The 133952-nt window shown below is 56.0% G+C and overlaps 3 protein-coding genes and 1 long non-coding RNA gene across 13 annotated transcripts; 2 read left to right on the plus strand and 2 right to left on the minus strand.

The window, feature by feature from the left end:
• Positions 1-4614: 4614 nt before the first annotated feature.
• Positions 4615-29935, plus strand: STXBP1 (syntaxin binding protein 1). Of its 2 annotated transcripts, XM_074608258.1 has the most exons (20): positions 4682-4964; positions 17125-17174; positions 17321-17402; positions 18168-18244; positions 18486-18564; positions 18679-18782; positions 19632-19780; positions 20200-20284; positions 20483-20613; positions 21012-21119; positions 21238-21298; positions 21881-21946; positions 22132-22212; positions 22329-22467; positions 22682-22791; positions 22966-23067; positions 24222-24307; positions 25082-25236; positions 26264-26387; positions 28101-29935. In XM_074608258.1, exons 1-19 carry the CDS (start codon positions 4928-4930, stop codon positions 26371-26373), a joined length of 1812 nt encoding a protein of 603 aa, XP_074464359.1. In that variant the 5' UTR covers positions 4682-4927; the 3' UTR covers positions 26374-26387; positions 28101-29935. The 2 variants fall into 2 exon arrangements, with proteins under 2 accessions (XP_074464360.1, XP_074464359.1); XM_074608259.1 differs by lacking the exon at positions 26264-26387 and having other exon boundaries at positions 4615-4964.
• Positions 29936-30102: 167 nt separating this feature from the next.
• Positions 30103-47708, minus strand: AKNA (AT-hook transcription factor). 7 transcript variants are annotated; one of them, XM_074608257.1, is made up of 22 exons: positions 47560-47708; positions 41183-41494; positions 40082-41055; positions 39436-39510; positions 38825-38975; positions 38100-38257; positions 37957-38016; positions 37760-37860; positions 37504-37666; positions 37244-37371; positions 36974-37147; positions 36572-36779; positions 36367-36473; positions 35885-36138; positions 35480-35678; positions 34896-35069; positions 34537-34640; positions 34214-34372; positions 34028-34129; positions 32874-33035; positions 32513-32678; positions 30103-32177 (listed from the first exon to the last, which is right to left on the minus strand). In XM_074608257.1, exons 2-22 carry the CDS (start codon positions 41349-41351, stop codon positions 31895-31897), a joined length of 4071 nt encoding a protein of 1356 aa, XP_074464358.1. In that variant the 5' UTR covers positions 41352-41494; positions 47560-47708; the 3' UTR covers positions 30103-31894. The 7 variants fall into 7 exon arrangements, with proteins under 7 accessions (XP_074464358.1, XP_074464357.1, XP_074464356.1 ...); XM_074608256.1 differs by lacking the exon at positions 47560-47708 and adding an exon at positions 42313-42415 and having other exon boundaries at positions 32874-32999; positions 34214-34318; XM_074608255.1 differs by lacking the exon at positions 47560-47708 and adding an exon at positions 42313-42415 and having other exon boundaries at positions 34214-34318.
• A 785-nt stretch (positions 47709-48493) lies between these two features.
• Positions 48494-105997, minus strand: WHRN (whirlin). Of its 3 annotated transcripts, XM_074608859.1 has the most exons (13): positions 105255-105997; positions 88190-88405; positions 76347-76472; positions 63816-64018; positions 63403-63439; positions 61815-62027; positions 61265-61477; positions 59451-59483; positions 54237-54308; positions 53234-53831; positions 51140-51318; positions 50002-50124; positions 48494-49260 (listed from the first exon to the last, which is right to left on the minus strand). In XM_074608859.1, exons 1-13 carry the CDS (start codon positions 105858-105860, stop codon positions 49078-49080), a joined length of 2802 nt encoding a protein of 933 aa, XP_074464960.1. In that variant the 5' UTR covers positions 105861-105997; the 3' UTR covers positions 48494-49077. The 3 variants fall into 3 exon arrangements, with proteins under 3 accessions (XP_074464960.1, XP_074464961.1, XP_074464962.1); XM_074608860.1 differs by lacking the exon at positions 59451-59483 and having other exon boundaries at positions 105255-105958; XM_074608861.1 differs by lacking the exon at positions 51140-51318 and having other exon boundaries at positions 49005-49260; positions 105255-105958.
• Positions 105998-121113: 15116 nt separating this feature from the next.
• On the plus strand, positions 121114-132673 carry LOC141751744 (uncharacterized). The gene is made up of 3 exons (XR_012590083.1): positions 121114-121197; positions 131864-131924; positions 132551-132673. It is a non-coding gene; the product is annotated as an uncharacterized LOC141751744 (long non-coding RNA).
• The last annotated feature ends 1279 nt before the right edge of the window (positions 132674-133952 follow it).

The raw sequence follows: 133952 nt of genomic DNA on the forward strand, positions 1-133952 counted from the left end.
GTCCTGCCCCGCTTCCAAACCCTGAGCAGGGACCGGGCATCGCGTCATGCAAGACCTGGTGCTGGGGCACCGCAGCCGCCGCTCCGGCGTCTGCACCGGGGAAAGGAAAAAAAAAATATAAGCTTGAGCAATGCTGAACAGCTGGAAACAGTGGGAAAACCCAAAGCCTGGGCCCTGCTGGCACCCAGAGCAAGTGTCTCTGCTCAGCCACCCCCCCCACACCGCCTCCGGGGAAAACACCGGACACCTGGAGATGATTAACCCCGAGTTTCACCCCAGGCAGCTCATGGGGACGAAAGCCACATGTGACGCGGTGCCCTCCCTGTCCTTGCAGCCACCTTCCCTTGGGACACGTTCCCGGCCTCGGGGCGAGTCGTTTGCCTTGTCCACACCAGTGTGGCTCTGCCGGCAGCGGCACCGCGGGTTGGGTGGAAGTAGCCTCCCTGTTTCACGCCCCCCCCGCCCCCGATGGATCATGGGGTCTTTTTAGTGTGGAAAAAAGACGACTGAGGGGGGATCTTATCAACGCTGATAAATACTGAAAGGGGGGGTGTCAGGAGGATGGGGCCAGGCTCTTTTCAGTGGTGCCCGGGGACAGGACAAGGGGTAACGGGCACAAACTTGAGCATGGGAAGTTCCACCTAAACATGAGGAGGAACTTCTTTGCTGTGAGGGTGGCAGAGCCCTGGCACAGGCTGCCCAGAGAGGTGGCGGAGTCTCCGTCTCTGGAGACATTCCAACCCCGCCTGGAGGCGTTCCTGTGCCACCTGCTCTGGGTGACCCTGCTCTGGCCGGGGGTGGGACTGGGTGATCTCCAGAGGGCCCTTCCAACCCCCACCGTTCTGTGACGCATCCCCCAGCAGGAGGAAGCCTGGGCGGGGGGGGGGGGATGGGTCCCTTCCCCTGGAGGAGAGGACATCCCCAGGGCTCACCCAGTTTTGCAGACACCCTGCCTGCGCGCCAGCAGCCCCAGGGGATCCAGGGATACGCTCACACTCTCCCACCGCCATTCTGAGCTCCCAAATGTACCCGGAGGGGGCCCAGTCCCCAGGGGAGGTGGGCAGGACATCAGCAGGAGCTGCTGGTGTTTCCCCCCAAGCCCCAGCCCCAGCACTCAGGGGCGTGCGGGCCATCCCCGTTTCTCCCAGTTAAACACATTTCCTGCACCTCGACAGTTTTCAACTGAACTTTTTGGGGTTGAAAAGTTGAAAAGAGCGAGGCCTCCCAGCTCAGAGGCCTTAGGAGAGGACCAGCAAGGAGGGATCAGGATGTGGAAAGCTTCTCCCTCGGTGCCACAGACATCCTCAAACTTGCCTTTCAGGAAAACCAGCTCCAGCCAGCTCCGTCCCATTTCTTGACCCTGGGACCGGTCCCTCGTCTTGCCTCCCAGCTCCCTCCGTTATTTAGGTGGGGATAAACCCCACGCCAACCGTCGCTACTCTCCACGGAGGTCCCAGCTGCCAGACCCGGCCCCCCCCCGGTTCACATCACTTGGGCCAAACCAGCACGGGATGGAGCGGGAGGAGCAGCCACCACCTCTCTCCGTTCACCCTGAGGTTCCTTCTTGGCCCTACGGTGGAAAGAGCCAGGTGAGGAAATGCTGCTCCCCCTTCCCTTCTCTGTGTGCAGATGTTCCCACCGCCTTCCGCATCCCCCCACCAGGGGGGTCCAGGCTGTTGGGCTCCAGCTCCTCACCCGGAGCCCCTTGCAGAGGAGGCAGAGGATCCTGGTGGTCTCCAAGGGTCTAAGGCCTGTGGTCAACAACTCATGGTCCCTGCTTGGAGGACCCACCATCCCAAGGTGTTTCGCGCTCCCAGTAAATGCCTTCCAGTGGGAAGCAGCCTCCAGCCCCAACGCCAGCAGGACCTGGGCTCCCCGTGGGTGGCGGGGCCGAGCCCCCGCCGCCAGGAGGGCGATGTCAGAGCATCCTTCCCACAAACAGCCCCCTCCCCACCCCACCGTCTACAGGACCCTTCGGTCCCTGCCCTCCCAGCACCTGCCTCCGGGTCGCGACAGTCCCAGGTTTGGTTGCTTATTTTGCAAATAAAGCAAGTGTCACCCTTTATTTCTTTATTATGTGGTTTTTTTTTTTTTTCCTTCCAGATGTGAGGGATGCAAGAGAACCACCCGCCTGCCGGGGAGTCAAGTGTCCCCGAGGGCAGGGAGGGGACACACGGCGGGGTCCCGGCTCACCTGCACCCTCCCTACACGTATTTTTTACGGACAGACAAGCGATGCTCGGCCTCACTGGAAAGATTGACGGGGAGATGGGAAAGCAATATAAATACCTCCCTCTTAAATAGCCTGCTGGTATTTATAGCCCGTGGTTGGCAGAGTCCGGCGGCTCTGACAAACTCCACTCCGGCTTATTTTTAAGGAGAAGAGGTTTGAAAGCCAAGGATGGAGACGCGTATCTGCCTGGTCGGGGGCTGCAGGGATCCCAGGCGGCCGAGCCCTTGTCACCCCGCCATCCCTCCAGACACTCCTTTGCTGTCCTTTGTCCCCAGGGACCCCCTGTCCTGCCTCGAGCGACAGGGTGAACACTTATATGGCCATATATATTATATACATATATCTATATATATCCATACCTGCGGGCAGAGCCCGTCTGGAGCCCGCAGGAGCTCAGGCTCTGCGCCAGCATCGCGCCCTTTCCCACCTCCTTTCCCATTTTTCCCTCTTCACCCCATCGCACCCTGCCCAGGATTTGGAAAGGGGGGAGCACAGAAACCCCCAAACCCCCTCAGCGCGGCCCTGGGAGCCAGCTCGGGGGGGTGGTGGGGGGTGGGGGGTCGCGGCCCCAGCATGCCCCCTACACCCCCGGTATGCTCCCTGCACCCCCGGCTGAGAGGAGAAGCCCCCCCCTCCCGCAGCAGCGCCCGGTGCCAGGGTAGCCTTTAGCCCGAGATTTACAGCCCCGGCCGTGCCCGTCCTGGGTGGGTGGCCACGGGGTGTCTGCGCGGGGTGGGGGGAAATTTGTCTGCGTCCCCTGCATGGGGCAGGGGGGGCATATTTTGCTGGGAAATAAGCCTGAGACACCATAGGGACACCCCCGCAACGCTGTTCCAGGCATGGCCTCTCGCCACAGGCCGATGCTGCAGCCCTGGCGGGGGGGGGCAGGTTTCCTGCAGCCCCATGGTGGTGGTGGGGGGATGCTGGGTGCAGGGGGGATGGTGGATGGTGCAGTCCTGGTGGGGGGGGGGAAGGTTTCCTACAGTCCCATGGTGGTGGGGGAATGGCAGGTGCAGGGGGGGGGTATGCTGGGTGCTGGGGGGGGGGATGCCAGGTGCGGGAGGGGGGCTGGTGGATGCTGCAGCCCTGGGGGGGGGGGCAGGTTTCATACAGCCCCATGGGGGGGGTTGCTGGGTGCAGGGGGGTGATGCTGGGCAGGGGGGGGTATGTTGGGGGGGGTGTATGTATGCTAGGTGTAGGGGAAGGATATGCTGGGTGCAGAGGGTTGTTGCTGGGTGTGGGGGGGGGTATACTGGGTGTGGGGGCTATGATGGGTGCAAGGAGGGTGATGGGTGCCGGGGGGGCATGCTGAGGGGGGGGTATGCTGGGTGCGGAGTGGGGTTGCTGGGTGCGGGAGTGTATGGTGGGGGGTATGCTGGGTGTAGGGGGAGTGGGGGGGATATGTTGGGGGGGCTATGCTGGGTGCAGGGGTAGTGCAGGGGGATATGCTGGGGGGGCTATGCTAGGTGTGTGTGGGGGGTGTGCTGGGTGTGGGGGGTATGCTGGGGGGCTATGCTGGGTGCAGGGGGGTATGCTGGGGGGGCTATGCTGGGTGCAGGGGGGGTTGCTGGGTGCGGGGGGGTATGCTGGGGGGGCTATGCTGGGTGCAGGGGGGTATGCTGGGTGCGGGGGGGTATGCTGGGGGGGCTATGCTGGGTGCAGGGGGGTATGCTGGGTGCGGGGGGGTATGCTGGGTGCGGGGGGGTGTGCTGGGGGAGGTATGCTGGGCGCAGGGGGGGTTGCTGGGTACGGGGGGGTATGATGGGAGGGAGGCTATGCTTGGTGCTGGGGGGGGCTGGCTAGGGGCCCTATGCTGATTGCAGGGGGGGGTGCTGGGTGTGAGGGGGTATGCTGGGTGCAGGGGGGGTTGCTGGGTGCAGGGGAGGTGTGATGGGGGGGGTATGCTGGATGCAGGGGGGGTTGCTGGGTGCGGGTGGGCATGATGAGGGGGGGCTATGCGGGGTGCAAGGGGGGGGTATGTTGGGGGGGTTATGCTGGGTTCAGAGGGTGGTTGCTGGGTGCGGGGAGGGGGTGTGCTGGGGGGAGGCTATGCTGGGTGCAGAGGGGTATGCTGGGGGGGTATGCTGGTAGGCTGGGTGCGGGGGGGCATGATGGGGGGGGCTATGCGGGGTGCAAGGGCGGGGTATGTTGGGGGGGGTTGTGCTGGGTTCAGAGGGTGGTTGCTGGGTGCGGGGAGGGGGTGTGCTGGGGGCGGAGGGGTATGCGGGGGGGGGTATGCTGGGTGCAGAGGGAGTATGATGAGAGGGGGGGTTATGCTGGGTGCCTGGGGGGCTAGCTGGGGGGGCTATGCTGGGTGCAGGGAGGGGGGGGGTGTTCCCGGGTGTCGCTGCGCGGCGGCGGGCGGTCCCTGCGCTGCGGCGCGGGGCGGTGCGGGGGCGGTGCGGAGTGACGCGCGTCCCGCCCCCTCCCCGCCGCCGGTCCCGCCTCCCCTCCGCGCAGTCAGCTGAGCCTCGACGCGGCCGATCGAGCCCGCCGGCCCCCCCCCCGGCTCCCCCCCCGTTCGTGTCCCCCCCCCTCCCCTCCATCCCTATCCCTCCCTCCGCATCCTTGCGCCGCCCGGCGCTGCGCCCGCCACCCGCAGCCTCGCCCGGCTGTGTGTGCGTGTGCCCCCCCCCCTTCCCCCTCCCCCAATATCCTTCCCCAGCCGCTGCGGACCCCCCCCCGGCACGGAGACATGGCCCCCATCGGACTCAAGGCTGTGGTGGGAGAAAGTAAGATCCGCGTCCGGCCGCGCTACTCGCGCACTCCGCGGTGGGGGGGGGGGCTGAAACTGACCGGTTATTTGCGCACCCCGCGGTGGGGGGGACTGAAACTGACCGGAGGTGTGTGGGGGGGTGACACTGCCCAGGCTCCGGCTCCCCTTTTCCGCGGGTGGGGGGATGCTGCGGATGCGCAATACGGACCCTCGGGGCGGCATCAGCGCCCGGCGGGGGGGGGTGGGACAGGACACAGGACACCCCCCACCGTGGGTCAGGCGCCAGGACGTGGGGACAAGCCGGCCCGGTGGGCTGGGGGGGGGAGGGGGGGGGGGGCTTGCTGTCTCCCACCGGGTTTTATTTGTTTGGGTTTTTTTTTCTTGGGGGGGGGGGGGGGTGTTGAGGCTGTTGGGATTTTTCTGCAGTGCTGAGGGGAGGGGAGGAGAAGGGGGGGCGGTGGAAAAAAGAGGGGGGTAAAGAGGAAAGCAAGAGGCGCTCGAGTCTTCCGCCCCCCCCCCCCCCCGCCCCCGGCCTCTGGCTCCTAAATGACCGGGGGGCGATCGCCCCATCGCAGCATAATTAGGAAAGCCCAATCGCCCCCCCGCCACCACCCGATCGGGGGGGTCTGAGCCCGGGATGGTGTCCGGGGGGGGCGCAGGGATGTCCGTCTGTGCAGAATTCCCCCCCACACACACACCCCCAGCGCCGCGGCGGTGACAGGCCGGGCGCCTCTCGGCTTTGTCTGCAGCAAATCCCCTTTTTAATGGTGGTTTGGGGGGGTTTTTTTTGTTTTTTTTTTTGTTTTTTTTTTTAATTTTCCCGGACGTGACTTCCCTTCCCCGAGCCCGGGGCGGCCCTGTCCCGTATCGTTGTGTCCCCCCCACCCCGATCCCCCCCAAACACACACCCCGCCCCTCCCCGGGGGGGCATTTCTGCGCCCTTCGGGGTGCCGATCCGCCGCGCTATTTCTGGCGGCCGAGCGGCGGGGGAGCCCGGGGGGGGGGGGTGTGGGGGGGGAGGGAGCAGCCCCGGGTTCGCTTCCTCCTTCCCCCGGCTGTTGCAAGACGATATTTTCAACGTCTTGATGGCGGGTGTGTGTGTTTGGGGGGGGGGGGGGGGGGTTGGGGGTGTTCTCCGAAACGCCTGAGGCTAGAGGAAGGAGGGGAGGGGGGGAGGTGGCGGCTGCCTTCCCCCCTAGGAAAATTAAAGCGAAAAACTCCGCATTAAGAAAAAAAAAAAATAATAACTAAACCAAGAGGAGAAACGGCGGAAACTTCCCCCCCGGGCTCCCCGCAGCCATGAAAAGCCTTTCTCCTCCCTCCCCGCTCCTCTCGCATGATTTATTTCCGTGGCACCGTGGCTGGGGGGGGGGGGGGAATCTTTTTTTTTTTTTTTTTTTTGTGGGGTTTGTGTGTGTTGGTGTGTAATATTTGGGGGGGTAGGGGGGGGTGTCTCCGGCAGCCGCAGCAGCGGAACCCTCCCTGCGCTGCAGATGGTGCGGCCGGGGCTGGTGGTGTGATCGGGTGGGTGGTGATGGGAGCTGGGGGGGGGGGGAATATCCCCTCGGATGGATGTCCCTGCTTTTGTTCCCGCTCGTCACCTGCCCCGGCGACGTGGGGGGGGGGGGGCTGCGCCATCCCTGGGGTGCTGCATTGGGCGGGGGGGGGGGGGGTGGTTAGAGCCCAGCCCGCTGCAAAATGGGGGAAAAAACAGGGAAATGCCCTGTTTCTGTGCTGCAGGAGGAGGTGGGGGGGGGGGGGGGAGGTTGGTTCTTGTGCTTTGCTGGGTTTTCTTTTTTTTTTGGGGGGGTTGTCCCTTTGCCTCCGGAGTGGGGAGAAGGGCTGCCCCCAGCCCAGCTTGGGGGGGGGGGAGCTTGACCAGCCACCCACGCACCCCCAGGCAGGGCCCCATCCTGCTCATCCAGTGCCCTCGCCAAAGAGGGGACAGAGCCCAGCACCACTGCGCGTCCCTTATTTTCATTCATTGTCTCTGCGCTGAAATGGGCTGGCAGAGAGCACACACACACACAGACACACACACACACCCCCAGAGGTTCCAGGCAGCATCATGGAAATCTGGCTCAATCCTTCCCTTCAGGGTTTAGTAACAAACTGCTCTTGCTCTGCTCTTCCCTGAAAAAAACATCATTCCAGACTGAAAATGGTAACCGGTAGCTGGGCATCAGTGCCGTAGCGGGGCTCTGGGGGGAGCGTGGGTGTCTGGAAAGAGGGAGCTGGGTTTGTGCAGGCAAAATGCTGCATAGAAGCGAGGGACGGGGCCCTCGGAGGAGCACCCTGCGGGGTCCAGCCCTCCCCTCCCGCCGGGGCTGGGGGTGCTCCTCAGGCTGCCATGGGAAGCTCCTGGTCTTGGTGGGTCGGTTCCTGCCTTGAGGTGCTGTTTGCAGACGGAGCTGCTCCCCTGGAGTTAGGAGCGATCTGCGGGGTGCCCACCTCTCCTTCCCTGGACACCAATGCGGCGAGCACAACATTTCCCTGGCTCTCCCTCACTGCGCCAGCCCGCTCGCGGGCAGGCATTCCCTGAAGGTTTACCTGCGGGAGAAGATGCGTTTGCTCTTAAGGAGCAAGAGGTCCAAGCCTGGGGCTGACCCCGGGGCAGGGTATCTCGCCTGGGCTCCCCTCCCGAGGAGGGAGGGAGAGAGGGAAGGAAGGATGCTGCCGCGTTGCCATGGCTCGCTCTGCCAGGGCCCCCCCTCGCGGAGCTGCATTCTGCCCTGGCTTCCCTCCAGACCCAGATTATTCTTCTGGCCAGCTGGTGCCATAGCAAGGCAGGTTTTGGAAGCCCCTGGAGAGGTGGGAGGAAGTGGGCAGGGGGACAAGGTGGGCGAGTGTTGCAGGAGATGGGCAGAACCGGATTGTCACCCCCCTAGAGCCACGGGGTGCGTGCTGGGGGTGGGGAGGGGGCTGTCCCTGTGCCTCCCCGCAGTACCCAGCAGCGATGGCTGCATCCCTCCAGGACTGGCGTTCATCTGGCTGGAGTTGGAGCTGAGCGCGCTTGGTCCCGGAGGTGCTGCCCGAGGAACAGGTCCTTTTGGGGTGTCTTCTGCTGCCTCCATGGCCACCTCCCAGGGCACCCCACTGGAGAACCACTCGATGGTTAGAAAAATCTCACCCAAGCGTGGGAGCTGGTCCCACCTCTGAGGAACCCCATCCCCAAATCTTCATCTAACCCCCCCACCATGTGGACATTCCTCCCATCCTCTCTTGCCCCAGGGCCTCCTTGGATCTTCTCAGGGTGGTTTGCCCTGAGCTTCCCCTGCCCAGCCTGGTCCCTGCTCTCCTGCAGCACCCTGCAGTGAGGAGGAGGAGGAGGAGGATGGGTTTACTTCATTGAACCATCACCAGCGAGGCAAGATGGGCTGTGCTGCAAGGGTGACACCTGTGCAGCGCCAGCCACCATGGCGGGCTGGTGCGGGACACGGAGCTGGAGCATACGGAGGTGATATCCATGCTGGATCTGAAAACCCTTGGACCTACAAAAGGAGAGAAACCTCCCCGAGGGCTTCCTTTTGCTCGTGTCCCTGTCACGGACAGACGGGAGAAGCAGAGCAGCCCCGGGTTAAGGGAGCGCCTTGCTCCCTTCCAGAGACAGCAAGCGAACACCTTTCCCCCAGGACACCAGCTGATCCTCCCACGGACCATCCTCGCCTGTACAGCATCCCGCAGAGCTGACCTGCGCCCTGCCTGCCTGCCAGAGCCACACCGGGGAGCCCCGCGCTTAAATCCTGCCTAGATGAGGTCTGGTGGCCCCTCAGCACCCACATACAGTGCTCACTGCCGTACCGTGTCACTCAGTGTCCCCATCTGTACCTCCTGAGGGTCCACCCCTGCCTGGCCCGCGCAGGGATGTGATGACTCAGGGACTCAGGTTCGCGCCGCACCTCCGGGGACAGGCAGGAGGCACAGGCAGGGCTGGTGGCCCGCTGCCAGCCTCGGGGCACGGCCAGGGGCCGCAGGGACCTTGCTGCGTGACTCACCCAGGCTGCTTGGGGCACCTCACCACTTCCACCACCCCTGGGCTGAGGGCACAGGGAAGCTTCGGGGGACAAATGCTGCCCGTTGAGGATGCTCCGAGCCCACCTCAGGGCCCAGGGTGTGATGCTGCCCCAGCGCCAGGCCTGGCAAGGTCTCTGCCAAGCAGAGGAAGAGGAGGCAAGTGAAGGGCACGAGCCTGGCTGGTCCTGGTGGGACCATTGCAGGGATGCTCGTTGCATCCTCCTGCCTGCACGGGGGCAGAGCCTCCAGCCCCACCATGATCTCAGCGTCCTGGTGAAGCGGATGGGTGAGGAGGAGAGGGTCTCTGCGCCCTGTCCCCCATGGGTGGGAGCAGAACCTGAAGTCAGTTGCTTCCCGGGCAGCCCACCCTCCCAGTCCTCAATTCCAGGGAATCCCAAAGGCGGCACAGTGCCACCTGCCCAATGTGTGGGTCCAAGAACGGGCGCTTGGCAAAGCCTCTGCTGGGGCCTTTAGCCCCATCAGCAGGGTCTGTCTCGCCTCCAACATCGGCTCGAGGTGGGAAAGCTTGAAAAAATACACGCAAAATTCAGGACTCGTCTTCACACACACCGCAGAGCAATTTCAGTCTCCAAACCATGGACTGCATCAGGGGCTGAGAAATACTTGCCCATACGCGACCGTGGAAGGTTACCAAGAATGACAAACCTCACTTTGGCAGCTCTACATCCACCCACCGGTGTCCGCGTGTGCAAGAAGGTTGAAAAAGCCACAGATGTAGAGGCCTCAGACTCTTTTCCCTTTAAAAAAAATACAAAAAAGAAAAGTAAGGTCTGGGTCTAATTCTCTTGCGCCTCTCAGGAAAAATGTCCCAGGAGAGATTCCCTCCCTCTGCCCACAAAATCGACACATTTCAAAAGAGAATCATCGTCACGTGGCTTTTGGTTGCACGCTGAGCAGCAGATGCTGCGGCCACCAACTCACGGCGCGGGCAGGAACTTGGCTGCTGTGTTTCGGAGAGTGGAAAAATAGAGCAGGCTGAAGGTGCGTTAATTTGCGGGCTTCCCCATTGCCCAGGTACACACACACACAACACGAATGTGTACACACACACGTTGACACCTGTGGTACAGGGTCATTTATGGAGCCCATCAGATGGTTTGACATTGTGCCACGAAGGGAACGGCAAAGACCACCCAGAGTTGGACCGGCTCAGCCACATATCAGCTGCCCTCCAGCCTGTCCCGGGTGTCCATGTGGATGTGGGGGACCAGCCCAGCCGGGGTTCCCACCACGCCGATCCTGAAGAACCCCAGTTTCTTGGTGTTTTGTTCCGTCTTGCTTCAGAGCAGAGAAGAACCAGCTCAGAAAGTCACAGCCACGCGTGTAGGAGAGAGGGTCACCTCCTCTCTGGGACACTGTGACACCCTGTGCGTGCCGTCCTGCTGCAGGAAAGCTCTTGGCTTCTCTTGGTATTGAAGCACCGCCAACGTTGGCGACACTGACAGCATCCACAGCCAGGTACCCCACCTCCATTGGGGATGGAAACGTGTGGTGGAAGGCGACACGCATTAGTGAAGGGTGATGCCCTCAAAAGTGACCTGACATGGTCTGTGGCCCAGTGACTCTACCCAGATGAAGAAGCTCTGCTCAACTCCTGGGTCCTTGCGCAGATCGGAGGAAACTCTGCCAGGAGCAATCCCACAGTGAAAATCCCTGCGAATTTTACCCCATTTCTCCATTCGTGGGCCCGTTCACACGTTTCATCTCCCTTGTTTCCTTTTGGGTGTGTTATAAAATTTCTGAGGAGTTCAAGATCTCCGTGTCTCTGTCCTCCTCCTCTCTAGGCTACGCAGGTTTTAGCCGGCAGGTATAAATACGTACATCCTTCACGAGAGCAGTGCAAATAGGGAAAGGAGGAATTAATCACGGGTTACTACGATTACCGTGACTAATCCGTGAAGCTCAAGCCCCAGCAGCGCCGCGCGGCTCCCCCGAGGAGCACAAATACCGCTCGGCGTGGCTTCGACACGTGGCAGGTTTCCTCGGTGGCCGTGAGGGAGACGTGTGGTGCGGCTCTGGATGCCAGAATATCAAAGTTCACCTTATCCAGGGTTGGGGAGGAAAGGGTAAAGCTGAGCCTGGGCAATTCTGGCCATGCAGGGCTTATTGGAGCTGGATGGCACCTGGGTTGCACCACCAGTAGGTTCCTACTCGGGGAATGTGTCCTCCAGAAAGGCCGAGATCTTCCAGGTGGGCACCAGAAATAATCCAATGAGAAAAACAGGTGTTCAGGACATGAACTGCTGGAAGGCAGATGTTTGAGATTTGTTTGGTGTATGGACACAGTGGTCTCCAGACTCAATTCATCCCTGAAATGGCTCTTAGCCGCCCTGAAGGACATCAGCTGGGCTTTGGGTCCTGTAAATGGAGTTATTCTGTCGGAGCGGGGCCAGAGGAGGCCCCGGAGATGCTGGGAGGGCTGGAGCCCCTCTGCTGTGAGGACAGGCTGAGAGAGCTGGGGGGGTTCAGCCTGGAGAAGAGAAGGCTCCGGGGAGACCTTCGAGCCCCTTCCAGTCCCTAAAGGGGCTCCAGGAAAGCTGGGAAGGGACTCTGGATCAGGGAGGGGAGCCATGGGACGAGGGGGAAGGGTTTTAAACTGAAAGAGGGGAGACTTAGATGAGATCTGAGGAAGTTCTTTGCTGTGAGGGCGGTGAGCCCCTGGCCCAGGTTGCCCAGAGAAGCTGTGGCTGCCCCATCCCTGGAGGGGTTCAAGGCCAGGTTGGACGGGGCTTGGAGCAACCTGGGCTGGTGGGAGGTATCCCTGCCCAGGGCAGGAGGTGGCACTGAATGGTCTTTAAGGTCCCTTCCAACGTGAACCATTCTATGATTCTCTATGTCCTGAAGGGGGTTGATGGCTTCCCTGCCGTCCTCTGGTCCATGAAGTCTATTTTATCGGGGACTGCTTGGGGATGGTCCACTGGCACCTAGAGATCCCTGACTGAGGATGTCAGAGGTAGATATGTGCTCCACTACATTCAAACGTGGTTGTATCTATGTAACACTCACACTGTCTTAAGCAATTAGTTAATGAACCAGCACAAAAGCAGTTGCCAAGCCAACCCAAAGCCAAACACGTTCGTCTCAGAGATGCGGGGTGACAGCTTTTTAAGAGAAGTGGGGTCTCGAGCAAACCTCACCATGGATTTCTGTGATCCAGCTCTCCAGAGCTGCTCTGGGGTTTGGATCCCAAAACGGAGGGCATGTGAGGAGAGGGAAGGGACTGAGCCCTGCCTGTGACAGGGAAAAGCCTACGGTTAGGGCCACCTGTCTCCTGTAGGACCTTGGGCAATTCCTCCCGCCTGTTGCCCATCCGTAAAGCAACTCCAGCTTCAATACCACATCAGGCCGAGGTGCCCGTGCGGTCCTGGGATGTGGCAGCAAAGGAGCATTTCTGAGCAGCAGGAGTTTGGCCTCCTGCGTTGCTCCAGGAGGGAAGGGCTAGAGCCAAAATATTCCCCGGTTGCAGCATCCCCCACCCATCCTGGTGCTCCAGAGTACGGTGGTGGCCGAGACAAGGCTTTACTGCTTCCACTGACTGCTGGGCTGCTCATTGGGTTTCAGGATCTTTCTGAAGCAGGATAACGGGCTCGGGGCATCCCAAAATGAGTTTGTCTCAGCACAGGCTGCACTTGGCTTTGTTGGCGTGGGCACAAGCCATGGCAGGGTTGGTCCCTCTTCCCCCAGAACCAGTTGGAGGCATGGGGCTGGTTGCGTTTGCCATGAGCAAGCGAGGCAAGGCAGGCTTGGAGAAGGGCTGCCCGGCCAGCTCGGTGTAAATAACGCGGGCTAAGCCTCTTGGAGTGACGTATGGGCTCAAGTCCTACTAGGCCACCGTGTCACCAGCGTCCGGCCTTGCTTGAAAATGATGCAGTGGGTCATTTTCATGCTACACGTCACCCCGAGAACAAGCCTCACTGCAGGTGGTGGGCTGGGGGAGGGGGTTGTTCTCAAGCATGTCATCTGCATGGTTGCGCTTTTGGGACCATGTTACCCAAGAGGTATATATATATATACTGGAGGTCCTTTGTGGGCGAGACGTGCTTCCTTGTCCATAGGCACTGATGTTGTCTCTACGTTGGAGGATAAGTCCAGAGCTGTCTGTATTGTCTGTTCTCTGGTAGAAATTGTAATTAAAATTCTTCCAGCCTGAAGGAAACAGATGCAACGTGGTAGGTCCAGACAAGCCAAGTGTTGGAGGCACTGGATGAGAAATGCATATGCATTTTTTTTTCCCCTGAAACCTGGTTTATCTCCAAGATGAAAAGCTTGACTGTTAAGCGTCACCGACTGACGTTAGAGCCCAAAAGCTCTGGCTGGCCAGACCATGTGGAGACACGGGTGGCAACATCTGACCTGCTAGTGTGGGGATGTGAGAGCACCGCTTCCCAGGAGGTGTCCAGGCTTGACTTGAGGACCTGGGGGAACAGAGCTGCCATTTTGCCCGAGGTCTCTTGCTGATCCTATAACTGAGTACAAAATTGGCTCGAGGATGCCTTTCGTGCCATTGCTCATCCTGGAGAGCTCGTACGTGCTGGCTTCCCCTCTCCTGCTTAGACGTGTCCTTGCCAGAGAGGCTGCTCAGAAATTGCCCTGCTCTGAGGATGGGTCCGGGTGTCTTCTCAGTTCTGGCCTTGGCCAAGCCCTTGATCCTGTGGCCCCAGCTCCAGCAGCCATATTAGCCAAAACAGCCCCAGGAGCAGCTGTATCGTCTTGGACTGTACCTTTTGACCTCAAAATTCCCACATCCTCCCCCTTTCTGTGCCAGCCCTGGCACCCGCAGCGCTTAGTGTCACCCTCCTGGTCCTCCCAGGTGCTAACAAACCACTCTGCCCTAACCTGGGGGTTCAGTGGCTGCTGCAAGGACACTTGGGAGATGCAGGTCATGGCCACAGCTCCTCCAGGCAGGACAGCGTGATCTCAAGCTTTTGCTCGTGGTTGTGTCTCTTCCTCTCCCATGCTTTTCCAGGGCCCCAGAGCCTCTTTGGAGGATGCTCTGTGGATCTGCCTTTTCCATGACCCTGCCTGGGCTCTGACCTGGTTCTGGCACCCAGTGCCAGAGCAGACCTGGAGGCTACTTAATGTGACAGCCAGATCACAGAATAGAATCACAGAATGGTTCGGGTTGGAAGGGACCTTAAAGATCATCTAGTTCCAACCCCTGCCCTGGGCAGGGACACCTCCCACCAGCCCAGGTTGCTCCAAGCCCCATCCAACCTGGCCTTGAACCCCTCCAGGGATGGGGCAGCCACAGCTTCTCTGGGCAACCTGGGCCAGGGGCTCACCACCCTCACAGCAAAGAACTTCTTCCTGATATCCAATGTAAATCTCCCCTCTTTCAGCTTGAAACCGTTGATCTGACCCATGGTCAGATATAGGATCAGCAGGCTGGGAGCAGGGCTGGCTCCTGGTGCCAACGGGGACCCGTCTCTGACCAGGGGATGGACACCCTAAAACCATAAAGCTCAGAGCAATCGCCCGCAGAGGTGCCCAGTTTCTGCTCTGGGAGGCCCATCTTGCTGCCGGGATCAGGCCGGGGGACATGATGGCACTCTTGGCAGCCGGGGAGATGCCCCCCCCATCGCACGCATCCAGCTCAACCCCTACACACGCAAAAGAGAGACGGAGTTCCCACAAAGCCAGGCGCTGAAATGTCCCCTGCAGCGGCTGCCACAGCGAGGACAACCTCAGGGGTGGCTGAGGCAGCATTTTGGGGAGTCCTTTTTGGGCTCCCCTGCCCCGGGTCCCCGTTTTGTCCCTTGCCGCTTCAAACAGGGGGGTGCCGGGAGCACCGCGGGAACCTTTGCACCGATAGCTCCTTCCCCTGGGCCCCAGGACGCTCATTCCCAGCCTCCTTCCTTCCTTCCCCTCCCGGCCCCGGAGCAAAGCGATATTTCCATTTCAGGGGCAGGATTTCTTTTCTGGCTGCTCCCAGCCAGACCCTGACCCCTTCCCTGCCGGAATCGCCGTGCACCGGCACAGCCTCCCCCCCTTCCCGGCCCTGTGCTTCGCTCCCCGTCGGTGGCGATGGCGGTTGTTGGCGTGGGACGGAGGGCGCGTGCGTGCCGCCTTGTAAACAGCACTGTTATTCCTGGATCCTTGCTCCGGGGAAGGAGCCAAACGTGAGTAATGAAAGGAGGAGGAGGGATGCGCTGGCACCTCCTGCCTTTCCCGGCCCCGCTCCTACGCCACCGAAGGACCGGAGAGCAGGACCCGGGGACGCTGCCCACAGTGGGGGACAATTCCCTATCCGCTTTTTCGCTGTGTGGGCGACCTGGATTCGGACGGGCAGCGCCCATGGGTGCAGGCAGAAAGCCTTTCCCCACCAGCAGCGCCCAGCTCAGGTGCTCACGGGGTACAGACCCCACCCCAACTGTACCCAGTCACCCCCCATCCCCTCCCCATGGCCCTGAGGTGCCCCACACCCCCTTTACCGATGGAGGGGCTAAGGGCAGGCAGGACCGCGAGGTCATGGCAGCATCCTTCTGCCCCGAGGCAGCCGTCCTTGGGAAGGAGATGGATGTGCAGCGGTAGGAACGGCTGCCTCCAAGTTGTACAGCAGGACAGACAGACCGGCGATGCTCGCAGGCTCCCCAGTTTGTCCCTGCTGGCGCCGGTCCCCATCCCGGTGCTGTGGCTCTGAGCCCCATGGGCAGCCCCTCGGGGGGGGGGTGTTACAGCCTGGCTCAGCCCGTGACATCCCCCAGGGTGTTTGAACACGGTGAACGAGCCCAGTGGTGTGGGGAGACCACCGGGAGCGTCACCGAGCCGAGCCCGGCAGGGCCCCTCTGCTCTCCCGGTGAGGATGCTCCATGTGGCACAGGGTGGCCGCGAGGTCCCATCTGACCCCAAGCCACCCGTACCCATGCACATCCCCAGCGGGTGGGAGAGCTGGGGAGATGGGGTGGTTTGCCCAAATTCAGCATCACCCAAAAGCAGGCGTTTCCAGGGCTGGGTTCTCCCAGGGCAACCCCCTCTGCCTCAATCCCTCAAGCCTTGTTCTAAAAAAGGGACAAATTTGGGCCCCAAACTGGCCCATATAAACCCAAGTCGAGCTTTACGTGGGGGACCGGCACCCTCGGGGTCAAACCCACAGGGAAGGGTCCCAAGGCAGAGACTGGCAGGGGTGACACCCTCACCACCGTCTCCCCACGCCTTTTCTAGTTTAGAACCATTTCTTAATTGGGTTTTAATAATGGGCATTTCCATCCCTGTCCCTGGCACCTGAAGGTCGGAGCAGAACCCTCCAGGGGGGAGAGAAGGGGGACACACGGCATGGCTGTTGGCAGGCGCAGACCCGTTCCCCTGGGCTTGGCCGGGCCGTTCCCCGGCGTGTCCCTGCTCTGCGAGGGCTGGTGGTTCATACACCAGGGCAAAAAGGGGACTTTTGGGGTTTTGGGAGCCCCTCATGTCCCCCACACCGGTGTTTAGGCAGCACGTGTGTCTGGCGGGAGGGACAGTACCCATTCTGGTGAGGCTCAAAACCATCCTCCTGCAACCCAGCCCCAGAAGGTGACATCCCCGTCCCACCTCCTCCACCCTGCACCCCACGGGAGCAGCCCGCAGGCTGGCCCCAGGCGAAAAAGGGGTGTCTGTGCCCAGGAATGTGGGTGCAGGGTGTCCCCAGCCCCACGGGGTCCCCAGGCGCAGAGGGACCTGGCGGTGCTGCCGTCCCGGCTGCTTGCATAAGCCCGGCGGCCGCGGGAGGCGAAATGGGATTGCGGGGGATTACAAGGAACAGGCTGAGGCCGCCTGATTCTTGTTTCTAAAAGGAGCTCTTAAGCCGCTGTTGTTTTCCCGGTGCCTCAGATTAGGGCCGAGACGTGTGGGGTGGCCCCCAGGCTCCCCGAGGGACCCCCCGACCCTCTGCCAGCCCACAGCTCCCCACCGGCATGGGGTCCATCTATTAGTGCCAAGCACAGGAGACGAACGGGGCTGGGGGGTGACCGCCCCTCCCTGGGTACCCCAAAACATCCGACATCCCCAGGAAAGGCACTGGGGGAGCGGAGCTCGATGTGGCCCCACATATGGGTGGGGGGTTTGGTGCCCCCAGTGCAGACCCCGCCGCTGGGGCACCGGGGTGCTACGGGGCTGGGGGGGGAACTGGGGTGCTCACCCCGCTCTCCACACTCCCTCTTTTGCAGAGATTATGCACGATGTGATCCGGAAAGTGAAGAAGAAGGGTGAATGGAAGGTGAGCGCCAAACCCTCGGCGGGGGGGCCAAGAGAGGAGGAGGAGGAGGGTGGGGAGGAGGGAGCAGGGAGCCCCCAGGGCTGGGGAAGGGCAGTTTCCTGGCTGTCCCCCCCACCCTGCCCCCAGCTGACAGCCCCTCTCCCCAGGTGCTGGTGGTGGACCAGCTCAGCATGCGCATGCTCTCCTCCTGCTGCAAGATGACCGACATCATGACGGAGGGCATAACAAGTGAGTACCGGCTCCCGGCCGCCTCTCCCAAACCTCGTTACAGGAAGGGCCAAACCTCCCTCTGTACCAGGGGACCCGCACAAAGGCATCTCCAGCCTGGCACAAGCCAGTCGGGATGGCGGCATGGCCCCCACCCAACCCCGGCCCCCTTGGGATGGAGACACGCTGCATCCCATTGCTCCTGGCCGACTGTCGCGGTGCCAGGCTGATGTTTCCCAGCCTCCCTCCCTGCCTGCTGGGAACACCTTGTCTCCTGGCAGTATCTCAGTCCGAGGAGGAGACCAGATGTTGGTTTATGTCAGCCCTATAAATGGCTCCCTGCGGCACCGGGAAAGGAGAAGGAAACCCCAGGCCGTGCATCGGGAGGTGTGTGGGGTGGAGGGGGTTTGCCCCAGCCCGGGTACCACCAAACCGTCATCTCGGGGTGGTCCTCTCCAGCGGAGGGATGTGAGAATAAAGCAAGGCAACAGCAGTACTGGAGCACACAGACAAATCCACCGCCCCTCCCGCCCCCAGGACCTTGCCAGGCACCCACCCACATACGCAGCCCCAGTGGGGCACCGTGGGGCCGGGATGGGGTGGGATGAGGACAGCCCCTGCCCCAGCTCCTGGGTGGGCAGAGGCAAGGGCTGGGGACATTTTGGACACAGAGGGGTTTGGCGGGGCTGGTCTTATTTTGCCATGGGATATCCAACAACCCCACGTAGCCGAGTGTCCCTGCCTGCACCCATCCCTGCCATGGTCCCTTTTTTTTCCCCCCACTAGTTGTGGAAGACATCAACAAGCGCCGGGAGCCGCTGCCCAGCCTGGAGGCCGTCTATCTCATCACCCCCTCCGAGAAGGTGAATACGCAGTGTGGGGACACGGCTTGGGGGAGGCGAGGGGATGCCCACCGGGGGGGATGCCCACCCTGGGGGATGCCCACCCTGGGATCTCATCTTGGCTCCAGCGAGGCCAGCGGTGCCGCCGGGGCAGCGGACCAGAGGTGCAGAGCTTCCCCCGTGCCAGGAGGGGGGACCCGGGGTGACCCTGCTGGGATGCCCGCGGTGCCACCCTGCCCACCTGGTCCCTTCTCTCTTGCAGTCCATCCACTCCCTCATCAACGACTTCAAGGATCCCCCCACCTCCAAGTACAGAGCTGCCCACGTCTTCTTCACTGACTGTGAGTACCCGGAGGGGAGGGAAAGTCCTTGTCACTAAAATGCATGCAAGCCAGCGGGGATGGAGGGATGCTGGGATGCCAAGCGCTACCCTCCTCCTCCTCATCCCCTCGCAGCCTGCCCTGACGCCCTCTTCAACGAGCTGGTGAAATCCCGCGCCGCCAAGGTCATCAAAACCCTGACGGAGATCAACATTGCCTTCCTCCCCTCTGAGTCCCAGGTGAGGCCGGGCTGGGGACCGTCCCTGCCAGGGTGGTCCAGGGGATGGGACAGCTGGGGGGGGATGCTCCGAGTGCTTCTCCAGCCCATCAGGGTCTGTGTAACGGCCTCCCACCCCTCTCCCCCGGCTGGCTCCTCGCCCCCTGCTCGGCTCTGCCTCCCTGTCTCCTTCGATTACTTCTCAGGGCTGATCCGCTGCAGATTTAGCGGGCGCCCGCGCCTTGGCCTCGTGCCAGCAGCCGCATTGGCCAGCCCTGTGGCGGCCAGCCTGCCCCCCCGGCACGGCCCCCAGCCAAGGTCGCCGGGGACCCGGCCCCATGCCATCTGCCTCTGCTGGGGACATGGGGATGAGGGGTCAGGGAGGGACAGATGGTGCCGGACCCACTTGGTGCCATTAACCCTTCGAGCCTCAGCATTTCTGGGGGGAAAAACAGGTGGAGGATGAACCCTTGGCATCTCCACACACAGACAAATCAGCTTCTGGTCTTTGTTGGTGGCACGGCCAGAGAGCAGCGTGTCCCCACTCGTCCCCGGGTCTCTGGGTCCCTGCCTGGGAGCAGGTGACTGCTGTGGGCAGGGGGTCTCCTGCCTCCTCTGGGGGCTACGTGTGGGTAGGGACCGTGCCACGGAGCCGGGGCTGGGGAAGGCATCAGGGACCAGAGCTGGCAGCCGAAAGCCCAAGGGATGCCCCGAGCATCACTGAGCTCCGGCTGCCCGGTCCCAGGATCAGCTGAGGAACTTCAGCTGGGGCTGAATCTGGTTTCCAAAACCACCGGGGTGTCCCGTGGGGCCACTCTCCTCCGGATGGCCCCCGCACCCCCTCTAACCTCCCTCCTGCTGCACCTCCCAGGTTTACTCCCTGGATTCAGCCGACTCCTTCCAAAGCTTTTACAGCCCCCACAAGGCCCAGATGAAGAACCCGATCCTGGAGCGCCTGGCAGAGCAGATTGCCACGCTGTGCGCCACGCTGAAGGAGTACCCAGCCGTGCGGTACAGGGGGTAAGGGCAGCGCAGTTGGCACCCCCCCTGGGGACCTGCCATCTCCCCCAGCAGCGCCGCGGACCTGGGGCCGTGCCGAGCATGGGGCATGGATGAGGCCCTGCTGTGTCCGGTGCTGGTGAGGGTGTGGGGATGGAGGAGGTGGTGGGATGGACAGGCACCTGTCCTCAGTCTAAAAACAGGCTCAGACTTGAAGATGCTCTATTGAGTGGGGGAGGTTGGGACCCTAAAATCCAAGTGGCACCAAGACAAAGCGGAACACCCCAAGGAGAGGTGGAAATGGGCACCAAAACCTGCTCAGGTCCCTCCTCTCCCATGAGCCAAGGACGTTGCATAGGGAAACCAGCAGCTCCTCCCCATCCTGTACTGGTAAGAGCCAGCCGCCCCAGGGATCTCACCTCTCCTCCTGCCTCCTCCAGGGATTACAAGGACAACGCCATGCTGGCACAGCTCATCCAGGACAAGCTGGACGCCTACAAGGCTGACGACCCCACCATGGGCGAGGTGAGCAGGGATGGTGCCGACAGCCCCGGGGGAGGATGCTCGGGTGACGCTTTGCTCCTAAAGTCCCTCTCGAGCTCTGCCACGCGGCAGTTGTGGACCCCAAGTGGGGACCCCGAAATGGCCCCAGCTTCTCCTGAGCGCCTGCGAGGCTGGAGGAGCCCCTGACCCCGCTGCTGATGGCTCCCCCCGGCTCTGCAGGGTCCGGACAAGGCTCGCTCCCAGCTCCTCATCCTGGACCGCGGCTTTGACCCTGCTTCCCCGGTGCTGCACGAGCTGACCTTCCAGGCCATGAGCTACGACCTGTTGCCCATCGAGAACGACGTCTACAAGTGAGTGCGGTGCTGCTGTCCCCACGACCCGCCCTTGGCCCCCATGGGTCCAGCCCTCGAGCGGGAGTTGGAAGCTCAGCCGTGAAGTCTGAGCCTCAGCATCCCTCCATCCATCACAAGCCATCGGTTGGGAGAAACCATTCCTGCCTGCAGCCTGGTGGGCAGGATTGACGCAAAAGGGGCTTTTCTCACCTTCAACCTTTGCCCCTGCCCAACATTTAGCAGCTGAAGGGCTACAAGAAGGCGAGGTGTGAAACCGAGCTGAAATAACTTCACACCGTTGCTAGCAGAGCTGAGAAGAGCACCCATGTCCCTCCATCTCCCTCGAGCCCAGGCAGCGAGGGGACCATGTGCCCCCAGCCCTGTCCCCACTGTGACGCTCCCTGTCCTCTTCCCAGGTACGAGACGAGCGGCATCGGGGAAGCCCGGATTAAGGAGGTTCTCCTGGACGAGGACGACGACCTGTGGGTCACCTTGCGCCACAAACACATCGCCGAGGTGTCCCAGTGAGTGTCCCTGCAGGCGGTTTGCCAGCGGGGTGGGACACTGGGCTTGGCGTTGCCACTCACCCCGCTGTTGGGGTCCCCCTCCCCGCTGACGGCTGTGCCTTCCTCCTCTCCCCAGGGAGGTGACCCGGTCCCTGAAGGAGTTTTCTTCAAGCAAGAGGATGAACACAGGCGATAAGGTGACCTGACTGTCCCCACCGAGCTGGGGATGGGCACCCGGGGGCTGGCACATGGTAGAGTCTCCTGGGGACACCTGATGGGGTCCCTGACAGGGGGCAATGACTGTGGGGTGCTGGCCCCACACCTGGGGCTGGGGAAATGGGGTCCCCTGGGAGAGCACCACGCCACGGGGGTCAGTTTGCCCCCGGCACGGGGTCCGTGCCCATCCCACAGCGGCTGCCTCTGTCCCCGGCCGGTTCCCTTGTGGAGACCCCGAGTCGGTGGCCGGGAGGGGACCCTGGTGGAAATAGGATCCAGAAGTTGAAAGCAGCATCTCAGCCTCAGCCAGGAGCGCGGGGGTCCTAGAGGAAGGTCCTGGGTGGAATTTCTCCCCCCGGCACTCCGGTTTACAGAGCTGCAGACCCCCTCCCTGCCCCTCAGCCGCCGCGGAGGAGACCTGGCAATGCCACCGCGGGCGTCACCAAACCCCCACAAGGGGCTCACATGGGGACAGGAGTCCTTGGCAGGGTCATCCCTGCCCCCTCTCTGCTCACGGTCCCTAAGTCCCCAGGGGTGAGTGACCATGTCCTGTTCCCTCGCAGACCACCATGAGAGACCTGTCCCAGATGCTGAAGAAGATGCCGCAGTACCAGAAGGAGCTCAGCAAGGTACGAGGAGGGGGGAAAGGTTCCTGCAGAGCGGTGGTTGCTGAGCCCACTGGGGGAGCAGCCGATGGCAGCTCTCCCCAGAGGGTCCCTGGCCATGGGTCAGGGCTGAGGCTACGGTGGTGGCACGGTGACCTTGGGCTGCTGCCAGCACTGCAAGGGCAACTGCACCACTTGTGTCCCCCCAGTACTCGACCCACCTGCACCTGGCCGAGGACTGCATGAAGCACTACCAGGGCACAGTGGACAAGCTCTGCAGAGTCGAACAGGTACCAGCTCCCCCAGCCCCACATCCCCTCCCCACGGGGACAGCTGAGGCCAGCAGCCGGTGCCCCCCAGCTCAGCACTGAGCCGCGGGGTCAATGAGTACGTGTGTTCTCTGCAGGACTTGGCCATGGGCACTGATGCTGAAGGCGAGAAGATCAAGGACCCCATGAGGGCCATCGTCCCCATCCTGCTGGATGGGAATGTCAGCACCTACGACAAGATCCGCATTATCTTGCTCTACATCTTCCTGAAGAACGGTGAGGAGGAGAGCTGGGCAGGGGTGGGCAAGATGTGCAGGCACCTCTGGGTGGCCAACAGCTCGGGGTTTGGCCAACATAAGCCAGATGGAAAAGCTCAGCCCTGTCTCCCCATCCATCACCAAGCCGGGTGTCGTAAGGTGACGATGGAGGGGCCGTGTCCCTGCCGGAAGGCATTTCTCAGGAGGACACCACCTCCCCATTGCATTTCCAGGTATCACCGAGGAGAACCTGAACAAGCTGATCCAGCACGCGCAGATCCCGGCAGAGGACAGCGAGATCATCACCAACATGGCCCACCTCGGGGTGCCCATCATCACAGACGTGAGTGTCCACCTCCTGCTCCCCACAACCCTTCTATAGCCCTTCAGGAGAGCCATGGCACCCGCTCTGCTATGGGAATCGCATACCGCCCCCGGGATGTCCCCAGCATCCCTCTGGGGTGGCCCTGGTCCCACCGCCCGTGTCTCAGGGTGTCCCCCTGCTCTTTCTGCCCAGTCCACCCTGCGCCGCCGGAGCAAGCCGGAGCGGAAGGAGCGGATCAGCGAGCAGACCTACCAGCTCTCCCGATGGACCCCCGTAATTAAGGACATCATGGAGGTGAGCCGACAGGGACAGGGGACGGAGCGGGGACCTCAGCACCGCCCGGGAAGGGACCTGCCGAGAGCTGGCTGCTTCCAGCCCAAACCCTGGCACCTCTCCCCGCCTCGTGTCCCCCAGGGTGCTTGCTGCCTGCAATTGCCACAAGGTTGGGACGTCTGGGGAGGTTTTCCTGGCCCCCACATGCACGCTGGCTTGCACAGGCCCGGCTGGGCTTGCGCGGCATCCCCGCTCCTTGTGCCACACCAATGTGCCATGACGGGCACGGCTGGGTGGCCTTGTCCCAGAGTTGCCCATGTCCTGGCTGAGCAGGGAGACAGGGCAGAGGCAAAAAAGCGATTTTCTCCAGGCACTGCCTTCCTCCTGACCCGCTCCCTCCAGGCCACCCCTCGAACCGGAGCAGCCTCCTGGGGTTTGCCCGGAGCCAGAGGGATCCCAAGCACTGAGGCTGCACCCCAACATGGACATCCCCCTCCTGCTCGGGCAGACAGACCCCGGAGACACATTTTGGGGAGCAGGGGGGATATCACTGCCGTTCAGTGCTGCCTCTGCTCCCAGGCACTGATGACAAGCAGACCCCCAGCTCCCACGATTGTCAAGATTTCTTACCTTCCCCTACCACAGCCTGTGCAAACCCTCCCGGGGTGGCTTTAGGTGCCCCTCAACCCCATCCCTGGGACCAGAGGGGACTCCGCCACCTCACCAACCTCTTACAGAGAGCATTAAACCCCCCCATACTGATGATAACGAGCAGGTCCCTTACCCCAGGGCTGGATCACAGGTGCGAAGCCTCCAGCTCATGCCCCTGAGCTTCCCAGAAGAAGATTTAGCATCCTCCCCCCGCCCTTACCCTACCTCCACAGACACCCCCAAGCTCAGGATGAGCCTCAACCCTTACCCCGTGCTGCAGCCCCTGCCCCACAGCCGCCGAGCACCACCCCCCTCCTCCCCCCAGGTGCTCCCCGGGAGGGGAACACAGCCGAATCACAGCCGAATCGTTCCAAAGAGTAAGGCCATGCAAATATATGCAAATGAGCCCTGCCCCAGTTGGGCCAATCCTCCCGGCCACAGCCCTGCAGGGGGGCTCTGGGACCAGTGCCTGGCTCCTTGCTGACCCCCCCCCCCCCCCCCGCCACGGGGCTCTCTGCCTGCAGGATGCCATCGATGACAAGCTGGACACCAAGCACTACCCGTACATCTCCACCCGCTCCTCCGCCTCCTTCAGCACCACTGCCGTCAGGTGGGTACCCTAGAGATGAGCACCTATATATATACGTTAACACGTATATATCACCATTGGCATCCAGCCCTCGCCTATCCCGGAGGGGCCGTGTCCATCAGCGGGTGTCTGAGCTGCTCTACGGTCGTTCAGGCATGCCGTGCCTCGGTTTCCCGACCTGTAACAGCAAGCAGCGCTCCTGGCTGGAAAGCTGGACTTTTAACTGCTCTAGCAGCAATCTGAGAGCTAATTAATGTGTGATGAGGTCAGATTTTAGAATCGTAGAATGGTTTGGGTTGGAAGGGACCTTAAAGACCATCCAGTGCCACCCCCTGCCCTGGGCAGGGACACCTCCCACCAGCCCAGGTTGCTCCAAGCCCCGTCCAACCTGGCCTTGAACCCCTCCAGGGATGTGCCCTCAACAATTTCTCTGGGCAACTTGTTCCAGTGTCTCACAATCCTCACAGTGAAGAATTTCTTCCTAATACCTAATCTAAGTCTCCCCTTTTTCAGTTTAAAACCGTTCCCCCTCGTCCCATGGCTCCCCTCCCTGCTCCAGAGTCCCTCCCCAGCTTTCCTGGAGCCCCTTTAGGGACTGGAAGGGGCTCCAAGGTCTCCCCAGAGCCTTCTCTTCTCCAGGCTGAACCCCCCCAGCTCTCTCAGCCTGTCCTCACAGCAGAGGGGCTCCAGCCCTCCCAGCATCTCCATGACCCTATGAGATGTGAACTCAACCCGTGCTTTGTTGACGAGCATCCTCCTGCCCGTCCTTCATCCCTCTCCTCTTCCTCTCCCTAGTGCCCGCTACGGCCACTGGCACAAGAACAAGGCCCCCGGCGAGTACCGAAGCGGCCCCCGCCTCATCATCTTCATCCTGGGCGGCGTCAGCATGAACGAGATGCGCTGTGCCTACGAGGTGACGCAAGCCAGCGGCAAGTGGGAAGTGCTAATAGGTGAGTGGGAGCCGGGGCCGGACCCTGCGCCCCGTCGCGCTGGCTGCTCATCCCACGCTCCCACCGCCATCCCGCAAAATTCCCGGCTCTGGATGACTGCGGGAGAGGGAGCTCTGCGGAAAGGTCTTCTCCTGCCGCCCGCTGTCACCCCTGTGTCCCCCCCGCCACAGGGACAGGATATGTCTTTCCACCCATTCCCAGTTTTGCTCCCATTTTTCCTCTCCCTGGCTGGTTTTGGTCGGGCAGAGCTGGGTGAAAGGGAAGGGGGTTTTGCAGCTCGAATTGCTCCTGTCGCCTCCACGTTCCATGCTCGTCCTCAGGGTTGTTACAGGGAGAAAAAATGGAATAAAAAGGCATGTAACACCGCACGCCAGCCACGATGTGCCCTGGGCGTGCGACGGGAGATGCACTTTCCTGTTGCGCGTACACTGCGTGTCCTGCTGCACATGTAATTCAGCTGGAGATGCACTTTCCTGTTGCACGTACACTGCGTGTCCCGTTACACACGTGCGCAACAGGCCATGCGTTGCGTGCTCAGTCTCGGCACCCCGGCTGCCCTCCCGGAGGAGCCGTGGGTCAAGGTGGAGGACACGGTGGAAACCCTGCCAGATGTTAGCGAGGAGCTTTTAGGTCCCCTAAAATTCCCCCAGGGACGCACAGCTGGATACACACCTTGTAGGGCGGGGGCAGGAGCCCCTCACCGTCTCATCAGGTCCCTGGATTCTCACCCGGGACGCCTGGTAGAGCCTCTTGCCGGCATCTCCTCTGCTCCTGGTATTCCCCTGGGAGCAGCAGCCCCCTCTCCGTCACCCCCTGCAGCCCCCAGCCGTGTCCCCCCCCCACCATCCAGCTCCATCCCGCCTCTCGCCCATCTCATCCCGTGTCTGTCCGTGGACCATCCCCTGCATGCGCCTACGACGCTCCGGGTGGCGACCACGTCCTTCCTCGCCCCAAAAAACAGGGGTGTTGGGGGGGGGGGGGGAGCGGGTCTTGGCGCAGCCGTCAGCCCCGCTCTGTTCTCCTGCAGGTTCTACTCACATTCTCACTCCCACCAAATTTCTCATGGACCTGAGGCACCCCGACTTCAGGGACTCCACTAGGGTATCATTTGAGGATCAGGCTCCAGCAATGGAGTGAGCCAAAGAAACCAAGTAAAGGCAGCTTACTAACGAAAAAGAAACTCTTCCTCCCCGAAGGGTTTTCTTTGATTCTTCCGTTCCTCCTTTCTTTAATTATTATTTCGGGTTTCGTTTCCGTTGGGTTCTCTGATAAGAAAATGCTTGCAGTTCCTCCTTCCAGGTGGAAAAGCATCCAGCGCCGTTCCATCATCCTTCTGCCATGTCTCTTGGCCGGACCTGGCCGGCTCCTTCATGTCATGAGTTCCCCCTCGTCGGGGCCGGAGGGGCCGGGGGCGGCGGGTCGGGGTCCTCCCTGTCTGGCAGAGGCGTCCCGGGGACAGGCAGGGGGACGGAGCACCCCGGGGTGCTGCCTGCAGTGGGGCTGGGGGTTCAGTGCCTGGGGGACAGCGGGCACATGGTGCAGCCCCCCAACGCTTGTCCCCTCTCGTCCCGGACAGCTGGGCGCTGCTGGGACCCCCCCAGCTCCGGGGTGCGATGGGGCTGGAGAAGAGAAGGCTCCGGGGAGACCTTCGAGCCCCTTCCAGTCCCTAAAGGGGCTCCAGGAAAGCTGGGGAGGGACTCTGGATCAGGGAGGGGAGCCATGGGACGAGGGGGAACGGTTTTAAACTGAAAGAGGGGAGATTTAGATGGGATCTGAGGAAGAAATTGTTTGCTGTGAGGGTGGTGAGCCCCTGGCGCAGGTTGCCCAGAGAAGCTGTGGCTGCCCCATCCCTGGAGGGGTTCAAGGCCAGGTTGGACGGGGCTTGGAGCAACCTGGGCTGGTGGGAGGTGTCCCTGCCCAGGGCAGGAGGGTTGGAATGAGATGCTCTTTAAGGTCCCTTCCAACCCAAACCATTCTGTGATTCTATGAGTTGCTGGGAAAGCTCAGGTTTGCTCTTGAGGCGCTTGGTGCCCTTGGGCGGGCAGGTTCCTCCCCCCGACACTGCAGACCCCCCAGGCCCCCTGCCGGGGTTTAGCCGATGGTGGTTTTGCCGGTGACATCCGTCGTGGCATCCCCATGAGCCACCGCTGCCGTGCGTTGGCCCTGCGCAGAGCCAGGGATGCTGTGGGGGCGGCTGGGGGGCAGGAGCCAGGCTGCGGGCAGCGTGGCCAGGAGCTGCCACTGGTCCGTGCCGGGGGGTGGGGGGGGCTGCCAAGCAAGGGGCAGCAGAAGGCGAGACCCCTTTTTCCTCCTCCTCTCCCACCCGTTCCCCTCCCAACCGCCTCCGTGACCTGGCCCTGGTCCCTGCAGGCAGGGGACGGGGCTGGGGACGCGCGGGAGGTCCCTCCATGCCCGTTTGCTGCCTGCCCACCCCGTGCGCCCCCCTGGCTTTTTGGGGATGCCCCCTGCATCCCCAAGGGGTCCAGGAGCCACCCCGCCAGCCACGACCCTGCTGCACGGCCACCTCCTGCCCCCCCCCCATCCCGCCCGGCTCCGTACTCCCCCTTCATTCCTCCTTTTCCGTTCCTTTCCCGTTATCCTCACCCCCACAACCTTCCCCCCCCGGCCCCCCCCCCCCCCGCCACTCACCTCCCCATCGCCTTCCCATAGACGTACATTTTCTCGCAAGCATTTCCACCGGCGCGGGGGGGGCCCTCACCGCCAGGTAAGGCCTCGCCGGGGGGGGACCGGGGACAGCGGGGCCGGCGGCCGGGATGCAACGGGACAAGGTGGGGGGGGGGCTCCTGAAACCATCACTGATGCCACCCCCACCCCCCCTCCTCCCTTTCCTCTGCCCCCCGCAGGGTCCACGCACATCCTCACCCCACAGAAACTGCTGGACACGCTGAAGAAACTCAATAAAACAGAGGAAGAAAGCAGCAGTTAAAAGGAAACGCCGCCACCGACTCGATGCCGAATTCCCTTTTTCCCGGCGGGCGCCCGGCGCGGGCTGCGATGCTGCCCCCGGCCCCGGCATGGCCCAGCTTTTCTCTCTTCTTGTTCTTGTGTTGACCCCCCCCCTCCCCGCCCCGGCCCCCATCTCCCCTCCCGCCGCCTTCCCCCTCTCATTTTATCCACAGGGAGGGGACAACAGCCGGAAAAAAAAAAAAAAAAAAAAAATATATTAAGAAAAGAAACGATGCATTGTGTTTAAAAGAGGAAAAGAAAAAAAAAAAATCTATATATTTGTAGCTGCAGCAGGAGCTCATTGCTGGGTAACCCATCTGCCCATTGCTAGCGAATGATGGTGACACACAAAAAAAAAAAAAAGACAGAAAAAATACCTTTTCCCAGAAGTTTTGCCCCTTGTTGGGGTCCTGTGTGGACGGAGGGACGGACGGATGGAGGGATGGACGCGCCGCCATCGCTCCAGCCTCTGCTCAGGCCAGCGCCGCGGGCTGCGATGGGCTCTCAGCTGGGGGGGGGTGTGTGGTGGGGGGTCCCCGCTTCCATCTCCTGTCCCTTGCCTTCTCGGGGTGGTGGGTGCTCCCGCCAGATGTGCACGCTGACATCTGGCACGGGGGGGTTGGGCGGGGGGCAGGGGGGGGCGAGCGCGTGTGCGTGCAGCCGGGATGCTTCACGCTGCGGCGATTCCCATGTGAAAAAGGGACCAAAAGGGTCAAAACCTGGGGATAGGGCCCCTTTGCTTGCACGGCTGCTCCTCTGCCCCGCTGCAGCCCGGCCTCCCCTTCTCTGGGTAGTCCTTAAAATACATATATATATATAAAAAATAAAAAAATATTTTTTTTATATATATATATATATATCTATCTCTCTCTCTATATCTCTATGTCTCCATCCATCCCCACGGAAGCTCGGCATCCCCGCGCCCGGCTCCGCTCGTGTCGTCCCGTGGTGAAGCGTTTCTGAGCGTGCCGTCGCCCCGAGGTTTCCCCCTCCTCCTCCCACCCCCCCGCCGGACTCTGTGTATATTAATGACTGTGTCTCGTGACGTTCTTACAAGCTTGGTGTATAGTGATTTAACCAAACCTCTGATTTTACTTGGGTTTTTTTTGGTTTGGTTTTTTTTTTTTATCCCCCCCCCCCCCTCGCCCCGCCCCGCCAAGGATTGCCCCCGCCCTCCCCTGCCATTAGATGCACTGCAATATTTTGGGGTCCATCGTTTTGTTCTCTCCCCCTGAAGGCTGTGACCCCCTTTTTCCTTTCCCCCCCCCCCCCAAAATCTCTCTTTCTTGCCTCGTTGGTGGATAGCCCCCCCCCTTTCCCTCCCCGTCTGTTCCTTGCCCATAAAGTTAAATATATATTTTTAGGGCAAAGGCTGTATCATTGCACTGATATTTGTTGGTTCCCCCTTGGTCCTCCCCCCTCCCTGTTTGAGGTCCCTCTCGGTTTAGCAATGCAAATGCTTCAGGATCTTGTATGTTGGACATTATTATTTTTTTTTTTTTCTGTTACAGTTATTTATATAAAAAATAATTTATCAAAAAGGAAAACCTAAAAAAAAAAAAAAAATAATAATAATAATCTAGTCTGTCTTGGAACTTGTTTACCTTGAAATTACTGGAATCTAAATGTTTGAAAGTGTTGAAGCACAAACATGTATCATCTCTGTATATCTGTTCTTCTGTACTAAAGCACTCGAGTGACTCAATAAAAGCGATCTCCATCCCTAGTGCAACCGGGGCTGTGCCGTGCTGCTGGCGCGGGGGGCGAGGGAAAGGCTCGGGGAGGCGGGGGGGAAAATATTCTCCCCGAATCCCAGGAGCTTCCAGGGGAGAGATCCTGGCGTGGCGAGGCCAAACCTCAGCCGGGAAACGGCTTGGAAAAAGAAAGAAAATCCCGGCAGCCGAGCAACCGCGTTTATTTCCTTCAAAAATAGGCAATTCTCTTCGTACAAAATACCAGCCGAATGGCTCTGCTGGGCGTTACAAAATAGGAGAGAGGGGGAAAAAAAAAACCCAAACCCATCATTTTTTGCTCCCAGCTATTGCATTTGGGATAGTTAAATACGCTCCCCACATACTGGGCAGGGGGGGGGGGCCTCACACCGGCCAGCGCAGCCGTGACCTGGCCCGTCGGCTCGCTTGGGACACAGGAGCAGTTGCCACCAAAGAGACATAAATCTTCTTGAACCACCCCCCCCGGCCCCGCGTGCCCCCAACCCACCCCTCTCCCCCAAAAAGGGCAGGGGCAACCCCATTCCCAGCCCCTGCCTGTCCCCCCCCGCCCCGGGCCCCGGGTTGGTTGCAGGATCTGGGCTCAGTGGCTTTGCAGGCGCTTGGGGAGGTTTTAGACCTGAGTTACTCACCGGGGGTGTTAGTGATTCCCGCCACCCCCCCCGCCACACCCCCAAAAAAACCTAGGGTTTCGTACCAAAAAAAAAAAAAAAAAAAATTCAAAAATAAATAACTTTGACGCGGGCACTTTAGGTAGGTCCTACACATAAACACGGGCAGGGGCACAGCGGGCTGAGATGCTCGGGGATGGAGGGGGGGGGGTTTGGCCGGCCCCATGTTCGGGGGGCACAGGGTGCAGGTCCCACATGGGTCCCCCCCCCCCACAGGGCACCTTGCCCTCCCTAAGGGCTGCCCCCACTACATCCATTTCATTAAAAAATAAGCATTAATTCATCATAAAACCAGCCCCTGCAGGTACAGTGGCTCTGCAGAGTCATCCGTCCCCCCCCGACCCCAGCCAGGGACAGATCCTGCCCCTGTCTCGGTTCACGGGGTGATTTGTCCTCTACCAGCCCAAATTCCCTGGGAATCCCAAGGAAAACCCCCAAACCTTCTTTTTTGTTCTGGCTGGATGACACCGTGGGCGGCCACGTCCAGGGATGGCCAAAAAAAAAACCCTCGAATGCCCTAAGGATTAGGCTGGAAATTAAAAAAACCCCGTATATATGTATCTCGCTATAGATACATATACATACACACCACACACACACACACACACTCCATATCACCAATCAACCCTTACAGAGCGATTTAGCTGCTGACTAGCTACCTTGGAGAAAGAAAAATTCACATAACCCCCCCCCAAACAAAGCGTTTTCCCAGGGAGGACCCGGCTGGGTTCAAGTCCAAAGGCAGAGCAGGGGGACACATGGGTCGAACCCCCAGCACTGAGCCCCCGGAGGATGCCCAAAGGCTGGGAAAGGGGATGAACAGGGAATGGCGGGTATTTCTGCCCACGCAGGTAAAGAGAGCTGCCAAGGTGGGGGGTCGACCTGTGTTGCAGGAGGACCTGCACAAAGTCGGAGCATCCCCAGAAGTGCTCAGCTGGGGGTGGCATCTGCCCTGGGGGACACCCCCTCGGTCCCAGGGGACGGTGGTCTCCTGCCGGGGCTGTGCTCACACCCCGGGGTGGGGGTCACGGGGACACCTCTGCCTCCCGTCTTGTCCCCCCCCTTCCTGCAGCTTGTGTGGCCCTGAAAACAGACGGACAGAGGGACAAGCGATGCAGGTCTAGGGCAAGCGGGATGGGGACAGGAGCCGGTGCAGGACCCTGTGGAGATGCCTCCAACGCCGGTGTCCCCAGGTCTAGCAGGGAGCACCCAACGCCGGGATGCTGATGGAGGGGGACCATCCTCCTCCTCCTCCTGCCCCCGGTGAGGGCGGGGGGTGGTTTGGGACCCTCAGAAGAGGCAGGAGCCCCGCAGGTGCCGCGCTCGGCTGAGCTCGGCGCCCAGCGCCCGGCTCATGCGGGTGGTGGTGAGCCTCATGCCCTGGGCAGCCTCCACGGCCCGGCTCAGGGACCGGTTCAGCTCCTCCAGCTCCTCCAGGTCCAGCCTCAGGCAGCGGCGGTGGGCAGCGGCGTGCGGCCGGGGGGGATGCTCTGCCCCCCCGAGCCCCTCGGGGTGTCGGAGGGGGACCCCGGCCATGGCTGGGGCTGAGGTAGGTACCGCTGGGGAGCAGTAGCTGGGAAGAAGAAGGGGACACGGGCTCGGCTTTGCTCTGCGGACTGTGTCCCCAACAGGGCTCTGTGCCTCCCCTCTGCCTTGTCTTTCATCCCTCTCCAACCCCCAGCACCCATCTCCCCCTGCTCACCCCGCCTTGCAGACCCCCCCCCAAAAAGGAGCTGGGGGGACCCGCTCCCAGCCATCTGCCACCAGGGTCCCTGGGGTCCATGGACAAACCCGTGGGTCCCTGGGGTGGGCACAGCCCCTCCTGGGTTCACTCTCCTCCCCTGGGAGATGCTGACACCCCCCCCCCCCAACCCCCGCCGCCCCCCGCAAGCCGCAGAGCATCCTTACAGCAGGGGGGGTGCATAAGGCACGAGGGGGACGGGCGCAAGGCAGCCGATGGCGGGGGTGGCACCAGGGCTGGCCACCAAGTACCAAACTCCAGGTTGCTCCGGCTTCTCGGCGCGGGGACGGACGTGGGAGCTGGGGGGGGATGTGCCACCGGGGCCACGCTCTGCTGTGGGGAGGAAGGTGGTTAGATGTCCCTGGGGGGGTTAGATGTCCCCAAGGGGGCGCAGCCCCAGGTTACCCCCCCCAGCCCTGTGCCATGCTGGGCTGCCACCGCCAGTGGGAATACCCCACGCCCAGGGGTCTGAGGGTTGTTCCCTGTCCCCAAAAGCTGTGCCAAGCACATGCCACCCCTGTCACCCACCGTGTGTGGCTCCGTCCCTGTCACCAGAAGCGGGGGCACCCGTGGGTGTGTGGCAGGTGGGGCAGCATGTCCTCCTTGGGGTGCTGTGCCGGGGCGGCCTCGTGGCATCCCCTGCCCGGGAGCCGGCTACGGAGAGAGGAGCGAGGGTGTCTGGGAACATCCCTGCGCAGAGCAAGCCAGGGCAGTTTGGAAAGAGCAGAGAGGTTTGGGGGGGGGCTGAAAAGGGGAGGGTCTGCAAAAAGGGGAGGCGTCTGCAAAAAGGAGGGGTCTGAAAAAAGGAGGGGGTGTCTGCACGAAGGGGGAATGTCTGCAAAAAGGGGGGTCGGAAAAAGGGGGGGGTGTCTGTGAAAAGGGGAAGGGTCTGCAACAGGGGGGATCTGAAAAAAGAGGGGGTGTCTGCAAAAAGTGGGGTCTGAACAGGAGGGTCTGCAACAGGGGGGATCTGCAAAAAAGGTGGGTCTGGAAAGGGGGAGTCTGCAAAAAGGGGGAGGTCTGCAAAAAGTAGGGGGGGGTCTCCAAAAAGGGGCATCTGAAAAGGGGGGGGCTCTGCAAAAAGGGGAGGGTCTGCAAAAAGGTGGGGGGCTGAATAGGAGGGTCTGCAACGGGGGGGGTCTGCAAAAAGGGGGTGGCTTGAAAAGGAGGAGGTCTGCAAAAAGGATAGTCTGGAAAGGGGGTGTCTGCAAGAAAGGGGGGGTCTGCAAAAAGGGGGGGGGTCTGCAAAAGGGAGGGAGGGAGTCTGCAAAGGAGACGGGGCGGGGGGGGGCGCTCTTCAAAACAAGGAGGTCTGCAAAAAGCGGGGGGTGCTGCAAAGCACTCTGCCTGCATCCAGCTCAGTTCCAGGCAGGGGACATGAGGGACAGAGGGGACATGAGGGACAGAGGGGACGGGGGGGGGACACAGCGCTGTCGCCCGGGAACGGGGTGGGTTAAGCATTATCTAAAGGACGGGGCTGGGGACAGGTTCCCGCTGCTCCCAGTGACACCAGTGGCTGCAGCCAGCAGCAGGGAGCTGGGCAGGCACCCCAGGGAGGGGGGGCTCTGGCCAAGGGGCAGCGGGGACACCCCCGAGCCTCTGTAATTAACGAATTGAAAGTCATTAGCAGGGACGTTAGAGAAGGCCAGAAGGGGCCGGGGGCTGTTCCCGGGGCCACTCACCCGATGGCGTCCCGTTCCCGTGGCACCGGGGGCATCCCGGGGCTCCTGGCTCTTCTTGGGGTGCTGGGGGGGCGCGCGGTGTCCCCACCGGGTACCGTGTCCCTGCCAAAACCCAGCGTGAGCGCGGCCGGGGCACGCCGCCACCGGGGATGCCACCCCCCGGCACTGACCGCCGCTGGCACCCACCTGTGTACTGTCCCCGAAATGTCACCGCACCTGGGGGGTTCCCAGGGCTGTTCCGCAGGGAGGGGGGGGCCCGGGGCCCGGCAGGCGAGGGGTCCGACTCGGAGGCTGCGGCGGAGGAGACGGATGCGTGGTGGGATCCGGAGGGTCCGTGCCCAAGGTCTGCAGGATCCGGCCACAGGCTGAGCGGTGCTGGGTCCCCCGGGGCCACCGGGACCTGCCCCGTCCCCGCGGTCCCCCCACTCCGTTCAGGGAGGGGGAAGCGATGTGCAGGGGGGGTGTCCCCACTGTCCCCTCCGTCCCCACCCCGGCAGGGTCCCACTTACTGAGGTCCAGCGCCGGCCTGTCCCGCGGCAGCGACGCCGACCTCCCCCTCCTCGTGGGTGCGACCCTGGGGGTCACCCTGCCCCGCGCCGGGGGGCTCGGCTCCCTGCGGAGGGGACAGAGCCACTGTCACCACCCAGACCCCTCAGTGTCCCCTCAGGCATCCCCTTGACCCACCGCCCTGGTGCAGACAGGCTGCCAGTCCTGCGCCCCCCCCGCCAAAGCCCAACCTCTCCCAGGTCACAGCAGAAATGGGACAAACTGGGGGGTGTCCCCAGGCCCATGGGACACAGTGCTGCCACCAAGCAGGGGTGGCTGCTGCCTTCTTCCCCCCCTCCCCGGGGTCCCTCTTGCCACCTACCCGGAGGGCGCTGTGTCCCTGGGGGACGATGGTCCACTGGCCGCCGGCTGGCTCCTGGCTGGGGGGGTTCGTGGGGCGGCTTTCCCCTCGGGATAGCTGCGGGAGCGGTGCAGGCTCTCCTCCAGCCGCCGCCGCAGCCGCCACACCTCGTCCCGCAGCGCCCGGATGGCCTGGCTGCCGCAGGACAGATGCCATGGTGAGGGACGCCTGCAGCCAGCGAAGCTCCCAGCGGTGCTGGCTGTGGCGGGGGGTGCAGCCCTGTCCCCCACACCCCCAGACCCCATGTCCGTCTCCATCCCCACTAGCCAGGACCTAGCGGCTCATGCAGGGATGCTCCCCAAAACCGAGCCCGGGGCTCGCCTGCGCTGAGGTCCAGTCTCAGCCAGCCCACACGTGTCACAAGTTTGGAGGACTCAGCTCCAGGTCCTGGCTCTCCCGGAAGGGAAAACCTGCTGCTGCCCGGGGGGAAGAGGCAGGTGCCTTTGGGGACTTTGCTTGGCGGGGGAGGGGGGGGTGTCCCTGTGTTAGGTGGGGGGGGCAGTTCAGCCCGGTTTTGGGGAGGGTAGGGGTACATAGCCACTCACTCGCGCTCCAGACGGGAGCCCAGCAGGTCGCAGCGAGCCGGGTGGAGCGACAGCGGGGTGGGGGATGGTGTTTCGGGGGACGCTGTGGGGCTGGCCAGGTCCCTGGCCATGGTGGGGGGGCGGCCGCCGGTGCTGGTGCAGCTCCTGCCTTCTGCCTCTGAGTCCATGTGAGCTGGGGCTGGGGGGGGGGGAAGGTGAGCTGAGGGACGTGGGGGTATCCCCCCCTGCCCAGGGAGAGACCTGGGAGAGCAGAGCCAGCAGGCGGGAGGCACCCCCGGGCCAGCACCCCGAGGGGGCTGGGGGACACCACAAACCAGAGCCCCCCCTCCCTGCAGAGCCAGGGCTCCCCCCCCCCCAAACTCTCTCCCTGGGGACACGTCTCTCCCCGAAACGCTGCCTACTCACTGCCGTCACCGTCACTGCCGTCACCGTCACCGTCGGGTCCCGCCTCACTGCCCGCGCTCTCGGCCCAGCGGGGGGGGGAGCTGCTCTGTGAAGGGGTGCTGGGGGGCAGGCGGAGCCCCCCCGTGCCCCTCTGCCTGCCCGCGGGGTAGATGCCCATCAGCGCCGGCTTGGAGGGAAGCGGGGTCACCTCTCTCTTCCGCGGAGGACAGAGGGTCGTGGGGACGGGAATGGAGGGTCCCGGTGAGCCGGGGGTCCTGGGGACAGGAGGGGTCATGTAGGCAGCTCCCACTGCTCACCCCCTGGCCATGGGCCACCCTGCACATCTCCAACCCTCCCAGCACCCCCTCCCTGCTCCCCACGTCCTCGTCACCTCTTCCCCCATCCCTGCTCCCCTTCAACGCCCCAAATCCCCCCTGACAAAGCTGACAGCCTGTGTCCCCAAATCCCCACCCTGGGATGAGGGCAGGGACCCCGAGCTGTACCCGGTGCCGGGGGGACGGTGTTCAGGGGTGTGCACGGGGGGTGACACTCTGCTGGCCTCCGAGCCCACGAAGCCGCTGTCTGTCTCCGGTGACACAATGCGCTGCTCCTGCAGGGGCACCAGGGAGGGCAGGATTGGTGCTGCGCACCCCCCGGCGGGGTCTGGGGGTGCTGGGGGACGGGGACCCGCAGTCCTGGGGGACTCACCTTGCGGGGCCGGTGCTGGGTGGCAGAGCTGCCCACCCCACTGCTGCGGCGGGACAGGGGTGCCAGCGGTGGCTCGGGGAGCCCCAGGAGGGGCTTGGCTACAGCCGGCAGGTCCTCAGCAGTGGCAGGCGACAGGTGGCCCCGTGTCGCCCCTGGCCATGGGAGCTCCTCGGGGGGCAGCAGAGTGGCTCTCCTCTCCGAGGGGTGCCTGTGGGGGGAGGATGGAGCATGAGTGATGGGGCAGAGCACCCCCAAATGTGGAGAAATGCCCTGGTGCAGCCAGCTCTCCCATGGAGGCTGTTAACTCTGAAGCCTATCAATGCCAGTGAGGTAAAAGCTGAGTCCTGACATAAAACCCCCCACTGGCCCTACCTGGGGCACTTGTCCTCCCACAACACTTACAGGGAGGAGGTCTCGAGGTCGGCCTCCTCTTCTAGTGACCGTGTCCTGCAGGGGACCTGGCTGGGGCCACTGTCCCCTGCTGCAGGTCCATCCGCCTCCTCCTGGCACCCGCTCTCTGCCACGCTCAGCTGCTCCAGGCTCAGCGACTCCGGCAAGGACTTGAAGTGCTTGTACCTGGGGGGGGACACACAGGCAGGAGATGGTAGTTTTGGGAAGTGGCTCCCTGCCCATGTCCCCCCACCGGCCCAGCCCCACCGTGAGGACACTCACTGGGCCAGCAGGTCACCAAAATCCTCCTCCACTTGTAGCTGCTTGTGCCAGAGGCGCCGGGACAACCCCCCCGTCACCGCCTCGTTGTCCCCCGCTGTCCCCCGGGGACCCTCCGTCAGCGCGGGGCTCTGCAGGGCACAGCGAAAGGGGATGGGAGAAGCATGACCCCCACCCCAGCCACAGCAGGGTGCCCCCACCCCAGCATCTATGCCCCCCACCCCCCAGCCCCGTCCGCCCCCCCGCAGCCTTGCCCAGCTCACCTCGGGGCGTGGGGAGACGGCGGTCGGTGGTGGGGAAGGGGCTGGTGGGGAGCGGGGCTGGGCTGGGGGCTGCGGGGGGAGCTTCCCCCCAGCCCCGGGCTCCAGCCGCTCCTTCAGCTCCTCCAGGCGCAGCCCCAGGTGGAAAATCTCCCCTTCCACCGCCCTGCAAGACAGCAGCCATCGGTGACGGGGAGACACCGGACCCCGCAGCACCGGGGTTTGGCTGGGGAGGGGGCGGCGGGGGGCAAGCACTTACCGATCGGGATCGAAGTCCCCCGAGGCCCCCGGGTGCTGGTGCCGGGCTCGCAGGTACGCCCGCTCCAGAGCGTCCTGAGCATCCTTCAGCTTCCTAAACCTCTGCGGCAGAAGCGCGATGTCCCAGCCTGGTCCCCGCCACCCCCCCGGCCTCACCACGCATCCCCGGGCTGGGGGGGTGGGAAGGGGCTGACCCACCTGGAGCTGTTCCTGAGGCGCGGGGCTCCCTGCCCGCATCCAGCCTTCGAAGGATTCCACCTGGCCGGGAGAGAAAGGGCTGAGCCCCCCCACTATTGCTGCCCCCCACCCTGTGTTCCACCCCCCAACAACCCGGGGCTTGCCTGTGCCTGCAGCTTGTGGGTCTGTCCCACCAGTGTCCGTGTCAGCTGGGTCCCCGGGCAGCGGCACAGCCCCGGGCAGGTGGGGCAGCCCCCCCCGGGCGGAGGGGGGGAAGGAGGCTGGAGTGATCCTGCCCGGTCTGGTGGTCCCAGTGCTGGAGCTGTAAGAATCATAGAATGGTTTGGGTTGGAAGGGACCTTAAAGACCATCCAGTGCCACCCCCTGCCCTGGGCAGGGACACCTCCCACCAGCCCAGGTTGCTCCAAGCCCCGTCCAACCTGGCCTTGAACCCCTCCAGGGATGGGGCAGCCACAGCTTCTCTGGGCAACCTGGGACAGCGGCTCACCGCCCTCAGGGTGAACAATTTCTTCCTAATACCTCATCTAAATCTCCCCTCTTTCAGTTTAAAACCAGCACCCCTCGTCCCATGGCTCCCCTCCCTGCTCCAGAGTCCCTCCCCAGCTTTCCTGGAGCCCCTTTAGGGACTGGAAGGGGCTCGAAGGTCTCCCCGGAGCCTTCTCTTCTCCAGGCTGAACCCCCCCAGCTCTCTCAGCCTGTCCCCACAGCAGAGGGGCTCCAGCCCTCCCAGCGTCATCATGAGAAACACAAGAACAAGGTGTCCCCGTGCCTTGGGGGAAGCTGTGGGTTCGGGATTTTGGCTGAACACCCCCCCACATACCGGAGCGGGAGGGTGATGAGCTGGATGGGGGAACACGGTTCAACCCACCTGCGCCCGGTGAGGACGGCGGGGCCGGGGCCATGCTGAAAGCGGCCGTCCTGGCCTGCGGGATGCTGAGGGCCATCACCCGGCAGCCGGTGCCCACGGTGCCCACCGAGAGGCTGCGGCTGGGCTGCGGCGGGTCGGCGTACAGGCTCACCTGGGGGCGGCGAGAGGGGATTGGGGGCGCCCACCCTGCACCCCAACCCTGGCACTGCCCACCCTCAACGCCTGCCCCCATGGGGACAGCAGGCAGCCGGAGGGGAAGGCGGGGGGCACAGCTGGGCACCGGCCCTGCCTCAGTTTCCCCACCCACGCAGCGGTGCAGGGCGGGAGGTGACACGGGGACACGCTTCCGCCCCGCTCTCCTGCCATGTCGGTGACGTGCCCGGCAGCCACCCCCGCCATTTCGGGGCTGTTTCGGCACAGCGGAGGGGAACCCGCTGAGGGGGGACACTGGCTTTGCAGCAGCCTCACACCCTCCCCCCCCCTCCCCGGGCTGGGCTTGCTCAACCGCAGCTCCCTGGGAGGAGGAAGAGTGGGGCCGGGGGAGGAAGACGCCCTGAATAACCCTGGGGAGGGGGGAGCAGAGCGGGGTTTCCCCCCTCCCCAGTACCCACCCTGGCGCCCAGGCGCAGCTGGTCGATGGTGTTCTCGGCCTCGGCGTACTTGGTCAGCAGCTTGTGGTAGTCGTCCTGCGGGGAGGGGACACGCAGCGGGTGACGGCACCCGGTGTGGGGACGGGGGCTCGGAGGATGCTCGAGGGGAGGGAGGTAAAGGGGGATGCAGCACGCAGGGAGGCAGCCCTGTGTGGGGATGACAGGGCTGGGGGCGGGGGGGGGGTGTCCCATGAGTGGGGGACACCGTGGGGTGCAGAAACCCACCCCCCAAAGCAGCCAGCCAGTCTGGTGCAGATGTGACCCCCGTTTCTCTGCGTGGGGGACAGCCTCCCGCTCCTCCCAGGGGACAGGAGGGCATCCCAGGGGACAAGCGTCCCGGGGACAATGAACATTGCAGGGGGGTGGCACAAGCTTACTGGGGGGGCACACGAGCATCCCTGCCTTCATCCCTGAGAGCCATCCACATCCCTGCCTGGTCCTTCCCTCCTCGCCAGCACCCATGAAGGACCAGCCCCCCATCGGTGACACAGGGCTGGCTCATGGGGCTGGTGACATCTCCATTTCGCCTCCACCCCCTGGTCCCCCCCAACCCCGGAGACCCTCCCAGTAAGGCCTCTCTGGCTGAACTGGGGGAACTGGGCGTTACCTGGAGCTGCTGCACCAGCTGGGTGGCTTGCCTGGGGGACCTGAACTCCTGCGGCAGCCCGGTGGCGGTGGGGGGCTGCGGGGGGACGCCCTCCCCGCTGCTCAGCAGCACCTCCCGCACGATTTCGGCCGGGGACTTGAAGCCCACGGGGCCACCCGTGGCCCTGGGGCGAGCGGGCAGGGCTCGGCCCCGCGGCGGCCGGTAGCTCTGGTCGAACTTCACCCGCGCCTCCACCTTGGAGAGGTCGGGCAGGGGGTGGTTGAGCCGCCCCCGGCCGTACTGGGTGCCATCACCCGTGCCGGTGCCCGATCCCGAGGGATGTCTCGCCTGCTTCCCACCCGCGTGCCGCTGCCGGGGGCTCCGGGATGGCGATTGATGGCCGGGTTTGGGGGCCGGCACCGCGGGCGCCACTTTCTTGGGCAGCCGGGACCTGGGGTGCAGCTGGGGCGCAGGGGGGGTCCCGGTGCCCCAGGGCTCCCCGGTGGGTGCCGAGGCAGCGGTGCCGGGGGCAGCCCCAGCCGGCTGGGGCTCGGGGACAGGCTGGGTGCTGGCGGTGGCATCACGGAGGTCATCGGTGGAGAGGTGCAGCAGGAGGCTCTGGCTCGGGGTCCAGCCCTGCCCATGCCCCCCTCCGGCATCCCTGGCTGTGTCCCAGCCCCGGTGACGGCGGGACGGGGTGGCAGGGCCAGGGCTGGCGTCCGACAGCCCCGAGGTGTCCCCACGGTCCGTGCTGCAGCTGCGGGGCTGGCAGAGAGCCCGGCCGTCCTGCGATGGCTCAGGGCTGGCGCTGGACCCCGAGCCCCACCGGCCCTCGTAGGAGAGCTCGGGGTAGGGGTCCCCATCGCTCTCTGCCCCCCAGGGCCCCTCGTCCCCCCCGGAGCTGCCCCGCTCCTCGTCCTCCTCCGCCGGGTCCCGCCAGGGGTGCCAGCAACCCTCCTCCGCCGGGGACCCCTCCTCCAGGTCCTCGCCGTCGCCTGCAAAACACCGGCGCTGCGGGGCTGCTGCCAGCCAGCCCGTGCCCCCCCCCAGCCCCCCTCCGCTCCTGGGACCCCCAGCACCCCCCCACGAGGGTCTGTGGGCAGCAGGGAGGGGAGGACTCACCCCACGGTGGGCTCCCAGCAGCCTCCCCCAGGCCGATGACCCCATCCTCATCCATCCGCCTTCCAAAGTCGTCCTCTTCCTCCTCCTCCTCCTCCTCCTCCTCCTCCTCTCCCTCCCAGCGCGTCAGCTCTGTTTGTGTCCAGCGCAGCCATGGTGCCGGGCTGGCCATGGCCTGCGGGCACCGCGTCCCTGTCACTTGCGCCGCTTCATGGCCCAGCGGCGGCGGCGGCGGCGGCGGCGGTGGTGGCAGCGGGCTGGGGACCTCCTTGTCACGAATGTAGGTCACATCATCGCCGCCGCGTCCTGGGGGGGCTGAGGCAGAGGGAGGGATGCTCAGTGGGACACAGCGGGCTCTGTTCGAGGTGTCCCTGTCCATCCCTCCCCTCCACTGCCAGGGCTTCCCCTCTCCCCCAGACCCTGGGGACAAGAGCAGTCCCCCCATGACGGGGGGGTGACATCCTCGGGCCACCCCCCACCCTGTGTCCCACCATCAGCACCACAAAGCCAGAGCTGCTGCATCCCCCATGGCCCCCAAGGTCCCTGTGGAAAGGAGCCCCCCAGGGACACCCTAAAAGGCTTTTTGCCCCTGGGGTGGCACCGGGTGACACGCAGACCATGCTGGCACCCTCTGGACGTCACCCCAGCCAGGCAGCCACAGCCTGGGGACCGTCAGCGGTGCCATCACGGTGCAGGACAGTGCCGGGGGAGGCAGGAGCACCCCGAGGCCCCTCTGGCTCTGGGGGGCTGACAGCGAGAGGGATCACAGCAGAGGCCCGGCACACTCATTTCATTGATGACCGCAAAGCAGGAGCTCACCCTCACCCCTCTCCTCCATGTGCCTGGATTCCCAGAGCCGCAGCGGCAGCTCGAGAGGCGCCGGATGCCGAAAACCCAACCGCAGGGCCGGTAGCAAGAAAGGCCCACGGGGTTTTCCCAGCAACGTCCCCTCAGCTGGATTTGAGCCCCCGCAACCCAATTTGGGCCACAGGGGGCTGCTGGAGGCGGCAGCTGCCCCGGTCCCGGTGGCTGGTACCGAGCACCGCGTGGCATCCCCCGCGGCCACCCCGCAGCATCCCCAACCCAACGCCGGAGCACGGAGGAGCAACCAGCCCCACCAGGGATGCACTCACCCCCTACCAGCATCCCTGCGACATCTCCATCACCGCCACCCCGCTGGGGGTCCCCGAGGCACCATCCCTCCGAGCGCCCCAAAACCTTCCTGCGCCTGCGGGGCAGCCGGGCTTTTGCAGAAGTAGGAAACGATGCTCGGGGTGCTTCCTGCAACTTTGCAGGCGGCCGCAAATTTTTTAACCCCATCAGGCCCTGGGCGGCGGGGGCCGAACCTTCCTCCGGCGCCGCTTTTCATCGAAACCTTTATTTTTTTTTAATCCGGTTCGGAGCAAAACGGCGAAGCTAAACCAAGGGGGATCCCTGGGACCATCAGCAGCTGCAGCTTCCAAAAGATAGCAGGATGAGGGTCTTCCAGGAGGACGAGCAGCCCCAAAATTCAGCCGCGCGGCCGCAAAATTCAGCCAGGCAGACCACCCTCCTTGGAAATCCGGGATATGGGCTTTGCCCATATCCCGGATTTCCAAGGGGGGTGGTCTGCCTGATGCCCACCCTGAGGTGCTGCTCGCAGCCATAACCAGACACCATGGAGCATCCTGGCACATTTGCTGGCAGGCAATTAATCCAGCTCGTTACCGTGTAATTAGCGGCACGCGGAAGAGAGTTTCCACGAGCTGCCGGCTGCTAACGAAGCCACGGCAGGATCCGTGCGGTGGGTGTGTTTAGCCGGAGGGTGCCGCTGGCCGGGGGATGGCGGTGACGCAAAAGTACGGCACCCAAATGCTCCGGGAAAAGTCCTCTAACCCAGCTCCCAAGTCTCAGATCTGCAAATTCTTTGGCTTAAATCCTGCTGTTAGTGGGTTTTTTGGGGTTATTTTCTGGTGCCACCCGGCATCAAGCTCCTCGGGCATCATCTTTGCACCGTCATCCTCGCTCCCAGCCCTGCCTGCATCCTTAGGGCTTTATGGGCAGGGAACAAACCCCGAACAAACCCCAAAGCGTCCCTTAGGGTGTTGCGAACCTCCCGGGGAGTTTGCAGGAGGTTTTTCCCCTTACATCAACCAGGAAAATCCACTTTCTGCACCTGGAGATGCTCCACAGCTTCTCCTGCCCCCAGGGAGGATGGGGTTGCCCATGGGATGCTTCCGGCTCTGTGGCTTCTCAAAGCGGCTAAAGAGCGATTTTGGCTTTAGCCCCTTTCCAAGTGGGGTGTTCCCAGCCCCGTGCCCTGGCCCACAGCCTGGCCTGGAGAAGCAGCCCACCAAAACGTCCCCCCGGTCCGCCTCGAGCCCCGCAGCATCCCCGAGAGACGAGGAGCCCCAGACACCAGCCCCGGGGGGGTCCCAGCGAGTGGGTGGTGGTGAAAGGAATCACAGAACCACAGAGTCGCCCAGGTCGGAAGGGACCTTTCGGATCATCGAGTCCAACCATCAACCTAACGCTGACAAAACCCGTCACTAACCCATATCTCTGAGCTCTGTGTCTGCCCGTCTGTTAAACACCTCCAGGGACGGTGCCTCAACCCCTTCCCTGGGCAGCCTGTTCCAGCGCTTAATAACCCTTTCAGTGTGAAAATTTTCCCTGATATCCAATCTAACCACCTAGCGCAACTTGAGGCCGTTTCCCCTTGTCCCATCGCCTGTTCCCTGGGAGCAGAGACCGACCCCCCCTGGCTACCCCCTCCTTTCAGGGGGTTGTAGAGAGCGAGAAGGTCTTCCCTCAGCCTCCTCTTCTCCAGGCTGAACACCCCCAGCTCCCTCAGCCGCTCCTCACCAGACTCCTGCTCCAGACCCCTCACCAGCTCCGTTGCCCTTCTCTGGACCCGCTCCAGCACCTCAGTGTCTTTCTTGGAGTGAGGGGCCCAAGAGGACCCCCCTGTGGCTCCTCTTGTCTGGGGGCAAAGAGGGTTAAAAACACTTTCTAGGGGGATTTGTCGGATGTCCCCCCGGCCCTGCCCGAGCGGCAGCGCCCCGGGGTGCAGCAGCCGCAGCCTGCAGGACCCGCTGGCAAATCCAGCCGCGTTCGTTCGTCGCTTGCCCAGAAAGTCCCTCCACCGACGGTCACAGCAGTAAGAGAGAAAAATCTGGGATTCCACCCCCCCGCCCCGGCCTTTAAATGAGTTGAGAGGCACAGAAAAGCTCGGGAAATGATGTGGCTACGTACTCAGGAACCACAAAGCAAACGCAAACAATCCCATATGTGTATAAATATATATATATTATATATAATAATGTATAAATATATATATATAGTGTGTGTATATATGTGTGTGTATAAATACATATTTTTTCTTCTTTTTTTTTTTTTTTAAATCTTGCTCTTTGAACGCCAGGATTTTGCAACGGAGTCAGCGGAGAAAAGGGATGAAAAGAAATTTAAAAGCCTCAGCTAGAAAATGCCTGGAACGCCTGAATTACACTCTGCTGAGACCCCCAGCCCCTTTACCCCCCCCCCCACCTCTTTGCCTCCTCACCAGGGGGTGTCCCACGTTATGCTTCGGGGTTGGAGGTGTTGGGGTGAGGGAGGGGATGCTCAGGGCGGTGATGAGTGCTGCCAGGTCTCTGCCTGTCTCCACCCTCAGCTCCTCATCTCTGACACCCCCCCCGCCCTCCCCAGCCACAGCGATCCCATCCCTGTGTCCTCCCACCCCCCCCCCCCCCCCCCCGCCCACCAAACCCCCGTGGGACAGAGCGGAGGCGGGAGGCTGAGACCGCCCAACTCATCGCACGCGTGTTGAGGCAGAGGAAAAGCGGCGCAGTGAGGCCCTTTCGGGTTTTATCCGCGGTGACAGCGGAGGAGAGATGCCACATCCCCCCGCCCCGGGGCTCGCTCGGTGACATGGAAGGTGGGGGGGGGCAGCGGGGCGGGGGGGACACACACGGGGCCGCTGTCGCTCTGCCTTCGCTGCCTCATCGACCCACGAAGATGATGTTCCCCAAGCGATGGGGAGTTACCCTCCCTGTACCCCAAAATAAAACAGCCATCCTTTGCCCGGGAGGGGGGGTTAAAGCCCCCCCTGCGTCCCAGACGGGCACATTCGTGCCCGTCTGGGACGCAGGGGGGGCTTTAACCCTCCCTCCCGGGCAGAGGACAGATATTTTATTTTCCTAAACCTGATGTCCAAGAGGTTTCACCCGCATCCCCCCAGGGATCTACACCCCAGCCCCCGCCTCCAGAGCCCTCCCTGCAGCTGGGGACCCCCCCCGCCCCAGAATTTTTTCTTTCAGCTAAAAAGCCCGGCAGCCCAGGGCTCGGCAGATAAAAATATACCTTTTTTCTGCTCGAGCGTGAAAAAAAACCCCGCAAGCAGGGTCTGAGGTTTCATCCTGGTGGCCAGCAAGGGGCGGGGGGGGCTCGGGAGGGCTAGTTTTTAGGGGAATGCGGGTCTCTCGCAGCTTCCCCGCTTTCCCCTTCCCCTCTTCGGCTCGTCTTTTCATCCAAACCCCTCGCAAGATCGGCGCTGCCATCCGAAAACCTCTCTTTTTTTTTTTTTTTTTTTTTTTTTTTTGGGGTGGGGGGGTTGTGTGCGTGTGCGCGGTTTGAAGGAGGCCAGAAGAACAGCCTGGGGCTGAAACTTGGCAAGAGGCTTCTGCACTCCAGGAGGGAGGAATTCCTGGTTTATAAACCCCTTCTTTTTTTTTTTTTTTTTTTTTTTTTTTTAAAAGCCCAGAGAGTCCCATTTCATGAGCGTGAAAGAGGGCAGAGAAGCGGAAACGCTGCTTTCTTGCTTCCCACTATTTCCCATTAAAACAAGGGAGAAACCACCATAGCGAGGAAGAGCCCGACAAACCCCTCCTCGTCCTCCGAAAACACACCCCCCTCCTACCAGCGTTCTAAAACCCACCCGTCCCCCCAGTTCCTCTGCCCGGAGGGGTCACGTCCCCCCTCGCAGGTCCCCCACATGGGCACATCCCCATGGAGAGGTACAGAAACCCCGTGGAAATGGCATCTCTCCATCACTCGCACCGAAGCGAAGCCCCGCGGAGGGAGAAGGAGCTGCTCCGGTGGCCGCTTTCCTGCCTCCTCCCCGGCACATGAACCCTCCTTCCCTGGACGCAGGGCCCTGTCCTCCCTGGGGACGGCCTTGTCCCCTTGTCACCGTGCCCCGGAAAGCTGCGCATTTCCACCCCGGGGCTGAACCCCAATGTGCCGGGGGGAGCCGGGGGCTGCCGATGGCCGTAATGCCGGCCAAGGGCGGCCTTAATCCCCGTCTGGAGAGAGCTGCCACCGCCACCGAGCCGGTGGCACGGAGATCCCTTATTAGCAGAGGACAGGGAGAGGCGGCGGGGGATGCGGGGGGGCCCTGAGCAAACGGGAACATGTGATGGGGTTAACGAGCAACGGGATGGATCCGGGTAAACAGAGCATCCACCGCTATGTTCTCCGGGGAGTCCTTAAAACACGCGTGTCTGGGGCGCTTCGGAGGAGTGCTGGGGAGTGAGGGAAACCTGCGACCCCCCCCCCCGGCACCCACTGGCTGCAGGGAACTGACTGTAAGGGTGAGCTCACGGCTGCCCTTTAAATAAAACAAGGAACTGAAGTTGAAGGCAGCCCGCGCAACTTCCTCAGAGCAGCCGCAGGCAGCGGCAGGGCCTCGCGTCCCGCAACCTCCGGGCGAGCCCCGGCCTTGGCTTCGTGTCCCCCTCGGTGGCCTCGGCCACGCCAGCCTGATGAAACCCTCCTGAAATCCTCTGGCACAAGCCGGAGGATTGATTCGGGCCCGGATGGGGACAAACCGCCGGAATAAGGAAAGTTATGAGAAGTTTCCTCGGGGCGGTGAAGGCGGTGGCGGCGTGGGGTGGCGTGGGGTGGCATGGGACGGCATGGGCAGGACAGGGATTGGCGACAAGCGACGCAGCGGCGTGTCCCCCACCCTCCCGCAGCATCCCCTCGGCTGCGGGGACCCCAGCGGGGCAGGCATCCCCTCCTCTGCCCCGGGACCCCAACCGGCTCCCAGCTGCCACCCACAGCCGGGCTCAGCAGCGCCGGGGGGTGCTGCCTGCAGCCCCCGGGATGGGTCCATCCCCGCGGGCCCCCAGCTGCGCATCCAGCTGTGCATCCAGCGGTGCCCCCGGGGCCCTGTCCCTCCCTCCAGCTGCAGCGGGCGGCTCGCAGGGAGCAGCCGCGCCGCGCTGTCCCCACGCCCTGAGCCGGCCCCGGACACCGCCCCGGGGCACAGCTTGGGGAGGGGGGACACACCTGTCCCGGGAGCACCGCTGGGGACACACACGCACATCTGTCCCGAGAGCACCGCTGCAGGGGACTCCCCGCCCCCCGCACGCAACAGCTGCCCCGCGGCCGCTGCCCACCTGCAAGGAGGGCCCGGCCAGACCCTCTTCGCCCGGCGCTGGGCGGCCCCGGTCCGCTCCCGATCCTGGTGCTGGTCCCGATCCCGGCCCCGCTCCCGATCCCGATCCCGCTCCCGGCGCCGCTCCCGGCCCGGCCCCGCCGGACAATAGCGCGCGCCGCCGGCGGCGGGGGGCGGGGCCCGCGCCCTCATTTGCATCCCCGCCGCTTCCCGCCAATCCGCGCGCGCCGCCGCGCCGGGAGCGGACGGTCGTTAGCATCAAGCCAGCCCTCCCCGCCCTATTCGCATAGCCCGCGGCGGGCGGCCAATCAGAGCCGCGGAGGGTGGTGCTCATTGTCATAATTTATGCAGGGAAGGCACCCCCTGGTGGGGCGGAACGGGACCGCCGGGGCCGGGGCCGGGGCCGGGGCCGGGGCCGGGGCCGGGGCCGGGGCCGGGGCCGGGGCCGGGGCCGGGGCCGGGGCCGGGGCCGGGGCCGGGAACGGGAACGGGAACGGGAACGGGAACGGGAACGGGATCGGATGGGACGGGGACGGGGACGGGACGGGATAGGGATAGATCAGGATGGGGACAGATGGGGATGGGGATAGGAATAGATAGGGATGGGGATAGATGGGGATGGGATGGGGATGGGCGTGGGATGGGGATGGGGATAGAGATGGGATGGGGATGGGGATAGATGGGGATGGAGACAGGGATGGCGATGGATGGGGATGGAGACGGGGATGGGTGGAGACGGATGGGGACAGGGATGGATGGGGATGGGATGGGGATGGTGGACCTCCTCTCTGCGGATGGGTCAGTTTTGCCCATGGCCACCGCACCCCTACCTGCCCTGCTGGTACTGGGGTGCCCCACAGGCATCCCTGCCCCTCATCTCCCTACCCAACCCCCTGCCCCAGCCCCCAGGAAACCCCCACAAACCCATCCTTTTTCTAACCTGATAGATTTATTGAAAAATTAAAAGCACAAGCTCTGTATATATAAATACGACGATGCTGCCAGCAATTTACAAGGCCTCCGGTTGCTCTCTCCGCATCCCCACCCGTGGCCCATCCCACCTGCCCGGGCACAGGGGCCAGCGCCCAAGGGAGCAGCGACCACCCGAAAACCCCTCCAGCCTGAGCCACGGGCCCACCTTCCTCTGCGTGTGGCACTCAAATGACAGCGGGGACACCCAGACCTCCGCCACCCTCCCACCCCGCTCCCCAGCGTGGCCGAGGGGGGAGAGGGTGTCCCCAGAGGGCAGCCCCCCCACCCCAGAGAGGACAGGGATGAAGACTTTAAGGGACGCGCGCTGAGTTCTGCCCGTTCTCAGCCTGCCCTACCCAGGCAGTGAGAGTCTGCGGTGGGTGGGGGGGACATCTGGGGACGAGATGGGGGTGTCTGTACGTGCAGGGTAGCGCAGTGGGCGAGGGTTCTGCGTGGTGGGATGCTGCTTTCCCACCTCGGCGCTGCCTTTCATCCCCGTTCGGGTACTCCCCCTCCCAAGCCACGCTCCCAAAACCCAGTCGGGTTCCTAAAGCGCGACGTTGAATTCTGTGACCAAGAAATCGATGTAGTCCTTTTCCTTCAGCTTAAAGGCTTCAGCGATGATACGGGCGGCTTCCCGATGCTCTTTGCCCCGCAGCCCCGTCCCGTTCACCTCCAAAATGACGTGGCCCACCTTCAGCTTCCCGCAGTTGTGCGCCGAACCTCCGCGCTGCGGGAGAGAGATGGTCAACTCATGGTCCCAACCGCCCCCCTGGCTCAACCCAGGGATGAAATAACAGGCGGTTTGGGGAAAATGTGAAATGTTTCATTTCCATCGTGTTCACCCTGCCCCGGCGTTCGCCGGGGCAGGGTGAACACGATGGAAATGAAACATTTCACATTTTGGAAAGAGGGGATGAATTTGGCTTCCCTCCTGCTTGCTCCTGGAGCGCAGCACCAGCTGGGATGGCCAAGAATAACCAAGGCGCTGTCAGCTCTGTTTTTCTTTTGCTGCAAATCACTTGAATTTTGCCCCAAGTAAACAGCAGAGGAAAGAGTGCGGGGAGACAGCACCCGAGGGCTCGGTTCCCCAGCTATCATCCACCATTCCCCCTTCCCAACCCTCTTATCTGAGCAGAAAAAGGGACTTTCCAGACATCTGGAGACACCAGCCAAGCTTTTGGGGCTGCCCAGACTGCCCCCCTCTCCGAAATGTCTGCAGCAAATCCTTGGCTCCCAGGACGTGCTTTGTGGTATGGGATCATCCACGGGACATGAATGCAATCCTCAGCAACCCCCCCCCCCGGCAGAATGATGCCTCTGATACCCAGGGAGATGCAGGGCTATTGAGGAGGAAAGCACACCTCCAAAATCCCCCATGGTCTGGCCGTGGTTGAAGGGCTTTCCTGATGTCCAGGGAGGACAAGTATGGGATATGCACTGAATTCTTCCCATTCTCAGCCTGCCCTACCTGGATGGTGACGATGCGGGGCAGCGGCTGCCGCGTGTTTGCTCCACCCTCGATGGCGATCCCCAAGGTCGGTGCGCTCTTGGACACTCGGATGAGACACGACGTGGGCTCCAGGAGCCCTGGCTGCGGGGAGAGACGGCAGCGGTGCCAAGGGAGGCCGGGCACTGCGCTTCCTCAGCCGGTGCCCCATGGCAGCTTCCACGGGAGAGGGACAGACACACTGCCTGCAATTCCTCTAACTCCTGACATCCATGGCCATGATCCCAACAGTGTGCAGGTCTGGAAGGGCTTGGGGAGGAGTGGAGCAGCGCTCCGACTGCCTCCCTACACCCCTAACCGCGCCACCATCAGAAACCTTCCAATTTACTTCTGATGCCTGATGCCACCTTCCAGGTGATGTGGGACGTTGTGCCCTGCAGATGTCCCCTCGGAGCCAGGAACGCTGCCATGTGCTGAGGGAGCTGGGGGTGTTCAGCCTGGAGAAGAGGAGGCTGAGGGGAGACCTTCTCGCTCTCTACAACCCCCTGAAAGGAGGGGGCAGCCAGGGGGGGTCGGTCTCTGCTCCCAGGGAACAGGCGATGGGACAAGGGGAAACGGCCTCAAGTTGCACTAGGCAGTTAGATCGGATATTGGGAAAAATGTCTTCACTGAAAGGGAAATTAAACATTGGAACAGGCTGCCCAGGGAAGTGATGGAATTGCCATCCCTGGAAGTATTTAAAAGATATATAGATGTAGCGTAGACATGGTTTAGTGGCAGTGCTGCGTTAACGTTTGGACTTGATGATCTTAAAGGTCTCTTCCACCCTAAACGATTCTATGACTCTATGTCCCAAGCAGCTGCCTGCTGGAGCTGGGAGGGACTGGATTTACTCAGGATGGGGTGAATCAGCCCCTCTCAGCCGCTCCCGGCTCCCTTCCCCACAGCTCAGCCCACCAACAAGCTGACTCAGCTCATTGAACAAGAGGATAAATAACCCACCAGAGCACACACGAGAGGCTGCTGCCCACAGGCAGCGGGAGCAGAACCGGCAGATGGCTGGACGAGGCAGCGGGGACCAGCACTGCCCCTTGGCACCCCCGGGTGCCCACCTCCCACCCACGGCAGCACCTCGAGGCCCCGGGGCACCCAGCCTCACCGGCTTGGAAGCCCCTTCTGCCGCCCCCTCGTTCCTCGTCGCCTCCTTGAGGCTTCGGCTTTTCCCAGGGACCGGCTGCCGGCTCTTGTCCTTGCCGCTCATCTCCACCTCCCCGATGTCCACCCCGCTGTCCTCGCTGAGGGTCTGCCCGCTGTCCGACAGCTGGGAGAGCGTGGAGGCTGGGGAGAGACGAGGGCTGTTAGAGGCTGGGCAGCACGGCTCTGCGGCCAGCCGAGCACCCACAGGGCCACCTACCAGAGGGAGGACATCTCACCCGCTCCCAGGGCTGGGCAGTTCCCTGGGATTTAGACTTAGAGCGGGGTTCCCCAGCGAACCCCGCCTGAAGAGCAGAGTTGGGCCCAGGGAGGAACAAGCAGCCTCAAACCCATGTCCAGGATCCAACCCAGATCCTGAACTGGGATGGGAGAAGAGGGTGATGAGCTCAGGGATGCTGCTAGATGCCAGTTTGAGCCAGCCCATACTCAAGACCAGGGTCTGGGAGGAGACGGAGACAGACCCGAGCAAAGAGGAGATGCCAGGAAGAAGCTTCCTCCCCTTGGAGGACAAAGACTCTGGATGCAGATCGAAACTCTGGCAATGAGTGTCAGGAACAGCAGGACCTGCAGAAAGGGCTGAGGGTCTGGAAAATCACTCTGGGACTTGGAGTGGGTGAGGAGTTGGGGGTCACACTGCTGGGACCCCTCGGGCGCTCCAGCCCCTCATCCATCACCCCGGCAGTCGGGAACTCATTGCAGTGGGAGGACAAGAGGTAACAGGCACAAACTTGAGCATGGGAAGTTCCACCTAAACATGAGGAGGAACTTCTTTGCTGTGAGGGTGGCAGAGCCCTGGCACAGGCTGCCCAGAGAGGTGGGGGAGTCTCCGTCTCTGGAGACATTCCAACCCCGCCTGGACGCGTTCCTGTGCCACCTGCTCTGGGTGACCCTGCTCTGGCCGGGGGTGGGACTGGGTGATCTCCAGAGGTCCCTGCCAACCCTATGATTCTATGATTGTGCCACAGGAGGGCGACAATGCCACTCGCATCGGGTCGCACGGAGCCCGGACGCAAATCGGGCATTTCCAGGGGGGTGATGGGGTCTTGGGGAAGCTGGGGGTACCCCCAGCCCCAAAGGGTCTCAGCCGAAAGCAGAGCCCATCCTCCTGGGCACCCTCAGGGTTCCAGGGCCACCCCTCCCATGCCCGCTGGACCAGAGCCATTTGCCAAAGGACCTGTGGAGCCCAGCACGTTCATCCCTCATTTCCACTCCTTTTTCCTCTGGGATGTGCTCAGGATAAATCTGACCTGCAAGCTCTGTGTGGGTACAACCATTTTTTTTTGGCAACACCTGGAGTTAATGGGAAAATCCCAGAATTGTTTCTTTTCAAACCCCACTGGAAGCAGATTTTATTAACTAACACAGCAAAGCCCACACAAATAAATTGCAATCAACTGCCTCACAGAGCTTGGTCTTTAAGTAAAGGCCAGCCTGACTGGCGCTGGAAGCCCAGGGAGGCTTTGGAAAGCTTTGGAGAGCATCCTGAATGCCGATGGGGAGCTGGCTGCTCTGGCCCTGGGCTTCACAGGTTTTCCAGCGTTGCCAAAACCCAGTGCCGAGGGCTTTATCTCCGAGACTACCAACACTGCCGATGCTAACACTGAGGAGGCTTTTATACGTTTCCTGGATTTTCACTTTTTTTTTTGGTCATGAGGCTATCAAGCTGTGTTCTGTAATTGAAAATTCATCTCGGGGGGGGGAAAAAAAGCAAACCGACACACAGCTACCAAACGCTGCCACCAATCCAGGCTCTGTGGCTTTTTACCCTACCCTACCGACCTGCGGTTCGAACCAAAATCAGGACGTTTGCTCTTGTGACCCCTCCCTGGCAGGCGGTGCCAGCCCAAATCCCTGCCAGGAAGGGAGAGGCCCTGGAACCAACCTGCTGCTCAGGCAGGGACCTGCAGCTTGACACAGGTCTCCCTCTTCCAAACCTCCCCCCAGTTCCTGCTCTTGAGATCCTTCTCTTCTCCCGTTTCTTGAGGAACACCCCAGAGAAGGTTTTTTTCACCCCACGGCTGATAACGTTGACACCCACCTCTGGCCTGGGGCAAAGGCCTCACTTCATTGACGTCGGGCTCGCTGTTGGGTTGGTGCACCTCTACCATGATGAAATGCTGGTTGGCCACGGCCTGGGGGCTGCCCTTGTCTGGTGGAGGGGGTGCCGGGTGGGATGGGGGAGGAGGAGGGGATGGGGAAGGGGGGCTCTGAAGCCCACCGGCTGCAGGGCCCTCTGGGGATGGGCTCTTCAACCTTGTTGGGGACTGAACCCTGGGGAAGGGACCAATGGGGTGCTGGTTGACCAGGGAGAGGTGGGCATCCATTTGCCTCCTGGAGCCATGCAGGGCTGGGGAAATGGTAGCATAGATAGCGCTTGGGGCAGAATCCTCGGTGGACGTGGTAGCAGTGGAGGTCACGCTGACTGTGTCCTTCTCGGGGAGGCTGGGAGGGGGCGTGGGGTTTCGGGGGGCTACGAAGAAGAGGCCTGACTGAGAGGACTCGGAGGAAGGGCGCTTGGGCTTGTCTTTCCCTGGGTTCCTGTGCTGGGCAGCGGATGGGTCCAGCATCTGAGGGGCTGAAGGAGGAGGCGGAGGCTTGAAGTTGGGCGGTTCATCTGGGAAGGAGGAGAGATCATCCTGCCAAACCAAGAATAGAAGCCTTTAGGACACCACGCTCAGCTGCAAAACTTCCCCAGACCTGCAGTCACCTGCATCTTCCTTCTCACAGTGACCACGGCAAAATGAGCTGATTTTCATAGAAATGCCTTTCTGACCTCATTGGCACTAAGAACATGACTCACAAATGAGGACGATTAGAGGACAAACTACCCAACTTTTGCTCTGGTTCGCACAGAAGCTACCCTTATTCAAACAGCCAGAATCCTTCATCCTAACCGGTCTGATTAATTCCCTTCAGTGACTGCGGTGACATCCAGGGGCAGGTGATGTAGCAAAGAGCTACAGAAGCTGAGGCAAAACTCGGCATCAGCAATTTGCCTCCAGCTCCCACCCGAGGCGCAGCAGCACGGCGCAGTGTCTTACCAGGGAGATGTCCGGCAGGGTGTTGATGCTACTTTGGTGGCCATCTCCACCTCCCTCCAATTCCGACGTGTTCTGAGAGGGCAAAGAAGGAAAAGAAAACCCGGTCACAGCAGCAAGGAGCAACCACCACAGTGCCAGCATGATGGGGAACATGCAGAGTGATGCATTGCCCAAACCCCCCACGCAAGGCCAGCCTTTCACCCCAAAGGTTTTGGTTTCCTGGGAGGTTCCCTAGAGACTCACATGTATGAGCAAAGCGACTTGGTTGGGAAAACGAACTCTCCCAAGCTAAGAAGCGTGCTCAAAGCATGCTGTGAACCTGCCCTACCAGGGTAATTTCCTCTGTAGCAGAGGAGCATCCTCCTCTTAACCCAAATCCCAGCTCCTCTGTAATTTGGAAGGAGGGGAGGAACTCGGTGGGCTGCAGGTTCAATATCTGGATCTTTCCCAGGGGAAGGGCAATGAAAAAGTTTAAAACTTCCCTCCCTTACAAACCAGAGCAGTTGGTCTCAGATGCGAACAGAAGCCACTGCCTTCCCTTTATGAGTCAAAACGTCATTAGAAAATGTCACGACACAGCTCTGAACGCGTCACAGCTCTAGAAATCAAGAAGGGCTTCGGAAATCTGTCGGTTTGTCTGCGCAGGGGCAGCTGTCAATCAGGATGGACCCAAGGAGAGGACGCTGGATGCTGTCAAGCCGAGCAGAGAGGCACCCTGGCTAAGTAACAGAACTGGGCAGAACTGGGGGGTCGCAGTGGAGGCTGGGTGTGAAGCTCTGCCCTGGCGAGCCATGCCTGGCCTGGCCCTGAGCAGGGCTGATCCCAGCCCGTCCCGAGTCTCACCCAGAGCCATGGGCTAGACCTGCTTTGTCCCCAGCAGGCACCAGGTACAGTCCCAGGGGATGCTCTGCCCGCAGGGCACAGTCTCAGCTCTGCCTGGATCCCCTGCAAGGCCCCCTAAGAGCAAATCTGGACTCAGCACCCGCCTCCCCCAGTAACTCCTGATCCGGAGACATGTCTGCCGCTGCTCAGAAAGGGTGTACTTCATTTCCATCACGTTCACCGGGATGTTTGTGTGTTTGTGCCGGAATGGGCAGGGTACAGTTTGTGTTTAACTGTCTGTTATTTATTGCAGGGTAAACAACCGATTAGTTGAAACGCTGGTGCATCTGCATTTTCCCCATCTGCTGGAGGCTGCTGCTGCGCCTGTAAGATGTTAGCGTCCCAAAATAGACATGGGAGACAATTAAGAGCATTAGAGAAGCAGGAAAAACATTGATGGAAAGTGCTTTTATCTCTGTGGCTTCAGAAGGAACCCTGGAGAACGAGAACTAAAAGAAATGGCTTGTTGAGAGAGTGACAGGGAAAGTATTAGCTCAGGAAACTTTTGATGAGGGTTGATTTGATCGTCAATTAATCCAATGCAAAGGCAGGTGGCTTTTGAAGGGGAAAATTCCCCCACCCCTTCTTGGGTTAGTGACTGTGTGGCCAAGCCAGGGCAGAAAATTTGGCTGAAACAGAAAGAAAACTGAAACAAAAATTTGGCAGCAACAGAAAGACTGGGCTTCAGCTAGACCTGATGTGCCACACGACTGCGCGGGTCCAAGCGCTGGCAGGAAGGACGGGGCGATACCATATGTCTGAGCCTAGAGAAGAGGCAGGTAGGGCTATTTCAAAAGCAACCTGCCCTTGTATTGATTAAAATGATCATGAACTGCTCCGGGTTGTGCACGCGTGGGCAACAGGACTTCAAATTTGATTGAAGTGCCAATGAGTTTAAAAAGCTCAAGCGCCACCGTGTCCCTGCGTGACGCCGAGGAGCGGAGATGCTCAGCTGGACAAAACCCAGCGCTGGGGAAATTGCCCCAAACTGCACCAGCGCGCTCGCCGCAGAGCTCCCCCCTCCTGCCCTCCTGCCCTCTAAGGAGAAGGCTGCTCTGCAGAACCCTGCCCAAGCATCACCCTCCCGCCCGCACCAGCCCACCTCCAGATGCTGCCCGGAGCATTTAATCCAGCCAAATGGCTGCGTGCACAAGGAAAGGAGCCAAGGCGGAGATGGCGGCATTTCAGCAGCGGCCTGGCCGCGTTTGGGAGGATCTCGGCTGTGTCCCTACCTCTTCCCTCTCCAGCCCTGCCCCTGCCAGCCTCAACCTGCCTCCAAGAGTTCGCTGAACTCCGGGCAAATGCACGAGGAGCAGCGCCCTGCGATATGACCGGGAGCAGCCTGCTGTCGAATAGTCGTAGTTACGTTGCTACTAAAGAGAGAAGAGTCTGCCCCACGCCCCCGAAAAATCTGCCAGTGTCATCTCCCCCCGTCCTGCCCCTGAACTCTGTGCCCATCACCATGACACCAAGCCCATCACAGAGCTCATGTGCCATGTCCCAGCCCCAGCCTCATAGCTAGGACCAGTCTGCACTGAGATTTGACTCCTCGTGGCAAACGGAGGGTGGGCACAGCCAGCTGCGCCCCGTGTGCCCCTGCCAGCCCGGCCAGATGGCCCTAATCCCGCTGCCCCGGCTCCGCTCTCCCGGAACAGCCAGGGACACTAATACTGCTCATCTTCTTCAGGGCACTTTTTTCTGCTGAACTGTGCAAGCAGGAGATTTGCCTTTCCCCAAGCTTAGGACTTTGGGGGCAAAAGCAATTAAATAGAAATTGCTCTGGGCTATAAAATGTAATGGCTTTTAAGCCGAGCACATTTGCTTTCAGGAATTGGCTATTTTAAGGCTGTGCTTTCCTGGATTTCCCTTGAAAGACCCATCGAAGCCACGTGCCACTGCTCTGAAAAATGAGTATTTATTGAAGCTGCTCCCTCCTACTGACTTTCTGCTCCTTTACCCCATTTATTTTCTAGTTATTTATAGAAATTGGAGGCCAGGCGAGGCCCTTCCAGCCCCTCCGCAGGGTGCAGCTGGAAAACTTTTGTCCTTCCTATCTTACATGGAGTCCATGGCACGAGTGATGGAGCCGGAGAGCATCTTTCAGACAGGCAGCCACTTTCCATTCGCAGATTAAGTGGTGGAGAAACTGCCACCTCCCTGGGGAATATAACTCAACCTTTAATTAACCTCACAGCTCCAAATGAGTCCCTTATTTTCCAGTTACTGCTAACGAGAGCTTTGCAGAGCTTCTCGGCTGACTCCCACAGGGTTTATATTTTGAACAACTGCGCCAGCCTGAGAATAAGCCCAGCTTTCCTCCTCTCCCTTCTTCCCTCTCCCACCCCAGAACGCATCCGTAGGGCTGGAGGAGCCCGACAGCCCCCGGCCCTGCCCCAGCCTGAGCACAGACCTCTCAGACTTCGGGGGGCTCTGAGGGTGACACAATGGTGGCCATGCGGTGGCTTCACTGTCTCCATCCTCACTGCCTGAAAGGATCATGCCGAGCGCATGGGAACCCTCCACATGGGATGTCTGTGCCTGTCCCGGGGGGAAGGGGGGGACAGAGGACAGCTGGGAGCTGGAGCAGCTCTGTAACGGGGGGCATAGATAAGGAAGAGGTCCCCTGTTTCTCTGCTCCCCCTCTGGGGACACAGAGATCATCTGCCAGCTGCCAAAGAGCTCTTGTGCTTGTGATTCACTTTCCAAAGCGAGGAACAGCTCAGCGCCATCCTCTTCTTACTTATACTTCTTGTGAAACAGAGACCAAGGGCAGACAGGGGCTGGCAACTCAACTGGGCTACCACACTGGGCCGATTCCTGCAGCTTCAGGGAGCCAGAAGCAAGTCGGTGCCTGTGGAATCAGGCCCTAGGAGGAGAAGGCACCTTTGGATGGCAGCGTCTTTGCTAGGAGGCAGTGGAGAAGAAAAACGAAATCAACAGGGATTTCAATTCCTTAATCCTAACAACGAGGGCTGGGCAGGAGGCAGGGACAAAGGAAATGCCAGACTGCCTTGCTTGTAAGCAATTAGAAATTTGTACTGCTCTGCTCAGACAAGTTGCTTCTGGTTATCGCAGTCTACAGTTAACCTCTGCTTTGCAGGACTCATCTTGAGATCCAAGATTTATAAGAGGTGACAGTGACACTTAGGCAGACACACATCATCTGTGGAGGGCACCATCAAACATGGCTTTGCCTTATCTCCGAGTATCCTTCAAGCATCCCATAGCGGAACCACTTTTCACATGGCAGGTCCTGATCAGTCTCATACTGGATGTTTTTGGTGTAAGTTCACCCACCGACCCAGGGAGAGCTGATGGGACAGGGGGCCTGGCCTAGTGTCACTGCCTTTGGTCATGAAGCCGAAGAAATCTGTGTCCCACGGCTCCGGGTGCCTGCGATAAACTCACTCTGGGGACGGAACAGCTATCCTCTGCTGGATAAGTGCCATTCCCAGAGGGAGGTGGCTTTTGGGCCAGGTTCACAGCTACCAGAGGTCCTTCCTCCCAAAGCAGTACTAGGAACTCTCAGCTCCACCACTGCTGTGTGTGCTCAACACACTGACCCCTGTGATTTTGCCCCCCGACACGGAGGAGGGAACACTCTCCACGCCACGGAGCTGCGCTGCGGGGCATAAACCTGCAGCTCTTCTCAGCCTCCTCCCGACCAAGAGCTCTGTTACGCCAGAGGGATTTCTGAGGCTCTCCCCACATCCATGTCCACCCTCTCTAAAGTCTGTGTGAGGATTTCTCCAAGGCTGAACACGCACAATGCGAGTACTCTGACTCCTCCTGCCCTGGAGCGCAGATTTTTGTAGACCCAAGGCCCCTAAGGAAAAATTCTCCCCCCATCCCTGAGGATGCGTGACAGGATATGACCAGCCTACTGGTATTTAGCCAGGGTGCGCGTCCAGCGAGACAGCACAGCAGCAGGTAGAGCAGGTAACAAAGGAGGAAGGGCAGGCTGGGGTCCATCAGGCATCAACGGCTGCTGGTCCTTCTAAAACCCCAGTGTCAGCGGCACTCGGGGGTTCAGGGCGAGCGGGACACTGGTACCAGTTGGGTTTGGTTCAAGGCTGGGTCTTGTCTGCATTGCAGCACCAAGGCCTGCAGCCGTGCCGCCGAGCTGGGGAAAGGGACTCTGGACCGAGCCAGAAGAAGAAAAGGCAGAGATGGGTGAAGAGAGGCGGCTGCTCACGTGGCTGAGTCGCATGCTGGCCCCTGGATGGCCTGTACCCCGCCGCCTCCCGCCCGACGCACGTCCGCGCGCACTCCCAAGCCCTCTACTATGGCAACCGCAGCACTCGAGCTCCCCGTCTCGCTCACAGCCCCTACCTCCATCAGGTCTATTAGCCACAAGAGTCGCTCCTGGGGATGTGCGAGGGGGAAAAGCAGATTAAAACAAGCATAAAAGCGAAAACATAACATCAGGGAGGATGCAGAACAAATGAGCGAGACAAGCAAATCCCGGCACAACGCATCCCTCCCCCCTCAGAACCCCCCCTAGCAGAATCTGCACCCCGTGCCGGATGGGAAGGCTGGAATGAGCTCGTCCTGCGAGAGGGGCTGGGGAGGGCAACAGCAGCGGGGGCAAGTGGTTTGGGAGCTCTGCCCCTCTCCTCTCTCTCCTGCTGGCCGAGATAAGCTCCCGTCCACCACGAGCTGGAGCTCTTTGCTGGGCAGTGGTTTCAGTGGTGACAACCGTCTCGGGTGTTAGTGTTCCCAGCACCCGGGGTGGCTCACAGGGGTGTGCGTTCTCACCCCCGTGGAAAGAGGGAGGACCTGCAGTGTGACCGAGGGATTGATATTCTTGAAGGAAGCTCTTAAAACAGCGGTGCCCACTCCCTCCTCTCTGCCAAAACAGCATCCTGGTCTCCCTCCCTGACCTCTGGGCTCACGCGCCAGGTGGGGCTGGGCCATCGCTCACACACCAGGCCATGAAGCGACATTTGGCACGTGGTGTCATGGAGCTGGAGGGAGAGAATGTCGGACCCGAAGCAAGAGGTACAGCCCCAGGCACGGGGATGGCATGAGAAAAGGGTGTCATGCTCAGCACACAAGTCCTGGCAGACCGGTGTTAGCCCTCTGATACTTCAGAAAGATTTTCCCGGCAGGCCTCCGGAGAGCAGAGCTAAACTCGCTTTCTTTATCCTGATCCAGAAAGGATCTCACCGTTTATCCATTCTGAACAGAGCAGATGGCTTTCCTATGGGTTATTTGTGAAGTTAACGGGACAGCAGCACAGCTCTGATGCTCTGAACCTCTCCGAGGCCTCTTGGGAGGGTGGACCGAGCTGCGTGGGCTCACACAGCCCCAGGAGCGCCCCCGCCGGCTGTGTTGCCCGGGCATCCGCAGCGCAATCCCACTCGCCTTGGCCATGGGCTGCGTTGCTCGCTGTCAAACTTGCAGAAAGCCCATTGTCATCCATTCTTTTCATCAAGATTTTAATTTCCAAGGTTGCTAATGCATTTATGATGAAAGGCATTTTACGGCTAGGAAATTAATTTCGGGACTGTGTGCTTGCACGCTCTGAGGTGATTACAATAACTTAATTAGAGGGTGAGTGCAATGAAGGGCTGGCAGAGAGACGTGGGAGTGCTGCCGTGTAATGCTGGGGAGTGGGCAGGGGCTGGGAGAGGATGCAGCTGGCCTGGCCGCTGCGGTCCCCGCTGGGACAGGGACAGGCAGCCAGCGTCTTTAAGGAGGTGATTTAAAAGCGACAGCCAGAGCTGGTGAATGGCGGCAGGCATGGGGTGGCAGTGCCAAGTCGCTGGGATTTCTGTGTGGAGGCAGCTCCGGTTGCGCAGTGGAGGTTCTGTAAGGGAGGCAGATGTCCTCCCTCGCTGGGGACAAAGTGCCACTTAGCCCCAAGCCCAGCCCCCATGCAGAGGACAGCAGCATCTCGGTCTCAGGGGCACAGAGATACCAAGCACTTGTCACGGCATCACCTTATTGCACCTACAAATCATACTACTGCGCACAGCCCGAAAGGAAAAATAAAAAGCTTTGGGGGAATCCATCGGGGAAACAGACTGAACAGGGCTTCCTGTGGGGTGAAATGCCTTTATAGCACTCGGGGGAAATAAGTTTGTTGTAGGTCTGCCAGGAGCAGGCGTTGAAAGAGAAAGGAACAGCCAGGAGGGACTTACCCGGGCCGAGCTGACGGTTGTGGCAGTGAAGTGACTGCTGGAGGAAGAGACGGTGTCGCTGTAGGACATCATAGAGTAGGAGTCGGTGCCGATGCTGGGCCCCGAGGGCTGTCGAGCCTTCATGGACTCGATCTCTCTCTTCAGCACCAGGTTGTCGAAGCGGTCGAGGTCTTGCGGGGAGATCACACCCCGCACCTCTGAAAGCAGTGAGAACTGGGCCAGGCAGACAGACAACCAAAGAGAGGTTGGAGCACAACCATATTCCTGGGTAGGTGAAGACCCATCCTCCCACACTGCTCAACAGTGGTAACGAGATGTACCGGCAGGTAACGCACCAGGAGGTTTGGTCCTCAGCTTTACCAGAAGCTCCTCTGGCACTGAACACCAGCCCGTATCCCCCATAATGTCCTACATTTAGATTTTGCTTTCATCCCCTCACCCTTGACGCTGAGCGTCAAGGTAACCTTGGAGGCACTGAGCCACACTGACAATGGCTCTGCTCAGGCCACCGGGTACGAGAAACTGTCCCTGAGCTTATTGTGGGCCTCACCTTAGCATGTGTGTTGAGTAGCTCGAAGAGCGCCATGACCAGAGCATCCACGGAGATGTTGCCTTCCTTATACTCATCAAGGTAGTAGCCCATGGTCGCCCGCTCCTGTTCATTCAGCAGGTGCCGTGCCTGCTCCTCCAGCATGACTCGGGTCTGGTTCACCATGCTGCTCAGCGTTACCTGGGAGCCGGCCAGCCCCCGGTAAAACATGGGCTGCAGAAGAAGACAGGAGATAGGGCTTTGGCCTGGGATGCTGAGGAATCAGCTGCTGAAAGGAGGGCAGCTGTCTCTCTGCTGAGACAGCTGGGACGCACAGGCAGGATCAAGAATTGTCCCCTTGCCCTCAACAATCAATCAAGAATTGCCACCAGCCCAAGCTGCCTGCGTTTCAGCCTGCTGCTCTCACCCACCTACCTGTGGCAAAGCTGGGAAGCGGGACTGGAAGGTGGATGCTGAGAATGACTGGAGGCAGTTACCCCCAAGGATTTACCGGCACAGCTGCTCCCTTAGTGTCACTGCTTGTCTGGGTAACTCCAGAGCCATGAGATCACGTGGCACCAGTTGAATAAATAAAACCACTTCCCAGCTCTGCCCAGCAAAGCGCGGGTGCTGCCCCTTGACCAGCTACTGATTTAACAACAGCCCGTGTTGCTGCCTGGCAGACCTGGGGGAACCGGGGCCACGAGAAGCAAGCTTCCCATCTCGTGGAAAAGGCACTTTTCCCCCTGCTGCAAACTCGAAGCAGATCCTGGTGAAGAAAGAGCCACTGGCAACCAGAGGAGTCTTAGGGAGAGACGTGTCTGGCTGCAGATGAAAGGCTTTTTCCTTTGAGAGGGATTTCTAAGAGGAGGTCCTTGCTGTTCCCCTCCCAGGCAGCGTTGGCACCGTCAGCGTAGAGCTATGGAGCAGACAAGACCCTGACTATCCCGGAGACACTGGGAGGAGTTGAGGCTGGGGAGCATGTTTTGCCAGCAAACTGCGCAAAGCCGTTATCAGCGAGAGCCACCTGTGAAACCTCGCTGCTTCATTTCCATTTAAAAGAAATGCACTTTGCAAAGAGGCGTTAGGGGAAGACACTGCTGGCACGGAGCTACAGTCCCAGCACTGGGTAAGTCCCTGCCGCTGCTGCAGCCCTGCCAGCGGCTGGTGTGCTGGAGAGGGCTGGCTCAGCTCTGCTTCGGGCTGGGAAAGATCCCAGGAGCTGTTAGGGTTGACAGCCGCCATGTGGAAGGCATCATGGTCACCTCTGCAGGGTGGAAGGGGTCCTCATGGTCTTTGCCCACGTGTGATCACTGCGCCTTGCCCGTTAAATGTGATCATTTCCAGGCTGCAAGGTACCAGATGTGCTGCAGAACTGACCCACCAGCGGCACAGGAGAGGGGACACCCAGTGTGTCACTGCTTGTAGAAACACAGCTGGGAACACGAGGTGGGGAGGAGAAAGGCTAGAGCCAGTTAAAACCCACCGGTCCTCATAAAACTAGAATCCCTTTTATAATCAGGAGCACAAAGCCCTCTCTCCCATGGAAAATAAGAGACAACAATGGTGATTTTTTCACAAGGCATCAGGAAGGCCTGGTATCTCTTACCCTGGCTGTCGCCTCCGCAGCATGGTTGCCCACTGCCCTGCGAGGAGGGAGAAGATCAGTTAGCACTGAGCGCCACGTGCCCATCACCGGAGGTCTGTTACATCTTCCCTCTCTCTGCCTGTAAGCTAAAAGCTTCTGGCCTGAGAGAACAGGGAAGGCGCAGCAGCGTTTCGTCCAGACCTGATCCACCTTACAGGCCAGAGATGCTGTCTTCTAAGCCATGGATATGGGAGCCACACGCCCGGCACTGGGGGTACTCCCAGCGACAGGCTGCACATCACAGTGCATCGGGCTGCCACCATTGCACACGCTGGGGCTCCGCACCCACCCTGGGTGACTGCGTGGCACCACAGAGGAGCTCTGGGTTGACAGATCTACACAAGCAGCTTGCACGGGGTACATCAAGCACATACCCTGCTGAGTTGACGAGGGTCTCTCCGATCTGGGAGCTTGCTATCCACCTGGTCTCGTCCACGGTGGTACGGGCATGGGGCAGCCTCCCGATGTCCTTCACCGTCATGATGAGGTGGCGGGAAGACTTGAGCAGCTTCACCGCCTCGTCGTGGGGGATGCTGAGGAAGCTCCTGCCGTTCACCTCCAGGATCTGGTCTCCTACCTGCAGAGTGAGGATGAGGTGAGCCTGGCAGGCCCCGGGGACTTTCCTGTTGGGAATATAATGCCTTCTCCCACCAGGGAGGAGCTAATCAATCTAACCCACCACCAAGCTAGGGACACAGCAACTGGAGGAACCAAGAAATATGAGGGAGAGGGGCCAAGTGCCGGTGGCTGGAGACCAAGCACTCAAGCCAACAGCCAGTAAAGGATCAGGCTGTGAAGCCTGGAAGAGCCTGTTTAGGATCCCAAGTCAGACCAATCTCCCCAGTCACCTCCATTAACTGGATGTGCCGACCAACTTGGGTATAAACAACCCCCAAAGAATACCAAGACTTCCAGCCCCAATCCCTCCTGCTGATCTGGGAAGCCAGAAACCATCTATGGAAGCCTCGAAGCTCTGGATCTCTGTGTGCAGCAGGGAGGGTTCAACCTGAGTGTCTCACCAGAGCCTCCAGCTCTCTGTAAACTGTGGGATCCAGGACAGCTGGATTTCATCTCTCCTCTCCTCCCATTTCCTCCCCAGCTGCTCCCAAAAGCTTTCATTTTATGGCCAGGCTTTTGCTCTAATCAGGAGCTTCCCAGACAGCCTGGCCATGCTCAGGACGCAGCACTCATCCGGCATTTCCCCCTTCATCCCAGGTCCTCTTTCTCTTTGCTTCTAGGGCATTCAGTGCCACTCCTCCTCACTCCCGTATCACAATTCATCCTGTTTCTGATAAGCCAACTCTTTGAAACTGCTCTTTCATATCTTTGCTTAACCACAGGCTTCTGTTCAGCTCTGTCAAAACACTGTCTCAATTTCTTTACGCTGCAACGCAAGCAGAATGAGACACTCCTTTAAATAGCTCACCTCCATCTTGGAGGAGAAGAGGAGAAAAGAGGGAGGGGGGAGAACTTCTAAGTCTAAGATAATAACTTGGAGAGTCAATATGATCCTTTCAGTTCAGCCCATCTCATTCTGTCGCTGGGTTAAGGACGCCTCAGAGGCCTTGGGATTAATTCTCCAGACTCTCACTCCAGTGAGGAGCCATGATTAACCACTGCCAAGTCTACGTGGTGGGCCGTGACTCCGCTTTTTCCCCCAGTGCTACCCAGAACTTTGCTGGCATAGAAAGAGGACATCAGGAGCACCACCAGGAAACCTCAGCTCAGCATAAAGCCCGAGAGATCCATCCACTGCTCCAGCAAGGAAGGGAAGCCAGTTGCCGGTCCGAGGAGGCAGCAGGTGATCCCAAAACCACAGTAGAGCCCCTGCACTTGGACGTCGCCTCTGTTTTATGCTACAGCCGTGCTGAAGATGACAAGAAGACAGGGTCAGAGCTTGCGTCAGCTACTCTCCAGGCACAGCGTTGCCAGCTGAGATGGAGGAAGGCCGGGGGCTGCGGCAGTAGGACTGACGCACGTATGGGCAACTTGCACGCACACTCCCACTCTGTTTCTGCCAGCCTGCGCTATCCAGATGGTCCATACAACCACCATTGAGGCTTCCAGGCTCACAGGACCCCTGTCAAAGCATCCACTGCTCTTACTTTGTCTTTCTGGGACAATGTTTCTCTTCCACTAGTGCAGCCAGTGAAGGGCTGAGGGGAACTGAGGGCAGAGTGGCCATGCCACGGCATCAGATACAGCGCTGATAAAACCTGACCATGGCTTCTCTGGGCATCCCCATGAGGATGTCCTCGGCAGAGAGAGCACAAGAATGGGGAAGAAAAGACAGAGAGAAATCCTGCTGCTTGGGTCAGAAGAGACCCCTGATCACAACCCTGGCTGTCTTGAGGTCTGTGGTGTGATGGACACCATTCAGACCACCCAAAAGGTGATGTTTGTGAGAAATCAAGTAGAGAGAAGGAGAAGAGCGAGCTGGTGAAGAGTCCCTGGGGAGCAGAAGCGAACACAACTTAACAGGGATCCATCAGAGGTGACAGGGGCAGCAGGACCCTGGCTCTGTGCATATCTCGAGAGCCACTGACCCACCTCAAGCTGTCCCGAGAGTCCTCCTGGGATGAGGGTGTTCTGTGAGCAGGGCCTGACCCTGCCAGCACCCACACTCAGTGACTGGCCCAGCTGCAGTGTAACCAGCCAAAGGTGCAGGGCACAACCAGGAGCATAAGCCAGAGTCTCAACGGGAGCATGACTGACCATTTCAGACAGAGGGTTTTAGGCTGGGAGCTACCGTCAAAGCAGAGGCCGTGGTCCAGCCCCATGGGTCCCCTCATACTCTGCACTGCTGTGGTCTCACTGCTGTGGTCTCAGCATCCTTTTTCTGCCAGGCTTTTTGTATTCCTGGGGCACCAGGGCACCTCCCGGACAGACTGCTGTAAAGTTGTCTTAATAGTAACGAAAAACACCATTGCCTTGAATTACGCTGCTCCCAGCAGCTCTCAAGGGGAGACTGCAGCAGTTCGACTGTTATTACATTTTGGTTTGTTTTGAAATGAGTCTTAAAGAAAATTCCAGGTGTCTTTTACAGGGGCCCTGGGCTTGCTCTCCCAAGTGGTGCCAGGCGGCAGCCGCGCCAGCCCCACCACAAAACCAAGCCAGGACACAGGAGCCTGGAGAACCTCTTGGACCCGTGATCCACACAGAGAGGCCGCAGAGCACTGGGGACTCCCCTCCATGCAGGAGAAGACTGTCAAAGCGTTAGCTGATCAACACAAGACTTTCCAGGATGGCTGTTCCCATCCAGCTCAGCTCTCACAAGCATCCCTCCCTCCGCTTGTCCCACACTAGCGACCTGGCTCAGTTAATGGATCCGACAAATGGCTGCTTCCTGCAGGGCTGGCTTTCAGCTGGTTTAGCTCTCCCATCCAACTCTCCACATGGCTACAGGATCAGGCAGCCACCGTGGGATGGCAGGAAGCCCCAGGACTGTCCTGGACTGGTGGGTGGCCACCATGGCAGCAGAGAGGTGGCACGGCCTCAGAGCAGCACAAAGCTCCAGGAGCACTTCCCTCGCTCCAGCCTGCTTTCAGGGAGGGCAGAAGAAATCCCCCAAATCCACTGCATGGCACTTGGGCAAACAGGTGTTGCTCAGGCTATTTAAGGGATTTAAGGGATTAGAGAGGCAGAGTTTCCAAGTGCCAAGGAGGCACAGCAGCTTCCCTCCCTGGCCACTGCAGGGCCATGCAGGGTCATATATGGAGACCTTTGTGCCTTGCAAAAATAGATGAAGAGGGAGAGATGGCACAGGATCTCCCTGAGAAGCAATAAAGAGATGCAAAGGAAAGGGAGAACTTGAGGGTTATTGAACATCCAAAAGGTGGGGTAGAAAATCCTAAGATCCCTGCAGCAGCAGTGTGAGAGTCAGCCTAGGAGGGAGTCAAGATCTACCAGCAACACTCAACTAGTTCAGACTAGAGGTGTCAGAAGGGGCTGGTAAAAGTGTTTTGAAGAACCAGGCAGGACTTTGCAACTGGCTGAGGTGTGACTGATGCCTCTTGAGCGAGGACACAGGCAAAAGACTGTAAGCAACAGCTCATGGACCACTTTGCTCAGGGTGCAGCTGTGACTGGAGAATGATCAAGGAAGCCTGCAATAAAAACACGTGATGGGAAACCATGGTAAGAAACATAACAAGAATAGCTCAAACTAGTCTAATGGCAATATCCAAGCGAACGCGTGACCGTGCTGTGAGTGCACTTCCCTGGGTACTTCTCTGCCTGCCCAGCAAGGAGACACAAAGAGAAAAGTTCTAGAGAAGGGAAACAGAAATGATTAGTGGCAGATGAAGGTGCCTGCGAAAGGACAGATCGAAAAGATTAGGCCTGTTAAATTTAGAGAGGACATAATGCGTAAGGAGCTTGATGGAGCTATACAAAACAATGCTGGCAATAATGAGAAGCCAGAGAAGGGCTCCTGTTTACCCTTCCCTCTGATGAAAGGACAGAGGATGCTCAGTGAGGCTGGAAGGACGCTCCAAGTGGCATCGATAGGAGAAAAGGACCTGGAGAAAAAGCAGCTCGGCTGCAGCAGAGCTCGGTTCTGCATTCAGCTCCTTCCAGTGACCTGGAGCAGATCTGCCTCATTCTTCTGGGGACAGTTCCTTCCTCTGTGACAAACAGAGGGGCTGGTGGACAGCAAGGGCTGTGGCAGCACAGGAGAGCCCAGTCCCCACCAACACCACTGCCAGGGCCCCCTGAGTTTTGTCCTCACACGGGGCAGCCAATGCCCTCTGCCTGCTGTCTTCATAACTACTGTTAACGGGGCAGCGGCACAGCTAATGAGGCAAAAGAGATGGCGTAGGTAAGAAATAAATCCAGAGTCCTATGGCTAGCCAAGAGGAGAGCTGATTCCTTCAAGCTGGACTGATGCAAGCCTGCAGCTGGAAGGGAAGAGGGAAGACAAGACAGACTGGCCAGGTCCTGCTGTACCATCTTCTGCTTTGGCTCCAGTGAGGTGCTCAAAGGTCCTGCAAACAGAGCCACCTGCTCTTGGCTGGCCTTCTTACTCCTTCTGGCTCCTCCGCCTTTCCCTGTGGAAGGACGAGAGACAGCACTGGGCAGGGGTTGGAGCTGGCGGGTCAGGAGCAGGGGACGGCTGGCTGGAGGGGAGAGCACGGAGCAGAGCTGTGGCAGGATGGGGACTCACACCTAGCCCAGCAGGCTGCAGAGCACGGATCGGTTGCCAAAATCATGCGCCAGGGATGTGAAACTTGCCTGGTTTGAAAGATAGAGAGCCTGGGGCCAACTTCAGCTCTGCCAGCCAGCCGCAGAGAGGGAGCCAGAGGCAGCCGGCTCCACCTGAGCTGATCCACAGAGACCAGGAAACAGGAGCGGAGGGAGCCCAGGGGAAGGCAAACAACACAAACTACCACATTCCCAAGCATCAGACTCCACAAATATCTCAGGTTCCCTTTGAGCTCTGTCAGCTTTAAACCAACAATCCAAAAAATGCTGACTACCAACATAACAGGGAGGGAAAATTATACAAGTGCCTGAAGTGCCAAGAGAAAGGCACGTTCAGGTGTGATGAGCATCATCTCTCAGGTCTGTCTAATTCACTGGGCAATCCACTGGAGTGGATGCTGCCGCTCAAATAAGGAGCACCGGGCTCACTGCAGCACCCAAACAAGAAAAATCCAAATTTGATTAGATAGTTTTATTGCAATTATGAATCTTCAATAGTTTTTCATATCAGGTATTAAACTTTCATGATTTTTTGGTGTGCAAGACAGCTATACAGATTTAATAAACTTTCTTTAGTTTCTCTTTTCAAGGGTGGATCAAAAGGAACCTGGCGAGCCCTCGCCGTACCAGGGAGACCAGAGGGGCCCTGGACAAGCTACATTTATCCACGTCTGTCCTTCAGTGCTGCCTCGATATTCATTCGAAGTCCTTTATGGCCTTCTGGTCTCTTGTGCTCTATTAGTACGGTGCCCAGCGCAAGCCCACCTCTATCTGGTGCTGCCGGAATATTAACACCGGGTGACAATAACCAGCCACAAAATACTTGGATAAATTTGAGCACCTCGGGGAGGGGGGGGGGGGGGGGGGGCAAAAAAAAGACCTTGCAAAAATAATTGCTGGTGAAAGGCAGATAAGGGAATCGTCGGAAAGCCCAAATGCCTGCAAATCAGCCTATCTTGATGATAGGCGCCTATTAGAGCTAGAAAGGATTTTTTGCTAATTAACATAGATAATAATTATTTTTTTTTTTCCCCCCAAAGTCAAGGACAACTGGGAAGGTAACAAAAGACTGCAGAGATGCAAAAGCACCATCTGTTAAAACAAACGTTGGCCCTGGCAAATTATTTGCTGTATGCAGAGCTCTATGCCAGCACAGAATAAAAGAAGTAATAATAAGACACAAAATTTATAATAAAACACAGGAAAATTATTGCCCTGGGTATTTCAGGAACAAGTTTTCAGTTGTGCTCAGCTAATGGTGGGCGGACACGACAGGACCCGCTGAGTGCCTGGCCACTCCTGAAAAAGGGATTATTCTCATTTCCGAGGAAAAAAGCTACCCTGAAGCGCAGGGACTGGAACATGACATGGAAAAGGTGACAGACCGCAGGCAAGAAGCAGTGTTCAGAAATAACACACCTCGATGAGGGGCTTGGCTCCTTCTCTTTCTGGAGACAGGGAATAACATGGGAAAGGGAGGCGCAGTGAAGAGAAACTTCATGGGCTTAAAACAAGGGTTCTACGCACCTAAAGTCTCTTAAAAATAATCAAAATTGACTCCGGGAGAGATGCAGTCACACGGACAGAAGAATAGGTGTGAGATTTTAAACATGAGTTAATGTTAAATGACACCAAATTAAGCTGGGAATAACAGGGCTAACAGGATGCCAAACGGTTTGGCACTAGCACTAGTCTTATTTAATGCCACTAATGTGCTAGGAGAGAGGTTAAATTACACCCGCGGATACCCCTAAAGTAGAGGGAGTCTCTCTCTAGCACAAATAATTACCAAAAGCAGACCTTAGGAAATTAAAAACACGGTCAGGAAAAAGTATGCATCAATTTGGAAAGGGCTAAATTAAGACTCGGTGAAAAATAAGGAGGTACTCGGCTTCCCCAGGGGGGAAGGAGGTCGGGGCAGATGATCCACATCCAGTGAGGCCAACGCAGCCTGTTGGAAGGATAAGAGACAGCTCTGGGAGCAAGGCGAGGGAACGGAGGTGCCAAGCGCTGTCGGAAAACATGTTCTTTTCCCCAAAGACCTTGCAATACAAATACGAAGAACAAATACAGGCTGGAAATGAAAGCACGCAAGGAGAGAAGGTCGCCTCTTGGGGTAGGCAGTGGTTTCGGCACTGCTGCGGGGAGGTTCCTGGTGGCCTCCCAGAAGAGGAACAATTTAAGCACCGTCTGTCCCCAGAAGGGTGACATGGTTGGGAGGACCGCTCCACGCTGCCTCCAGTGGAAAGGGCACATCTTGGGTACGCAACCACGCACCTCCTCATTGCATTTCTCACTGTACAGCTTATTCCCCAGACTCCGAGGCAGCCACGAAGGTCTTTTTTTCAATCTTCTCTTTTTTTGTATCTTTGCAGACTTCAAAATACAAGCCAGTTTTCAAGAGGCAGCTTCCTGACTGCCACTGATGACGTAAAATCATTCACCTCTTCCTATTTACAGTCTCTTTTTGTCTGCTTCTCCTGTATACGGACACACACGCATTGTGGTAGCCTCTTTTTACCCCGGCCTTTGTGCTGGGAACTCAATATTGAGTTGTTTGTTCAAAGAGAGATACCTGAAATCTGTTATTTCTGATGTAAAGGTCAAGGGACGGGGGGGGGCAAAAAATAATAAATATTGGCTTAAAAAAATATCCTGACAAAATACACCAGCGGAAAAAAAAAATGAATGAGGAAGAAATCAGGATGAGCAGAGCCAAAAATGCCAGCACAACAAGCTCTGCGCCCGCACAGCATCGCTGCGAACGTCGTGAAGGATGCAGGAAGGACGGAAGCCGAAAGCAAACAAGACCGGTTCCTGTCCCTCCTTTGCAGCCCTCCGCTAACCCCTGCTTTTTCAGCCTGCGAACTTACACCGAGGCAGCACGTTTTCAAACACGCCCAAAGAACACACCGTCAGAAGCTTCACAAATGAATAAACATCAAGATGGCCAAGGCCAAGAGTATGAATATTTAATTACGGACTGGCTGAGGAGAACCAGCCTGTTCTGTGCTGGCCCCTGCGGAGCGCTCTGCCTGGTGGCCGTGAAGCCGGAGGGAACAGAGCAGCCGTTCCCAAACTGGCATCAGCAGGGCTGGATCTCCGCTGGGACCCACTTCTCAGCACCGCGGCCTCCAGAGCCGCAAAAAGACAGTTGAGCTTTGGGGCCGGAGAGAAACTTCCTTGCTTTTGACTGGCTTTCAATATCACGCTCTTCGCCCTTCAGTTAAAATTTAAGGGAAATGTAAAACATGTCATTAAAACACTCAAAAATTCCGATTTGGTGCCATAGATGCAAGAACATTTTCCTTAAAAATGTCTGGCAGAATCAAGTCAGAAAATTCTGGTAAGAAATTCAGTGAAAGCAGCAAAACCCACAAAAATACCCACTGCCTGGGAAGCCAGCAGGAACCTTCCCATCCACCCAGCAAGGCTGGATTGAGCCCACATCAAAAAACCCATAATTTTTTTGTTTTACAGAGCAACTAATTCTCTGGAAATCACATTTATCCATCAGTTCGTCCCTCCTCGTGGTATCACATCCCTTCCACCACTACCTGGAGCAGCATGGGGATGCAATCAACACGCGACCGTCTCTAACAGGGGAACATAAAAGGCCTTTCTTCATCTCCAAACCTCCGAGCAGTTCTCAATTTATGGCCTGCAGCATACACAAATCAGGGCAGGAAGTGTCTGTGCGTATCTGAAATCACATAAAGCCTGACATTCAGAAAAGCATCGGCCTGCTGGCACGCACAAATCAGCTACTAGAAAACAGAAGAGCAAGGAGAGAGGAGTAAAGAATCAATAAGCAGAGGCTCCCGTGTACAAACACTTGGCCCCGGTGTGGGAACCTTGCTTGGCCGGGACGGAGAGCAGCAGCACACACCGCTCCACGGGCTTTGGCTACAGCACGTGTGTACCAGGCACCAGTCCAGGTTAGGGGCTGGACCTAACTCTGCCGAGAGAGACCTGGGAGTCTGGTGGACAACAAGTTGCCCATAAGCCAGCAGCGTGCCCTTGTGGCCAAGAAGGCCAATGGTCTCCTGGGGTGCATTAAAACGAGCGTGGCCAGCAGGTGGAGGGAGGTCATCCTCCCCCTCTGCTCTGCCCTGGGGAGGCCACAGCTGGAGCACTGGGTCCAGTGCTGGGCTCCCCCGTTCAAGGACAGGGAACTGCTGGGGAGAGTCCAGTGGAGGCTGCAAAGATGATCAAGGGACTGGAGCATCTCTGTGCCGAGGAACGGCTGAGAGCCCTGGGGCTGTTCAGCCTGGAGAAGAGCAAACCGAGAGGGGATCTCATCAATATCTAAAGGGCGGGTGGCAGGAGGATGGGGCCAGGCTCTTTTCAGTGGTGCCCGGGAACAGGACAAGGGTGATGGGCACAAACTGGAACATGGGAAGTTCCACCTCAACATGAGGAGGAACTTCTTTCCTTTGCGGGTGGCAGAGCCCTGGCACAGGCTGCCCAGAGAGGTGGGAGAGTCTCCGTCTCTGGAGACGTTCCAAACCCACCTGGACGCGTTCCTGTGCCACCTGCTCTGGGTGACCCTGCTCTGGCAGGGGGTTGGACTGGATGGTATCCGAAGGTCCCTTCCAACCCCCACCAGTCTGTGATTCTGTGATTATTTTCTTGCCTTCCTGGCAGAAGTGAAATGAGAGATGGAGGGATAAAGCCCTGCGTTATGCTGCTGTGACTTCTCCTGTGTGCGCGAGTTCGCAGTGCGGCATTAGCTGTGCCGAGCTCCCCGGTGGCTGGACTGAACCACAAAAAGCAGCAATTTTCCCCCATGCTGTGGGGAGAGGGATTTGGAACAACATGGAAGCACTAAACATGAAACAAACAGAAAGAACCTCAGGAAAACAATGCAACTTCTTTTTCTGTTCCTGCCTTTAACCCTTCAGGCTTCTGGCGTTTACTCTGGTGATCACCTCCCTGTACTGGGCACGGGTGAGGCCCCACCTCGAGGGCTGTGTCCAGTTTTGGGCCCCTCACTCCAAGAAAGACATTGAGGGACTGGAGCGCGTCCAGAGAAGGGCAACGGAGCTGGTGAGGGGTCTGGAGCACAAGCCTTGTGAGGAGCGGCTGAGGGAGCTGGGGGTGTTCAGCCTGGAGAAGAGGAGGCTGAGGGGAGACCTTCTCGCTCTCTACAACCCCCTGGAGAGAGAGAGGGGGGGGTCGGTCTCATCTCCCAAGGAACACGCAATAGGACAAGAGAAAAAGACCTCAAGTTGCACTAGGTGGTTAGATTGGATATTAGGAAAAATTTCTTCACTGAAAGCGTTATCAAGCATTGAAACAGGCTGCCCAGGGAAGTGATGGAATCACTATCCCGGGAGGTATTTAAAAGCTGGGCAGACGTGGTGCTGAGGGACATGGTTCAGTGGTGGTTTTGGCAGTTTCAGGTTAATGGTTGGATTTGGTAATCTTAAAGGCTCCTTCCAACCTAGACGTTCTATGAGATGGAACCTGACACTCCGGCACAGGGTCAGCAGGCGCTGGGGACAATGAGGCTTGCTTCAGATGGCAGGTCCTCTGACTCAGCAAAGTCACCCGTGTGACAACCGGGGCAGCTCGAGCCAGTCCCTCTCTCTCCAGCTCTATTAGGCAGAAACAAATTGTCCTGTGACTCTTATCATCCCTCTGTCTTGAAATCCCCGCGTCCCAGAGCGCTGTCCCTGACACCCCTCACCACGACCCTGCACTAACGAAGAAGCATGCGTTGCCATCCCCGGGAGACAGCTATGTCCCCTGGCCGGGCGTGCAGGCAGGGCATCTGTGAGGTTGCCAGCCCGGAGGAGTGATGGACACGCTGGGAGAGAATAATGGTCTGCAGGGAGTTTCCAGCAGCAGCTCTCACTTCTTGCTGCCCTGAAAACACTCCGCCATCTCCCTTGGATGCTCCCACAGCTCCTCGTCCCTAGTGTCGAAGTGACCCTCTCATATATCAGGATCCAAAACGCCATTTCCCAGGGACAGAGAGAGAGATTAAGGTTTGGATTGATCCAAACCTCCAAGTTCAGCACTTTCGTTCTATGTCAAAAAGAGTCCGCAGAGAGAAACAGGAGCCTGCAGCAGAAAATTAAGTTCAGAAGGGGTTGCATTACCCCCACAAACGTCTCCTTGTCTATAAAGGGAACTATAAAGGGACTGAGGTCACCAGGTTAGATGCAACATTTTGTGCCACAGCAACTTGAGGGACAGGATTGCATCTGTTCCAGCCCAAATCCCAGCCCTTTACACCAGACTGTCCACCCACTTCATGCTCCCAGCCTTTATAGATTTAAGTGATGTTACGGGGCCGCTGGAGCAAAGCTGAAGGCTTAACCCTGACCTCTCTGGAGTTGATCAAGGGAGAAACGCATCACTTCACAATACAGGGAGGGGATTGGAGCAGATTACCCCTCGATCCTCAGCAGCCCAGCACCATTTCAGGGGATTGAGAGAATGTGATGGAGTTTAACATCCATCAATTCTTGCCTGACAAAAGGAGCAGGGAAAGAACCGTCTCTCAGAGCCCATGGAATTGCACTGGAGGAAGCAAAATGGATACGATGTGATTGAAGGAAAGAAAATCAGAGAGAAAAAAAAAAAACACCAAAAAAAGAAACTCTGAGTGACGAAGTAAACACTATATCCTGTGAAGTTCGAGTCTCAAACATGCCCCATCCATCAGCAGCACAGAGATGCTGCACCCAAAGGTCCAATAGCTCCCTTTTCAACTTATTTTACTGGTGTATGTCCCAGAACGTATACAGTTTTCCCCCCAAATGCCCCTTCCAGAAACAGCCGAGGTCCCAGGATGTCCCATCTGTTCTGAGACCTGGCACAGCAGGAAGGATGGAGGAGCTTGGAGGTGACGTGTGTGCGCGCGTACACGGTGGGATGAAAGAGATGTGGGATCTCACTTTACAAGAAGTCTGCAGTAAAACCATAGGACTCTGGACCACTTCAGCCTCAGAAGGGCTCAGCCAACACACAGAGATTTCTTTAGGAAGCCGTCTGACTACAGAGAGAGGCTGACATAGCTGGAGGTCACACCAAGTTAGGCTGATGATAGATGTGCTCTAGCCCCGAGGGCGATCCTGCTGCTTCTGCTTGTTAAGACACGATCCTTGCGAGAGCCAATGCTGCAAGAGAAAACCAGCACACACCTGCTCCCGCTGCAGCAAGTCCTGCCTCCTCTCATCGCAGCAGCTAAACACACTCCCTGCAGGCAGGCTACAAGCACCTTGTGTGAAACACTAGCTCCAAACATAATGGGTTTGGATGCGAGATGCAGGAAAAGGGCACAGGACCAGGAGCTTTAATGGAAAACTCTTCCCTGCCAGCACGGGGAGGTGAGAGTGACTTTCTTCACCTGCCAGGTCTGGGCTGCGCTCTCAGATACCTACACCAAAAACACCCCCAGGCTATCTCAAGGAGTGGGGGGAAATCAGGCAGAAGGCAAGTACAACCTCCTCCAGCAGCTGTAAGGCTGTATTTCTCTCTGCACAACAACCTTGCTCCCTCACATCCAAAATGTCCAAAGAACCTGCCCTGAAAAGCCATCCCCAGAAACGCAACACTCACCTCTCCACTGAGAGCCCCGCTTGGCCAGGGGCAGAGGGCAGGAACGGCAACAGTTATGTGTCGACGTGGCCCTGCAGCCACCACGCGTGAAGCTCTACCTCCCGCCCCAGCCCACTCTGGGGTCACTCTTACCTTCAAGCCAGTGCTCTCTGCTTCAGAACCTTTATCCACACCGGTGATGTAGATGCCCAGGGAATATTCTGCCCCTCCTCGGATCATGAGGCCCAGGGATTTCCCTTCATTCAGGACCAGATTCACCTGCAGAGGAAGAATCACAGAATGGGTTGGGTTGGAAGGGACCTTAAAGCCCATCCAGTCCCACCCCCCTGCCCTGGGCAGGGACACCTCCCACCAGCCCAGGTTGCTCCAAGCCCCGTCCAACCTGGCCTTGAAACCCCTCCAGGGATGGGGCAGCCACAGCTTCTCTGGGCAACCTGGGCCAGGGGCTCACTGCCCTCACAGCAAACAATTTCTTCCTCAGATCTCATCTAAGTCTCCCCTCTTTCAGTTTAAAACCGTTCCCCCTCGTCCCATGGCTCCCCTCCCTGATCCAGAGTCCCTTCCCAGCTTTCCTGGAGCCCCTTTAGGGACTGGAAGGGGCTCGAAGGTCTCCCCGGAGCCTTCTCTTCTCCAGGCTGAACCCTCCCAACTGTCTCAGCCTGTCCTCACAGCAGAGGGGCTCCAGCCCTCGGATCTGAGGAAGAACAGTCATTTACATGATGTCTGAGCACTGCACAAAACCAGCCTCTGCTCCGTGCTTCTGACAACGGCCATGTCCCCCCACCCACCACCACCAGCTCTCCCACTGCAGTGAGCAGCGCACACCCTGGGACAGAGCCACTTGTGGGGATGCCTCCAGACAACTGCAGCCCCAAATGGAGCTCTAAGCCAGCGACGTCCCTGCTGCAGCTGGCTCCTGTAGCCATGCAGAGGAGCGGGAAGAGCAGGTCTAGCTGCTCCTGTGGCTCCCTAGGCGCGTCCGTCGCCCCGTGCCCAGGCAAAGGGTCAGTGCTGGCGGTGGCTCGAAGGATGCTTTCAAGGTACATGGCCTGCAGGGTGGGCAATGTCCCCTGCACCCCCAGAGAGCAGCACGGCTAAGCACAGGCATGGGGGGAGACACACAGACAGGACGATTCTACCAAGGGGGGGCATTTTCCAGTGAAGTGTGGAGAACACACAACATCCATGATTTGGGTTTGTTTCATCTTTTCCTGTTTTTCAATAATTTAGAGGCTCAAGTGGAGTGAGAGGGCAGATGACGTTGAGAAGGTGTGGAAGTCTCACTCTTTGAAAAGAAATCTTGGAAGAAAAGAGGAAGAGGAAGTAATGACTTCTAGGACCCAGGTGACAAATCCAGAAGTAAAGCACTGGCACGGAAGGAGGTTAATGCCTCAGGTGGAGCAAGTAATGTTATTTCAGGAGGGGTTTGGGCCTCAGGAAAGGAGACGCAGCTTAGGCAAGGGCCAAGACCATTCTGCAGGCTGGAGCCCAGCTAAGGTGTCAGCCAGAGACGGGACTGCCGGAGCTCTGCTGGATCCTGCCCTTCTCCTGGCTGTTCCACTGAGGCCCAGCCTCCGGTGTTAGCAACTAAAACCAGCAACTAATAAAACAAGCTACAGATTTCGCTCCAGTTTACGGCAAACCCCCTCAGGGTCCAGCCGGAGCTGCTGTTCAGCTCTCTGGCTGAAGGCCAGGCTGCTCAATCCCACTGCACCTCCCCTGACACCAGCCCCAGGTGACACAGGGTGACAGAACAGCACCAAAGGGACCCTTCTGTTCCTGTTCTGCAGTCCTCAGAAAGACGAGGAGCAAACCATGCAGGTGAAGGGAGAGGTAGGATACAAGCCCAGCTGGAACACAGGAGAGCTGTGCCCCACCGTGTCCCTTGGTGGGACAGGGGAGGCAGTGGGGGACACGAGAAGGAAACGCCAGCTCAGGAGCACTGCGAGGGTCCAGCTACGTGAGGGGCAGCACACGCGGCCTGGGAGGATTACAACCATAAACCAGAGGAAAAGTCAATCTGTGGCAGTTTTCAGGGCTCTCCTTTTACAGCTGCATCTCTGGGCTAGACAGTCAGCCGAGAGAAATCCCCAAAGCCCCTCGGACACGGAGGGATCAGTGCCAGCCAGCCCCGGCCGCGCATTTCCCCTCTGCCTGCCCCCGTGCTCTGCAAACACGTGATTACACAGCAATTAACCAAGCCATCCAGACCGGGGAAATCATCGAATGATTAAAGTTGGAAAGGACCTTAAAGATCATCTAGTCCAAACCCCTGCCATGGGCACGGACACATCCCACCGGACCAGGTTGCTCAAAGCCCCGTCCCATAGAGACCATTCCTCTGCCCTTCTTATGCAGCGGTCACTGCGAGGGGTCACTCCAGGGACCCCCGGAGAGGGAACAGAGAACAAACAACAAGACAAACAACACAGAGGCACAGGCCGCAGTGGGGAAAGATCCCGACAGAGCCCAGGCTGGCCCTCAGCCCCCCGCCAACCCGGCCATCGTCCCCGCGGTGGTCACTGCCCTGCGCAGATGGCAGCTTTGCAGGACACCCCACCCCAGCACCCCGCCTGCCCAAGGCACAGAAGGGACTCGGGACTCCTCTGCACAGCCGTGTGCCTTATTATCTCTAATTAATAATGCTAGGACAGCTTTTCCATCTATCCTACCCAGAACACCTACTGTGACAGATGTTTAATATTTTCCACAAACCTCTGACAGGCTGAAGGACCAACGCAGCACCTGGACAGCTGGTTTTCTCCTGAAAACGCTGGCTACGGGGCTGATTTTTGCAAGGTAATCCAAAAGCTCCCAGCCAGCTTCCCATCTGCCTTCTCCCACCCCCTCCCTACTCCCAGGGCCTGACGATATATGGAAGTTCAGGTGAGAATTCAGACTGAACGAGCAAGCCTGTGTTTAGCTCCCTTGAGGGCTCTCAATTTAAAACGGCCTTTGTTCACTCGCTGCACGACATTTTCTAAATGAATAACTCTGGGGTTGTGTTGTGTTTTTTTGCTTTTGTCCCAGGTTTTAAGTCCATTCCGGAGAAAAGCCGACAGCGGGAATAAAAACAAATGCGAAAAGTCAAAATGTGCTTCACACTGATAGACTGTTTGCGAACGGCTTTTATATTTAAAACTCTTCATTGCAGTCAAATCAAAAGCTTGCACATCCACCTGGATGGAAAAGTCATTCCTAGCTTCAAGTCACTAATTAACCTGCCTTTCTAGAGGACGTAACATCACGCAGGGAATTCAGCCCAGCCTTAGAGAAGCTGGTATTGAAAACCCATTTTCTATCTCGGTGGTGGTGCAGCAGGAAGACAGAAAGCAGCAGCGGGACATAAGTCTACCTAAGGATGACATACTGCAAAATTTTGTACTTTAAGAAATGGATATCAAAACAGCTCCTACTTTTCCAAGTCTGGCAACTGCATTAATGCCTGCGTTTTATGGATGCATGAGCTAAAGGCAGGGTGATGCCCGCAATGCCCCACCAAGGCAGGCAGGATCCCAGCACGACACCGCTGCCCTCTGCTCCCTGCGCTCCGGGAATGGCTGTACTGGGAAAGCCGGAGAGCCAGAACTGTTAGTCCCTTCCCTGCTTTAAAGCACACAAAGTGCTGGAAACAATCCTGGGACTGAAGAATTATAAAGGAACCATAAAGAGACCTTCACGCCTTGGGCTGGAGAAGAGCGCTGGGTAGTTTACCTAGCCAGCAGAACGTTTGCCTGTCAAAACCAAGGGCAGTTTAACGTTCTCTTTACACGAAAACATCATTCTGTACATAGAGGGATTACTTTATAGAACATTTCACCCCTTTTTTTTAAAGCCAGAAAAATGCTCGGCACTTCCAAAGTCCTTCTGTTTTCTCCCCATTTGTCTAACGACGTTCAGGGTTTCACTTCTACTGTAGCTTCTTCACCACACCGTGGCCACCCCTTTCAAAAATTCCCCAATGTTGGGAAAAATACAAGTAGGAGAAACATAGCAAAGCACATGAAATCACAGATCAGGGTCAAAACAGACTGGTAAAGGCAACGCTCCGGCCCACGAGTCCCTGAGCAACTAATACACGTGCCAGCGCTTCACTGGGGTGACCAACACGAGGGGTAGCTCCATATCAAGACATTTCCATTTCCCTTTAACATTATCCCGACCGGCTGGTAAACCAAGAAGCTGCTCTCCCTACCCCGATATCATCAGATCGAGTAAGAGATACTCCCTCTCCCTATAAACCCGACGTGCTGCTGGTTTGTTTATCCACACACCAGGCAAACCCAGGCTTCAAAAAGCAGAAAGCAATGAATACAGCCTCGAGCAATGCAGGTCTGAAAGACCTTCAATGCAAACCCAAGCTCCGTGGAAAAAAAAAAAAAAAACAACTAAGCGCTACTTAAAAATATGCCGCTGCTGGCAATCCCAGAAAGTTGGGTTGTTGAGGGCTTAATTGCATTTCTTAATCAACTAATACCTACGCCTCTCTGAATAAACCCTGCGGAAACGGCAATAGAAACTCAGGCTGCTGAGAAAAGCGTGGCAGCAGCAGGGGCCAAAGAAATAACCGCTCCGGGAGCACTCGGCTTATTGCCAAACTGCAGATTTAGGGAAAAGCTGAGAAATACGGCGAGCGCTCGCAGGCAGGGGGCTCGGTTTGATCAGGGTGGGGAGCGATGAGGGAGGCAGGAGGGGAGAGAAAGCTGTCGGGAGCCAAACCCAGAGATAAGCTGATTGCTGGGATGAAGCAAAGGCTGAGTCACTCCACCTTAAGGGCTTAGGGATAAGAGGGGAGGCTGTTTTCACACTATTTTCCAAGGGTCTCCTGCCCCCAAAGGGCCGTTTGCAGTGACGGGGGACACTGCAGGGATGGCGTTAGGTGGCTGCTCCCAGCACAGCATTGTCCACACCCGCTGCCATCCCCAGTCCCTCCCCAGCGAGGGCACAGTGTAAGCCCAGGCTCCAGACACGGCTGTAGGGTGGGAGGGAGACAGCAGGATGACAGGGAAGCATAAGCTGTCCAAGGAGGTAGCTAAACATGTCCACTGCGACCAGGCTGTTGTTTCCAGTGGTTCCCACCACTGGGGCTTGATCCTGCCACGATGCAAAGCACTGACTCTGGACCCCACTGGGAACCGACCCCCAACACACCATTTCTAGGACCAAGCCTTTCTGCTTGGGCTTTTCCACTAAGGCAAGCAGGTCTGCACACATATTATTAACGCTCCTGTGCAAGTCTTGTCACAGAAAAGGGCATTTTGGTTACATTTCCACTTTATGTTTCCTCCCTCCTCAATTCTACCCATGTTCTGCCACCAGGCAGAAGCTCGGAGTGAGAAGCTGTAACGTACCTCCAGCGCCAATATCAGGGAGAGCCGGGATCACTCCAAGCTGCTAAATGCACAGCTGTCCTAACATCATCCGAAAACAGCGGCAGCAAGCAAGGCTGAGCAGGACTGCTATTATTCCGGGGGGGGGGGAGGGGGAACCAAGAACATCCAAGGCAAGGTGACCCCCCCACATATTCCCAGGCCCAGGGTAGCACTGAGGTGGTCCCCACCTCCTCCTCTGCGCTGTACCAAGGCTGTGTCCAGCCCCAGGCTACTCCCGCGGGTACAACACAGAAGCATTCGGAAGACCAGGGTCACAATTTTAATTTCTATTTCAACACTGAAACATCTACTGCCTCCTGGAGCAGGAAATGAAGGAAAAAAAAAAAAATATAAAAAATGCCACCATCAATAAGGCATTTGCTCCGAGTTGATTCTTGCATGGGATTTCTTTTCTCTGTGTTTATGAAATTACCTGTTGACAGATTCAATTTTACCATTAGAAAAAGCACTCTCAGACAAGAATTACTCTGCATCAGTACAATTCAGCACACAGCTGCATGAGCGGCTGGGGTTTCACCCATGCCAACAGCTATTTCCATGCCATTACTGCTGCCATACACCAAAAACACCACTTAAGGAGGCTCGCGGGGCTCATCCTCCTCCTGCTTCCCAAGGAAGCCCCACTGGCTTATGTCTAGACCTCCTGCAACCGCGCGAGCCCAGCCCAGAGGGACACAGAGCCAGCTCACAACACATGAACTGAGGTCCTGGGAGCTGCAGTCACAGCTGGCCGGGGAGCTGGATCCACCACAGATGCCTCAACATCAACCCACCATCCAGGACAGGCTTTGTGAGGCCACGCTGGGGACTTTGCTGTCACAGCTACGCTGGCAGCCACCTCCATGCGTGTTTAATATTAGCGCAGCTCCGGCGCTGCCTTTGGCTACACAACAAGCACGTGCGGGGCACTGATTTGCAAACAGGGTCTTCTAGGAGGTGCATGCCGGGGCAGCGAGCGTGTCCCATGGCTGAGAGGTGACACTCCGAGCAGAGGGACAGGCAGCCAACCACAGAAGCAGCGCAGGACAGGCTCTAAACCAAGTCCTCTCCCACGGGGCCCGATTCCCAATTCTCAGCCCCACTGCTACCGCCCTACCGGGCGCCGCTCGACTCACGCAGCGCTCCAGAGCTCTGGGGCACAATTAGCACTTTTGGGAGCTTTTTCCACTTGAAATAACTCCAGCGCTTCGAGTAAGTCTCCTGGGACAGTGCTACAGACAGCCCCAGGCAGAAGGATACCTTTTATCCCCAGGGAACTGGGGGACCAGTGGCTCACGTCACATACTCCATTCACCACAGGAAACCTGCAGGCAAGTGGGGAGCTGATCACGTACCCCCCAGTAGCCTGGAGAGGCTTCTCGCTGGAAACCAAGGCGAACCCCAGCAAGGTCAGAGCAAGCAAACGGTGAGAGACACGGGGAGCTGTATCGCTTCGCACTGAAAATGTCATTACAATCTAATAGAAATAAATCCTTCCTTATCTCTCCTGCATCTCTTATCCTTCATGCTCAAGTAGTCACCATTAGCGTCTCAAACATTCAAACCACGCGATGCTATCACAGATATATTTTTTTCTTTTTGTTTTTATTATAATAATTATAGCTACTTTTGAATACAGAACTGCCCAAAGGCAAGTTGGCACTCTCTTCTTTATGTATATTCTCTTCCTTCTGCTGCACCAAAAGTTTAAAGGAATAAGCAGCTCCCCTGGCAATAAGCACATTAGAGCAACGACTCAGCTGATGAAATGGCGTTTCTCAGAGAATTAGCAGTCCGACCCTTGCAGAGCTTTTTGCACAGTTCATCTTCTTCCCAGCTCAAGAGCACCTACGAGTTTTTGCTGGCTGACGGTTTCCAAAGCGCTTTAATGAAATAAGCTGTTGATCCCAGAAGTACATCAATGACAATTCACAGCACAAACGGTCCTTGCCGTTGTGAAAAATCTAGAGGACTTCAGCCTGATCATAAAAATCAAACCGCCGTGAAGCACAAGGCAACCCCTGGCAGCAGGTCCCATCTTTCCAGCAAGGCGGCTACATCCTCTGTTGGGATGGCACCGGGGGACTGCGACCTGCTGCTGGAGTCAGGTGGCTCCAAGAACGTTTCACCAGAACTTTGCACTAGTGCAAGCCCTTCGTTTCACACTTAATACTGACCACCATTCACTGGCTACTTCACCTACGGGGAAGATCGGCACAGGGCTCTGAAGAAACATTGGATCCACCGATTACGACTACAGGGAAGGCTGCCCTTATCGCAGGAAACTCATCATAGCAAGACTTGGGAAACGCATCCATCTCTTCAGCCTGCCACAGGCAACACAGATACGGAAAGTGATTTGCAATAACTTGCACAACTGCAGGCGCGTACATGCCAGCACCTCCTTCATCCTTCCATTCCCTTTAATTCTCACATCCCTTCTTATGCCTTCTCGTGAGATATCATTTGTGTTAGGTCAGGTCTACACTGACTAATTGGCCCGGATCGTAGCATTCACCTCCTGCTCATCCGCACAGAATAGCCTCTGACCCACGCTTGGTGCAAGCTGGACTTTGGCCCAGAACCCCTGACAGGGACAGAATGGTGAAAGCAAAGCCGGTCGACAGCTGACAGTCCACCAGTAACTTCCCAAAGCCCCATAATGGCTTCTTCCACAGCTGATAGCACAGGAATCCTAGTGCCCACACAAAAACACGATAGAAAGCCAAGGGCAAGGAACGTGCCAGCCCTAAGCCAGCAACACCAGTTGCCTTCTGCACTAAACCTCTGCTACAGCAAAGCTATCCAAGGAGGTCAGAGTGACCCACCAGCTGAAAGCCCCACCATCCTGGTGGCACACCAGTCCAGCCCATCTGCTCCACACCTCCACCCCACCGCCTGGGTGCCCGCTCCAGGAAGGTACGCAGCCATGCGCCAGGTCCCTCCTCTGCCAGACAGATCGGTTACACTATCACACACCCCCCCCGGACAGCAGCGGTTTCCATTTCAAACCTTTTGATAACAAATGCTTCTGCCTACAGATAAGCAAACTTGCTAAACTATGCTACAAACCCTATCCTTTCAGACATACAGAACAGATGTGCTGGAGGAAAAGGCAGCCAGAGAGGGATATCCCTCTTGCCTGATGGATGTAGGATGCCTCCACCAAACTCCAATTTAACCTTGCAAAAGCTGGAAATATCACCTTAACTACAGTGGCATTGTATGTTTGCTGAACTGTAGCAACGCATTAACGAACTTGCTGTTTTACATCGCTTCAGCCTCCCGCTGTAGGGCCGAAGTCTGATCTTTGCTGTGCTTTCCCAAACAGTGCTTGTTTGAAAGCTTTTGCATATGTATGCCAGGACATTCAGATCGATTAGAAATAGGAGAGAGGCAGGGGGGAAAAATAACCAACTAATCCCCGGCCCTTCCCTCGGAATGTAAAACCATCCAGAAATCAAATAGCCCTCGGGAGTACCTGTCAATTCCACTTGACTGGGCTGAATTAACCAGGGATATGTTGCATTTATTTGCATGATATTTGTGAACAGAATAACCCCAGTTTCAACAGTTAAATATATAAATATATCTACACATACAAATAAAAAGAGAAAAAACTAGAGGGCAGGCTGTTGCCGTGTTCTGGGACATATTTTTATCTCTCGACGGTACACAGTAAGTCAGGACAAAGCGACTCAGCTAATCCATGCCCTGAAGCGTGCGTTCAGACAAATGACACGGGCAGTCACACCAAATAACCCCTCCCAAAACTACCGCCCAGGTCAGGCTCCCCTCACCTCCTCACTGCCAGCCAGCCTTTGATCACGGCGGGCCTTTTCTTTCCCCATCAGCTGGTAACACAAGGTACCTCTGGAGAGGTCTTGGTTATTTTAAAAGTTGTATCCAGTAATTTTCTTTCGTCGGCCTTACAGATGGGAAGTCAGGAGCGGAGGTTATTGCAACATGCATAGCAAGCCTTGCGCATCGACACCAGTGAGCAAGGCAGCGAGGAGGAGCTGGGTTTGAAGGCAGGCTCAAGGCAGTGCAAGGAGCGGAGGGGTCAGGGTGCTGTTTTGAGCAACCTCGGGTCCCACCGGTGCTAACAGCTTCTGCTGAAAGCCCTTCTGGACCACTGAGCCAGCAGGCTACGGAGAAAGGTGCATCATCTTTGTGGTCAGCAAGGATGGAGGCCCATTAACAGGGCAAGGAGAAGGCCTGCAGGCAGCGCCGAGAGCTGCGCTACAGCAGAGCGGGAGGCACACCGAGTGACACAAGAAGTCTAAAGGAGCAGAGGGAGCCAAGGGCCATCACCAGAGCGGCATGGGGATCCCAGCACTGAGACAACACCCAGCTGATAGCTTGTTAGAAGTGTGGTACACGGCCAGTGTGGCAGGAGGAGACCAGCAGAGTGACCAATGTCACTGCTGACATGCCATGGAAGAGTAGTGCCAGGATAAGGTTGAATACTGCCTGTTCTCAGCATCGCATCTTTGCATTCCCATTTCTGTGAGCTTCAAATAGTTCCTGCAACTGTCACTGACTCTCCCCAGGTTAATAGGAGGGCCTTCAGCCCCCTGCCCCGGGTCAAAGCACAATCCTCCACTACCAGCAATTAAAGGGCTGCCTGATTGTGTGAAGCAGCACCAAGGAATGGAAGAACAAGCCGAGATTATGGAAGAGCCAGGCAGAGCACAAGGCTCTTCACCACTCCTCACACCCGGTCAAAAGGTCCTGAAGCCAGCAAGCCATAAGCTGGTAGCACCACAAAGACCGGGCATCCCACCCAAGGCTGGCAAATCTACCCAGTGGCTCTGCAAGTGTGCAGCGAGGCGTCACAGCCATAGCACCAGAGAAGCACAGCTCAGAACAAGGGCAGCCACTTCTGTGAGCCAAGGTCCTGCAGCCCTGCCCAGCCGGAATGGTGCCACAGGGGGCAACTTGGAGCTGGGACCCCTCGCATCTTGAGAGTGAGTGTATCCAACAGCAGCCAAGCCCAGCATGGACGCTCTTCGAAGTTTAACGTGGCCTTCATTCAACTCGGCTTCATTCCCTTCCAAAGCAGATTAAGCTACGGTAATTAAAGCTCTTCTAACTTGCAAAATTCAGTTGGATTCATTTTCCTGGGCAGCCCCCAGGAGCCAGCCCTGACGAGCTCAGGAGCAGCAGAGAGGAGGGTGCTGTGGTCTGATGACGGGTCCATGCAGCAGCCGAGCTGCCCAGAGACAATTAGGGCACCTGTAATCGCATCTCCCTGGGGACTGACAGGAAGGGGCTGTCCAGGGCCACGCGAAGCTCAGGCACTGGGCAGGGATGCCCACAGCTGCAGGCTTCTAAGCATCTCATGTTGATACACAGCAAGGAGTAAAGGAACGATACGCAGAGAAACACCTCCTACCTACAGCTTCAGGGAGTGTCTGCCTGCTGTATCAAGGTGACACTGAGTGGTAGGGGGTGGGGGACACCAGCAAGGCAGCAGTGGCTGCTTTTCTCTTCTCCTTAAAGTAAAAATAATGGGCCCTTCTCCCTTGTGGCCCACATGAATATTTCATCAGCAAACTGCCTCATCCTCTATTAGATTTTTCCCTCTCTGGCTGAGGCGGGAGGCTGTAGCTTACGGATCCCTCCACAGCCTTTCCAGGCGGAGCTGAGGACGTTTTGGGCATACACTCAAAACGCTGGGGACAGCCAGAGGCGTCTCAGGATAACATGGTGCAAATGTGTCAAGGCTCCAATCAACTCCGTGCCTTTGGGAAGCAAGCACCCTGCTCACTCATGACAGTATTTAGATATCCCATGAATGCCGGTGAGGCAACACCATGTCCTGCTTGTACTGGACAAACAGGTTCCCGATCCATCCCCACCAAGAACGAGCAGAGCCTGGCCCTCCAGCCTGCCCCTCACCACAAGGGCGTCCGAGCACCGCTCCTCCGCATCTACAAGTCTCTAGGTCTGTTTGGGCACGGGAAGCAGGAGGGAGAAGAACCACTATATTCCTGAGATCAGATATTGCAGTTGAACATACCCTCTGCTGGCTTCTCTTATCATAAGGCCTGTTCCAAAGGAGGGCAGGCTCGCAGTACGAGGAGAGGACTGGACTCAGACGTGCTGATACACTCTCCTCCCCGTTAAAGGCCCGAGATCCAGGCCCTGCTGGAGTGACCAGCACTGGCCACCACCAGCTCCCCTGGGTACCGTTATGAAAGCCATTCCATTTCCTTCTCTGCTCCAGACATTTTATTTTACAGCATTTTGAGAAGAGAAAAATTGGTTTTTCACTTTGACAAAACTTCTAAGAGACCCAAGAAAACCTCACAAAAACACCTGGAGGAAAGACCTGAAACGCAGGAAGAAGGGCAGTAATGCACTCTGAGATCTGGCCCTCCAAATCCACGAGCCCTCCTGAACGTAACGTAACATCTGTATCAGCCTCTAAACGACCGAGGGAAAGCTACAGACCTAGGGAGAAAACCAGGATCCAGAGTATCCTAAAGGAGAGACGGGCCACCCCAACAGAGGCCAGAATCACACAAAGATCATTAAGGTAACGAAGAGGGTGACCGCAGACGGCCCCCCAGGGCTGTGGCTGCCCTCCTCGCTCACCTTTTTCTCATCTCCCTCTTGCAGGAGCTGGAGGTGGCTCCTCTTCTCGCTGTCCTTGCGGAGGGAGCTGTTCTGGTGGTGCGGCAGGCCCGTCGGCGGGGACACGCTCCGGCCCTGCGGGTCCACCCAGGTGTAGATGTGGTTGGTGACATAGCCCCCCGGGATGCGTCCCACCGAATGTACAGACAGGTTCAGCTTCTTGCAGCCTTTCAGCACCTGGAAGACAAGCCAAGGAGAGGAGGGGGTTAATGCCTACGGAGGGAGAAGGACAACCTGCCTTAGGACTCCGGGGTGACATGGCTTTGAGGTTGAAAGATCTCAAGCTACTCTGCAACCACCAACTGAATGACTGAGCTACACAAAAACCTAGTGAAAGCTGGAATTTTTCTATTCTCTCCTGAACAGCAACAACTGTTTTGGCAGAGCTGCTGCTGCCAACAGAGAAAAGGCGCTCTCCCCATCAGCCAGGGAAAGAGCAGAGTGAAGCAGAGTACGGGGGACAAAGTGGGTGGTGACATGCCAGGACGAACCCCAGTACGGACGGAACTTGAAACTGAGCAGTTTCTGCAGCTTTGGAGAGGACTCAGAGCAGGACGGGGATGAATGCTGGAGAAGAGCAGCAGCACCACCGGTCCCTACAGCTCGGCCCCAAACTCTGCCATTGGAAAAGCTCCGGATGTCTTCAGGGAACATTGACAGCGCTCCCAGAAATTCAGCCTCTGTTGCCATCTCAATACCAGCTGCCTTCCCCAGCACAAGCAGTCAATTAATGAGTACAATAATTATTAAATATATACATATATTTAAAACAGCATGGACAGAGATGATCTTGGCACTCGGGTAAGATGATCTGCAATTGCTCCTCTGCTTCTCCAGATTCCACTGTGAGAAGCTGACATATGCTTTATACTAAACTTAAACTAACATATAGTAGTTCTCCCTGGGGACAGCTGTAAGCTCTGATCCCTTCTGAGGCCTCAGGAACATCAACACGCCAGATCTGCTCTCACAAAGGAGGTGCTTTGGGTTTTTTTCCCCTATATACATCCTTTTGATGAGTTGCTCCCGCAAGGTCTCCTCTCCCCACTGAGCAGAGAAGCTGCTGAGCAAAGCCCGTGACCGGGAAAAACTAATACCGACAGCTCTTCGGTAAAGTGTAGTATCGGCAGTAATACTGGGCTGGCTGGATCCCAGGTCTGACCTGGCAACACTCCTATCCCTCCCTGCCAGAGCGACAGAGAATCCAGTTTGCCAGCTCCCAGTTCAGCATCTCCATCACATATAGCTATTTGGCTGCAAATTTGTCACTTATTCCCAAGGTCATCACGTGCCTGGAGAACTTAAACAAGGATTGCGAAACCAACAGCCCCATCAGAACAACCGCAGAGCACTTCAGCATCCTGGGGTGCTCACTAACTCCATTGTCTGTCCCCTTAGCTTCCCCGGTCCCTCAAGCACATCACCTGCTGCCATGTCTTCTCTCCCTGCGAGCCCGTAGAGCCCAGCCTGACCAGCAGACAGGCAGAGGTGCTCACCACACTCCAGTCTTGCTGGCATTAGCCCAAGTCCCACCGGATGGAGCTATTTCTGAGCCCACTGTCCACCCCAGGGTACCGCTTTTAAATGGTGTAGGGGCCCATCCATGCTTCAGGGCACAGTTCAGCTTCCTGACCCACAGTCCCTCCATCAGCCACCAGGCAGACAGGCTCAAGATGATCCGAACTCTACGGCAATGAGTTGGGGGTGGCAGGGAGTCTTCTTACCTACCCTGGAGCTTCCAGTGCAGAGTGACCCCTATGAGATAGGGTAGAGCCCCCTGCAAACATTCTCCATTCAATCAAACTAGAGCCATCTCTATGAAAACCTGTTTTAAACCTGCATAACATCATTTACTTACCTAGGTACTGAGACAGCAAACAACACTGGCAGTCCCACGAGCAGTCTCATCTCTGAATGAGGCTGCAACTCCTCATTAAGCACAGGCAAATGATGAGGATAATCAGTAACTCGTCCAACTGTACAGGGTTACAGTCCTCCCTCTGCCACAGAAACTCCATGTGATCCTAACTGATACCTGCATTCCCACCCCTTTCCTCCTCTCAATTGAAAGAGCCAGCTCTCTTTGCACTGATCCTGAGCATTCCTCACCTGTGTGTGTTCATACGACGCCTCAAAGCCAGCTGCTGAGTGTCACTGTCATTTAAGGAAGGAGTAAAGAAAAAAAACTCTGAGCTGAGGCTGGGTCACGGGCACGCACAGAGCCCTCCCTGAGCTGCTCTCTCCCCTGTCCCACTGCATTCACTGCCACCCTGTTCCCACACAGGTCTCCCGTTTCCCCCCTCACTCAGAGCATCCAACCTGGCAGGGGAGGGGGGACCAAAGATAACTAACTCTCCAGGGTTTCTAGCATGCAGGAGACACCAGGCGAGGAGAAGTGACCGTGCTCCGCAGTGTGAAGACAGGGCATTGGTGGTCACTGAGGGCTGGCAGCAGGCAGAGCGCTGGCTGCTCCCGTCCTGCCTCAGCTAAATGTCATCCCCTGCAGGAGCAGGAACAGCAGCAGAGCCGCTATCTGAGGCACAGTAAAGTACCCAGGGATGAGAGGCCAGAGATTTACAAGGGATGTTTTATGTCCCCCTGCAGCTCCCTTGACAGAGCCACCAGGAGATGGGATCTCAGTCAAGAGGGTGATGTTTTATGCATGAAGGTGACAGCAGAGAGCCAGGAGGCGAGGAGAGCAGCCGTCTGGCTTGGGGCAGCAGGCTGGGCCAGGGCAGCCTCGGTACAAGAGGAGACAAGATGAGGGAGTGAACAGAAGCCGGCAGGGCCTGTTGGGATGTTGCTGGTGAGAGCATCTCCCTGCAGCAACCAGGCTGGTGACACTCTGTGTATCCCCTAATGCATTTACCGAGGCTCCTCAAGGACTCAGTGAGCAGTTTCCTGCCCAGCACCGTGTTTCTCTCCCAACACATCCCTGCTGCTAATTCCCACTGAAGAGCTAGCACAGGACTGTAGTGGTACCTCCCAGGGGTCTTCCCTACACTGAGGAGCCCTTCAGGACACAGCTCTGCCGGTCTCCAAGCCACCTGCACTGGCAGGTAGGTGACCTCCACCTTTTGGAGACCTTTTGGGCGATCACAGGGAGGAGAGTGACACCCACAAAGGACTTATCGTACCACTGTGAGGCAGAGTGGGACCATCCACACGGCTCAGCAATGGTAAACCATTGATATCGACCTCAGTAGCGGGGGATTCCAGTTGCCTGCCCTCGTGCTAAGTGCTAAGCACACTCAAAGGGATGGTGCTCCCCTCAAACACAAGTGAGAAAGAGCAAGCAGAAAGGGGAGAAGGGAGGCAGGAAACCCCTCATCCAGAAACGCCCAAGAAAGCTGGTGAAAGCCTCTCTCAGCATGGTGTCACACCTACTCGGTGACACTGTCCCTGCCTGTGGCTGTCTCCATGCCTCCCACTGCAACTCTGACCTGCTTTTCAGCACTCCATTTCACAAGTCAGGCTACCCCTCAGCCCCCGTCTGCTCCCACCCTGCCCCAACTGATTCCCAGCCTGCAGCAGTTGGCCCCTGCCATCCCAGAGACAGCTTCTGCACAGCCGCCATCCTCCCCTCATCCTCTTCATCAGCTTTATAACCCACGACCCCAGCAAACCCTTCACCCAACTACATGCTGGCAGAAGAACTACAGACCATTGGGCACCCGCAAACCACATACTGGCACGCAGATGTACATGCTGTACACAGATGCGCAACACACCGTGGCAGGTACCGCCGAGACACACACACACGTGGGTAAAAAGCAGTAGCTGTTTAACAGGACACAGCAACACTATGGGACCATTTAAGAGAGTTAAACAGCTGATTTTTTTTTCCTAGAAGATGGTCTCCAGCAGCCCTAGTTCAACATGGCCTTCAGGCATGTGTTTAAATGAGCAAGTGTTTAAGCCTCTGCCTAGAACATGCTTAAGCACAGGTCTGAAATTCCGCTGGTGCTTGTGAAGCCCATTTGTAAGCTGAAGTCTATTTATAAAAATCAATTTTTGACTCGTGAGCTTGCATCAATTTGAACAGATCCTTTATTTTTATTAATTTTAGGAGAAGCCTAGGTTTGTATCAGCTCAGGGGGTAAATCTTTCTTCAACCACGAGCACAAAAGAGCCTGAGGACTCTCTGCTTTTAACCTCCACCAGAAGCACGTCTGCTCCAGTAAGCCCAAGTCCGGCCCCTGTCTGAGGAAGGGACCTAGCATGAGCGCCAGGGGTTGAGGAGCACAAGGCTTGCTCAACACCACCCACATCCTCGCTCTGGCCACCTCAATCTTGTCAAAAATCACAGGATGGTCAGCACAAACCGCTTCCCCAACCCCATGACTACTAAAGTCAGTTTTGTTCAAATATTCGAGCTTCTGTCATTCATTAGGCAGCCACCCGCTAGTTAAACTAAAGTTGACACAGCTATGAGAGGAGAAGAGAAGCAGTGTTCTCCCTCCAAAAATGGCACCACGCATGCTCCATAACAAAGCACGGCAGGCACAGGAACGAGACCTGGCCCAGGCCTATAAAACCTTTGTACATCCACACACCGAACCAGACTTTTAACACAGCACTTGGCACGTGGAACTGCAAAGTCATGAGGCACCAGGTGAGCCAAATGGGAGAAGCATCCACCGTACATCCAAACAGAGACAGAAATCACCATCAGCTGCTTCAGTGAGCTCCAAGTGAGCAGAGCTACTATCCATTTCCCTGCACGGGAAGAAATGCTGCGCTTCCCCCTCTGCGGGTTTTTTCTGGCTTTACCGAGGCTGGTGTATCTGTTCACCTTCTGGTTTCTAAGAGTGTCCCTCCTGGCATCTGGGGAGATGAAGTCTGTTACCTCTGGGGGAAAAACAATGGTCCCAGTGGTATTAGAAGAGATTTCTGGAACAGGAGCTGCTGGGAGAAGGCTGTTCCCTGGAAGCGGTGCGGTGGCCTTGCGGGGACACGCTGGGTCAGGAGCCCATGGGAAGGGCCCGTCTCTGCACTGCACAGCCTTTGACTCACCTCTTCCACTGAGGCCTGTTCCCGTCTGACATACAAAATCAAACCCTCTCTGACCTGTGGGGCTTAACCCGTCTCCACCCAGCTCCCAGAAGCCTACAAGCATCCGCTGGGATCCCCAGCACAGCCACCATGCCAGCAGAGCCAACAGCCTCCACTGCCTTTTTCTACTTACCATCCCTGTGCTTTAACAGCATGTGGCCTTTAGAGCAGGAGCCAAAAAACCTTCAGCTGTTACAGATCGTGCCATAGTAAGTAGCTTCCCATTGTTCAAGTGCCTCGGTTTCCCTGTATTGAGGCTGAAAAATCATCCTCTTCAGGAAAGAATGCACAGGCAACCCCAACAGCAAGTCCCCTCCAAGCTTGTTCATCTGGATTTTCCACCCAGGCACAGAAGACAGACCCAGAAGACTTTCTCACCAAACTTGGGGCACACGAGAGACGGGTGCCCTCAAGCAGCTCCTCCCCATTGCACCCCTTCAGTTCTGCTAACACACCTGTTCATCAGGCTCTCGGTAGCTTTCAGAGTCTGGAGGAAACAAGGTTGATTTGACATCCCAAAGAAGTTTGCAGGCAATTTTCTCACCCGCTGAGCACGATTATCCAGCACCTCTGGCAAGTTGGCAGCACACAATGACTCTCTCCTGCCAGCTGTTCTTCAGGTCGTTATGAAGTGCTTTGGGAGAAGCCTCCCTCAAAAGGATGCTCTAGCCCCAAAACTGGCTCCTACGACAAATCCAAGCAACCAGAGTGGAGCGTTTGCCATAAACTTCTCAATACCATCTTGGTCCTGACTATTTTTATTGCTACAGCACTGGGATACAGAGTAGATTTAATGGGGTCATTTGTGCCTGCTACTTTATGCCACTGGGCCAGGATCTTGCCCCGCCACTTTCCAGCTGAAGCAAGGCTGAGCCTGGGTAAGCCAGAGAGCTGCAAAGGCTCCACCAGCACCACTCCTCCCCAGTTCGGTACGCAGCTGGGTCCTGGAGTACCCAAGGAAACAACTTCAGAATGAGAACTGAGGTGGAAGTCTGGCCTCTAATAAAAGAAAGTGCTTCGAGTGTAGAGGTGCTGCAAAAATGGAAATCATTAATAGCCATCCAAGGAGGCAAGAGCAAAGGCTAATGGGCTGAGCTGGAGAGGCAACGGGTGTCTCTGCAAGACCTCGGGGACACATTAGTGCTAGGGGACGATGGCAACTGCATTACAAACAGGCGACTCAGCAGCTCGGGCAGGATGGAAGGTTTTAAAGCCAAGGATGCAGCAACAAAGCCATTCATCACAGGGAGAGGAGGTGGTCAATGTCAGGGCATGGGAGAACACAACAGCCACTGCTGCTCACCAGAGCCAGCTCTGCTCGCCTTAGCCCCCTCCTCAGCAAGAGCAGAACCTTGTTCTCCAGGGACACGGTGTGGAGAGGAGTCCTGGCATCACCTGGGAGCAGCCAGTGGCCTGGGCAGCCTTTGTGATGATGGACAGAACCCAGACACAGCCCCTGGCTGGAGCTCTGCACTGCCAGGAGCACTGCATGGGCTTCACTTCCCTCTCCCATGACGGGGAGCTGGTGCTGGCTCCCCTAAGCCAGCTGGGAGCCCCAGGACACGGGTGAAACCAGTGCTGGATGGGCAGATTCAAACCAGTACCCAAAGATAGATCCAGCCCTAAGAGTCCTCATCCAGCTGTCCCAGCAAGCAGGATTATTCTCTCCTCCATTTCATTTTAATTTAGTTTCTCAGGACTGGTGAGAAGGGGCTAACCGACAATTAGAGGTGCTAAGTACTGACAGAGCAGGGACCCACACAGGCAGCTTCTTCAACACATCTCCCCCTGCCATCGCACAGGCACTTTGGCCAGCAGGGACCACATCTACAGCATTTTCCAGCTGATCTCCCTGAACATCGAGCAATCAGCAGGAATTATTTTCCAGCGCTATCACGTTGACTTCTCCCCCACTGCATATCCACCCGGGCCTCCTGGAACGTGTTCGTAGAGGGTCCCAACACCCATCTGAGCACAGGCTTCTGGCCAGCTGCATTGGCCCCTTGGTGGAAGAGGTTTCCACCACTGTACCCCCGTAAGCCTTCAGGCTGCCGGTCCCTGTGCCTGGCAGCTTAGCTGCTGCTCGAACATTGAGCACTTTGCTTTTCCCCCGTCCCAGTGAGGTTCCACCATGCCAGCAAGCTGGCACCAGGCCACTGACCTCGATTTTGCTGTCAGCCCTACTTACACGGCAACAACAGCAAGCGAGAGGGCCAGCACCTGCCCACGTGAACAATGCACGTCCCACGAAGCAGGTCATCTCAACTCCCTGGGACAAAAGGAAAAGGTTTTCAGGCCAGAGTTTTCATCTAACATCGAAAGCGTGGGACCATGGAGGCTCTGGATGGGAACACTACACGGGAGAACTTCTCCCTCACTGGCACACAAGTTGTCTCGTGTCCAATGACTGCAGAGGTATCACCACAAAAGCAACAGCATAATTCACCCTGCGAGCTCTTTGGAAAAACGTGTTATTTGGCGGGCATGCTAAACCTAACCCATTTGCAGCGGACCATTAAATAAAATAATTCCACCTCCTTAATCCCCTCTGCAGAACTGGGCAGTGCAGACTGCATCTCCATTGCCTCTCTCAAACAAACCATTTCAGGGACTTGCTCCATGTTCTTCAGTGCTGCTGTGTTTCGCTCCAGACTCAGATAAAATTTGGCTTTGCCCCATCTATAATGCATTTGAAGACAGTGGTATGAAACGTCTAATGCTGGCACCACAGTGTGCGAGCATACCTGCTAGAAAACAAGCTTAAGGAAATTATTTAGTTGAATCTAGGGATCAGCGCCAAAACATTTAGCAGAAAACCAGTCACCAATTGCCTAGAAATATTATTAGAAGAAGCAAGTGCCAGAGAGAAGGGCAGATTGATTCCATAAGGCCACTGATCCCCTGACAACACGCTATTTAATTATCTATCAAGTCCTTTGAGAGTGAAGTAGCTTGCTTAAAATAATAATAAAAAAAAAGGAAACGCACATCTCCTGTACCCACAGTTATCACCTTTGAAAAAAAACCAAAACCCAAACCAACACCCAATACAGAATGTTCTTTGCTAAGATCAAGCCCGACAGCTGCCACCCTTCCCGAAACCTGCCTGCGCCAGGCCATTCTTGCCCAGCACGTCTCACATTACCGAAGCCTTTCCTCTCCTGCCTTCAGAATTTTCCCCTTGCTCTTTCCACTTCTCGAGGACACTGAAAGGTTGAAGCCTGGGTAAAAGCACCTTCCAGGCCTTCAAAAATCCCCCCAGTAGGAACGCAGATGTCAGAAATCAATGGCAATTAATCACCAGCATTATTCTGGCAGCCTGAATAAAATATGCGTCTCATACGGATACAGCCCACTCACTTACCTTCGCCGCTAATGAAATGAGCAATCTATTCCAATTCATTCCGTTAGTGGGTAGATCACAGTTTGATACAAGAAGCATTAACTATGAGCCATCCTCCCCCTTGCTACAGACGCAAGCTGTTTTCTTCCGGCAATAATAGACTCGCCGGAGCTGTTTGGCTTCTCGGGCTGCTCAGATAATGGGCAGCCCAGCACCCGCTCCATTTGCAAGCTGCAAAGGTCAGTGTGGAGGTTATCCATCATCGAAGTACCACGCAATTGTGCGCCAAGTCCCCAAAAAAAGTAAGGCACAGAACTTGGGGAAAAAAAAAAAAAGCTGCAAAACAGAAAGAAATGTGGAGATACCACAGGAGGGAGGCAGAGGGAGCTTTTACAGCACGCTCCAGCACCATGGAAGGGAACGATTCACAGAATCATAGAATGGTTTGGGTTGGAAGGGACCTTAAAGCTTATCTAGTTCCAACCCTCCTGCCCTGGGCAGGGACACCTCCCACCAGCCCAGGTTGCTCCAAGCCCCGTCCAACCTGGCCTTGAACCCCCCCAGGGATGGGGCAGCCACAGCTTCTCTGGGCAACCTGGGCCAGCGGCTCACCACACTCAGAGTGAATAATTTCTTCCTCAGATCTCATCTAAGTCTCCCCTCTTTCAGTTTAAAACCGTTCCCCCTCGTCCCATGGCTCCCCTCCCTGATCCAGAGTCCCTCCCCAGCTTTCCTGGAGCCCCTTTAGGGACTGGAAGGTCTCCCCGGAGCCTTCTCTTCTCCAGGCTGAACCCCCCAACTCTCTCAGCCTGTCCTCCCAGCAGAGGGGCTCCAGCCCTAACAAACTGGCAGAACTTTGTCTAACCACTATTTCCCGCCCTATCCTGGAGAAAACTCTGCCCAATTCCTGCTGGACCCAGGTAGTTTTAAGCACATGGGCTCAGCCAGACTAAGCCAAGCCATCTCAGTGCCAGTGGGAAGGACGAGGCTCCCCGTGTCTGTGGAGGGGAAGGGGCTGCAGGGGCAGGACTGCGAGAGCTTTTCGGGGAGATTGAGCCCTATCGGCTAAACGGCTCCTCTGCCAGCAGAAAGGACAGAGCAGAAGACAAGCAGAGGCAGTGCCCTGCCTGTCCCCAAAGGCTCACTCCAGGCATCCTCCGCAGGCAAGACAAATATAAGACTATTACAGCCCCCACTACACACCTTGGTTAAGGCTGAGTTTGCCAAGTGCTGTACAAACGCACAGGGAGAGACTGTCCCCAGACTGCAGCCTGTACCTGTAAATAAAATGCTTTGGATCAAGCATATCCCCTCCCCATCTTGCCTGACAAAGACCAGGGAATTGGCTTCTGTGCCGAGGAACCAGGACCCTCGTCCGCACCAATGTACGCCAATGGCTTGTCCCTGTGCGGGGAGGAACACGTGGCTGGGGCAGGCAGGAACGAAGAAAACTGGTACAAGGAAAAGGTGACGCGGAGGCAGGTGGAGAGAGAAATAGCTAGAAGGAGGGATGAAGGGAAGCGGCGGCACTCCAGATGGAGCGCTGGGTGAGAGAAACCAGGGAGGAAACACAGCGGAGGGGATGGAGGGTGCGAAATGGCCCCCCTGGCAGGAACAGAAATGGGAATTGCAGGAGGCACAGTCCAACCTCTCCCCATCTCCCAAGGCAAAGGTGACAGCAGTTTGGCTTTCAAGTAGTGGCACTTATGCAAATAAATGCAAATTGATGCATAATTATGGTGATTGCACACATTTAGCCCCAAGGCATCAGGAAGCCCATGTCCCTTTCACCTGGAAAGGTCAAATGAAATCTTAGCTCCCAGGCCATCTTCCTAACCCACCCGAGGGCTGGCACCCCATCCCTGCTGCAAGACAATGGCCCTGTCCCACCCCCTCAACGCCGGTCACTGCTCTGTGTATCCCTCAGGCAAGTCCAGGACCATTTTAAAAACAGCAGAAAACTCCACATAGCTTTATTTCAATGGAAATTTGTTATGTGCTTTATGGGAGGTTGGAGGGGAATCTAGATTAAAGCATTCCCCTCCTGCTTCCTCTTATCTTCTCTTTCCCCTCCACACCAAACAGTGCTGGAAAACTATCATGAGAATCACCATCAACTAGATATGGTTAGTTACTCGGTGGAAAAGCTAACTTTGAAAGAAGCAATGGGGGGAAAGAAGCAAGACACTTGACTATGCACTCTGACCACGCTACCATCGGTGCGTAGTCAGAGCACCAGCCCTGCCAGCCTTCCCTGCCAGCACAGCCCACCCCAAGAGGCTGGGATGCAGTTTCTGATCCAGCAACAAGAAGCTGGCAGGAGCAGAGTTCCTCCAGGCTGCCCGGCTCCCTGCTTTGCCTCTATTTACCAAGCCTTTGGCGCTCCATGACAGGGAGAATTCACAGAGCACCCAGTCAAAAGAAACTAAGCCAAATCATTTTAGCAGGCACATTGTCAGTTTAGGCGAGGGGATTTAAAGCCAAATAATTCTCCGAGCAGACGTGGCATTGAGGAAGGTGTCAAGAAAAATCCATTGTCTCCCCTGAGGACAGAAGAACCGAGTAAAAGATATTTTAACTCACGAGCGATGCTGCACACTAACGCTTCTGTTTTCTTCTAATTGACACTGGAAGGAAAGATGGGCTTTTATCCTTCAGGTCATCCTATCTATTTCTCTACTGAGGCAAAACTGTTTATTTACAAGAACTAAATAACATTTATGCTCCAAGAACTCAAGGATGCCCTAACAATACTAACCCTGATGAACAAGCCAATACTGATGCTGAGTACCATCATCCTTGCATTATGAAAAGAGGAGAGATTAAGGACCTCATTCTAAGCTTTCGCATCAATATAATGTCATTTGATTTCATTAGGGCTGATTGTGATTTGCTGGTGTAATGAAGGGAAACAGATGACTAAGTAAGTTGCCCACTGAGGGAAATCAGTGGCAGAGCAGCAAACATAACCAACTCCTCGCCCCAGTGCGACAGCTAAACCCCCATTCCCACAGACGCGCTCTGCACCTGCGAGTTCACCCCACTCCAAGTCACACGTGATATTAATTTGATCAGCCCGGATTAGCTCGCAGTGACAATGGAGCATCACCTCTCAGCCTGCAGTCGGCCCCTCAGTACTAGGCCACGTCCAGCACTCGAACCTGGTTGTCATCAGATCCGCCTGTGACACCGAGATCATCACGTGCCAGACCTACGCTCTGTCACCGCCATGAGCCCTTCCCTTTAAGGAGCATTAAAACTAATTTCACATGCCTCCAAGTCCAAGAGTGACCTTTTTCCTAGGGAGAGATCCTGGTGACTTCACACTTCCCACCCTCTCCCTCTGAGCTCAGCTGGCGACCAAAGTTAAAATGGAAACTGCTTGCAGGACAGAAAAGCAGAGCAGGAACCTGTGACATCGCACAGCACCTGCTTTTTAAGCTGTAGGTGCTTTTTTTGTGTGCAGTTTTTGTTTGTTTGGTGTTTTTTTTTTTATTTCTAAGCAGAGCCAGAGACCAAGGAATAGGTGACCACTCTAACTATTCGGGGAGATGCTAGTCACATCCTTCTTTGCCATGCTCCAGCTACCTGAGATCCCGTGGGAAGGGGAGAGATTCCTAGCTTCTGGATCAGCCGGTTACTTCTAAAAATACAGAGACACAGAGATAAGCAAGCAGGCGTTTAAAGAAACAAGCCTGATATCTTTACAGAATCAGGGGATCGACGTATTGCTTTCACTCCTCGTTCATCCCAACCATGACTACGTGATGGTCCACAACTCCAAGTACGTGGAAGGGTTAAAAACCAGCCAAAGAAACCAAGCTGCATTCATTGCCGATAGCTGTTACAATGCCCGTACAGTACAGCGGTGATGACTGACTACAGCAAATCAGCAGTCTCAGATAATGCTATTCAATTAATCGGGCATCACAAGAAACAGTGAAATGAGATTTGCTTTCTTGTAAGCTGCCTGGAAGGTAAAATTGCTCTAAATATGCTTCCAAGGCTCAGGGCTGCATGTGTCTCCTGTCATTTCTCAGCGGTCTTTTAGCAATACCCCAGGCACCCAGAGCACAGGCAGCTGGAGCCCTTTCTACCTTGTATGAAATATTACGGTCTCGGAAGAGATCACCTTGTTTGCCATCATTAAAGTTCAAATGAAGAGAACATAAAAAGAATTTTAATTGCCTTTTAATTCTTTTTAAATGCCCACTTGACACTATCAGAGCAGGAGATGGAAAGGCTGGTTTGGAAGGAGTGAGCAGGGAGCTGGAAGTGGCTGGGGATGCAATGCGATGTCCCTCCACAGCAGGCGAGCCTTCCCGGGCTGGGCTGCAGCAGGGACGGAGAGGTGGCAGAGCACGGCACCGAGTTCTGGAGACCCTTTCCTTGTCCATAACTCATCTGCCTCATCACAAGCTTCCCCCTGCAGCAAAACCCTCAGCTTCTCTCCCAAGCCACTCGGAAGAACCCGAAACAGCGGACTGGAATTACCCCAGTTCCTTCAGAATAAACCCGATAGGAGTCTATTGACTTTGGCAAAGCTACCACGGATTTACACCAAGATGAAAGAATTACACTCCCTAAGACTGATGCGTACAAATTAGTCTAGTTTTGGTGATTTTGATCAAGCTCATCCAGATTCGCCCAGCTGTCGGCATGAACAGAAAGGCACAGCAGGGCAAATGGTGGAATCAGCGCGGCTCTTCTGAGGCTGGCGTAGCTCATTAAACCAAATCCTCAATCAGGAATGATCCCTCAGAGTCATGATATTTTACACTTTCTCTTCTTCCCTTCCTCCCTGAATTATTTAAAGGGCATAAAAACCTACCGCAAAGGAACAAAAGTAAAGCGTGGAGGAGAAAGGGAGTGCGAGTTTAATACAAACCCCAGAACAGAGGGGAAATACCTCCCTGTGTAACATTTTGATGGTCTAAAACCACAAGCACCTCAATTTTAGCCACTCTAGACAAATTATTACAGCTCATCAATACAAACTTCCAGCACCACTGCTACAGTATCAACTGTGTACTATACAGCAAGGCTGACGAAAGCCAAGCAAGCTCTAAAAATATAAGAGACAATACAAACTTCTCCGCTTACACCATAATTCAAATTACAGTGATCTTTTGCTAAAGTGTGCTCTTGAACGCTGGAATGATAGAGCTATAATTGTAATGGAGTCATTTAATTTTGATTTGGATGAAACAGAGAGCACGAAGCAGACAAGGCATAAAACTTCGCCGCTCACATAAAGGTTACGAAGCTGGTCATTAAGTGAATTGATTTGGAGTGCTTAGGTAATCTTGTCATTTAAGTCAGAATTCTATTTTTTATCTAATTTATACTAAAATATCTACAAACCCCATTGCACCGGTCACAGGCCACCAGTCAGTTTTCAGCTGGGACAGCATGCAGCTCATTACTTTTGTCTTCTTTGCCCAGTATCGTGGCAGTTTTCATTTGGTGCCATGATTCCACTTTTGGTACATCATGGCTCTGAGCGATGCCTGAAAATACAAGGCAGAAGAGAGAAATTGCTCCCACCCCACAGGCAGTGCCTCTCCTCCTACAGAGCAGTGCTGGAAACGGCTGGGGTACTCCTGCATGACCAGACACGCGTGAAGAGAAGGCAATTGAGCTATCACGATTTGTAAAATGAATGCAATAACTACGGCGTGAACGCTCTTACAAAATTATACAAGTTAAGAGTGTGTATTTATGCGCTGCTCTATCTAAAAAGCTGCCTCACTGCCCATATTCACAGCTGGGCATCTCCGAGCACCCTGACAGCCACAAAGTTGATTTCTGGTTCAGTAAGTTTGTCATGCTCACCCAGGAGAGCACGATGTGCCTGGGAGCAGTGGAAGAGCCTGCAATCGTCTTATGGAAGATCTCTGCAAACGTCTTATGCCCTGAAGAACAAGCTTTGACAACTTCTCTCACAACAACACATTCTGCATATTATGAATAACGATGCTGTCCTAGACAGACAGCTTCTTGCTGCAGGACAGTCAAGATGGAAGCGCAGCACAGGAACGTGCTCCTGCTCAGACAGATGGAGAGCCAGCCCATCACCACGCACACAAACGGGAGCTGTGCTTTAATCAGGCAGCTTCTGACAGAGAGTTCACATCTACTCGTCTGAAGCAGGCAGACAGCATTTAGGAGATCGAGCTACGCAGCCGTGGTTTTGTATTAAGACTCTCTCTGCTCACCTTTGTATTTGCTCACTCTATATTTGATCCCAAGTAGAGCATATGCAGAAATTCCAGGACCAAACCCAGCTCTTGCTACAAGCCTGTTTATCCAACATTTCCCTCTCCACTGATCCACTACAGAGCATCAGTGAAGATGGCAGGACACGGTGAGGTTTGCTCTGCTCGAGGAGACCAGATCACAGGCAGAGACCTTTGCAGAGCTGTTAACACTTACATCTAGACTGAGCCCGAGATCCCGGGTTTCAAGGCGAACCAGAGAACATGGGCCAAGCCACCCTGTACATCACCCCCTCTTGTCCCTGCAGCTCTGACACCCTGCACGATGTCCAGAACATTAGGCTGAGGTGTTTGTATCTTCACCCCAGGGAAATCCTCCGAAGGCTGCCCTTCAGCATCGCTGCATGCGATCCGCTCTTCATTTCCCCCCCTCCCAAATGCAGAATATAAGGACAAATTAGCCCTTACTTAATTTTAAAATCTCCAAAGGAACTCTTATACTGTGAATCACCCTGCCACTCTTCCCAAGGAAAGCGTTTCTGCCACCACTACCTGGGTCACAAACCCCTTTCCCAGATCTAACGAGCGCAGGAGCTCTAGAAGATGTCAGCACAACTGGGTGGGGGATGAAACTGTTGTTTAAAGAAGTCCAGCTCGCAAGCCGACAATTTCTCAGCTTCTTTTTCCTATCAGGATCACATTAACAAAATATAGCTCTTGTCACAGAACAACCCCTTGGCAAACTGCAGCCTACAGGAATTATTTCTGTGCAGGAAGCACTTAGTTTCACTCAGTATTAATTGTGTCTAAAAGACAATCACGTACATTATATTAAAGAACAAACAGAAAGGGATGTGAATTACCCAGCAGAGTGGGCTGAATTAGAGATGAAGTCGTTGAACAGACCAGAGAATTCCCGACACCTGGTTTCTACCCATCCCAACTCTGTAACCAAAATATGGAGGTTTTGGCAATCTTCAGGGCACCAAACTGCACGCTAACTTCTAAAAGCTTACAAAATTGTTGTCCTATCATTATGAATGAAAAAAAAAAGAGAATTCCTACAAATATTTTCTCTGGTCTCAAGATTATTGGGGACTCATTTCCATCCTGGAAGACAAGCCCTTGCCTGGGGCACAGATTTGAAGACGGGGCAGAGAGCAGGAAGGTTGGCAGCGAAGATGCTGTTCAAAGCCGTGCAAGATTAATGCACTGGCAGAGGAACGCACCACACGAAGCAGGCTGCGAACAGAAGTGCTTTAGCTTATTATGGAAGAATTAAAGCACAAACAGCTACAAAACAGTCCAGTCACCCCAGATCCCTGCTCTCCACGCACTGCCTACAAATTGCTGCCCTAGAAGTCTATTCTCCAGCTCAGTGGGTTTGTGCCGGGCACCACTGTGCCACGGGAACCCTCTGAGCTGAGCCCACCAGCTGCAAGATCATCTCTGTGAGTGATCTGGGTCACTCAAACACCGACTTTGGCTCAAAACAGTGAGCTTTAGGTGAAAACCACACAGTTTCTGGAGCTCCCCCACCTAGCTTTACATGGAAGCTTTTATCGATAGTGCCCTTGCTGTCATGTACAACAACAGGTCTCTGGGGCACGTGGAAACATGCTGTGCTGCGGGAAGAGCCGGGGACGCTCCAGTTGTGTAACTGTTCTCCTTCTCCCCCGAGGCAGTCGGGGGGGATCTGGGGGCTGCTCCTGCTTTGGGCTCTATGCAGCCGTGGAGGGGGCTGTTCTGCTTCTCTGTGCCTCAGTTTCTCCACCTTTGGAAGGAGAAAACACGGTCTAGAGGCTGGAGTGTGTGCCTTAAAACCCGGCTCCAGCTGATTTCTAACTTCCAGAAGGCTCCCAGGCTGGAAGGAAGGCACAAGCAGCATCACTACGTTTCAGAGACGTGATAAAAAACCACGGCTTGGCGCTGGGGCGGGGGGACGAACCTGCCGTGTCAAAAACCGCAGAGATGACGGGCTCACCGCCCGGCAGCCGGTTACCGCCCGTGCCAGCAGCCGGCACCGGGATTTTCACCGTAAAACTTTCGGGCTCCGCTTCCCGCACAGCCGGCGCCCGTCGGCCGGCGGGATGAGCCCGATCCCGGCGGCGGGACACTGCAAATCGGCAGCCGCTCCGCTCCGTGCGGCCAAGGGGGCTGAACGATGGGCTCCCGAGGGGGAAGGCAGACGGCGGAACAAGTCCCCGGGGGCTCCCGTCCCACCGGCTGCAGAGGCACAGAGCGGCTCCCGAAGCCGGAGGGGGTGGAGCAGGACGGGGCGCGCAGCGACAACACCCGGGGGAGGGAACGGGGGGGACCCGGGACACACACAGCGACCGGCCGCGGGGCGCACGGCGGACAAGCGCCGGGACGGGACGGGACGGGACGCACGGCAGCCGGTGCCCGGTACCTTGACAGCCTCGGCGTGGGTCACCCGGTCCAAGGACTTGCCGTTGACACCCAGGATCTGGTCGCCGACGCGCAGCCCCTCCCGCTCGGCTAAGGAGCCCGGTTCCACCAGCGAGACGTAGATCCCCACGCCGTGCTCGGCCCCGCCGCGGATGCTGAAGCCCAGGCCCTCGTGGGCCTTGCTCCGCCGCAGGGTCACCTGCCGCAGCTCACCGGGGACCACCGGCGGCGGGGCGGGGGCCGGGGGGGGTAGGTAGGGCCCCTCGGCGGTGTACTGGTCGAAGAGGAGCTGGTCGGAGCGCGGCAAGACGAGGCGGAGCAGCGGCAGGAGCTGCCGGCGGCGGGGCCCGTCGAGGAGGGCGCGGAGGGAGCGCACCAGGTCGCAGACGTTGCGGCGGCCGTGATAGGCGTTGAGGCAGAGGATGAAGCGCTCCCGCTCCGCCTCGGTCAGCAGCGCCGTCAGCGCCTGGTGCAGCCGCCGCACGTTGGCCGACAGCGGCCGGGGCACCGGCACCAGCCCCACCGCCGCCGCCCCCGCCGCCGAGCCCAGCGAGCCCGAGGAGGAGGAGGAAGAGTGCACCGACACGCCGTCCAGCTCCGCGCTCATCGCGCCGCGCCGGGCAGGGCACGACCGGCCCGAACCGGTGCGGACCGATCCGAACCGGACCCGACCGGACCCGAACCGGTCGCCGGCCGGCGCCGCGCGCGCCGCTCCACCTGGACGCCCGCTCGCCGGCGCCTCGCGGCGGCTCCCCAGGAAGTGACGTGCCCGCCGTTGCCGGGAGACGGGTTATACAGAGCGGCCCCGGCGGCGGCCCCGTGCCCCGCCCCTCCCGCCACACCCACCCCCGGCCACGCCCCCGCGGCAATTAGCGCGGCCTCTCATTAACGCCTCGGGGGGGGCGGTACCGCTATGACGGGGGAAGAGGAATCAGCCCCGCCCCCGGCCCGCCCGGGCTGAGGCCTGCGCGCAGCTCATCGCAGGAGTGAGCCCTGTGGCCGCCTCAGGGAGCCAGGCCCGGGGTGAGGCGGGCGCTGCTTCGCCGGGGGAGCCGCAGATCAGCCGTGGCACAGAGTCTTTCTACCCTCCAACAGGCACCGAGAACCGGGGAAAACAGCTTTTCCCAGGTCCAGCTGTCCCAGCCGAGGCCTCCACAGCCACCCGGGGCCCTGCGCCCCATGCAGCAGCTCCACAGGGCCTGCTGGAAGGGAAGGCAGGCCAGCGAGCAGGAGGACACAGCTTGTAGCCCAGGAGAACCACCTGCCTGAGGCACACAGTCCCCGCTACTTGACCCCTAGGGCTGGTTTTCTGTTGCCCAGCGTGGCAGACAGTGGACTGTCATTAAGTTATAGCACTGGTAATTATAACTGGTAAGTTGTAACACTGGTAGTTCAGCAGAGGACTTCAGCTCAGGCTTCATTTTAATGACAAGTCAATGGGATTTAGGCAATACTGAGAGGGCGTTGAAGCAATTTACGGTGTCAGGTTGGAGTCAGACCCAAACTGGCTGCAGTTAACCCGCTCCATTGAGCAAATACAGCCGCCCAGAGAAGCCCTTCCCGTGGGACGGCCTGGTGGTCTCCATCCAGCGACAGCCAGAATTACACACCGCAGCGGAGATCCACAGGGATCAGGGGATCACATCCTCGCCTGGGACCCTGCCACACGCCCAGCCACCCTCTCTCTGCTTCCACACCCCTGGCTGGAGACTTCATATCCAAACGCAGAGCATCACGATGCAAAGTCAGAAATCCAGGGACTACTTTTCCAGTTGTTGGATGAATTATTCCTTACCGCACAAGGTTTCAGTTTCTTTTACATCTCTGGAGCACTGAGCAAAGACCATTTTCCATCTCAGTCATTTGAAATCTTTCTGTCTTCGCTGAAGTGCTTTTATCCGCTGCGGTAGAGGAGGATTAAACCTTATTTATCATATGCATCTTGATAGCAATAGAATTCATTTTGTTCATGGGTATGATGGAAGAGCTTTAACAGCTGCATTACAAGTAGTTTTATGTATTAAAGCTTTGTTGGAGCTTTCAATGTCGTGTTTTAAACAAAAATAAACAAAGCAGATTGCTAATTGAAATTCGGGTTCTAACCGTGGGTGATAAATAAGCAGATGGAACAGCCAACATTACTGGAAAAAAGGGGCAATATAGGACAGAAAAGTGAGTAAAAACAAAAATACGCCAGCCAAACAAAATGAGAAGAGCAGGCAAGGTACTGTGTGTCTTGGAATTGCGCTCAAACACAATTTCAATGCTCAGTACCCCGCTGAAAGCCTCCTCTATTTAAAGTACTACTGTTACCACAAGCACTGCATCTGAGCAACTCCAACCTTTTTTTATCCCACAAGAAGACACCGGGTATGTTAATGTGAGCAGACACAGACGGAGCTGCCTTGGCGAGCTCCCGACGGGACCAGCACATCGCTGTGGCTTGGGCTGGGCTGGCCACTGTGACCAGTGACAGATGGTCTTTTACCTCTCCCCTTCAGAGAAGAGAGAGCATCTCCCTTCAGAGGAGAGGAGAGAAAAGGAGAGAGAGACTTATGAGCTGAAAAGAAACTAAACTACTTTAGTGAAATATTAATAATAAAATAAAAAGAATCATAGAATGTGTTGGGTTGGAAGGGACCTCTAAAGGCCATCTAGTCCAACCCCCTGCAGTCAGCAGGGACATCTTCAACTAGATCAGGTTGCTCAGAGTCTCATCCAGCCTGGCCATGAATGTCTCCAGGGATGGGGCCTCCACCCCCTCTCTGGGCAACCTGGGCCAGTGTCTCACCACCCTCACTGTAAAGAACTTCTTCCTCATGGCTAATCTAACCCTGCCCTGCTCTAGTTTAAACCATTGCCCCTCGTCCGGTCACTCCGCGCCCTTGCAAACAGTCCCTCCCCCCAACTTTCTTGTAGGCCCCCTTAAGGGACTGGGAGGCTGCTATAAGGTCTCCCCAGAGAGATAAGATTAATAAGAAAATAATGAAATATATACAATATATATAATCCATATTGAGCTCCTGGGATGATGATCACATCACAGTCTGGCGCTGGGAAAGTCCCAGACTGGACTCAGCGACAGACGGGAGCTGAACTCAGGAACGGGATTGATCCTGATCTGTGCGTTCCTGAAAGACAAACAAACAGACAGGGTCCTCCTCAGATGCCGGCCATCAAAGAAAGAGATGACCCTGTGATCCCTCAGCTTCTGTACTGAGCACGATGCAGATCACAGAATCACAGAACGGTGGGGGTTGGAAGTGACCTCTGGAGATCATCCAGATCATCCAACCCCCTGCCAGAGCAGGGTCACCCAGAGCAGGTGGCACAGGAACGCGTCCAGGCGGGGTTGGAATGTCTCCAGAGACGGAGACTCCACCACCTCTCTGGGCAGCCTGTGCCAGGGCTCTGCCACCCTCAAAGAATGGGATGGAATACCCCATTGGTCAGTTTTGGGTCACCTCTCCTGTCCCCTCCTCCCCACAGTGTGACCCCTTCACACATTTCTGCTTCTGACCCTCCAAAGGGGCAAATAACAAAGTTAGCTGAGCTCGGCTCTTACAGCAATAAGTATAAGCGGGAGCCTCTCTGCATTCCATCCCTTGATATTCACTGTAAATATCAGACCTTATCTGCTAGAAGCGGACACTCTCTGAAAAACATGCCGTTAATTTCAGAGAGGTACAAGAGGCTTAACCAAAAAGTAAAACTACTGAAACGAAAATTGGTTCTCTTTTACCTCAAACCAGGACACACATCCAGTTCTTCCCACTTTGGCAGAGCATGGCAATACCCCAACCACAGGGTACACAATGATCAAAGCTGCCCGTTTGGTCCCTGATATTTTGACCACTACTCTGGAAACTATCAATAAGCCAGTTTCCCAAGCTTAAGACAAGTTCAATCCAATGCTGCCCAGCAGAAACACGCACAACATCCACACGAGTAGCTACATTTGAAAAGAATTCTGTTTTCTCATTGCTGATACAGCCCTGCCAGGGGGGGTTGTTTGTCCTCAGGATGCCCCATCCAGCTGCCACCTGCCATAGGACAACCCCATGGCACCTCTCTGGAGCAGGGCTGGACGTGGCACTACTTCTAGTTTCTGCTCATGGAACACACACACACGAAGTTTTGATCCCCAGATGTTTTACAGATTTAGATTGCCCACATGTTGTGCAAGCTGGCTCTTCGACATTAACTGTCCAGCCAGGGACCCCCACTGCTTTTCCTTTGGAGAAGAAAGGGATTGAGATCTTCTTGTAGAACCTCAGCTTTGAAGTGAAGCTGATTAATTTCTAGGGGCTTTATCCTTTCCACTGCTTTAAGCCCTTAAGCCATGCAGTTGAGAGCAGCACATGGCCTGGGGCCAGAGGGGAAAGAGGGGGTTCATCCAGCTCTGGGGCACAGGAGTGTTCCCAAACCCAAGTAAAACCTCTCAAAGCTTTCCCAGCACAAGTAACACCGCTGAACCAGTGCCTCGCACCGGTGTCGAGCTGCATGGCTCAACGGGCCAGGTTCTCACTACTGAAATCAAAACAGTCCTTTCAGAAAGGGAGCTCTGCCAGCTGCGGAGGTGGCAGCAAGAGCTCAGGGCGGGAAGTCAATGGCAGGCACAAACGGCATCACTCTGCAAACATCCAGGTAAGCGGGCCTTTGGAGCTGAGGTTAGCGAACCCCGTCAACATTCAGAGAATGAGTCAACATTCATTCCTGGGGCAGCTCCTGGTCAAACAGGACCTTTGTTAACCGGAGGGGCTACACAGCCACCGGGAATGAAACTCCAGCACCCTCACACACAGCCGGGAGCTGCAGGAGCAGCTGGACACTGCGTAGGTTCAACCCTCAAACAGCATTTCACATCCAACGCCCAGCTCGTGCAGCAGAGTGCCTTACAGCTAGCAAGAGCCCCAAAGGTGTTATTCATTTTCTTTTTTAAAATCAGCTTTGCAGCACAAAATAATCCGATGCATTTGCTAAGTGCCAGATGAATAAATTGCCTAACCTTTCCACTTTAATCCATTGTAATCACTTTCCAGAGCACTCTCTGAAAAGCGAGCTCCGTGCTTCCAGAGCAGCTGCGTTCCTAATTAAAAGGCACTGTAGCAAGAAGACAAGGAAAGGTAATTCTGGTTGGAAATGCCTTGCTGCGGAGTCGGAGCACTGGGCTGAACGGCGAGGAGGGCCAGGGAGGCGGCAGCAGCTGCCTGTGCTGCTTAAGAGAGTATTAGGAGATGGCTGGCGCTCGGGGCTGCCTCTTGGCTAAATCCCCGTTTAGCAGATTGGCTCCCAATCCCCTGTCCCTGGCCGGCTGGACTGGTTTGTGCGGCTTCAACATGTGCTTTCCTCAGCATGGGCGAGAATCGGCCGGGTGCCGCAGGTAAGCGGGCTACGGAAATAGCCAGCGCAGAGGCAAAAGCATCGTGAGGGGTTTCTAACAGAAATCCTGGGCTCCGCAGGCTCCAGCATCACCTCTTGCTGCAAAGCTGAGTCCAGCGTAATTTAGGTGCAAGTTCCCCGCCGTGCTGGGTGCTGCACAAACAGCAGAGACGCATGCTCCGTCTCTTCAGCTCCAGGTATAACAGGCAGAAGTCGGATTTAAAGAAAAGCCCTAGGAGCAGTGAGAAATCATCATTTCAAGGGGGCTTTTCTGAGCTCTGAGTTATGAGCACAAAGGTAATCCACTCGCAACAGGGATGTTTCCAATTTATGGGCACTGCCGTGCTTAATCAGACCGAGTTCAATGTGACACATCCCAGCAAACAGCCAGTGGCAGATGCCTAAGAGCGCGGTTCAACCTGAAACAGGTTCAATTGAGGGGGAATTTGTTGTTTTCCATTGTGCAAGAGAAGATCAAAGGCAAGAATTTGAGCTCCAAACCACCGAGACATACTGTTTCCATTGGGTGGACACTGCAGGATTACAGTTTATCAGTCATTTAGACACTGCCCGGATTAAAACGTTAATCAATTCAAACAGAGAGCAATAGTTTCACCTATATGACCAGAAATATCTTGGTTTAATGCCATTGGAATGCTTTGATGCTTATTAAAACCTGAAGTCAAGGCAATTCAAATTAAAAACAAAGCCACATTTTGGGAAAGCACTTGCTTTAGATAAAATTATGTTTTCTGCTGGAAAAAAAAAGCCCCTTCCAACTAAGAAGTTTCACACCCAGATTTGCCCGCAGTGATCTCTCCGCTTTGCCAACACCACTGAGTGTAACCCTGCATCACAGAGCCAGGCGACTTAAAAGCTGCAGTCCTCCCCTCCCCGGCAATTTCTTGCACTTACGCTCTCTCCAGTCCTTTTTGAAACGCCTGGAAAAAAAAAAAAATGCCACTTGCGTCATTGTTTTGTTTTTTTTTTTTTTTTTAAGTGCCCAGCACAAATCATCTGTAAGTCACAGTGCTGGCCTGGATGTTACGGACCGGCAAAGCAGAGACTTGCTGAGGATCAGTCTTTGTCCTTGCCTGGTCTCCAATTTGGGCACTTTGGCTGTTAAACTGGGTGTATGAAGGACACGGAGCCTGTTCACGAGGGCTGACCGTCCTTAGGTGTGAGAAGCGAAGGTTCTGGAGCAGTGGTGTAGCCAACACCTGCAGAAGGAGCCAGCCTTAGGGGTGCAAGTAACTCGCTCTACAGGACCGGCCTTATTTATATTAACTGTGGAAATTGTCAAGCAAATCCAATGTTCTCACGTAGATGAGCTGGCTGGCAGAGGGGGAACAGCTGGATTTGCACGTGAAGTTGCAGGATGCTTTGACGAAAGGGAGAGCACCGACCCTTTATCCTCGGTGTTGCATGATCTGGGGTCTACCTTGCACGTGGATGGTGCCGTGGTACAAATTTATGCCTCCAATCCCAAATTCTCCTCCTGCTTGGTCCATCACTTGCCCACACCAGTGGTCTAAGGAGTCTCCACCCTTCAAGCAAGCCCTGCCTGACACCGGGTGTCTGCACACCAGAGCCTTGACTTCTCTAGGAGCTGCCGTTGCGCCCACGCCAGTGCAGCACGTCACACCTGGGCTGTGGTACCTACCTACAGCAGTGACTGTGGCTGGAGAGGACCGAACGAATTGGAGGGAAGTACAATCCCTTTCTGAAGAGTTTTCTTTAATATATCTGACAATTTCAGAACCGGCCGGAGCGTTGCAGAGCTCATTTGCACAAGTTCAGCCTCCCAGCAGGTGGGAAATTCTGGGGCTTCACTCACACTGAGAATCGACAAACCTACACAGAGCTAATCTAAGTTGAAGATATTTATCTCATTTGAAGACGCTTACCTAACCCAAATAAATTTATCTAAGTCTGCTCCTTGTGGAAGCCTGTCAGTCCAGCAGGATTTATGGTCTGACCTCCCGACCGCATTTTCTGCGGCGGTGGAAATCCAGCTGACGGACTGCAGTTCTACACGCGATCCCCGCAGGTTTGCATCAGGAGCACAAGCGGGTCCAGCAAGCAGGATAACTCAGCTTCAAGGTCTGATTGCACAGCCGTGGGGGAACAAACACATCCGGGGAAAAAGGGAGGTTGCTCCTTACAGCTGCTCCCTGAGTCGCTCTGCTTTTCTGGGCATCTATCACAATAGAGACTGTCCCGTGTCCTAGGGGCAAGCGCGACACAAAGAAGTCACCTGGAGGAGCTCATTCCTGCTGCGACAACCCTGAAATATCACCAGAGTACTCGGCGACTCTCTCTTCCTCAGGCATATTCATCACACCGGAGGTTTTGCAGCGCTGAGAGTTTTGCTCCACATTCAGCCATTGCCACAGAGTTTCAGGGTTGAGAAGTTTTCCAGCTTATCCCGTAGGAACCTGGAGGTGAGCGAACCTTCCCAGGAGCATCTCTCTCCCAGTGGGGATGATTTACACCGTGTTTCTTCCACTTACTCAGAGAAGTAATAGGGTTGTAGGGTCACACTCATCAAAAAGCATCAGCACTCATCTTCTCCAGCCTACAAACCCATCTCTGCCAGGCTGGAGAGGGATGCTCTGGGCTCTGTTATTACAACACTGCAAGACGACAATCAAAAGAACAGAAAAAGGTTAATGAGGTACTAATCATTATTGATTTGTAGTATATAATGCAATAAATACCCGCTGCCATCGATTAAACGTAGCAGGGCAAAGGCATCTAATCAATCACAACAGCCATTTGATTTTCCCCCTTTCAAAATTAATTTCATACCGTCAGGGCAATGCCAAGAGATGCCAGAGGACCCATCTCTAGCCCGAGGAGCGCGGCTGGCTGAGCCGCTGCGGCCTCAACTCCCTCCCTGCCCTGCGAAACCTCGCCGATGGCGTTCCATGAGGTTTCATTGGAAAGGCTCCAGTAGGGAATTAGGAGCAACGAGGGACAGGAAGAAAAAGCAGGACAAGCTTGAATCCTGGATCCTTTCTCTGCAGGCTTTTCCTTGTTTGCCTCCAGCCCCAAACTCATTTTCTTGTCAAAATTAAGCATTTCGTGGAACAAATATTGATTTTGGTGAAAAAGCTGTTCCGAAAGCTGAAAGTTCTCCTAAAGCGAGAAATGTCCAATAGAAAACAAAACAAAAAAGTCTCAGTTGTCGTAACGTTTCTGAAACTCCCCAGAAGAGAGGGAAAAGGGCTCAGATTTCTGGTGGGGAGACCAAGATGAAAGAAACCCCCTACAACCGGGTGTAGATCCAGCCTGCAGACGTGACGGACGGCAGCACGGTGCCATGCTGAAGCCTGGGTAACTCCAGAGAGCATGGCAGGGCATTCCTGCCTGCACCGGACAGGCAAGTGGCTTGGCTGCCAGTAGAGGATGAGACTAATTAAGGCTGTGATCCCCTGACTCACACACACTAATGCCTGTGGATAGATCTCTAATGCTCTCAATTCATGCTCATTAGCACAGGCAGCAGAGACAAGACAAGCGTGTTATGTCATCGTTTAAATCCTGTCACATTTCCCCAGTGACTCTGATTACATTTTAAAATATTTATTCTCTCCCCCTGCGGCAGGATGGGCTTGCCCTGGAAGCTCTGAACCCAGCAGATTTGCTCCAAGCAAAGCTCCCACATGTGGCAGCAGCGAACCGATGCCCAGCCCTCCCCTTCCCCGTGCCCTAAGGAAAGTGGAATCCCCCTGGTACGAGCTTTGAATGCCTCAGCTCATCCTTCCCTAATTTTCAACGTGACTTTACATCTCAGACTAGAGTTAAACTAAATATTTCCTAGTCACCTTCGCATGAGGAGGGAGAACCGCCCCAGCAGACGTGTGAGCATGTGGCTGTGCATCTCAGTACGTCAACAGTCGTACTCCAGTTAAATAAGCATAAAACACTTTTGCAAGCAGAAGCCGCCAATTCTTCTTGTAAGACAACCAGCAGGAGTGACAAGAATAAATATTTATAGACACATCTTTCACTAATCAGTACCAGCTCTATTTATACCAACCCTCCTTATCCCCAGAGGATGGTTTCAGCCTTCTGCCCTCCTGAGTCTTTCCTGCCCTCGTTGCCCAGTGACATGATGGTGACGGGGCAGTTGGTGGGGTTATAACTCCCCAGGGGCTCCGGGCAGCCAGTAGCTACTCAGCAGCAGTGGCCTCAGAGAAGAGTAGGGGGGGATGTGAAATAAGCCTTTATGCTTTGAACCCTGGGGCAGAACGCTACCTTACGGCACCAGTTCCCTGCTCCTGTCCAAGGGGAAGGAGTGTCTCCCACTGAGTTCAATCTAGGCTGGATCAGGCTAGTTCATTCTTCCTAGGAGCCAGTTATTTCCATGATCATTTTGCAGAAGCTACAGAGGGAGAAGACCTGGCCAGGAGCACCCTCGCTAGCCCCCAGCCACAAATCCAACCCCACAGCACATCCATCCCATCCCACTCCTGCTTTGTTTCCCCAGCTGGGCTGTAGAATAGATGGTTTTGTAGGTCCGAGACCTCAGTGCTTCTGCTTGTCCTCCCTTTAGCGCTGCACAGCGCGCTGGCAGGCACTAGGTGAGGTTTTTTACTGCAGGATCTCCCAGGGGAAGGGCTGAATTGCTTTCGTTACAGCAGTTGTGGATTTTAGATCTTGCGTATCGAAGCGGGGAAAGGAAGAAATAACAGAAACCTGGACGGAGTCACATCTGCATTAAGAGAAAGGGTTTACACTAGATGGCACCTGATCTCATCATTTTAGATGCAAAGAGTAAAACCACTAGGATTATTGTACAGAATTATGTTATTCTTTTACTAGGAGCTGGCTTTGTGGCCCTCCCTGAGCTCCCAGCAGCAGTAAGGCATGAAGCGCAGCGCGCTGCTGTGAATGTTAAACACCCTTTGCATAACCCCAGTCTGAATCTCTCTGGAGATACTGGGGTACCTGGCTTTGCTCGGCCACTTTCAAAGGCTAAAGCATGGCCAGTCTTTTTTCAGCAACTTGAAGCCAAAATTCATCTAACCTGAAGAACAACCTCGCTCTGTGGAAGCGGAGGGAGTTAGAAGGGCTCTGTCGCTCACCGATTTAACTTGGTGTTAACAGGCAGCAAAGATGCTGCAGGGCCATAACGTGGTTAATCCAGCAGATACAAACCACCCGCCCTGAGCACAGCACTACTGCAACCGCCGCTCAGGCATGCGGGGACACTCCAGCTCCGCCGCAGAGCCCAAGACGTGGCACAGATATGCCAAACCCAACCGCAAGCTCAAGCCCCTTATCTCAGCTGCTTCCTGCAAGGACAGGGACAGCCCCACGACAACAGCTGAAGACGCGAAAAAGCAGCCGTGGTCTTTGCAGCACTGACGCATGAGCAGCCCGAGGACCTGCCCGTTGCTCCGAGGAGGGTGTGGATGGAGGTCTTGCAGGAATCCCTGCTCCACACGGAGCGATTCACACTGATTTCCTCTGAGAGAAGAGGCACATGCTGCCATCTGGGCAGGGGAGCAAAGGAGGCTCAGCCTCAGGCTTGCTCCTAATACAGCATCCTCTCTGCCTCCATCACAAAGACCTTCCACTGCAGGTGGCAGCTGGCCTCAGTCCATGGGCACAATTAGTGACCATTTCCTGAATTACCAGCCTGAACATGAGCTAGAGCTGCCCACCCCATCCAGTTTCTGCCCCTAAACACTATTAATGAGATTCCCATCTAAATAAAAGCTGGTAATAGCTAGATAAAAGCTAAGCGATGAAGTGATCCCTTCACAGACAGGTGACAGAGCCAGCAACAGGTCTCAGCCCAACATCCCGGTCCCTCATCTCAACTATTCTGCCTCTTGGAGTCTACTCTGGGTTAGGGAAAGAGATTTCTGCTCCTGGTACCTCCCCAGCACCTTCACAACCAGTCTGGGAGCGAGGTCACTGTCACCCCGCTCCGAAGACATTCGGAGGGAAATTATTCTCTCTCTCCCAAGCACAGATAGTCATTGCTTCAGCGGGAGGCAGCAACTAGATTACATGAGATAATTTAGTAGCTGACATTAAAAACATCTCATTTAGCCTGGAATAAAAATATCTTCGTTCAGCCTAAGCTATATTAAGATTACTGAATTCATAGTAAGTTTTGAATAGCTGCTCACCTGGGCAGTTGAATGAAGACTGCCTCCTCCAAGCCAGCATCTCCCTGTCATCATGTCCTTGCTGGAAATCAGGAAGGACAGCAGGGACTCGTGGAGTAAATGGGTTCTCATGTGGTCTAAATCTTCCTCTTTGGTACAACAGATTTAATTTCCCAGCTTCCCTATATGAATTGCTTTTTACCTTCGTCCCAGTGTGGACCCGTGGCCTCCAGCTAATAGGAAGCAGAGATGAATTTTGCTGCATCTCAAGCAGCTGTTGCTCTATTTTGACTTAATGCCGCGCTCTAAGCAGAGCTGCAACTAAAGCGATGGAGTTAATAGTATCCTGAATGAGACAGACAACAGGGAGAAGAGATGTAATGGGATGCAGTGAGGAGGGATATTTTAAGCACTGGTTTATCTGACAAATTCTGCAGTTATACATCCTGTGCTCTGCTTTCCACCGCAGCCCATCAGCAGACAGATGAAAACAATTTTTACGTGGCATAAGCAGAGGAGGAGCAATCAAGTCTTTGCTCCCAGGGCAAGACTCAACTGCAGAGGTGCCATTTCTGTAACCTTTATAGACCTTCATAATAAAGGAAATGCAAAAAAATGAAGATATAATCCTTATCCAACTCCATTTTGGGGGCAGCAGCTGCTCTTTGGTGTTGGGGGTTCATTCAGGCACCAGCCCAGGAAAACCTCCTGCCAGGGAAAGCAGCTGAAGGGACCCTGACTTTCAGCAGCAGATCCCAGAGCTCTCTGTCCACAAGGGTGTTACAACTCCAACCCCCCAGTAAAGCACCACTGCAAGGCCCAGTGCCTTAGGTGGCTTCAATTCATGATTTCCCTATCTCAGTGCTTTTTTTTCTAATATCTGGAGCTGAAGAGTTTGCAAATTCCCCTGCCCCCTCTCTGGAGGCTGCTAGCAGGTCAAGATGCTCTCACTCTCTGTAACTGCCCAGCTGGAGAGGACTCCCCTGGAGCTGCACATGTGCTGCCCCGGCTCTCTGCTCCCACCACACAACCAGCAGAGCACTTCTTTCAGAGGAGAAATCAAAGCACCTGATCTTAAAAAACCACCCTGCTCTGGATCCCAGCTCCATGCTGGAGTCTGCACAGAGGCAGGAGTTGGCACAGAGCTGTCTCCATTTAATGTTTTAGCCACTCTAAGCCAAAGCCCCTCAGCACCCTGATCCTTTAGGTCCCTTCCAGATGTGCCATGGTCTCTTTAGACCATCTGGGTACCCAGTTCATGGTTAGCGTTGCTCCAATTGTCAGCCATGCCTGAACATAACTCCGAGTTCTTTTCCACAAGGATTTGCTCCGAGATGATGCTTTATGGGTCAGATGCTCCTGGAGGTGATGGACAAAGGGACATCCAGCCATGAGGAAGAACAGGACAATCTCACCTGGTGTAAGTCACAACACCACCTTTGGCTGCAACAGATGCCTGATTTACACCAGCTGATGAGCTGACCTGAGGACCAGACCCCAAAGGATTTCAACAGTACAACTCCAAAGGCTTCATGAAACCAAGCTCTGCATGTCCATGGCCTGCAAGAAACACCAATGTACCAGAGCAAACCAGAGGGGACATAACTGTCCTTCTGGATTTGCTCTCTGGAGCTCTACAGGAGAAGCCAGAGGACATTTGGCACGTACAGCTGGATATGAAACTTACAATGAGGATGTCTGGGCTTGTTTCCTGACTTTGAGACTGACACAGTTTGAACAGTCAGTCAGTTCATCCTCCTCTCCAGGCCCGACTTCTCCCCGCTCCGCACCTTCCCGAGTTATTTTGTACCTGTATAAAGCACTAACCCAACCAGAACATTTTGCTCACTTACACGGTTGTCACATTTTAACATCAACAGAGGAGTACTTTCAGCATCACTTAATGAGGCTTTTCTATTTTGCATAAAAACTTGGCAATAAAGCTTGCAAGGATGATAAAGGAGGAGAGCTGCCAGCTGAGAGACAGCCAGAGCCTCACACCCTCCTTTCCCTCAGGCACGAGCAGGAGGGCTGTAAAGGCAGTGACACTGCGGCAGCAGGCTCCGGCAGCCCTCGTGAGCTAAATTCATGTCCCCTCAAGCTTCACAGAGCCCAAAGAGGGTCTATGTTAATGCTTGGCTCCTGCTCTCTCCCCTGGGTGTGCCTGCCCCAGGTCCCAGCTCACCTCATTTCCCCAACTCCAACATCTCGCGTGCGAGCCAGTGCAGACAAGAGAACAGCCAAGTTAAGAACATAACAATGCATTTTCACTAGCCATGTTTTCTCACTGCCTTGGAAAGATCTCACTACTTTCAAACAGGAGCTCCTACAAAACTCCAGCCAACAAACCCCAAAGCAGCTACAACCCCCACCCTCCCACCAGAGCTCCTCCGGGAGAGGCTCCTACCCTCCCCTCTTATAACCTCCGGTCTGGCCTTCCCAGCTGCTCTCCTGCTACCAATAAACCCTCATCAGGCTTCGAAGTCTTCCACCACCTGAGCTCCTTCTTGCTTTCCCTCATAGGATTTCCATGGGAGAAAGCGCTGTGTCTTGAGGGCTGTCGACTCTTTGAAGCAGACGTTCCACGTAAATAAGCCATCGGTGCAGCTGGATGGCCACTGCCCCACTGCTGCATGGTAGATGTGGAAATGGTTCCTGTTCCCTTTGCTCATTTAGCTCAGAAGCAGCTGAGATAAGGCGGTCGCCATCTGCAGCTCGCAAGTCTCTTTCTATGCTACTGGGGACGCAGAAGTGTAGGGTGCCCAATGCCACCTTGGCTTCCCACCCTTCCCGACGGCTTCTCCTGGTGTCCGGAGCCTTGCTGGCTCAGGACATGCCCTTCTTCCCCAGGAAAGGGAGACTATGTCCTTCCCTGCACTAGTTTCAAACAAGCTTTCCAGTGACAGGAATTTTGCTGAGTTTTGACACAATTAGGGATCATTTAAATTAATTTGTTTCCGAGAATGATCAGCGCTGTAGCAGAGGCTGCAGCTTTGGTAGGACCGTGCAGCGTCCTGCAGCTCCAGGAGCTGCACTCCCTGCGGAATGAGCCCTGTCCCACCGCATTTTAGCTCTGCCTCTTAGGAGATTATTTCCTAGTGTTTGATCTAGGCAGCATTTTTTTTTTCCTGGTACAAACCAGAGCATTTAAGTGGAAAATTAGATCCATTTGGGATAAAGATGCAGAGAGACAGGCCTGGAGGCTGTTAGCATTGTTAACCTTGGAAGTTCTGAACTACCATTTATTTCGCTGCAGACAGGGGGCTTTGCAAGGACTATAATAAGAAACGCTAGAAACAGGAAGGCAAAAAGAAATCTTTCACACTATCAGTTGTCTGTGTCATGTTCTAACATGGGCAACTATGCCCTTCCGAGCCAGCAGCAAGTTGTAGAGGACTATTTTGGTCAAAACCACCATTGCAAACACCGTTGAACTTCCAAATACCAAATCATTTCCCTGATTCGGGTTAAATGGAGAAGGGACACATCCTCCAAAACAAGGATTATCTGTGTAGTGTTGCACACTTAACTACCAAACTCCTGCACCAGAGATCTTCTGTTTTCCCCAAGCACCAGACTCTTATCACTTCTTTCTCCTGAAGGCGTGGATAGGAAACCCGACATCGCAACGGACTGTTGCTATAAACCCCAATCCGCAGCAGATAGGAGCTCACCTCTAAGTCGTCCCTTCAGGACAGTGCATGAAGAAATCCTGTGCCACTATGGTCCTGTGGCACACGGACAGCAAAGAGGACCTTTTATTTGATAGATAGCATACGACGCCTTAGAAGAAACTTGAGAGAGAAAACACTTAAAGCCCAGATTTAAGTGGAAAATAGCATAGAAGTCAACATGGCTAATGATCTGACAAGGAACATGCAAGGCTAATTTAGTACTTCTTGCAGTAGGATGCTTGATTTAATAGGCACCAGAAAGGCATTAAATCATGTAGGTGCTCTTTGGTAAAAGCATCTGTAATGAGGCTGCGGTGGGAAATTTTTAGTGAAGTTGAAGAAAACTGAGACAAGGAGGAAAACGGAGACAAGGAGAAAAGCAGAGAGAGGATCTGTTGAAGGAAGAGATGGCAACAGCCACTGACAAGGGGCCACTGACACTCCTGATTGCAAGGAGCACGGGGATGGAGCTCCTTTAAGGATTGATTTTGCTTAATAACTCCTGAAGTACCCTAGCAGAAGAGTAGGACTGTGCAGATGAAGCGTCCTGCCTGTGCTCCACCTGGCCCTGATTGCCCTGGGCAGCCCCATCTGGGGTCTTCACCCGCCGGCTTTCACCTGTTGGCTCAGGAGATTATTTAAGCTCAGCCCCTTATGCAAGTTGTGCTCTCTGTGTGGGGGTTTGTGCCTTGGCTGTAGATTTGTCTGGAGATTGATGGATTGCCAGCCACCCTGGAGCTCCTGCCTTCTTCTTGCACAGGTACTGTGGCACTGCCCTCTCCTTGGTGAGGCTCCTACTCATTGCTCTCTGGTCCCCTTCCCTTGCTCACCAGCCCCCCTTTGTTGCTCCCTGGCAGCTGCTACCAAAGCTATAGCAGCAACCTCATGCTCTGAGGAGCTGTGATGCTGTTGCCAGTTCCTATGGTCATAGATGCAACAGGGTATGGCAAAAAAAAGTAATGTGTAATTAACAGTAAACCATGGTGTAATGTGGAAAGCTCTGGAGGCTGAACAGAGTAGCAGTAGGAGTTATTAGACAAGAATAGGTGAGCTAAAAGTGAGGTGTTGCTCAAGAAAACTCCTTCTTATCCTAATCCTGAGTGTACAGGTCCCTTGCAGAAAGTCTGTATTCTCAGTGTTTGCCTGCAGCCGCTTCCACAGCTGGATTCAGTTCAGAAGAAGCTGTTGGGGTGAAATGCTACCCAGCATTAGCTGAGATTGCTGCGCGTCTATACGGGCACCAGAAGACAGATGTTGTCTCCTCTCATGTTTCTAGTGGGCGGGGGGCTTGGCGTGTCACTTCTGCTGGCCTCCTGCTTCCCCAGGAGAGGTGAGACGCTACCTCTGTCTGGGGGCCAATGCCTGGAGCAGTGTGTGGACTCTCCACCTCTCCAGTGTGTAGCCATGGGACGGTGACAAAGTCGTCCTATGGCAGCGGTTGCGCTTATTTTCTTTCACTCGGGCAGTATCGGATGCTCCTTTTGAATAGCCGATGTATGATGAATAACCTTGTGCTTTCGCATGTGATTGCAGCCTTCATAGTCTCAATCGATAAATACAATGAGCTTGAACAGGCCAGTGCTGCAAGTTCTTTAAAATCATATCCTCTATTAGAGATAACAATCGATAGTACTTATTCCAGTTTAACAGTGATTATGTGCTAGTTACTGCAGAAAGTCGCTAATAATCCAGAAGGGAAGGCTGCTATCTCCTTTTTGCTGTGTAGCGCATCTGCCTTGCTCTATAAATATTAGTTTTTAATTAAAGTGGATGAAATGCTCTAGAAAATGCTACGTGCTTGTTTAAATACCAGTCATCCTTCATGGGAAAGGGATTTAAACGGGAAAGCCTGAGCATTTTGGAATGAAATATGTAGCTGACTGCATAAGGTATTTCACTTAGCCAGATGCAATTCATTGAGTGTCAGCCCCAAATTACATGTGCTCCCTAAATTACAGGGAGAGGAGGAAAGGGATGTATGTGCGTATATGCAGTATATATATGAAATGTTTGGGTTTGACAACAAACACCTTTATTAAAAATGGTGGAAATCACACAGAAAAGAAACACAATTGGGAACTAACCCCCTTTCTGTGCTGGCACCTGAAATAAGGACTACCAGAGAGCTTGTTAGCCATTATTAAATAAAATTCTGGGCATGGAGGTAGCAGATAGGTGCATACCTGTCATTTTAAATCTTATCTGCTGGAGCATTGTAGACAAACAAACCTCATTCCTCTTGAGTGACATCCCAGGGTTGAGGCTTCCTACACCACTAAACCCAGGCCAGGATTGAGGGGGTCGTTTTACCCATCAAAAATGTATTTTTTGGCACCAATAACAGTAGCAAGACCAGACTTCTCAGAGCTATGGGCAGGACGTCTGCGGTAGGAACGAGCAAAACTTTGATCTGATCCTGAACCCTTGCTGGGCTGGCCGAGACGGAGCTGGAGTTTGGATTCTGCCAGAGTCCTACCCAGGGGCGGAGTGAGATTGCAGAGAGAAACTCCTCATGTTTTTTTCCTTTTTATTGCAAATTCACTTTCTTGTGTTTTGCGTTGGGCAGAACAACCCACCTAGCGAGTAGCACAGCAGGAGCAGCGCTGCTGGTGCCAGGTAGGCTCGAGATGCACTGCTCCAGCGGGACTACTTGAGGTGACATCGGGAGGTGGGTCATGAAACCAATGTGAGTTGGATATAAGGAGGCAGAGGCTGTGTAGCACGGGCTAGCGATGGGCTCTGCCTCTGTTTATCGCTAGGAGGGAATTCAAGGCTCACTTAGACCTTGGTCTGGGGTACGGCTCCGCAGTGGAGGACTGGAAGTGTGGAGCTAATTCACTGCCTGGGATGAATTGCTGAATTAGAGTGTGGGACCTGAGAAAGGGAGGGGGTTTGTCCACTGTTATCGAATGTCTGCTGCCCCCCAGAAATGCTGGGGGGAGTAGGGGGGTGGCAGCTGCGTAGATCAGATGAATGTTTAGTGCCCTGCAGGATCTGAAGGGAAGCTGTGTGTGCGATTTGCACAGGGTTAGACCTAGAAGGGTGTCAATTCTAGCACTGCTGGATGTTCATAAGTATTTTTCTTTCTGTGGAAGCCTTATGAGAATTAATATGTAAAAGCTGCAGCCAAGTACCAGAAGTAAATAACTTTGTTAAAACATCAGCAGCACCCAAAGGTCCCAGTGGGGGACTGGTCCTCATTTAATGCTTCATGTGTGCAATGAAGGTGTGAACAACCTGGGAAGAGTTTTTACTTTTATGTATGCTTGACCTCTGCGAGATTAGGCTATTTTGCTACATAAATTCAACCAGAAGCTCCCACTAAAACAGAGGTGGGTAACTCAACCATCCACCCTTGCCTGGTAATATGGGAATCAGTGCAGTCTTGCCACGCTAGGACTTTCATATTATCATGCTGACGGCTTGCCAATACTGTGCCTGGGGCACAAAGGTTACTGAGCACAGAAGCGAAAGGCTGCAACGGCTGATTTTTGGCAAGGTACAAAGCGTAGGTGTTTCAGACTTTGCTTGTACACAGATGTCAGTCAGCCCCTGGATTAACGTGTGGCAAACCAAGCTGTCACCATTTCAAAATGCTGCAGATACGTGGGCAGGTAAAATGCAAGTCTAAAAATGACGGATCTGCAGACCAGGAGTGGCAAATTTATCCCTGTGTGAATCAACTGCACATTCTTCTACCCCCCCGCCTAATTCCTGCCTCTGGATGCCCAGGCACAGCATCCTCATTTGTAGGCAGCTGCTGGGATGCACATTGCTCCAGTTCTGCACCTCGGGGTTCATTTCGCGTGTCCATCCCCTGAGGTTTGTCCTGATTGTTTGTTTAGTGATGCTGATATAAGGTACCATTCTGTGGTGTTACTTATATAAAGATGCCTCCACTGTTAGAGCTTCCCTCCTCGGTGGCAGTAGCTGGAGCAGAATTAGCAATCTCAGCTGTTTTTGTGCTGGGAAGAGTGGGTGTTGGTTTAGGCACGGGTATGTCTGCACAGCTCTGGGGTGTGGGCGAGCCCTAAGGGGTTCAGGCGCTCACCTCTTTGTATGGGATTAGGAGTTAGAACTTTATTCTGAGAGTCCCAGAAGTGGGATTCTCACCGAGTGGCACTTAGTGTCATCTGTATATGCACAAGTGGTTTTAAAAGCCTGGTTTTGCATTGTTTGAACATTCCAGCATCTATTTGTGAAGGTAATGTGGGATTATCAGAGGCACCTAATACGGTCGAATCCCTTTGGCTCAGTAGGAGACGCTCTTAAAGCCTCGATGCTCCCACTCATGCAAACCTTTGCGGTCTGTTCATTCCCAAACGGAGGTGGATACAAACCAACCAGCAGTACTCCAGCACTGCCATCAGAACTGGCCCCTGAACTCCAAAACTATATCTTCTTTCTAAGGCTAGGTGTATTGATTTCAAAAGGAGTGAAAAGATCAATTCAACAAAAGAGCCTTACATGAGGAAAGAGCAAGCTCACGCATACTGGCAAAACCCGAGTGATGCTTTTAAAGCCCTAAGTAAGCAAAGAAGTCTTTATAGGAGTGTTATTCTGCCTCAGGAATGAGGATTGCCACGAAACCCCCCTGAAATCAATAGGTTTTGTTGATCCCTGCTGTCAGGGCTTGGATCGGGTTGAGGGTGAACGTGGAGCTACATTGCAACTACAAGGATCCTGCTTGTCGTGCCAATGGCCCGGCGTTGCTCTAACAGATTGCAGCCTTCTTGAAGTAATTGCCTGTGTTCATATATCATGTTATTATCTGCAAGATGAATTTGTAATGTCTCTCTCGGGATCCTGTGTCTCATCACTGGCAGACTAAAATAACGGATCGCTCTTCCCTCCACCTCCACCCTCCGTTCCTGGCAGCAAAGGGGGGCTGCAGGGAGCCCTGTCCGTTGGGAAGGGCTCCCAGGGCAGCGCTGGGGAAACTGGATCCAAGGCTGTGGCCTTTACGTCACAGATGTCCAAGCAGCAGCAAGACATTTTGCCCATTTAACCTGCAGGTTCCTCGACGGGAGAAGAGCGCTGCAGTGACCCAGTAGCTCTGGGGATGGCAGCAGAGCCGAGTTATTAAGGAACTGGTAGCTATCTCGCTGGAAGATGCTATGGGAAGGAGGGATTGGTCCTTCTTCCAGAGGTGAGCCTCATCTCTGTAGAACATTGCTGCCAAGGCTGGAAGAGGGCAAATTCTCCCACCTGCCATCTCAGTCTTTCCATGTCCTGACTCCACCACTGCAATGCGTGACAGGCTTTGAGATGCCCAAGCTGCCAATCTCTTTCTGGATTCCTCCTGGCCCAGAAATATCTCTATAAAAGCCTCCTCCTGGGAAGGAGGAGGTAGTGAATGGGCTGCAGGGGAGCCTTGCTGCATTTCCCAGTGGGTCTCAAAGCCCAAATGGGTCACAGGCTGTCTTTCCTCTGATGCCAATATTAATACAGGTCAACAGACAGCGTGGTACCAACTTACCCTGGCTCAGTCCCTGGATGTCTTACTGGTCTCCTTGGCTTGGATCTAATTTTTGTCACCGTCAGTAAATTATGCTCAAATTAAAGCAGTGAGATGTAGCCCAGCAATTTGAATTGGATGGCCGGACTTGCTTTGACTTACTAACAGCAGCAGTTGGCACTTCTTGTCCCTTCTGTCTATATGAAGATTCCTGCTCAACTCTTAGGCTCGGTACAAGGAGCACAGAGCAGTTGTGTGTCTCCTTACACACCAGAGAGTCTGCCAGGGCAGAGGGGCTGCGAAGGGCTCTGTTACCCGCTGTTTTCCAGTGCAGGTTGCAGCCGATGGAAGGGACGTGAACACCTGTGTTCTGAGCTACAGCAATACCTGAGGTGCTACAGTTGAAGTGCACTTGAGAGCACCCAGGAGATGCCTGGAAGCAAAATCAGCCCTGGTCTGGCCTGGGACTGGTGTAAGGTAAGCCCTGCTGATGCCTCCCTGAGTGCAGATGGTGGCTGGGTGCACCAGAGGACTCTGGATGCTAACCCCAAGCCAAATGGCTATTTCTCGCCTGCTGCTTCTGTGCCTGTGGATAGCGTTTGCAAATTACCACCTGAAATGTTCCTTGATGTTATAAATAGCCTGCACATACTTGTGCCCTCTTAGCCACACTCATCTCCAGCTCCTTGGATGTGGATATTGTGTATTGCAATGCAACAGCAGATGGTTAACGAACCTCTCCGGACAAAAGGTACGATCACCAAGGCAAGACAATGACTCATTCTTCTCGGGCCTCACTCAGTGTTTCCATTCTGGATCAGGAGATGTGAGCAGATGATTTATATTCCGTGCGCAGGAGTTATTCACTTGTGCCTCAAAGGAAATGAGAGTTCCTGTTCCAGCTGGGGCTTACATTGGGCGAGATTTGGGCATCTGATGCTTTCAGGTTCATCAAACATTGCAGGCCCAGTGAGCTTTGTTGGCCCCCTGCTCCTGCCGGTGGGAAGGCAGCTGGATCCAGCTGGGCTGAGCCTTTGGCAATAGCCCAGAGTCTGCATCCAAAGGGTTGCATACGGAAAACTGGGTGAGCAAATCCAGGGAGCTCACGGCTTTGGGATGCAGGAGGGGCCCCAGCCCATCACTCAGCAGCTCGATGTCTCTTGCAGGCTTTGGATTGCTTGATGCTGGAGTATCTCGATGCTCCTGCCCATGTCCTTCATGCCCAGAGCAGCCACACCTTGTCCAGGCTCCAGGCCCTGTAGAGTCAGTCCCAAAGGCTTCTGAAATGGACTGGCCAGTGGATGGGGAGGGGCAGGAAATCAGGATGAAAGCTCTCGTGTTACTTGTGTCCAAATCTTAAAGATGTAAAAGCCAGCAGCCTTCTCCTCCTTTGTCTTCTGCATTTCTGAAATAGTTGAATCAAGTGCTGCTTGGCTTTTTCCCGGGCATTGCTCTATGCTGGAGGTTGTTATGGTCCTGCAGACGGACTCATGGCTTTCCAATGCACAAAAAACCTGGGCTACCTTTATGTGTAAGAAGATGATTTATTGTTCTTGATAATCAATTTGTTACCGTGGTTGTTTCAGGTTAATCATGCTATTAATGTCCTGAAACCTACTGAACTGCGATTTCATTACACGGAGCCCCAACTTGGCTGCTGTGCCCCTGTCTAGAACACAATTAGGCAGATGATTGCAGCCTCTGAAATACAGCGGACCAAATGGCCGTGGGCTTGTTCGGTGGTGGCCAACTGCTGGAGAACTTATCTTGGCAACCGGCAGCTTGATGCTGGGCGAAGCATGAAGCTGATGGATGAGGTGGTGGAAAAATAGATTGATTTTTATTTTCCCCTGCAGCCAAGAGCTGTCTGGCAAATCGCAATGGAAACGAGTGGGATGGAGTAGGGTTTTGATCTGGGGAGGGAAGGGCAGTACGAGAACAAGAGGGTAACTGAGGTGAACTGGGTCGACTTGATTCTGCAATGAACCGGGCCTTTGATAATTAAGAGTCAAAAATGAGCATACAGCACTACCAAAGCAGACCATCAGCTCTGGGTCTTGTTCAGCAGAAACAACGGTTCCACGGGAGGGTCGTGCTGGCTGTCAGGTTATTTCTGGCCTTTTTCCGTAGCCCCACATGAGTGGATGGGGCCCGTAAGCACAGGGATACAGAGCTCAAGATATTCACAGGCATTTAGACTAAATATAGAAATTGGTTATTAAGATTTTGCCACGAATGTTGTAAACAAATTAGTTCCACTAGGTAGCTATCTGCATGCGTAGGTGCTTACATACCTCTGAAAAAACCTCACTGGAGGAGCTATTTGTTGTCTGACTTCAGGCTCCAAACTCTGCTGAGCTGGGAGGGAGGAAAGTTCCCTTTCCTGGGGCAATTCGGAGCACGGGGTTGAACTTCTGCAGTGAAGGGTCCATTGCTCCACTGCCCCTTCATGGAGAAAAAGCTGCCTCATTTGGCAGGCAGGAGTCCTGCAGCTGACTGACGTGAGCGGCCCCGTGAGGAACCTGCGCATCAGTGACTCTCGTTATACATCTTGCCAAGCCCCAGGGGCGAGCAGGGTGCTTGCTGCAGCCCCAAAGGCTGTCACTTGCAGGCTTTCCAGCATGGCTTTCGTTTGAACAAGTGTTTAAGAAGGATCCCCCAGCACCCGCATCTTCTTCCCTTGTGGCTTAGCAATACCCCAGCTCTCCAGCCCTGCTTGGAGCTGGTTGGCATCACTGCTGCGGTGGTTTGTTATTGTCACATTTTTCCATTTCTCTGGAGCCTATGATAAACATCCAAATTAAACCGAGGCCTCAGACGTTTTTGATATTTCCAAGCAATATTGATAATGAGTCTTACACTGCAGAGCGTCATTTATTCAAACATCTCTCAAAGCACCAAACAATCTCCGTATGCAGGGATTATCTCATCCGTCACTGAAATTCAGCCACCTGAAAGCTGTGGCTGTACCATGGTATGCAATGACATTACTCGGTGGTTTGGGGCAGAGAAAGCTGAACTGAAAAGCCAAGAGAGACCCTTTTCTGATAGGAAAAACAATATTGAACTGTCTCTGTCTTCCCAGTGGAGCGGGAATAATGCTTTTGTTCTTGCAGAGCTAATGAAGAACTGGTAGTTGCCTTCAGCAGTCCAAGCTTTGGGGCCTCCTATTACAGGAGAAGCTAATTATTAGTGTATAACGTATCTAAAAGTCCTGGTCCAGAAGCCTGTGTGCTGTCTGGATGTGGCTGAGCCCACGGAGTTGTGCTCCGTAACGCAGGGACCCCCAGGTGGCTCTGCAGAAGTGGGACACACCAGCAGAGGAGACAGCCCCATGGGAGCCTTGGGTCACTCATCAAACCGTGGGTTATGCTTTCCAGCCACGTCCCTCGCGAAGGACACTTGACCTCTGATTAAGAACGAACACCGGTAGATGTCAAGGAAATATGAATGGAGATTTCTTTTGGCACACAAGGAATTAATAAAGCCTGCTGACATTTCCTCGCAACAGAAGAATACGTAAACAGAGTTGCTGGCTTTCCCGGCTCTTATGAAAAGGTCTTGATTTATATGAAACTGGGACCCGGGCTTGTTGCTACAGGCGGGTGTCCTGGTTTGAGTGACACAGGGCTGATTTCTCTTTCGGTAACCTTACTTTTCAGTAAAGTATCTTCTAATGCTTGGGAAAACTGTACTTTTAGAAGACTGTTCAGAAGAATGTTGACTTTATAGCCAGCTCTGGTGTGCAGGTTTCAAGGTTTCGGTGTTTTTGAGCTCTCCAGGTGTGGGGATGAGGAGGAGGGAGATCCAGGCACTCGACCCAAGCTGCCGACGGGGTTATTTCATACCATGAATGTCACATTCAATATAAATCAGGAAGTTTGCTGAGGAGTTCTCTCTCTCTCTCTCTCTCTCTCTCTCCCTTGATGGCTGCAACCCTGAGAACTCCTTGCCTTGGTGCCAGACCCTGAGCCCGTCCTTTCCTCCCGAAGCCGCAGCGCTCGCGGTGTCCCACATTGGCTGTCCCTGCCGGGAGTGCGCGGCTTCTGCTGATGGACTGGGCTGGGTTTAATCCTTGTGTATTTTATATTGGTATTGGGATCGATATTGGTTCTTTAGTGTTATTAATGTTAATTGTCTAGTCTTATTCTATTAAATCTGTTTACATTTCAGCCCTAGTATTTCCTTGTTTTTTCTTGATTCCCCTTCCCAGATGGGGAGGGCTCATCAGGTGTGAGAATAGCTGTCTAAACGACAATAAATTGCTGTGGGTTCCTCCAGCTAAGACAGTGGTGAAGTGAGGGGGGGGGGAGGGTGTGTGGTGGGGCTGGGGCCCTGCAGGAGAAGGTGCCTTGCACAAGGCTGTGCTATGGCCCGGCGGCACTGCCGGGATTTGTCCTTGGCACCGGGATTGGGCCTTGGCACTGTGCTCCAAGAGCAGCTGGTGGAAGTGTGTCCGTCAGCTGGGGCGGTGGGTGGGAGCCCAGCAGAAGGGGCTGCGGCAGCTGGGAGCGATGGGGCTGGGAAGACAGAACATCCTGGGGATGTACCTGCTCGGTGGGAGAAGCTCGGGGAGCCTCCGGGCTGCTGGAAAACCACTGAAACCAGCACCCCGAAGCAGCAGGCTTTTCCCAAAGAAAGATAACAAGAGCTGGCACCAGAATTATGGCTTCTTGAACTGCTTTTTTTTTTTTTTAAAAAAATAAATAAAAATCAATTCTTATCATATAAACATAAGTCCATTCTTCTGGTGTAATTCCATCAGTGTAATCAGGTCCCTCCAGGCTTTGACTTGTCCTTGCTCACAAAGAAACACCAAATGAAAAATGAGAGGTTCTTTTTTATTTTGGGATGTTTGGGCTAAATTCCCGGCGCAGGTCAGGTCCGGTCAGGCAGTACCGCCGTGTGCGGGTGGATGTTTTGTTGATGTTTCTATGTAAATTTTCCTGCTATGTTGTGCTTGGATTTCTAACACTCGGTTTATGCATTTAAAATATCCCTCCAAACTATGAATTCTAATTAATAATTGGTAGTCTTTTAATGATCAACCAATGATCGTTTATCAACAACCAACAGCTGCATCATCTCAATGCCTGGAAGTGATTTGTGTTAATGAATTAAACCTCAGAAGAGAGAAGCCAGTTCGGTTCCCAGGCGTTCAACGCAAAACCTTTTCAAAAGAGTAGACGATTGCAGAGCATAACAGTTTAGGTTGGGGAATGGAGAATAATAACGTATCCAATTGAAAGTGCAGGGGAATTTAGAGAGGAAAAATGTAATTACCTGAGCTGGAAAGAAGCCAGACACAATGTTTAAAATCTCATTCTTATGAACTGTGTCTTGGCATCCTTAATGACTGCAGGATCATAAGACGTGGCACATATTTTATTCGCTTGGAAACTAAAAGAAAAACAAAGGAAATCTGGGGGTTTTTGATTTTTTTTTTTTTCTTTTTCTTCCTGATTCTGGAAACCTCTTCTGCTATTTCACAAACCAGTGTAACACATGCTTGGAGTTATGACCCAGCGTAGAACAAAAGCAGACAGACAAAAGAAAAAAAAACAAAAGAGAAAAATTAAATAAGAAATGTGTTTGATTTCACTTTCATTAGTGTGATCTGCAGAAACAGCCAAAGGAAAATAAAATGTTTTTGTTTTTTGAAAGAAACTGTCCTCCCTTTCTGGCAGGAGCTGGCACATGAGCCCTGAGTCACCCCCTGGCCCAGCGCCCCTCCTCGGCACCCGCGTCTTTCAGATCCCGCCAGGCTCCAGATACAGAGATGATATTTCTGAAATACTAAACTTTTTATGTTGCTTAAATATCTGTGTATAGCCAGAGAGGCTGGAGTCTCCTGGGACAGAGGGATCCGGGGGCTTTGAGTTATCCCCGAGCCCAGCCCAGGCAGAGCAGCACGAGAGGAACTGGTTTCGTGCCAGAAAGATTATAGCAATTTATTTTTCTGTCGTAGGGAGCGGGACTAGCCTTAGCCTTCTACAGATCTCCTTCCTCCAGTCTCCATCGAATGGGAGGTACGTGAGTTTTAGGATTAGCGAAGTTTACAGTATTAAGAAATCAGCGCTGGACAAATAACGGGATGCTGCTATCGGTTTCAGCGATAGCTGCTTTCGCTGTAACAGCGAGTGACAAGCTCCTGCACAACGAGTCCTGGGGAATAAAAGCCAAGCTCAGAAGTGCTTGTGACGCTAATTAATTATAAATCCATTGCTGATAGAATCAAAGCTGTGCAAGGGGCGCTCTTATTCATGCAAATGCGGGTTTGAGGATTGGAAACGCATTTTTTTTTTTTGGCAACAAGCGAGAAGCGGGTTTTTTCAAAATTTTAAAGGGAATGGAAAAGTTGACCAAACAGCTTTTAGATTCACATGTCCTTCATGTGACGCACACCATGAGGTTTCAATTGGCTTTTGAGCCATCTTAAACTAAAAAGCAACCAAACAAAAGGTAGTTTTAAATACAAGCTATTATTGCCTAATTTGTTAACTGTTAAAATGGTTAACGCTGAAAACTCATCAAATGCTTTTGGTCCACCCAAAGCTGTACTTTGGGCGGGATTTTAGTCTGAAAACTTAGCATGATCACAGCCAGGATATTTCTGGGGGCAGAGAAGGGCTTCATTATCATCATTATCTTACAGACAGAAGCTGCGGGTCTGAAAATCGCCATCAGCCAGGAGAAAAATGACCCCCCCGCGCCTGCTGTGACTTCAGGGGGGAGCCGGGCCCATTTCGGCCTCTCCACTGCAAACCCTGCTCCACGCGTTGCATCCTGCTGCGGAGGTAATTTGTGGGTACAGCTCAAAGTGCTTTAATTAGCAGCAGATGACCATCCCTGAAAAAATGGCAGCAGCTACTGAGGATGGTGAGTTTCTAGATGGAAAGCGGATGGAGGCATCATCCGAGGGCTGCAGGGGTCAGTGGGAGACTTTAATTTAGTGGCTTTTGCAGAGGTCTGAGGCGAGAGGAGGGCAGGGGGCTCCTCAGATTCAGAGCCAGATGAGGTGACTTCCATTTTTGGGCCATTTCTCTTGTAAAACAGCTTGGAACCCCACCGTCTCTCAAGGTGCTATGGTATATTTTGAATCGGTGCCACCGTGGGTGCCCTCTCGTCCCTTTGCCCCCAGCGGCTGCAGCTGCTCCCTGGTCACACGCAGCGCCGAGTCCCAGGTTTGCTTCAAAATGCACGTTGATGACCAGAGCTCTTCTCCCCATCTTTTACTGAAACAAATGTAACACTCGATGGACAGGCCCGCTAAGCCCGTTTAGTTCATCACCGGGCACAGATGAAGGTCACCCTGCCAAACACTCATAATTCCTATTCGCACTATAAATATGCATTTGATTCATTGTCTCCGGTCACTTCCATCACGAGTGATGGAAGAGGCATCCCAGCAGCCCCCCGCTCCTCCCTGCAGTGATGTGAGTCACTGTCATGGCTCTGACGCTTCATCCGTGGCAATAATTGTAATTTATGCTCCAAAAATGTTGGGGGAGCTGCGTTCAGGGTTTTAATTCATCCCTGGGGTGTGATGGCCAAGGGTTGGGCTGGAGTGGGGTTGGGGTGGAGTAAGCGTGTTTGGAGTAGAGGGGCTTAGCTCCCCTGGGAGCCCCTTGAGAAGGTGGTCTTGGATGAGTATAAATTCATAGAATCGTGGAATGGTTTGGGTTGGAAGGGACCTTAAAGAGCATCTCGTTCCAACCCCCCCTGCCCTGGGCAGGGACACCTCCCACCAGCCCAGGTTGCTCCAAGCCCCGTCCAACCTGGCCTTGAACCCCTCCAGGGATGGGGCAGCCACAGCTTCTCTGGGCAACCTGGGCCAGCGGCTCACCGCCCTCACAGCAAACAATTTCTTCCTCAGATCTCATCTAAATCTCCCCTCTTTCAGTTTAAAACCAGCACCCCTTGTCCCATGGCTCCCCTCCCTGCTCCAGAGTCCCTCCCCAGCTTTCCTGGAGCCCCTTGAGGGACTGGAAGGGGCTGGAAGGTCTCCCCGGAGCCTTCTCTTCTCCAGGCTGAACCCCCCCAGCTCTCTCAGCCTG

The sequence above is a fragment of the Larus michahellis genome, chromosome 15 (assembly GCF_964199755.1).
Source record: "Larus michahellis chromosome 15, bLarMic1.1, whole genome shotgun sequence".
NCBI lineage: Eukaryota > Metazoa > Chordata > Aves > Charadriiformes > Laridae > Larus > Larus michahellis.

Bases quoted from the DNA above. Each gene is read 5' to 3' on its own strand.
- WHRN (XM_074608859.1), bottom strand. From the start codon at position 105,860: ATGAGCGCGGAGCTGGACGGCGTGTCGGTGCACTCTTCCTCCTCCTCC. The intron at 88,406-105,254 runs GTACCGGGCACC...CTTGTCTTCCAG, and splicing joins CCCACGCCGAGGCTGTCAAG to GTGCTGAAAGGCTGCAAGAA. The intron at 49,261-50,001 runs GTAGGGCAGGCT...TCTCTCCCGCAG, and splicing joins CCCGCATCGTCACCATCCAG to CGCGGAGGTTCGGCGCACAA.
- STXBP1 (XM_074608258.1), top strand. From the start codon at position 4,928: ATGGCCCCCATCGGACTCAAGGCTGTGGTGGGAGAAA. The intron at 18,565-18,678 runs GTGAGTACCCGG...ATCCCCTCGCAG, and splicing joins CCACGTCTTCTTCACTGACT to CCTGCCCTGACGCCCTCTTC. The intron at 20,285-20,482 runs GTGAGCAGGGAT...CCGGCTCTGCAG, and splicing joins ACGACCCCACCATGGGCGAG to GGTCCGGACAAGGCTCGCTC.
- AKNA (XM_074608250.1), bottom strand. The intron at 39,511-40,081 runs GTAACGCCCAGT...CCCTCCCCGCAG, and splicing joins AGCTGGTGCAGCAGCTCCAG to GACGACTACCACAAGCTGCT. The intron at 37,372-37,503 runs GTGAGCTGGGCA...TGTGCCCTGCAG, and splicing joins CCGTCTCCCCACGCCCCGAG to AGCCCCGCGCTGACGGAGGG.